The sequence below is a fragment of the Mustela nivalis genome (assembly GCF_964662115.1).
Source record: "Mustela nivalis genome assembly, chromosome: 12".
NCBI classification, from domain to species: domain Eukaryota; kingdom Metazoa; phylum Chordata; class Mammalia; order Carnivora; family Mustelidae; genus Mustela; species Mustela nivalis.
In genome coordinates this window covers 40,184,677-40,328,000 of record NC_139031.1, presented here as the reverse complement: position 1 = coordinate 40,328,000, position 143,324 = coordinate 40,184,677, and the positions used below count along the sequence as shown (strand labels likewise).

The 143,324-nt window shown below is 46.8% G+C and overlaps 1 protein-coding gene across 2 annotated transcripts; it reads left to right on the top strand.

The window, feature by feature from the left end:
* Nucleotides 1-22,116: 22,116 nt before the first annotated feature.
* On the top strand, nt 22,117-130,875 carry EEPD1 (endonuclease/exonuclease/phosphatase family domain containing 1). Of its 2 annotated transcripts, XM_082693171.1 has the most exons (8): nt 22,117-22,676; nt 23,151-24,223; nt 92,140-92,191; nt 117,840-117,950; nt 121,413-121,547; nt 123,862-124,000; nt 128,424-128,618; nt 130,166-130,875. In XM_082693171.1, exons 2-8 carry the CDS (start codon nt 23,346-23,348, stop codon nt 130,363-130,365), a joined length of 1,710 nt encoding a protein of 569 aa, XP_082549297.1. In that variant the 5' UTR covers nt 22,117-22,676; nt 23,151-23,345; the 3' UTR covers nt 130,366-130,875. The 2 variants fall into 2 exon arrangements, with proteins under 2 accessions (XP_082549297.1, XP_082549298.1); XM_082693172.1 differs by lacking the exon at nt 22,117-22,676 and having other exon boundaries at nt 22,923-24,223.
* Nucleotides 130,876-143,324: the final 12,449 nt, after the last annotated feature.

Sequence of the window (143,324 nt, the reverse complement as noted above, 5' to 3'; positions counted from 1 at the left end):
TAGGGTAAAGAGAAGGAAAACCCAGCATGGTTACAGCTGGGCACAGCCATGCAAAGAATCCAGCAGTATCTGTGTTCTCCTGTCTTGGAGTTTCATGCTCCCTCCACTTGCCTGATTAATAAAGGCGTAGGCTTAGCTTTTGTTGCTGTATGCCATCGGTCCCTGCGTGTCCCAACAGATGAGGCTGCAGCCCTCAGAGGCTTTGGGATTTGGGCTTACTGCAAGCCCCTTCGTGAATACCACTTCCTAGAGTCACTGAGTCTAAGAGCAGTACCAGTGCGGCGGTTTAATCAACGGTAATGCCCTTGCTTTTGTGAGCGGTCAGAGCTTTCTAAGGGATCTCAGAGAACTCAGAGATCTCAGAGAACGTGGATGTCTCTCCTGTGGCCAAATCCCCTCCAGAACACCCCGACAAGGTCTTGTTCTGCCTCTGTTTGAAAATCTCCAGTGCTCGTGAACTTGCTGATTTTCCCATACTGCCTTCCGCCCAGAAATCCTGAAAAAGAGATCTTGGCCTTATCATTGGAGCAATAAATATGAGACTGTGCCATGATGTTCAGAGGAAGAGGAACTGGGAGGGAAGGATCTGGTAAGAACAGTGTAGCGCTCACCCTGATGCCCCATCTAGTAGAGACTTTCAAATTCCCCGCCATGGGGACCCAGGATGTCCCAGAAAGTACTGCTTCTGAGGATGCTTGTTCTGAGATGGGGTGAGGGAGGGCCTGGCGGGGGTCAGCATGGCTGGTAAGCTCTGGTTTTCATGACATCCGTGCAGGAAGACGGCTGGGCTGGGCTGGGCACGGGACCCAACTGTATTAGGAAGGTGCGACTGCCTCCTACAGCTGTTCTGAGGCCTTCTGGTCCCGGAACTCTTTGACACCATTCAAAAGTATTCAAGACTCTAAAGAGCTTCCCTGGGCTCTAGCTATCAGTATTTAAAATAAAAACTAAATTTTTTCCTCCAGTATTTATTTGGTAATGTACTAAAAAGTATAGGATTGTCTGGATTTGAATCCCATTTCTGCCACAAGCAGGTGCTTGACCAATTTTATTTCTAACGCATAAGATCTGGAACCTTCTATGGTAGGATTCAAACCAGGGCCTCGCTTTCAGCAGCGAGCACTACAGGTTAATATTATGACATGCATAGAGGCCTCCCAGGGCTGTTTCACTTTTGCAAATGGGATTAGAAAAGTGCAGATCCTGGTAACAAGATGAACCATTGTTTTAGAAATACCAACTCCCTGGCCTGAGAACAAGTGCCCCCCATCACTGAGAGACCGTGGCCGGTTTTTTGACCTCCCAGCTTCATTTTGCCTGTTCTGTAAAATGAGGTTAATGATAATACCAGCCTCACAGGTTAGCTGGGCAAATTAACCAAGATAAGGCGCTCGGCTCTGTATCTGGCACGCAGTCCACACTGGACAGATGCTATCTATTATGACTTTTAACCAAAGGTTTTTGATAGCAGGTCTGAGTCACACCTCCAGAGCTCAGCCTTCTAGAGATACCACAAGGGTACTTGTTGCTGACACGACACTAACTGCCTCAATGAGCCAACTTGTGGGATTCTAGATGACTAATAATTGTATTGCTAGTATTTTCTTTAGGTGCCTGCGTCATCAGAGGCAAAGTGCACAACTGGCCAGTGTTCGCAGACCCTTTGAGGGTGTGGCTGCTCCTTGGACACTGACTGCACCTGTGGGCATGCTGGGTTCCCTCGGGGCTGAGTCACACGGCCCCGGCAGCTCTGTCTCACCGGCCACGTGAGCAGGATGGCGGGCTCTGGCCACACCTGAGAGGGTGAGAGGCTCTGAAGCCTGCCTCACTGTGCCCAGCACAGGGGGGGGCCCTCCTAGCTGTGGAGAGTAATGGCATCTGGAACTATGACCTGATAAAGTGAACAGTAAAATCCTGAAATCCCATTTTTGGCCATGGTTCATATTGCTCCTACTGCTTCCCCTCTCCTTCCCAATAGTTCCTGTGTATGTTATCTTCCCCCAAGGATCATTGACCGATAATCCAAAAATTAAAAGACACTTCACCCGGCTTTGGGAATTCTTGTCTCCAAGACAGCCCTGGGAACCTCTATCATAGGACTGGCCACTATCGGCTTTGCGGCGAAGTCAGCGTTACTCAGCAATGCCACAAGCATTTGTTGAACTCCACCTGTTGGTCAAACACTGTGACTAGGTACAGGGGTGAAAGGGTGGGCCACATCTAGGCACAGCCCATGGAGCTGGGTCTTGGGGACACAGAGACAGCTGCTCGAACAAATGAACAAATGACCGGAGTGCAGTGGTGGGGGAGGGGAAGTGTCTGCTGGAGGAAGGGGTGGAGCTGGCAGCTAGGCCTGCCCCCTCCATGCTGGCAAAGGACAATATCCCACCACCTTGCCCTTGCCTCCTCCCCTTCAATCCCTGCCGTGTGGCTGGCTCCTCTGGTCATTGGGTTTCATTTCAAGTGTCACCTCTGCAGAGAGGTGCTCGGGCCCGTGTGGCCTGCAGTAGGGCCCTCAGTCCGGTGCTCTGGTACCCTGGCACTCTTTCCTTCTCTTTCAGCATATCTCATTAGTTAAACATCTCATTTATTTGTCGTCTTGGACTTGCCCTCGCGTCCACCCAGCAAGGAGTGGCCGAATGACCAGCAGAGCCTCTGCGTGAATGAATGAACGACATGCTCCAAGCTGTTAAACTAAATCATTAGTTGGAATCACACAGATGATTTGGAAAGGTTAAAAGTAGTTCGTGTGACAGATGTCATTACCGTCTTTGGCCTATGAGAAGTTCTTCATGAAAATCTTAGGGGTCTTCTATGATTCTAGAATAAAGTGGACTAAAATTAACATGAAAGGATTTCGTGACAAGGCCCTATAATTAGAAGCATACATCTTAGTAAATATGTAAGCTCTAGAGACTTCAGGAAAAAGTGACTGTAGTTTTGATGGTTTATCCCTTCACCTACGTGAACGCGGGAGGGTCAACCAGCTGGGGGAGGCGATTATAGGATAGCCTGACAGCCACATGCTGGAGAACATGCCCACAGAGATACATGTGCATACAACATATTTATATGTAAATATGTACACACACACACACACACGGAAAAATGGTAAAACTATGGGGAGACTGTTTAGCCAGTCCAATTTGAACTGCACAGATACCCTGAGAGGTCATTTATCGCCCCTGTCCAAATTTTTAGATACACCTGCAATGATGTATTCTGGAACATGCTTACAACTACCAAATAGTGAGTTCAATTAGCTGGCAAAACTGTCAAGGACATTTGCACCATTATCACTGACTTGCGCCATGTTTTCGCAGTTCTGGAGACTTGTTCATGCAGGAAACATATACAGAGCCCCTGTCCAGTGCCGGACCCAGTGTGAGGACCAGGCATGCAGAGAATTTGCACTAATCACAGAGATGGGTAAATAAGGGTTGTGATGAAGGGCGGTGTTGCTCAAGCTCACTTGGGGAGCCAAGGGGGCAGTGGAAGGGGTGGTAGCCATGGGGTTCTTAGAAGGCTTTCTGCAGGTGCTCCCATCAGCGGCACTTGAAGGCTAACACGGGGCTTGCTGGACGTGGTGTAGGAGGGCCTGGGTTCGGGGCGGGGGGACGGCATGGCAAGCGGAAGGAACTGCATGTGCAAAGGCAGTAGAGCAGAGACAGCCTATGGAGTTGAAGGTGCACAGAGGTCGGCAGGAGTTAAAGGTTTGTCTGCAGAGGCGGGCTGGGCCCCACTGGCGGGGACCTTGTGTTTGAAGCAGGGAGTTTGAACAGTGTCCTGAAAGTTAAGGGGTACCACTGAGAGATTGCTGCCAATTTTCCTCTTAGAAAGAAGCTTTTGGCAGCTGGGAAGACCCCCACCAAGGAAGAGATCCTCTGGGGAGTGGAGACCCAATAGAGGAGCTATGAGAGGGTCAAAAGGGGGACGGCTCAGCACATGGAAGACAGATGGGATGTGAGCCAGAGGCTAAGAGGAAAGGAGGGGCCATGGTGGGGCAAGGGAGGATGAGAGCCGCTGTGCACGAGGCCCATTCTGGGCTCCCAGGCTCCGCAGGGACAGAGCAGATGGCTAGCTCTGCCTTGTGGCTCTGGCATCTAGTGGGAGGACCCAGACAGGAATAAACAAGCAAGTCAGCAGGTAATATAACCAGAGCTAAGTCCTCAGGGGAAAAATAAAGATAGCAGTGCTGGCAAAGGGGCAGGAAATTTGAAATTTTAGACAGGGTGTCCTGTGAAAATTTTTAGGGTATGGGGAAGCCAGCGCAGTGGCTCTCTGGAGGGGGAGCATTCCAGGAGGAGCAAACAGCAGTGCAAATGCCCTGGGGTAGAGTTACCTGCCTGTTCCAGGAATTTCAAGAGGCTCATGTGCCTGGAAGAGTTAGGGAGGCAAATAGCAGGTGAAATGAGAGACCAGGGGGTGACGTAGGGACCACAAGGATTGTGAGGGGTCTTATAGGCCATTGTAAGGCCTTCAGCTTTTCCTCTTAGTGAGATGGGAACCAGTGGAGCATTGTGAGCTGGGAAGACGTGATCTGACTTCATTTTTATAGGCCAGTTCTGGCTTACGGTCAAGGACAGACAGGAAGGGGCCAGGGCAGAAGCAGGGAGACCTGTCATAGCAGTGGAAGTGGAGGGAGTAAAAGTGGTCAGATCTGGGTTTATTTTAAAGGTCAAGGCACCAGGCATTGCTGACAGATTAGATGTATCTAGAACTTAAGGTTGACTTCAAGAGTCTTGTCCTGAGCAGGCGGAAGATTGGAGCTGCCACCTTCCAAAGTCAAAAGGTCAGAGGCGGAGTTGGTTTCTGAGTGGGGATTAGGATTACTATAGGTTTTGCTTGGGAGAAGTGACATTTGAGATGCCAGGTGGAGATGTCTAATTAGCAGTGAATTATACAGTCTGGTCTCGTCTGGCCTTCAGATGGAGCTATGGGACAGGACAGGTAGGAAGGCCAAGCAGGCAGCGCCCTGACGGTATGGTATCATGATAGGACCATCCTCCCATCTCGTAGGGCGTCTGAAATTCTGTCTTTAATGTCATGGTTCCTAATGGAGCTGCCCCTTATAATCATTGAGGCTTTTTTAAAGGTACAGATTCCTGGGTCTCCCTTCAAACAGGAATCTCTAAGGTGGACCCTAAACCTAAAAAACTTTTCAAAACCCTCCGCGAGTGACTGTGATGGGCCCCGTGGGATAGGAAGCTATCATGGCGGATGCATGGTATTCTACGTTTGTCCAAACCCATGCGATGCCAGCAGTGAACCCTAATGTAAACTATAGACTTTCCTGGACAAAACAAGAACAAAACTAAGGGGTGGAAGTTTATGGGGGAGGATGGAAAAAAGAACACAGCAATTTAACTCACTTTAAGGTGTTAATTACTTCTCAATGTCATTTGCTTGAAGTGTGCCTTGTAGCAGGCCCTCAGCAGGTGCTAGAATGGGGGAGTGAACAGAATGGGGCAATCATTGCCTCACAGAGCTTCCGTTCTAGAAAGCCTGCTTGAAAAGTCTTGTGAAGGGAGGGGAAAGGCTGAGTGCATGAGAACTGTGCCTCAGGCTGATCTGTCTCTTCCTAAAGAGAGGCTCCTGGGGCAGAGGCTGGAGGGTAGCAAACCGAAAGCTAGATGCCAGGATACAACCCGGAAGAAGAAGGGCGTCTCCTCCGCTCACCTTCTTGGACCTCAGTTGACTATGTACCACCTTTGGCCTGGGTAGCCCCATTTCTTCCTGTACCCCTGCCAGGAGTCTCAACACCTCAAAGAATTGAAAGCAGAGTCTCAGAAGTCGCTGTATACCTATGTTCATGGCAGCATTACTTGAATCGCCAAAAAGCTAGAAGCATCCCAGGGTGTCCGTCGGTGAACGAAAGGATAAGCGAAATGGGACATTTTCGTACAATGGAATATTATTCAGCCTTAAAAAGGAAGTTCTGACCCATGGAACGACATGGGTGAAACTTGAGGCTCTCATACGAAATGAAATAAGCCCTCCCAGGACAAATACTGTACATGCCTCTTACCTGAGGCCCTTAGGGCAGTCAGACTTATAGAGGCGGGAAACAGCGTGGGGGTAGCCAGGCATTGGGGGCAGAGGAGAGTGGGGAGGTATGTTTCCCGGGCATAGAGCTGCAGCTGCGCGAGGTGGAGAGGGTTCTGGGGGTGGGTGGTGCTGGTAGTGGAACAACGAATGTGCTTCCTGTCACCGGACTGCATCTAAAACGGTTAAAACGGTGAATGGTACGTGACACGACTTTGCCGTGACTGGAAAAAAAGGAGTTAGGCACTTTCACTAAGCAAGCGCAGAGCTCCTATTTCAGGTGGGGCTGGTGGGGGCGCCAAGGAAGGCGGGTCTCTCAGAAATGAAGCCTCAGGGCCTGTGATGGAGAACCCCCACGCCCCGCAACAGCGCAGGGCAGCCATAGAAGGGAGGGGGCTGCTCCCCTTCCAGCCTCTTCTCCCGGCTCTGCCGTGCTCTCTCTCCTGCTGCTCGCCTCCTCATCCCCCAGACCCCGCAGGGTGCTCTATGTACCTCATGCCCTCCCTCAGCTGTTCTTTCCTCTTCAGCCTCCCTGATTGCTGCCTCTTCTTATAGCCCCAAGGTCCAGTTTGGAGGGCGTCCGATGGGTCATCCCATTTGGGGGGAACAAGCATGTTGTCCGTGTTGGATAGGCTCGTGGGTTGGGCCCCTTGACCCAATCAGCTTTGCCAAGTTAGTGGGCTGCCCCCTGCCCTGGCATCCACTCCACTCTCCTTGGCAGAGGCTGTGGGTGGCAGGGATGACAAGCCTCGGTGCTGGGACTTACCAGAACAACAGTAACCTCATGGGAAACCTCGAGCCTAACGCATTCTGTGTTCATCCTGAAGTCAGCCGTTCTGTCCCTTCCCTCCCTCTCTGCACAATCTTCCCATTATTTGTCTGTCTGCTGCTCATTCACTCCAGAAATAGTAAATTACATGCAAGGCGAGGTCTACCTTATTCATTTTTATATTCCTGCCTCACCACATGGTAGCATGCGAATGTTTATTAATAAACTAGTTAATGGGGAAATGAAAACATAGAACGAGCACCAGATTTGGGATCTGAAGACCCTGGTTGAGTCATCCAAGGTCATTTTCTGCCTGTGTGACCTTTGAAAAAAACGTCTAACTTCTCTGGGCCTCAGCCTCAAATTCTGTGAAGCAAATGGGCTAAGAATACATCTGCTGCCTCCTCCAAAAGGAGTTGATTGGATGTCTTTCCAGCAGAATTTGTCTTTAATATGCTAATGGGCCTTATGAACTTCCCAGAGAAAGATTAAAGTACAGAACCCTTTCCAAGTTCTGCTGGTCCATGTGGTCCTTCAAATATGGAACATCCCATGGGGTTTGGGCTGGGAAAGATGAGAGGCCTAATTTGGGATGCATCTGACCTCTAAGGGCTGATTGAGCCTCAAAGAATCTCAGACTTCATATGAGTCTCTTTGCGGCAATTTGTTTACTCGCCCAGAATAAATTGCTCTGGATTTTAGATTTTGAATGCTCTTAGCTACCTTTGGTCATTTGCTGTCTGTATCATACTCCTAGTTGTCTGGGGTTCATTTCCTTCTGTGTGTTCCTTTGTGACCTGAGGGTAACCAAAGCCACTGAGTCAGATCCTGTGAAGTTTCTACCCCTTATCTGGGGACGGTAGGGTACCTCCTGTTACCGAGCATGATAAGGCACTGACATGGCCCGCCCAGGCTGCTGACACACCACGTGCGGGCGTCTCAGTGGGCAGTTGCTATCTAGGAAGGTCCCTGAGCTATCATTTCGCTGCCAGATCGTTATCTCCGCCATGTAATCAGTGGGAGGCACCATCTAACTTGTGGGTTTATTGTAGGTAAGTCAATTATCTTTCATGATTCTGATTAATGGCCAGGTATTATAACTGAATGGGGACCGAGGAGCACAGTCATATCAAAATATGGGGCGCTCAGGGCTGCCAGAGGACCTAGGAAGTATTCTCCTGGGGCTGCTCTAAACAAGTATAGTGGAGGTTAGGGCACCCACCCCCCACCATGCAGCTGATTTCTCCAAAACTCAACTACTCACATCCTACTGTTGACCAAAGCCTTACTGGTCATGTAAATGGTCAATGGACCCGTAATTGTGTCCTACAGGCATTGTATACTGTATTCTAACAGTAGGGAAGCTAGAGGAAAATATGGTATGAAGAAAATCATAAGAAAAGGAAAATAATATTTGTTGAAAATGTTATTTTCAACAAATTTGTTGAAAAAAATCTGCTTATCAGTGGACCTTTGCAGTTCAAACCTGTGTTGTGCAAAGTCAAATGTATAATAAACTGGGTGGCGTGAAACAATAGAAATGTCCTGTCTCGGCAGCCTGGAGGTTGGAAATCCAGGTGTCTCAGGGTTGGGTTCCTACGAGCCTTTAGGGAAACCTGCTTCCTTGGCTCTTCTGATTTCTCCAGCTTCCTCAGCTTGTGGCTGTAACTCAGATCTTTTCCTCCAGCCTCATGTGGCCCTCTTCCCCTTGTCTGTGCCCAGAGTGTTCCCCTCCTCACAAGGACACCAGGACTATGGGGTGAGGGGCCTACCTACCCTGATGACTTCATCTGAACTTGATTATATCAGCAGTGGCTCTGTTTCCAAAGAGGACATTCAATGGTCAGGACTTTGACATATCTTTTGAGGGATGTGATCAGAATTGTAACACCCCTGATGGCAAGGAAAAGCATACTCAGGGGTCAGCTACAGGTGATACGGTACGGTTAGCCCTCGGAGCCCTGCCTATGAATAATGGGTTCAAACCCAGCCTCTCCTGGGTTTCCAGAGGAGTTCAAGCATCTTTAGCACAGAAGACAGAGCTGAGGCCAGGAATGTCAAAGGTACTGGAGGCTGTCTTTATAATAAGAATACATTCTCCAGTCACCATTATGCAGGGCTTGGGAGCTACTGGACACCCTCTGAATCCTGCCTCCACTACTTGGTGGCTTTGTGACTCTGAGCAAAGCCCTTAACCACTCTGAACCACAGCTTCCTCATAGGGAGATGGACAAGACACCAATTCTGTACCAGTGGCTCTCACCCAGGAGAGATCTTGTCCCCCAGAAGATGTATGGTAATGTCCGCAGATTTTTTTTAATTGTCACAACTGAGGGGCTGCTCCTGGCATCTAGAGTGGAGAGCCCAGGGATTCTGCTAAGTATCCTACAAGGCAGATGACAGCCCACACAACCCAGAATTACCTGGCCGCGAATGTTAGCAGTACCAAGGTTGAGAAACTCTGCCCATCCCCTGGGGTTGATAACTGGCTTTGGAAATGAGGCATGCGGGCTGCCCAGCACATCCCTGGCATTGAGTCAGCCCAATAAATGGCAGTCCTACACATCGAGAAGCGGGGAGTTTCTGACAACTCCATAAAGACATTTGAAGTCACTAGAGTTTTCGAGTATGAAAAGGAAAAAAAGATTCTCTAGCTTCATGTAGTCCCTGAATTATGAATGTTTGAGAAACATAAGAAAAGCAAAATGTAATTGACTCACATAGATGGTAAGGCATATAGAGGGGATAAAATATTAATGGAGTGCTTGTAATATCACATCCTTTTACCCATATCACCTCATTTAATTGTTTTAGCAACATTATAAAGTAAGAATTGCCCACCTCACTGCACCACCCCTCCCTCCACTGCCATTTTATAGGTGAAGCAACTGAAGCTTATGAGAGTTTAGTATCTTGTCCGTGGGTCTATCTTTGAGTGGTAGAGCTGGTATTTGAGCCCAGCTCTCTCTGTTACCAAGCCCATGACTCTCTGTTGCCCCTATCTGACTCACACAGAATCACTGTAACTGACAAAGGTATTAGTCATGAACCCAATGGTTGGATGCCACGGAATGCAGGCAGGGAGACCCCTAGGAGAATCCAGGAAGCGGCAAAGGTGCCCTAGCGATTCCTCAGGATTTCTATCATTCTGAGATCACCTCTCCTCTTTCTTGCATTTGAGGCCAGGCCCTTCTTGATGTTCTCTCCCAGCTGAACCTGGGCCTGACCTTCAGGAACAGGGCAAAGTGCCAAAAAGCAAGCCCATTTACTTTCCCACAGCTTTCCAAGCTTCCCAAGCTTCCCACAACAATCTTACTCCCTCCAGGTAGCAGAGTCCTGGGGTACTACAAAGAGGAAAGCCTATAATTTAACCATAGATGTGACAACAGCAGGACAGAAGCCAGGAGTGGAAACATCAAAGTGCACTTTGGTAAGGTTGTTGAATTTACATAAAATGATACAAGATCACATGAAAGTAGTCATAAGGATGTGTACTATAAACCCTAAAACAACCACTAAATAACAATACGAAGACTTAGAGCAAATAAGCCATTAGAGAAAAAAAAAGAAATCATCAACAGTAATAAGTTCACCAAAGACCTACAGATGGCCAGAGAGCACATGAAAAGATGCTCCCCATCATAAGTCTTCAGGGAAATGCGATCAAACCCACAGTGAGATAAGAACTTCACACCCACCAGGATGGTTGTAGGCAAGGAGGCAATTGCTAACCCACATTGGAGAGAATGAGAAGAATCAAAAACACTGACGCTCCACTAGCAGAAATGTAAACTGGGGCAGCCACTCTGGGACAGTATGGCAGGACTCAGAATGTTAAACACAGTTAGTCCCTGGCCCAGCAATGCCATGCCTAGGTTCATGGTCAGGAGAAATGAAACCTATGTCTACACCAAAATATGAATGTTCACAGCAATAGTATTCATAATAACCAAATGGTAGGAACAGCCCAAATGTTCATCAATAGAAAATGGATAAAGAAAAAAATGTGGTAGGTCCATACGGTAGAACTCAATCGTGGAAAGGCATGAAGCACTGGTACATGCTACAAGATGAATGAATCTTGAAAACACTATGCTGAGTTAAAGAAAGCCAGTCATGGAAGGCCATACTATGTGACACCATTTACATGAAATGTTTGGAATAGGCAAACCTACAGAGACAGAATGTAGCTTAGTGACTATCTAGGGCTGGGAAAGGGTACCAGAGGGAGGATTTGGGGGTGATAGCTAAAAGACATGGGGTTTCTTTTTGGGGTGATCAAAATGTTCTATAACTTTTGCACAATTTTGTGTATACACTAGGAATCACTGAATTGCACACTTTCAATGAGAAAAGTGTATGGTATATGAATTATACCTCAAAAAAAACATTATAAAAAAGTATAATCAGTTCAAAAGTAGGCAGAAAAAGAGGGAAAAATGGAAAAGGAATAAGTAGAACAAACAGAAAACAAACAATCAGATGGTCAACTTAAACCTAGTCATATTGGGATACCTGGCTGGCTCAGTCCATAGAGCACAGGAATCCTGATCTCAGAGTTGTGGATTCCAGCCCCACTTTGGGCATAGAGCTTACTTAATAAAACTAATAATGTCAGTAACCACATTGAATTTAAGGGATCTAAATGTTTTGATTTGAAGGCAGAGATTGAGAGATTAGGTAAAAAAAGCAAGAAGCAACTATAGGCTGTCTATCCAAGAAGCCCACTTCTAATAGTGGGCTCAAAAGTTAAGTTAAAAGAATGATGGAGAAGGATGTACCATGGTAACACTCATTTACAAAAAAGCTGGGGCAGATATATTAATATCAGACAAAGTAGATTTCAGGGCCAAGAATATTGCCAAGGACGAAGGAGGTTATTTCATAATGATAAAATGGTTAATTCATCAGAAGGATATAACAATCTTAAATATTTATGGGCCTGATAACAGAGCTTCAAATTACATGAAGCAAAAACTGATAGAACTCCAAGGAGAAATAGAAAAACCTCAGTTATATCAGATATTTTAAATTAGCCACTTGTACAATAACGGAGAAGGACGTTCGGACATTGTCTAATCCAGTCCACTCACATTAACTGATAAGGAAAAGGGGACCCAGAGAAGTCAACTGAGTTATCCAGGGTCGCAGAGTTTATTTGTGCCAGAGCTTGGCCATTCACCAAGGTGCCAACCGGGGCTGCTCAGTCCTGTGAGAGTCCCTGTAGCATGGAGACTCACAAATTCAGCCTAACATGGCGGTGAGAGCTCTACGACCATGAATAGGAGGAGTCCCACTAGGTAACCAGTCATGGCTACTGATGTGGTAAGAGACTATCCATTAATTCTTTTTCACAAATATTGATGAAGGCCTAGGCACCACTGGAGGGGTTTGGGATACAGCTATGGAGTCAAACTGCCTTTCCTTAAGGAGCCTACATTTTAGTGAGGAAGAGACAGACAATAAACAAATATCTAAGCAATAAGTGCTTCTAGGATAAGGAAAGTGGGGTGAGTGGGAGGGAGCAGACCCAAGCTTTAGGAAATTGTGCCCACCTAGTATTTCCCCCCAGAAAAGCTAGTTCTGTGAGATGTTCCACATTAAAAGGCAAATAAGTGCTTCCTGTACTCTTTCCTCCCAGAGATTCCCTATGCATGCTAGTAAATTGAAGGCCCTGAGAAGTCCTGCAATGATGAAACTCATTTTAATTTCTTTAATCTAACATTTTCCAACTATAGAATGTCCATGGTACCTCTTGGGCTTGGTATAATATCTCCCTTATGTACTTGTATAATATCTCCTTTATGTACTTTCTGGGAGCCGACTTTCCAACTTTTTGTGTCTCTTAACTTATTCCTCAAAAAAGACTTCAGCTGGGTTTCTGGGTGGCTCAGCTGGTTAGGTGACTACCTTCAGCTCAGGTCATGATCCTGGCTTCCTGGGATTGAGTCCTGCATCGGGCTCCCTGCCTGGCGTGGAGTCTGCTTCTCCCTCTGACTCTCCCCCTTCTCATGCTCATTCTCTCTCTCTCTCTCCCCCCATCGCTCTCTCTCTCTCATAAATAAATAAATCTTAAACAAACAAACTGTAGTTTCTTCCAGATCAATCCACAAATGAGGCCCTTATAGCCACCAGAGAGGCAGCATGTGTTGGGAAAGGGGACCTACCCTGGCTTCCTAGGGGGCAATTCCCAGAAAGCTTCTTGGCCTTTCAAGGCCTCAAAGATAAAATGAAGATCTAGACTCTGTGTTCTCAAATTCCCTCCAGCTCTAAAAATCTACGGTTTTTTGGCTGCGTTGTTAGGACTGTGGTCAGTCCTGGTTATTCATGTTACAGACGCTGATCCTGCCGCTCTGGTGTGGAAAAGAGGTTCAATCTCGTTTACGCTCAGACTTAGGATCAGTTGGAAGCACTGTCTCTAAGCTGAGCACTGAAGTCATCTGGAGGCTTAATAAACACCCTTACTTAGATCCCATGCCCAGAGTTTCTGATGGAACTGGTCTTAGGGAAGGGCCTGGGCTTTGGGATTTTGATAACTACCCTGGGATTCCTAGGTGCTGTGAGGTTAGGAATCACTGCCTTTAAAATGCAGCCTTCCCTGGGCAGCCTTTCTTGTATACCCCCATGGTCTATTACCATATCTGAGTACCATCTGGGCATGGGAATGTATGACTATATGAACAGTTGTATCTTTTTCTATAAATACAAGATAGCCACAAAACAACCCCTCCCCCCAAGATGGAAAGCAATATAATTAAATTCTAGCTAGATCCTAGTGCCTGCCAAAATTCTGAGCCTGAGGTCAGCATTTTCTTTATGGAATGAGATGCACAAATGTAAGAACATATTCTGGTCATGGTGGCCCCAAACTGAGAGTTTCCCCCCAACACAACCACAGTGATGGTCAGAGAAATGAAAAGGGACAGATTCCCCTTTGAGTGGTTCAATATATTTAATGATGCATCTGGAACCTCCTCAATTCCTCTTTCTCACTACCACTGGATCACACTTTGGGGAATGCTCTTTAAGGCCTTTGATGTTATTTCTTAAGGGAATTATTACTGGAAGTGGGGCTGTGAGGTCAGGGACCAACTTACCAGGACCTATTTTTCCAGTATTTAGGAGAAAGTGTCCCCCCCCCCCTCCCCCGCAACCACCAAAAAGCATCAGAAAGAGAAGACAAGGTGAGAACAAGAAAAATGCCTAGTGAGGTTGAACCTAGCAGGGCATCTACGGTGGGGACCAGCTATAGCCAGGTGAGCCAGAAGGGGAGGCGAGGCAGGGGAGGGCTACCTGCTGCTCCCGTGTGTATGAGAGCCTTTCCCCCAGCTCCAGCCAGCAGTGCACACTCAGCCTGGCCCATGGCCTGGCTGAAGGAGCCTGCTCACCCCACCCCCAGATGTATAGGGTCCAAGGGCATTGCCATGATTTATCCTAAGATAGGATTAGTTGCCTCATTCCCTGTTCTGGCTTTGGAGTGTTCTGTGCTAGGGAGAAGCCTCCTAATTAGGCATTCAGAAACCCAAGAAATAGGCTCTACCAAGAAGAATGTTTTTATAAACCCTCAAATTTAATAAGCAAGAAAGAATAAACTGTTCTGTGAAAAGGGGAAGTCTGAAACTAACTGGAAGTGTTGCTTTCAAGAGGAAATGAAGCAAACGGGAGCACGAGTTCCCAAATGTGATGATGATAATCACATCACCTTTAAAGATTAATGAGTATTATTTTCTGTAACAGCAATAATTCCGGATGGGGAAAAGGGGAAGGCAACACAGTGCTTCTGATGGTAAATGTCCTCTGTCGTGGTATTAATGAAGCCACCTCCTTCTGTTGGGACTTTGCTACAATAACCTCCAGCCAAATGCTCCAAAAGGAATCAAAATGCCAGCTGGAGAGGCATTTACCACATCCAGAAAGGACAAAGGCCTTCAATTATCAGCCATGAAATGAAACAATGTATCAGCCAGTAGACTATGAGCTTTAAAGGAGAAATCTGATGCAAAGAAACACAATCGGGTGCTGCCAAAGTTTCATTCCTGCCTTTCAAGCTGCTTGCCTGGGAGAAGGCCAAGTCCAGTGAAGGCAGAAGAAACACTTCTGAATTCCCTGGAAGTTGTGAATGGAGGTGTCTGTTTTTAATTGGTATTGAGCTCTGTCATGGGGGCTGATGCTAAGCCATTGAGTAAAACCAAATCGGATGCAGGTTTGCATGTAAAATTGATTGGAAACTGTCTCCTCCAGTGTCCATGGAGCTAACGGGAAGAAATACGTGCCTCTATTATGTTGGCAGTCAGGGAGGTGGTGGCAAATCTATCAGCAAACAGACCCATGGAACCTCAACAGGGAAACTTTTTTTCACTCTCTTTTTTATTTAGTTTACTGTCATGGAAATGTTTGTATTAATCCTCCCTAAGAACTTCATTTTGGAAAAAAGAAAAAGAAAAAGCTTACACAGAAGTCTGAATAAACCTCTACGATATTAAAGAAGAATCAGTATTCATTACCTACCAAAACAAGAGTACCAGCCCCAGATGGATTCATGGGTGAATTGTACTCAATATTTAGGGAAGAAATGATATCGATTTTCTACAGTTTCTTCCAGAGGATAGAAGTGGAAAGAACGCCCCTTTAACTGATTCTATGAGAGCAGCATTGCCCTCATACCAAAACCAGACAAAAAATTACATTGTTTTATGCAAAGGAACATTTCTGTAGAGTCTTATGATGTCAGTTACACTGGGGCATTATTTTGAGACCAACCAATTGGAGTTTAATGATAAAAAGAATTGAGTATTTCAAGTGTTGACATTGAGCTTTTTCAAAACTGGAATTTTTTTTATGGCTTTCAAACCAGAGTGGAAAAGCCACTGAAGCATCCTACAGGTTTTAGTTTCTAATAAGGCAAATACCTATTGCTATAATCCACATAAACAAAAGCCCCCCCCCCTTTTTAATGGAAAAGTGTTCTTGAGACAAAAAGTTAGAAAGCCACTGTGGAGTATCCCTCGCTGTGATAGGTCCATTTCTTGCTATGACTTCATAAGGTGTCATTGTTATGGAATTCCAAGCACCTATATAAGTCCCTGGCTCAGCCTAGATTTTTCGTCCTTCTAGCTTAGGAAGCTGGCTTTTGGTCACCTGAGGGACTTTCACCAAAATTAAGTATTTTCCTTTTTGACTTTTTGTTTATTTTGCTTATTTAAATTTTTTTTCCTTTTTTATCTTTCTTATTTTTTTAATCTTTCTAGTTAGAATTTTGTAATTTATATTTTTTCTGTTGCATTTCCCCTTTTATTTTCTTTTTCCTGTTTTCTTAACCTTTTACTTTTCCCAATTCCTCCTTTTTAAATTTCATTTTTATGAGTTTTTTCTTTATTCTGTTCCATCTTTCTCGTTTTTAAATTCTCTTTTCTTTTTCTAATTTCTTAATTGTGAGAATGCATATTGAGCAGAATATATGATGTTCCCTTCTACATGTCCATGGAATGTGAAAACCTCAAGAAACTCTTTGTCCTCGGTCCCATCAAGGGAGATAGAGGTGATCATGAAGGTTCTGTGGGTGGTCACGGACCACGAGAAGGAACTAATGCTTTGCATAGAACCACTCTCTAACCACAAGGAGCCTGGGCAACGGAGTTGATGGTGTCCATGGGCTACATGTGGGAAAGGAGCAAGAACTCACAGGTGGGTCAGAAGTATGATGAAGTGATGGTAATCTCTGTGCTCAGTCCTGTACGTGATCTGAACCAGATGGCCCCCCCACCAGCCTGAAGCCCCCCACCGTTGGGCTGGGCCCACCCACAGCTGCCATTTATACTCATCCTGCAAGGTACGGCATCACACCCGAAGCAGTGGAATTTCAGTAAGCCTGCCATTTCCACCTCTACCTTCCAGTCTGAGAAGAGTCAGGGCAGCAAGACAGAAGAATCGTGGCTTGAGGAAGACCGGGAGTTAGGACAGAAGGCCAGCAGCTCAGCCAAAGCGTCTGCTAGTCCCCTACCTGGCAGAGAAAGGAAGACCATCCCAGCAGAGTCCCCAACATGGCCTTGTAGCCTCCCTAGCATCTACACACCAGAAGCAGTGATGAGTCCCAGATGGAGCCAGCTCCCCCTCCCCTGCCATTGTATCCCCCAAAGGAAATGCCACGCCTTCCACACTGGCAACTGAGATAGGTGCCTGACCACCAGAATTTGCCTGATGGTATAACCCCATCCTCTCCCTCTGGCCACAGCCAGGGCCTGCAGGGGGTCACTGGGAAGGGAAAGGTCCTTCACCTTCCTCCGCACCTGTGTTGGAGGTCCGCCAGAAAGACTTGGCTTGCGTCTGAGCCTGGAGACGACCAGACCTCAGGTAGCCAGAGCAGTGACAGAAACAAGAAGACATGCAGGGAGGGCAGGCGTGCTCCCTGAGCTTCCCATGGGGCATGAAGATCGTGAGCTCCACGGAGCCTGTCAAGGGAGTATGGGAGATGGGCTAGGTACTGGACACAAACAGTGCCGGCAGGAACTAAGCAGGGCGTAACTGATGCCATGCGCTCACAGCCTGCCGCGAGAGGACTTTGTGCATCCAAAGAGAGAGGGGCCTACGTGCTTTGCCTTTGCTCACAGGGTTCAGACGAGAGGATGGCTGGCACCTCCACAGCCTTCACAGGCAGTCTCCATTTTATAAGAGAACGGCCCTGAATGCTTCGAAATTCTCTTGTGATCCAGCTGGAAAAAAAAAAAAAAAAAAGCCTTCAAACCACTTTCTTTGAGGGAAATCAAAGCCTGGTGAGATCACACTAAGAATGGGACAGAGGTCAATGAATTGTAAAGGGGACTACCTTTAGAGCTATGACATTGGCTTTTCTTTCTGGAAAAACAAGGCCTGAGGATCACATCTATCTGATCGATATTTCTGGGAGACAACCTTTTCAATATTTATAAACCTCTAACAGTGTGTTCTTTCTCATAGTCCCGTAGAGTTGGCTGGGCTCAGCTAGGTGGCTTTCTCTGCTTCTTGTGGTCTCTCCTGGGCTCACTCCTGTGGGTTCATCCAGCTGGTGGCTGGGCTAGGGTAGAAGGTCCCAAAACGGTCTCTTTCAGCCATGTGAGGCCTTAGTGCTGATTGTGAGCTGGAGTGCCCCTTGCAACAGCAGGAAAGCCAGAACTTCCCTCTAGCATGGCAGTTGGAATCTAAGAGGAAACATTCCATGGTGACAAGATCCAATGGGAAAGTGCTTATCAAATCCTTGCTTGCCTCATGATAGTGTCCCACTGGTCCTAGCAAATCACAAGGCCAAGCCCAGAGTCAACATAGGAAGGAATCACACAGGGATGAGAGGACTGGGAAACACGACTCACGGGGAACCGTCAATGTCACAGTCTACCCCATATTGCTGTATAGCAGAGCAACAGGCTTATTTAGAGAACCCAGTGAAAATGGTCCTAATGGTGAGTTTTACAGCTGAGGGTCTGCACACAGAGCAGCAGAAGAAATGTGAAGTCTGACAGTATATCCATTGTCACTGTCCATGGGGTCCATCCATGGTCATTCTGGGCCATCAAAAGCCATGACTCCCAGGGAGGCAGGGTCTGATTTAGAAAGTTCAAGTGTACTGTCAATGGCTTGTGTTTCATCGGTTTGGGAGCCCAGAAGCTGGCTGCGGTGGAGAGTGACAAAACTACTGTTGATGTCACACGAATATTCAGGACAGAATCTAGCGCGGTCATTGCCCAAGGGTTGGTGCCAGCGTAGATGTCAGTAGCCTGGCCAAACCCCTTGCTGACTGGGAAACTGGGGCCTCTCTGCAAGGACTGAGGTTTTGGGGGTTGGGGCATCTTTCCTTATCCGTCTGTCAGGTGTCATCCTTGCCTCCCAAGGAAGTCCCCTACACTCAGTTATTTTTAATGTACAGCTGTACCCTCTTCCCCTTTCCTTTATTCTAACATGTTCTGCTCTTGCTGATTTAATATCTGCATTCTGCTGGCCTCTCAGCCCTGGGAATAGAGAAATCATGTGTTTTCCTCATCACCGTATCTCCAGGGCCATGGATGTTGAAGCTGAACATCGAAAACTGCTTTCCCTTCTTTCCTTCCAGCACCTCTCCCTTCCCCTGAATCACTGTTTACCTCTGAAACCACCCACTAAGAAGCAGGACAGCGACCCCCACCACTCTGTCCCTCTGACCAAGGCCCCAGGCAATATCTCTGTTGGAAGGAGCAGCGGCCACAGGGTATGGCCCTCAGCAGGAATGATGGGACCCTTGCCCTCTGCCAGACTCCTGTCACACAGATGTCAGCCAGACCCTCGCTTCCTGTCCTTGGAAGCTCAACCTTCCATTCCCTGTGTAGCAGGACCCCAGCCAAGTTCTAAATCTCAGTGGGGATTCGTGAAAGTCAGACATGTCACCAGGTCACCCTGAGGTTTTTGTTCCAGTGAATTCCGGATCTCTCCCTCATCTTGCATGTTTCAGCTGCCCCTGTCTCGCCATCCCATAGCTGCCCAGAGAGTCTCAGCTCCTCTACCTGATTTCTCCTGAACAGCACTCAGTCAAGGCCATTACCTTTCTTATTAGAGGTTCAGGGTATAAGTGCGGGGGTTCCATCAGAGAAGAGCACAGCAGATAAAACAGACTGTCAGTCATCATTAGTCTTAAAGCCTCTGGCATCCCCTTTCCCTTGGCCCCATCCCTCCCTCACTGGGAATGTTCGCTGGTGGTCTCTTCTGTTTCCTCCAGACTCAACTTCTTCCTGGGTCCCTTTGTTCCCCTTCACCTCCCTCCGCCTCACCCTGGCTCATCTCCTCCTCCCAAAATAATCCTGCCTCCTCCTCTTCCTCCTCCTCTTCCTCCTCTTTCTCCCTCTTCTAGTTCAAAAAGCAGTCTTTTATCTTTTGAAGGTTTTTTCCCAACTTTATTAAGACATGATTGAAGAACACTAAACTGCACACATTTAAAGTGTACAATTCTCTGTTTTGACAGACACACACTCTTGAAACCATGATCTCTCCGACATTTCCATGACCTCCCCGCCCAATTTCCTTGTGCCCTTTTTCATCCACTCCTTCATCCATCACTACCCCAAGCAATTGCTGATCTTTCTCTGCTTATAGATTAGCTTATATTTTCTAGAGTTTTGTGTAAATGGAATCAAGCCGTATGTATTTTGTTTGTTTTCTTGTTTTTTTTGCTTGGCTTCTTTCATTCAGTATGATATCCTTCAAAAATGCGTGTGTTAGAGGTTTGTCTTTATTGCTGGGTAGTAGTAGCCTGTCCTATGGATATTGTTTATCCATTCATCTACTGGTGGACTTGAGTTGTTTCTGGTCTTTGGCTTTAACAAAGCTCCTAGAACATTCATGTACAAGTCTTTGGGTTTCATGCTCTCATTTCTCTATGGTAAATACCTACGAGTGGAGTGGCTGGGTCATATGACAGAAACTGCCAGACTGCTTTCCAAAGTGGTTATACTGTGCCACACTCCTACCACCAACGTGTGAGTTTTAATTGCTCTATATCCTTACCAACATTTGGTATGGCCAGTCATTTAGAATTTCATCATGTTGTTGTGGTTTTGTTTGTTTCAATGCACAGTGGTTTTGCTACCTCTTGGCTTCATTTCTACCATATGTTTAGATTAACCAGATTAATATATGCTTAGATTAGCCAGGTTATGCCTGCTGTGCAAGTGAAGTTAATAGTGTCCCTTTTACCCTGTGAAGTGTCCTGGTTTGTATAATAAAATATGTGATTTCTTTACTTCTATTCCAACTGGTCATACCCCTAGGCTGTCTGTCCACAGCCACAAAGGCTCATCAAGGCATTATGCTCAACAAAGGCTTTCCTCCTCTACAAAGGATTTTCATGCTTTTTCTGAACATTTGTTCTCCTATCACAACAGGATTCCAGGAGGAAAGGATTGGCATAATGTAGTTTAGTACTAGAGTTGCAGAGTGGGGTGGTGGATGGAGGGAATAAGAGGAGAGAGTCAGACCAGGTCCTGATGACATCATTTGAGTGGGATGCAGCCATGCTTGACATAGGCTTTATTCCTTAACTTTTGCACACAAGAACACAGAACCCTCACCTTTTTGTTTTGTTTTGTTCTGTATAAGCTAGTGTAACTTGTATTTCAGTCACTTGCGATTAAGCCCTGACTAGTATGCACAGTAGGGGAATGTGCCCCAAAAGTTAATAGCTTTTGCCAAGCCCTGGCTGCCTCTCATTTCACATCTAAAGTGCTTTCTGCCTTCCCTAAGAGTTACTGTTTTTGCTGACCTAGCCCTGGGAATTTAAAGCAGGAGCATTGGTCACATTGGTTGGGGGAATGAAACTTCAGAGGACACTGAATGCCCAGGGTCAAAGTATTCAAAACTATCACCACATGGTTTGTTTAATCGAATACTCCAGCTCCCTGTACCCGCTGTAATTCAGCAGGATCTTTAATCTTTAACTACAATGTCATTTAGTGGTATGATCCAAAAACTTCTGAATTTTGGTAAGCAATCTCCCTTTCCATCTAGCATTTTCTGTCTTAATGATTAAATTTAATCCTTATAGGAACATAACCATATTTACTCAGAGCTATACGTTCAAACAAGCAACCCTATTAAGAGATGTCTTCCAGCACATCTCTAATCGGTGGTTCATGCCCTCTCCTAGCAGGGCAGTGAGTTACTAACGTTGTGAGGACATCTCTCTCTGAGCAGTGCAAAGGTAATTAATTCTCCAGTGGAAGAAAAAAGAGGAGGTCGAAAGTCTGGGAGGGTCAGAAGTTAAAAAGATCCCATTCAGTCCCCTCTGGAAATGTTCTCAGCTTGACTGCTGAACTGAACTGAGCGAGGCCCCACAAGGAGTACCCAGACCCTGCCCCATGCCCCAAAGATGATGTAAACTCAGGCTATTGGCCTGGTAGTGTTTGAGCCCTGGGCTCTTCTTGCCGTAAAGCAGCTTGCCTGGTCTCCCCTCGGGCAAGACTAAACACCCTCCATCCCGCACATTCAGCCCTGGGTCTCTGATAAAATCACTCCCCCCAACCCCTCAAGAGCTGCAGGACCCAGGGCAACCTCGGTGTGACCGGCAGCCTGAGCATCGGCCCCGCCCACTCAGTCCCTAAATCCCGCCTCCGTGCCCCCGCGGCCCACCCCTCCCGCCGTGGCCCCGCCCCTGCGCTCCCGTATTCCATCTCCACCCCCACGCGCTCGGGCCGCCCCCGCGCACCAGGGCCCCGCCTCTCACACTTCCCGGCTCCGCACTCCACCCACTCGAGTTCTGACCCCGCCCCCTCGGGAGCCGTGGTCCCGCCCCCGGACCCCAGGGCCCCGCCCCAGCGCGCTCGGGTTCGGCTCTCCCGGGCTCGAGTCTGGCGCTCGTGCCCCGCCCCCACGTTCCCTCTGGAGTCCCGGGAGGAGTTGCCGCGCGGGGGGAGGCGTGGCCGTGGTGCCGGCGGAGGCGCGGGCGGCGCGGCCAGGACTTTGGCTTTGACACGGACGGCGAGCTGGAGCTGTGGCTCTGGTGCTGGGCACCGTCGCGGTCCTGGCGGATCCTGCGTCCGAGTCGGGAGCAGGACTTTTCGGCTAGATCAACGCAACTGCGGCGACGCCGCAAGTCCTGGTGCAGCCTCGAGACTTGGTGCAGCCACGGCGGCCGCATTTCGCCGCCGCTACCGCCTCCGCGCAGCCCTGCAGCTCTTGCCGGCTCTGGGAGAGCGACTCTGAGAGTTTCTCTCGCAGAAAGAGCTGAGACGCGCGGCTGGAGGCGGCCCAGCTACTGACCATACACGCGCGGGCACCCGTATTGGAGGCAGGGGGCCCGCCCGGTCCTGGGCTAGGCTCAGGCTCCTGAGCCGCAGGTGGAAGGACGCCTCGGGGGAGCAGCGGAGAGGTGGGGTGCGGGGACCGGCGGCGGGTCTGGTGGAGGTGGACAAGTCTGTTCTCGGTACCTGCACTAGTAAGGACGGGATTCCCAAGTTGCAGATGGTGCTGAGCGTCAGGAGGAGGGGTGGGCGTGGGAGATGCGCTCTCCGTTCTTCCTGGGCCCAGGTGGGGGCGACCTAAGCGGGGGATGGCCTCATCGCTGCCAGAGGTGAGAAAGGCAGAGACCAGAGATGTGGGCTGATGAGGGTAGGTCTCTTTCCAAGAGAAGCAGCTCATAGTCTGTTTGGACCTCGATATGACAAAAATCGGACCTCTCCAGAGGAAAATCCATAGGAGCCAGCCTCATTGTGTGTGTTCAGGAGTTCATGGGCAGCCATCAGCCTGGGACTCCTGGTTAAAACTCCTGCTCTAGATAGGGAGTGCTAATGCAAACTGATTAACTGATTCAATCGATTTGTGTGTTTATTAATTTGTTTTCCAGGTGGCCAAGTCAAGTGAAAGGTACTTTTGGACACCCTGAGCATGGAGATTTAGTGTTTGTCTTTGGTAACTGTTTCATTCCCTGCATCCTGAACCTTCCCTCCTTCTGTGCCAGTAAGGTCTATTGGGCTTCCTCCCTAGCCAGAAAGGAGTTCTGCGGTGGTGAGGCCGTCCTGGGCCACTGACCCTGGCCGGCATGGGGAGCACGCTGGGCTGCCACCGCTCCATACCACGGGACCCCTCAGACCTGTCCCACAACCGCAAGTTCAGCGCAGCCTGCAACTTCAGCAACATTCTGGTGAATCAGGAGCGACTGAACATCAACACGGCCACAGAGGAGGAGCTGATGACCCTGCCTGGTGTGACCCGTGCGGTGGCCCGCAGCATCGTGGAGTACCGCGAGTACATCGGTGGCTTCAAAAAGGTGGAGGACCTGGCGCTGGTCAGCGGCGTGGGTGCCACCAAACTGGAGCAGGTCAAGTTCGAGATCTGCGTGAGCAGCAAGGGCAGCTCAGCGCAGCATTCTCCCAGCTCCCTGCGGCGGGACCTGCTTGCGGAGCAGCAGCCTCACCACCTGGCCACCGCTGTGCCCCTCACCCCACGGGTCAACATTAACACGGCCACCCCGGCTCAGCTCATGAGCATACGGGGCCTCACAGAGAAGATGGCAGTTAGCATTGTGGACTATCGCCGTGAGCATGGGCCTTTCCGTAGCGTTGAGGACCTGGTGAGGATGGGTGGTATCAATGCTGCCTTCCTCGACAGGATCCGACACCAAGTGTTTGCGGAGCGGTCCAGGCCCCCATCTACCCACACCAATGGAGGCCTGACCTTCACCGCCAAGCCTCACCCCAGCCCTACCTCGCTGAGCCTGCAGAGTGAGGACCTGGACCTGCCACCGGGGGGGCCCACCCAGATCATCTCCACGCGCCCTTCCGTGGAGGCCTTTGGAGGCACAAGGGATGGGCGGCCAGTGCTGAGGCTGGCCACTTGGAACCTGCAGGGCTGCTCAGTGGAGAAGGCCAACAACCCTGGAGTGCGAGAAGTGGTGTGCATGACCCTCCTGGAAAACAGGTGAGGAACCACTGGGGGCATTGGGTGTGAAGGCAGTTCTCGAATGGCCTCACCTGGGCATGCAAACAAGTGGACTCTTTGGGGAATAGGGAGAGGGCAAGATTATTTAATCAGTGTTCTTGGGGACCTAGTGGTACTGTCACTGTGGCTGAGCTCTCCTGCTCTAGAATTTTTTGAATACAGCCATTTGGGCTTGTGGCCCATATCTTGAAAACGAGATATATCCGAGATCAGTTCCTAATTTGGGGGGTAAGTGGAGATTAGGTTGATGTTATTGCTTTGGAAAATGCTGCTTGACTCAGAAGACTTTGTGGGGTTTACACCAAATCAGGCACTCAGAGGCCTGGGAACCATTGCACAGTTTTGCATATGAGAAGGGAGATAGTTGATTTTTTTTTTTTTAAATGAGAGGGAAAGTCACATTTGTCTCACCAAATATGCCTATTTGTGTGCACAAAATCATCTGAAAAGGCAGGTATTTGCAAACACATACGCTGTGTATATTCACCGAAATGCTGTGAATGAATCACTCCTCATTCTTTTTCCTTATTTAGCCTGAAGTTGGTGTTCAGGCCCACAATTGCTGCCCCAAATGTATGTAACCTCTCTTGTCCCCATAGCCAGGAAAGGTCAGGCTTACATGTGGTGAATATTGGCCAGATTTTCCCATTTGAACCACAGGGGAAGAGACTTGTAGGAAGGACTCTTACCGCAGCATGTTTACATCATTCACAACACTGCTCTCTGTAGGAACTTCCGTTACTGCCCCCCCCCCCCCCATGAAACAAAACAATATCATTGTAGCAGTTAGCTCCTGCTGTTAGTAAAATAGTATAGTGTATCATGTAATCAGCTTTGGGAAGGAAAAGAAATATTTTTAATGGTCTTGTCTGGGTCAGAAATCCTCCGAGCCTGGTCTTGAGGGACCGTACCCCTGCTACCAGATGTAGGGTGGCATGTTTGTGGCCACTGGCTACTTGCCTTTGCATTGGCTTGTCAGTGAGCCTGATGGGCAACAGTTTAGTGACAAGAATTGAGTCCTCAGCGGGCAGTCTCTGTGCGTTGTGGCAGAGCATCAGGATAAATGAGTGAGGAGAAAACCAGGTCACACCGTTTCCCTGGCACTGTCCCCATGGCACACTCTCATCACAGGACTGAGGGATTGTGCAGCAGGTTAGAGAACTGGACTGGGAGAGCTCCTGAGCGCTCCTCCTGCACAGCTGTGTCCCCTGTCTTGTGCTGTAGCTCACTCCTTTTGCAGAATCGCCTTGTACGCAGGTGAGAACTAGACTCAGCGCTGGGTGATATTTATGAGGAACGGCCTGATAATTGTTCTCTTTATCCATTAGCAATGTAGGTGCGTGTGGGGGGGAAAGAGGAGGGGAGGGAGAGGGAGGGATGGCTGTTTAATTCCTATCTTGAGTTTTCTTAAGGCTCCGTTTGGGGAGGTGAAGGGGCTGAATCAGGATCTGAAGTCGCCCCAGAGAGAATGATAGACCAGGCAGCTCTTGCCCATTTACTGTGACAGTGGTTTTTCAAGTGTGGTGTCTGGACCAGCATCAGCGTCAGTAACTGACTCAGAAACCCTGGTTTTCTGTGTTTTCACACACTCTCCGGTGGTTCCAATACAAACTGAAGTTTGAACCCCATTGTGCTGTTCATTGGGCGATCAGCTGTCCCTGTGGTTTTCTCTGTAAAGCACCTCATCAAGGTCCGTGAACTCACATAGACCTTCCAGAACTTTCCAGGTACTATGTTTTCTTAGATTGTTCTGATCATCCCTGTAGTTGTTCAACTTCACGATGCTCTTTCTGGCCAGAGTTTGAGGGACTTATTCTGCCTCTAAAACAGATGAATGCAATGGGTAGGGAATGGGAGAGAGAGCAAGGGCCGGTTGGCCTCAGAGTGGTCTTTACTCCGCAGTGTAGACCTGGGTCAGCCAAGGGCACACTGAGGAGAGTACTAGCAACTCTTGTCCTGCATGGAATTAGGACTTCTCCTGGTGTTTCTTCTTTGGATTTCCTGGAGGGATGGTGGTTTGTTGAAGTCATTTAAATACTGTCCTCAGGTGAGAGGAAGAACTTACCCAGGCCTTGTAGGGATGGAGAAGGAAACACCTGTAAGTAAGCAGGAAGGTGACCTATATCACCATCGCATTTCTCACACCTGGCCAGCTAGGTTGTCCTGTGGCTTGGTGGTTTCTTTGGCCTGTTCACAATGTGTTCAGAGTGTTCTGGGCACTCCTAGCATCTTATTAGTGTCCAGTCAACATACATTAATGGGCTTAGGGCTTGGTCCCTGTAGAGCTGGAGTGGCTCCATTTGTCTATGACTGTCCCAGGGCACCCAAAGATGGCTGCCTGTTCCAGAGTGGGTCCCATGTCCTCAGAACAGAGTGCACATTCCCCAAGAGCTGTGTGTTCGTCCTGATTCACAAAAATCTCTCGCATTCCAGTTGATCCCTTTATTAGTAAGAGGACATACATGTAGTGTGAGCAAGAATGAGTGCTGGTAATCTTCAAGGTGGTTCTTATTTTTGTACATGTGTATGTGTAATACAAGTCTTGTTCATGTTTGCTGATACTTCATATTCATTTGGTTCCCCCATTAGCCTGGGAGGGGGGCAATGCTTGTTTCCCCCATTAGCCTGGGAGGGGGATGATGATGCTCCATCTCTGGGTGAGGAAACTGAAACCAAAGAAGTTAAACGACTTGCCTCCATCCCATAGCTCATTAGTGACTCAGCTGGGACTAAGACCCATACCTTCTCACTGTAGTCCCATGTTCTTTGCAGGCACACTGTGTTTTGTAAGCACACCGCCTTCACCCTGCCTCTTGTTCAGGCATCCCATCCTCTGCCTACAGAGGCACTACACTTGCCAGTTTGTGTGCCAGTCACATTTAAGAAAATAAATTCATTGTAAAGGCACAAAAAAAAGAAAAAAGAAACCACCTTGGCTCCACACTTTCTATGTAAAATCAGTGAAATTCCTTAACCTTTCCAGGTCTCAGTTTTCCCATCTGTTAAATGTAACTAATGAAAAAAAAAAAAAAACCTTGAAAAAAATGGAAAAAAAGAAAAAAAAAAACCTTCTTTTGTAAAGGGAATCGCTAGCTGGCTCTTCATTTTCCTTTCTGTGGGTTTGCTTTCTTCTACTAAAGGGTGCCAGGGTAGGACTTCAAGGTTAGAGTCCTTTCTTGCCCTGAAAGGCTGCCCCTGGATGAGCATGTGTGAGCTACAAAACACCGAGTCTTACATGAAGACCGAGGTAGGACAGCAGAAAACTAGCTAATCATGCAGTCACCAGGAGCCTTCAAGGACATCGCCCTGTGGCACAGAGCTGACGGGTTTCATCACATTCCTTTGCCAAATCTCAGTCTCAGGCAATGTTTCTCCTCGTCCAGTGTTTATGAGGCAAGACAGAAAGAGGAATGCTTCTGCTAAACATCCTGGCAAAATTTGGGGACAGCCCACATATGGAATGAAGATTAATTTTTAATTTTCTCTTTTTTGCTGAGTAGCTCTTCTATTCTGAAAAGTCCCTTTGGTTTTTGGAAGCGTAAGCCCTGGAGGAGCAGACGTTGACAATCTCCAAAAATAAATAAATAAATAAATAAATAAATAATAGGTTTACTATCCTACTTGTGCATTTCCCCACGGCCTCTGTCAGAAGGGAACCTGTCAAAGTTTTCAGCTTTATAATGCTCTAAATCTGTTTTCTTGCTACATGTCTGTCTGTGGTATCCAAGCACAAGGTGAATTAGTATGTTGTGCAAGATGGGATTTTAGTTGATCAGACTTGATTAGTAGGATCCATGTAGACACAAGCCGTGTTGTCATTTGATTCATTCATTGAAAACTGTGTGGAGTAGCGGCTGTGTACATGCAGATGCTAAATGCGGGAATCAGGTTGTCCTGTTATTTAACTTGAGTAAAGTAAATGGGAATCAGCTTGTGTGACTTAGCCTCCAAAGAGTCTGAGAAACCCAGATTTGAGGTGGGGGGGGTCATGGAGTGTGATTGATTTCAGGTTGCATCTTTCTCATCCCAATAATGAGCTTATCCTGGGAGACTGAACGGTGAGTAGATGCAGCCAGACATAACATCTGAGGCAAAATGGCCAGCAGTCCTCTTAAAGCAGAAATAATGAAAACTGCTTTGACTGTGGAAACTGAGGCGCAGAGTGATGAGATAGCCTCTGTGTGGCCTTCAGAAATGTGGATTGCGGTCAGGATTTGAAGCCAGGCTCTGTGTGATTTTAGGGCGGGGAGTGGAAGTGTCTTTTCCCAAACACCGTGTCCTTTTACTGACCCTTGGCCCACCTGCTGTTTCCTCCCTGTCTTGGGCCTCGGGTGGCCAGGCCTCAGAGTTTCACCTAGACTTCTAGGGCTCAGTCAGGCCCCAGGAGGCTTCTGCTCCCTTCCTGTTTTTGTTCCTCTGAAGGACAGGGCTTATGGCCAGAGGTAGAGCCATTCAGAGGGCGTCAGGGCCTCTCCACCCGGCCCCTCAAATGTGAGTCTGTGACCTTGGCTCAGCTCCACAGCAGAGTTCCGGTTTTGTGAGCCAAAGAGTTCTGGGTGGTTTCCAGAGGGAGAGGTGGTCTTTAATAAGACTTCTGTGGATTAATAAGAGGAGATGGTGTGGCTGAAGGGAAGTCCTGGGGTGGGCCCGGGGCAGGCTTTATTTCACCAAAGGGAGAGATGTTAGTTTGTCTTACAAGATGGGCCCATTCAGGATCTGATTTTGGAGGTTTGATAGTACTGCTTCTCCCAGGGGCTGTTCAGTCCTCTATTATTTATTTCTTCCACAGATACTTTTTGAGCTCTCATTAGGTACGAGGTTCTGCGTCAGGCCCCCCATAACAAGATACTGTCCCTGCTCTCATGTGAGGAGCTAGACAAGTCAATACATGATGGATAAAGACAGATAATGGCGAATGCTGAAGAGGATGGAGGCGAGCTGAAGAGAAGCCTGCTGAGGTGGATGGGGTAGAGGAAGGCCTCAGCTAAAGCTGATGGATGAGAAGGACCCAGGCATAGAGAAAGCTCGGGGGAAGAGTACTCACTAGAGGACCCAGCACGTGCAAAGGCCCTGAGAGTGCTTGTTCTAGACAGAAAGCCAGAGTTCTGGGCATGGTGGGTGGCAGGGAGTGGAGGGGGGCAACAGAAGGAGGGGAGGCAGGGCCAGATGGATAGGGCTCTTATTTTAGCAGGAGGAGGCCATAGAGGATTAGAAGCAAAGGTTGGTGACTTACCTGTTACCAGGCTCTTCTAGCTGCCAGAGTAGGGGGAGGCGCTTGGAGCAGGTCCTGGAGTTGGGTAGAGGGTACAGTTTGAGAAGGTTGAGTTGCAGAGTCAAGGTTACAGAGGATAGTGATGGGGTGAAGGGGGAGTGGGTGGTGATGAGAACATCCTTTAGCAGCAAGGACTGGAAGGCCATGCCTGTGTTCCAGAGGTTGGGGGGATTAACCATGTGGATTCCTAGAAGGCAGGCTCAGAGGGGGTTAAGGAACCCCAGGCTAGCCCACGTGACTATGCATTGCATTGACGTGATGCAGCTTGCCAGCCTCACCCCTCCCCTCTCTTCTTGCCTCACACTGGTTGGGTGCATGGTGCTTCTTCTGGACAGGGAGGGTCTTGGTCCATAGTAGATGGAGGAAAAGGCCTTGTGGTCTGTCTTCTGTGCAAATCATGTATCTTATGGGGCCGCTTTCTTTACAGTATCAGTTACATATATAACAAGGGCATATTTGGGGGGATTGGGGGTAACTATTTCTATTAAGACATTTAAATGAATTTAATTCAACATCAATTAAGAACCCCCTCTTTATCCCCTCCCCCCAGTGGCTTGGGATCACAGGGAGAGACCACCCTGTGGTTAAGGAGTTCACAGTCCGGCTAGGGGACACATCCATTGGTACTTACAGCATGCCATGGGCGGGGCTGTGAGGGAGGAGGTGATGTTTAAGCACAGGGATCTGGTACCTGTCTGCTGGGCTCTGGAGATAGATCAAGTCCTCATACAGGGGAAAGATGTGGGGCTAGGACCAAGTCAGGTGGCTTGGAGGGAGCTAATGTGGAGAGGAGGGTGGGGTCTGGGCGTAAGCGTGTGGTGGTCCTCACAGCGAAAGCCAGCAGCCCCCCAGCAGTTCCTGACACTTTGGGGATCCAGGCTGGCTCGCTGGCTGGGCTTATAATCCGAAATACTCAGGGAGCATAGTAGGTTCCCGAGAACCGTGCCTCACAGTAGGGAATAGTATTGAGGTAGGTGTTATTTGCGGTGTGTTATTTTTATCTCAAAATTACCCTACTTTACACAATTTTTATCTCAGAATTCCTTAATAACAGTCTCTGTGGATAAGAAAAGGATGCATTTCACCAATATTTGATGTGCTTGTCACAGACACCCTGGTCTGAGTGTAGTGATGCACAGTTGAGTGGAAATTTCACACCAGTGACTGCTGGTCATCGAAGCAGCCAGCAAATGCCACACAGAAATGTCCCGCTGCCCCTCCAGGTGTGTGGTCCTCCTCAAATATTTAGGAACCCCAGAAGCTTCCTGACCCAGCTGCTTGTGACTGTCTGCAGGCACGGTAGGTATAGCAGCTTTTACCGCAGTATTTTGATTGACAGCTGCCCAGTAGCTGGAGAGGAACCCTGTGGGTGTGTGCTCAGAGTAGAGGTTTCATTGTAATGGAAAGTCTTGAGTTCTTCTACCAAACTGCTGGATAGAGAGACCCTGGGTTTTCTTTCCTGAGCACAGCTCCCCACCTCTGTTGCTTTGGCATTTGTTTCCAGTGGCCCTGTTTCCTGAGAATTCTATTTTGGTTCCGTCATTACCTGATTAAGCTGTTAAACTGGGCCTTCAATTGTTTTATCCGGAGACCACGGTAAACTCCCGGAACGCTTTACCGCGGCCAAGACAATGTTGTTCATGTTGCCTCATTTAAGGCCACGTGCATTTGGAGTGCGGTTTTACCATGTTCCAAGGATCCCAATCCCGTTGGCTCACCCAGATGTTGATAGGTTACGTCTGTACTTTTGTCTTTCTCAGCTTGTGCTAAAAGCACTGTGTCTTTCCAGGCAGGAGGTCTCAGAGGGATTGTTGTTTTTTAAACTACTGCTCCAATATCCTGTTGGAAAAAAAAAACCAAAACCAAAAACTTCTTCAGAATGTATTTTTGATAAGTATATTCAGTCTGACTTAAATTTTTTTGCTGTCTTCGTTTTCTTAAAGGGCAAAAAAGTATACTTTTTGGTGACCTTGAAGTACCGATGATCAGCTTTAGGTTGTGGACTCCTCTGGGCTTCCTGGCTTGGTGGGCAGCCTCTGCTGCTCAGGCCGCTGTGTTCCTCTACCCGTCAGGTCTTTAAAGAGTGTTTCTCAGTTGCTTTTATGTTGAGGACTCATTTAAAAAAACAAAACAAAGCAAAAAAAAAAAAAAAAAATCAGCAAAACACTGCATGTCCCTCCCACCACCCAGTAGTGGTGGTTGTACTTTCAGTGGCTTTGTGGACGTAGTAGTTGTACTAAGAACAGAAACAGTGGTAATTAACATGGTCATTCCTGTGGCTGAGGTCCAGAGCCCAGCAGCTTCACAAGTGGGTATTGCCAGTGGCCCTCTTGTAGAGATGCAGAGAGATGGCTCAGAGAAGTTGCATAATTTCCCCCAAGGTCACACAGCTTGTAAGTGGTGGAGCCTGGACAATAACCCAAGCAATCAGACCCCAAATTTGGATGATAAAAACCACTCACTAATGCTTTCATATGTACGCCCTCGTCTGCACACCTGCATATGAGAATACATGTTCCTCTAACCAACCTGCTTTGAGTTCCCTAGGCCATGACCTTTCCTAAGTGTGTTGATCTGAGATGTTATCTGTGTGTGTAGCTTGTCCTTGTTTCTTCAGAGTGGAGCAAGGATATTTGCAAAGAAATCTGAGTGCAGGATACTGTATTTTTATGGCTTTTCAGTCTTTTACAGTGGTCTCGCCCACATCTATTATGACAAAGATTTCTTTAAACAAGTTGCCTTTAAAGAAGCTTTGCCAGCATTTGTCTTAGTTTTCTTGGAAACCACTTCTTTTTCTGCTCACTATTTCATCTCTTGATGTCACGTTTTAGGAGACCACAGTCACATGTCCAACTGACATAAACCTGGGGACAGATACACCTGAGTCCGGGTGAGCACGTGACACACAGTTAATCTAGCCAGGAGTACTGACCATGCCGTGGCCATCCATCCCTCAGTGGGTTTTTAGAAGGGACTGAGGATAGCCTGCTGGGTCCCGCAAATAGAGGTCAGTTAGGAGAGCATCTATGGGGTATTTTGAAAAATGCTGGTATCTGGGCCCCTGAGCCCACATGATACTATTTCTGTAGTCTAAAGACAAAACTTGCTGTATATGTATATTGCAGACCTCCTGCGGTAACTGCAGGTTGGTACGGACCCACTATTATTTTCTTAGAAGACTGACTCAAACGTTGTAGCTAGTTATAATGTCGGGGACTCATTGTCCCAAAACCCTCACCCCCTCAAAAAAAATCTCGTGCAACTTTAAGAAACAAAAGAGGTGAGGAAATAATGAGGGTTTTTTTGTTTTGTTTTGTTTTGTTTTTTTGACTGAAGACCTATACTAGCCAGCATCTTCTCGGTAACATGGATGCACTGCTTATGACATTCGTGAATAACAGTAAGCTGGGAGGAATTTAAGGAAGAGCCCTGGACTAGATACAGTATCTTTTAAAGTACCTCCCCAAATGTGTACCTCTGTGCTTTCTCTTTTCACTGGTCTGAACTTAATTTAATTTTCAGGTTTGATTTTTGTTAATGTTAAATACACACGCAGACATGCGGAACTGAGCAAGACACTGTCGTGTTGCTCTGCACACGTGCTGAACTCGGTGAAAGGCCAGGCAAGACTGTCTGGGGTTGATTCGTAGTCTTCAGTTATGTTACTGTTAATACTTCCAACATTTCTAATAAAAATGCAAGGAGTTGTAAAATATCACTAGAATTTCAACTTAGAATTTGCTTCTGTCTTTAAAACTTTGAGGTAAATTTAATTGAAGAGCTTCTGAGATTATAAGGTGGTTGTTTAAAATGTTACCATTTGCAGCCATTTACCAAAAGAATATCAGGCATTCCTTATTACTCATCTTCCAAAGCAAGGTATAGAAATAAGATAGATGATGGGAACTCCCCTCCTCTTGCTAGATAGGAAACAACAGGCTGATTAATAAAACCAAAACATCTTGGTGGGGGGAAATAAATGGGATGGAGAGTGAGAATGATTGCAGGATCACCCATAACCTCTGATTTCAAATGCAATGTTTACATTCATCAAATAGCTGTGCTATTTTTATTGGTGGATTGTATGGCTAAAGGTTATATTTTAGAAGTATACGTTTCTTCTAAATCACAAAAGTCTCTTCTAATCCTGAGGCTTTTTCAAGAGAGGGTAAGTGATCACTATTTCTGCCAAATGCCCTTCAAATCTGAGAAGGAAAAGCAATTGTTCCTATGGGTAAGATGTGTATTTATTTGCTATGGCTGTCCTAAAAAGGTACCACAGACTGAGTGGCCAAAACATCAAAAATTTATTTTCTCACACTTCTGGAGGCTGTAGGTCCAAAATCAAGGTGTCGACAGGGTTTTTGTTTTTTAGTTTTATTTGTTTTTCTGAGACCTTCCTCCTTGGCTTGTAGATGACCATCTTCTCACTGTGTCTCAAATTGTCATCCCTCTCTACCTGTGTGTGTCCAAATTACCCCCTCCTCCTCCACTTCCACTGCTGCCACTACTACTACTACTACTACTACTACTTCTACTTCTTTTTCTTCTTCTTCCACCACCTCCTCTTCCTCCACCATCACCTCCTCCTCCTCCTCTTCCTCCCCTCCTTATCCTCTTCTCCTTCTTCTTCTTTTTTTAAGTGGGCTCCATACTTAGGAGCCTAACATGAGGTTCAAACTCATGACCATGAGATCAAGACCTGAGCCAAGATCAAGAGTCGGATGCTTAACCGACTAAACCACGTAGGTGCCCCAACCAAATTTCCTCTTCTTATAAGGACACAAGTCATTTTGGATTGTGGCCACTCTAATGGGCTTCTTTAACCTTCATTACTTCTTTGGAGACCCTGTCTCCAAATGCAGTCACATATTTGGGGGTTAGACTTCAGCATATGGCTTTGGGGGACACCATTCATCCCATAACCAAAAGACACAAGAAAAATTGCCCAGGGATTCCTTCTTGGTTCCTTGTGAGGACTCTGCATCTTTGGGTTTTTCCTGGAAAGATGATGATTCAGGATACTTGTTTAACAGTTTAAACCTAGAGAACATTATATGAGAGTCCTGGAGTGACAGTCTGATGGACAAGAGGGATGGCTTTCTTGCCAGCCACAGTCAGCATGGACCAGCTCTTAGGGGCTGGGATCCTCAATCATTTCTCTTTGCAGCTTGCTAATCCTTGGTTTTCTCCTGAAATTCAGCAGTGACCTGAAACCTTTTACCCACCCTGCCAACAGTATTCCACTTTGCTGAGTTCATTGCTTGACCTTGGCTGCAAGTAATGGTGATACTTGAGTGTGTCTGCTCTTTTGAATTTAGTGCCCTTTGGAAGTGTTGGCAAAGGAGAGATTCAGAGGGACCACCATGAAGTCCACTCAAGTTCAGCTGTCCTTGGCTTGTATGGTTAAGCACTGCAGCTGTGGGCTCCCTGGATGTCTTATGTTCCCCTCCCAAATAGTCATTGTGTTGTAATTGCCTGTGTGTTGCCGTCTGCGCTCCTAGACCATAGCACAGCCTACTTTCAGCGCCATAATACTCAGGGATTTGTGGAAAGAAGAAACCACCACTGACATTTATTGACTATTTACTTTACCCCAAGCACTTCGGCTAAGCCTTTTATCTTCACACCATCCCAGTGAGGCAGCTAAAGTATCCCACCTTGCACATAAGGAAACTTATCTTACAGAATTTGAGGAAATGTGCTCAAAGTCACATGGTTGGTGCATGAGGAGCAAAACTTCAAAGCCAGGAAGAATTACACAGAGACCAAAGCCTTTTATACTCAAAGGCACAGAATCCATAAACTTGGAGATATCCTAGCCTTTTTGTATTTGGAAAGTATGAAGAGACACATTTAATTGGGGGAGGTACTCCCTGGAGTGGGTCTCAGCTGATACTGAGGAAATCATCCCACTTTATCATCTGGTGAAGTCAGGAATGTGGGACTTTCGGGGTGCTGGATTTTGTAAAAATCGTGATATAATTTACATAGCAGACAATTCACCCTTCTAACGTGTACAATACAGTGGGTTTTGGTAGATTCACAAAGTTGCGCAACCCTCACCCCTGTACTAGAACATTTTCATCACCCAAAAAGGAAACTCCGTACACATTAGCAATCACTCCCCACCCCACCGCACAGGGCAACCACCAAGCTACTTTCTTTCTCTCTAGATTTGCATATTCAGGAAACTCCGTATAAACGGGATTGCATAATATGTGGCCTTTTATGTCTGGCTTCTTTTACATAGCATGTTTCAAGGTTAAGCTGTGTTGTGGTGTGTATGTTTCTTTTTTTTAATGGCTGAATACTATTCCATGATGTGGATATACTACATTTTCTTTATTCAGTTGTCAGTTGATGGACAGCTGTGTGGCTTCTCCTTTGCAGCCATTATGAATAATGCTGCTGTGAACATTCGTGTGCAAGTTTTTGTGCGGACATATGTGTTCATTTCCCTTGGGTACATATGGAGGAGCGGAGTTTCTGAGTCACATGGCGATTCTATGTTTAACATTTTAAGGAACTGTAGACTGTTTTCCAGAATGGCTGCACCATTTTATATTCCCCTCAGTGATATACTGGGTCTCCTATTTCTCCACTTTTCTCTAACACTTGCTATTCCCTTTTTTTCTTTCTCCTTTTCTTTTCTTTCCTTTTTCCTTTTTTGATTATAGCCATACTGGTGGGCGTGAAATGGTATCTCATTGGGAGTTTGAGTTACATTTCCCTAATGACTAATGTTGATGTTGAGCATCTTCTCATATGTTTCCTGCCTTTTGTAGATCTTTGGAGAAATGTCTGTGCAGATCTGGGTGGGCTGTTTTCACAACTGTTTCCAAGCGGATAAAATACAGGATATTTTTATGTGGTTTCCCTTTTTACTCCACATTCCCCCTCTTCCTTGCCCCTTAATCATGGGGTCATTATACTGGAGCCTAAACTAGAATAATCACTTTGTACTAGGAAAAAGGGCCCACCATCCTACAGGAATAACCTCCCTCCCCCAACCCTGTCTGGGGAGGAATTTTGAGAACACCATGTTGTGCTTCAGTACTCTGGCTGGAGTGGTCTGTCAACACTGCACTTTCAACACTGTCTTTGAGAAGTGCTTGGTGTCTTCTGAGTTTTATATTTAAACTATGTGTTTTGGGAGGAACTTTAGCACTTTTTATCTAAAGCCAAATGTAACATACGCTATGGCAGGGTTTGCAAAGAGAGGGGAGCTTTGGATTGTTCCTGACAATATCTGCAAATCACAGGACCCCCAGCCAGGAAAAGAACCTTGAAGGGGCCCTTTCCATAAGACCCTGCCCAAGTCATCATGGCCAAATGGAAACTTATGTGTATTCTTTTGAGCCCAAAGGTGGAGATTTGAGTTCTTCCTTACACTCTGCAAGGTACGGCACCATGTGTCACCCATCGATGCTAGGCCCCACTTCTGTTTGGTTTTATTTTAAAAATGTCTTTTCTTCTTCCTTCACATCTCCCTTTACCCCCTTCCATAGATCCCCAGTGCAAAGTGTTAAATAAATGTCCTTAGACATATCTTGGAGAAATGGAGTGCCTTTAATCTGCAAACACCTCATGTTTTTATCGTTGCCAGCTAGCTCTTTGCTGCTGACGGGACGGTTGCTTTGTCCCTGGCCATGTGCAAGGACAGGTGCCTCGTATGCTTACCCATCCCCCAGTGGTGACACACCAGACGGCCTGGGGCTCCCTGCTACCAGTGAGGCCAGCGTCTCCTTCATGTCCTTTTCAGCCATTTGGATTTCCTCTCTGAGGAACAACTTTTCTCAACTTTTGCTCCTTTTATAAACTTTAATATCACCTTAATTTTTTTTATTATTATTTTAGTTGTTCAGAACTATTTATGCACATTCTAGATGCCAGTCCCCAGAGACTGCAAAAAGCTCTTCTCCCAGCCCATCACCCTCTGCTCACTTTGTCTTTGGTGCCTGTCATGCAACAGAAATTGTTCATCTTGATGTGACCGAGTCTGCCAAATCCGTCTCACCCCCAGTTCGCACCTACATTTTCCTCTTCTCTTCTACATTTTATAGTTTGCTTTTGCATCTAAGTGTTTGACCTAACTGGAGAAAACCTTTGTGTGGGGATGAGGAAGGGACCCACTTTGGTTCTTTCCGACTTTCCTAATACCAACCCTACGCAAGTTATCCTCTCCCCCCTGATTTGGGATGCCACCCTTATCACATGTGTCCATCACATCTCATGATCCATTTGTGTGTACCTGTGTCGTTCCCACACTGTTAATACCATGGCCTCTTGTCAGGGGGACTGTCCTTTGTTCTTCTACTTCAAGATTTCCCTAACTATGTACATTTCAGAGTCTGCACATCTCAAACATCCCGTTGGAATTTTGACTGGAACTGCATTAACTTTACAGATGAAGTTTGAGGAAATATAACGTCATTGCAATGTTAACTCACCCTGTCTTTGAACATCTATATTTTTTCCTTTATTTAAGTCTTCTTTTGGAACATTTAATGGGTCTTTACTCATTTCTCCATGGAGGTCCTGTTGCATTCTTCGTTGGGTCAAATCTTAGATGCTTTGATTCCTTATTTTTAAAATCCCCAGAGCAGGAAGTTCCGTGGTTTTATTCTGTCACTCACGCTATTGTGACAGAGCCCTCTTTACTACTACACTGCTCTTCCTCTACTTACTCTGTGTCCTTCATTTATAGTTTAGGCCCTTTTTGCTGAATCCTTCCTGGTAGAAGTAAACACCGGCCAGTCAGAACCTCTGTGAGGCTCGCTTTGGACATGTGAAGGCCCCCATTCAGCTTCCTTCCACCTTATGGTCTTGCTCTGAATAATGTAACTTCATTTTGCCTTTCTCCACGGTTCACATTTTTCAAGGATAGATCAATACTCTAGACCTCAGATTGTTCTTTTTTTTTTCTTCTTAAAGTTTCCTTGTTTCTTTTACTAATCTCAATACTCAACGTAGGGCTTGAACCCACAGCTCCAAGATCAGGGTTCACACACTCTTCTGAGTCAGCCAGGTGCCCCAGATTATCCTTCTTGTATGAGTAGATATACAAATACGAGTGGATTCCATGGAAGAACCTAAAGATATGCCACTGGCTTAACCCAAGCCTCCCCCAAAATACATATATATAGACCCTAAATTATAAATGTTTAAATTTCAAATTAATTTTATTTGTGTAGAACAACTCTAGCAGCGAGTTGCATTTTATTGCGGGTCAAATTTGAGATCAGAGACCTTGGAATTATCTTTAATAGTTCAAACATCATTTATGGAGTCTCATTTTTATAAATCTTATTTGCTTCTCACGTGTCCGTGGATTCCTGTGAGTCTGACCACAGACATATGTCTGTACATGCCTCCACCCACAGAGTGTCTGGGTATGTGTGAGTTATAAATATACCCATCGTTTTAAATAGATCTTTATCTTTAGTGTTAATTGCTTCTTTCTTCTTCCACTTTCTCAGTGAGTAAGCTGAGTTGGGAGGACCTGTACGCAGCTGGCTGTGCACTCCCTTCTAACTAATTATTTGTAAGTTCTCTGTAGTTCGTTTCAACCCAGCCCAATGGTACCTGGCATCTGATTTCACCTAAAAGCAACCCAGGTGAAAATGAGAAATTTTTTTTTTCTACAGTCGGCTTTCAGATGGCCTGGGGGTTACCAAAGTCAACGTCAGGTGCCATGACCTAAGTCTTTTTTGTGGTTAGAGCCAAACTGTGTTGTTTCCTTTTGGTGTCCAAGTCAAGACCTTTAGTTTTGATGTGAGACATTTAAAACATACAGAAAAATATAAATAATGCTTGACCACTTTCCCCCTCTTGTCAATGTATCTTGCTTTCTTGAGGACTCAAAGCCCTTTTATCCCACTGTCATCCTTTTGGATTCCTCCCACCCCACCCCTTCTGTGCTTGGAATATTTCCTTCCTTATAAGACTTAGTGTGCAGCAGAGTCCATCCCCCATGGGGGCAGCTGGAAATGCAGAGGCTCACTTTCCCAGCATCCTTTGCAGGTAGGGCCTGGGCTCTGCAGGTTGGAGGGGGAGGGTCCATCCTCATCTCTGAGTGGGCAGCCCGTGGGACTGACAGCTCAGGGACACGAAGAGCTCACTCTGGCCCTGGAGACAGTTTACACAGGATCGTGTCCCTGGGACAGCAGAAAGTGTGGCTGCTGGTAACAGTGGGGTCCCTGGGGGTTGCTGTTGACTGCATAGGCTGCAGCATCAAGAGTTTGGAATTGTGGCAGTGGGGTCCTCACACCCCAGTTCTGGGGCATGTTTGCCCCTTGTTCCGTGATTGCCCAGCCCCCGCTTCTTCCTGTCCTTTTAATGAAGTACTTTTCTGCCTCAGTCCGTCGATGTCGGTTTCCGTTTCTTGCCATCTAGAATTGTGACTGATACACCCTGATCTAGAGGCCCTCATTGTGCTTTTAAAACAAAACCTGTTTGTAAATGAAATCTCATGGGGAAGCACAAGGCAAAGCCAGGGGAAGGGCTTCTTTGGGGGAGGGGCCTTCACTAGGCAAAGCAGAGTTGAAATCCACAGCCCTGACATTTTTTGACCTTGGATCAGTCACTGTCTCTCTGCCCACATTGCCTAAGCCCTGTTTTCTCTGCCACGCAGCCACTGGACGGGCAGAGGGTGGCGTTGGCTACTGGTTCTTCACTGGTTTGTGTTTCCAGAACCCCAGGACTCTGGCCTTCTCTCTGATGGCTTGCACAGGTGAATGGTTACAAACGTGGCCTGCGTCCAGATCCTGCGCAACCTGGAGCAACCTGGAGCAAAGGACGTTTTTTTCCATGTCTTCCTTGGAGTCTTTTTTAAAACACACATCCATTTTTACAATAAAAAACTTCACTGTCAACTAATTGGTGAAATTCACCCTCATGTGTGAAGAAGGAGGTACCTTACAGCGGCGTTTCTCAACCTGGGCAATTTGGACTTAAAAAGACCTTTCATTCTGAGGTTATTATAGATCCACACTCTGACACGTTGAGCCAGATAATTCTTGGTTGTGGGGGTTGGCTTGTGCATTGTGGGGTGTTTAATGACATCCCTGGCCTCTAGACTCTAGGAGAACCTTCTCCAGGTGTGGCAACCAAAAACGCCTGTAGACATTCATTGCCAAATGCCTTTCCCCTCTCAGTCCATGTGTAAAGAAGCCTCGAAGTATGCTGTAGTGAGCAGGGCTCTGCCTGGCAGATTTTCCTTGGCTTCAGTAGAAGTGCTGGGCGGTGGGGCATGGGCTGGATAGGGAAGGAGGCAAGCCAAAGGGGCTGAAAGGTAAACCACCTGGTCTTGGTGAGGTTGAAGAAGGCAGGCAGGTGACCTCTTGTAGCTGGAGAGCTAGGGGAGGGGTAGTGGCTGGGGCATGTAGGTGTCAGCCATGGGGCGGCTGTATGTGGAGTAGAAGGCAGGGTTAGGGAGGTAAGGCCCCAAAACCCCTCTGCACCCCTGACCCTTGCTGGGGCTACTGAGTGAAGAAGGTACTTGGGGGCCACAAACTGATCTTCCTCCCTGGTCATGAGGGTGAGTCGGGGATGCAGGAAGGGCAGGAACACTAAGCATAAGGCCCCATGGAGGAGGTTCCCTAAAGAGGATAAATCAAGACCTTCCCTAGGGAGGCTTATGCACCTGCTGGGCTGTGGATCTCTGCCAGAGCAGCCTGGAGAAAATCCCTTCCCTCACGCAGCCCGGTGCAGTGCAGAACTCTGCAAGAGGAGGAAGGCTTCATTATCTCCCAGCCTCACTTTACAATAGAAAAGTTGTGTCTCACGGGAGCCTAGTGGATTTGGCAAGTTCTCTTATGCAATGCTCCTTGAATAAAATTACTTCTGTCCTCTGGTGCTGGGAGGTATGGTTGTAACTGTTGTGAACATGTAGGGAAAATATTAGCTGGATTTGAGAAGTAGTGTTCGTACTTCTGTGGGGGAAATTATAATTTTCCCTCAGTAATGACCCCCCCCCCCTTAAAATAAACACGAAACCCTTGTTAAAACAAAGTATTATTTTGTGTGTGTGCAGAGAAACATCTCAAAGAGATAATTGTATTTGACTCTAGATCGTGCTAATTTGATGTGTGCTTGACTGTATCATAAATATAATCCTAAATAAACCGCTAAGGCCGAAGAGCAGACTAAATCATTTTCAGTAAGGAAAAAGACGTGGGAGGAAATAGCATATGGTATAAAGTTGTACAGCCTAAAAATACAGCTGCCTGGTTCTCCTCAAGCAGCTCTGAGGCCCTCTGAGTGTCTTCAGTGGAAAGAAAAATAATGAATCAAAAAATGATAACGTATATTTTTACTTAAAATGTGAACACTTTGATTTTTAGGGACAGAAAAGGGATCGGTGGTTGGGGCCGGGTTGACTGCAGATGAGCACAAGGAAACTTTTGGGGAGGATGGAAGGGTTCCAAAACTGGCTTGTGGTGACGATCACACTACTATAAATTTCCTAAAAATCACTGGATTGTACATTTGCAATGGGTGGAGTTGACAGGATGTAAATGTTCCTTCGCTAACACGATCCGAGAGTTCTCGCTCTGTGCTGGAGGTAATATCTTACTTGACTTCTCAGTAGTTTTTCTGTGTCTGTGTTTCCTGACCCCTTTTAACAGGTGCCTCACTTAAGGTAGGTCTTAAACTCTCTGTGCCTTGTGCCGTTTTCCTGGAAATGGGGGTGATCCTGTATTTCCCCAGAGGTTGGCGGGACCGGCAGCTTCATTAGTAAGTGTGAAGCCCTTACAGAAGCCCCTCTTCCTGATGTTCTTGTCACCACCACGGGCATCAGCATCAGTATTCAGGCCCGTTGTCATTTCCTTCTCTATCCTGGCCCAGGCCTGCCTCTGAGCCTCCCGCATCTTCCTTTCCACAGTCAGACTGCAGCTTCCAAAAGGAAAACCTAATATTTCTGAAAACAGTGCTGTAGGTGGTTCCCCATAGCTCTTTGGGTAGGGGCCAAACCCCCTGTACTAACAGGGACCCCCACCCTCACTGTGGCCCCTTCTTCATCTCCAGCCTCACCTCCAGCTCTCCAGTCATCTCTCAGCCCTTGGCGTTCCTGTCAGTTGAGAATTCTTCCACTCCCCCATCTGGGCTCTTCCTGGAAGGATTTCCCCACCATTTCTCTTTCTGTAGGTGTTGGCATCGCTGTGGCTTGTGGGGAAATCAGCCTGGAGCCTGTGCCAGGCCCTTCCCAAGCCCTTCAAGCCATTGCTCCTGTCATCCCTTACCTACCTACTGGGAGCTCCACAAGGTAGGGCATGCCCATCTCCTCTGTGTTGGGCGCAGTGTCCAGCACAGGGCCTGGCGCTTGGTCACTGACCCTTGAAGAACAGTTGTGTTTCTCAAGCGCTAGATTGCCTTGCTGCTTGGCTCCTCCAAGTGTGCATTCTGGTCCTTGTAGGAAGCCGCAGGTCTGGAACCCTTTTTCTCTTTGGGTCTTTGTTCAAGAGAAAGCTTATCTGGTCTTCCACAGGTTTGACTTAAACTGGAAAAAAGATGTGGCCTTGGCATTTCACAGGATGGTGCTTTTCCAAGGCAAAGATCCTGTCTCCGTCTGATCTCCTGGGATCTTAAAGCCCTAAATTAGAAATGCTTTCTTCGCATGGAATAAAAGAGCTTACCCATTAACCATCTGCTCACCTGCAAACCAGCTTTTTCCTGTGGAGATCTCCTTTATATTTATAAAAATATATTTTTATTTTCATACTTGTGTATAAAAAATATATTTAAATAAAGCAAGGTTTCTGTTTTAATTTGAGGTATTCAGTGGTTTAGCTTCCTCCCTGACAATCAGCCTTTCTCTCTCTTGCCACAGCTGGGCCAGTGGAGGACTGGCAATTCCCTCAAGTTTTATTTTTGTGAATTTTATCTCATCCTTTTAATATTGCTATTTTAGCTGTATTTGATAACATGTACAGTATTACTTTAGTACTTCTACATAATTGATCAGTAAGTTATATATATATATATATATATATATATATATATATATATATATATAAAATACCAAGAATACTGGTGATGCTATAAAGATGGCTGAGGCAGTGATGTGTTATTTTAAAAATTAGAAACAGGATTACAGTAACATAAAAACTTATCTAGATGCAGTGGTTTGCAGACTTTTAAAAAAAGCAGAAGCTTTTCATACAAGGAAGTTGTAGGGAGAACTCCAGAACGTATACAACATGCACCCCGCACGTACGCACGAAGGACTGAGGCCCGGAGTCTTGCCCATGTGACTTCCCATCACAGCAGTGCTCAGCCTGGTTTTGTGCTTCCCAACCACCTGAGGAGCTTGGAGGATGTTCCCACGCCCAGTTTCTGCCCCAAGATGCCCCTATGCTGCCCAGGGTGGGGCCGGGCGTGGGAGTTTTCCTCGGGGCTCCCTCCTGGTGCTGGGAGCAGCCCGTTGAGAACCGCTCCTCCCAGCCCAGTGAGCAATGGCTCCAAGCTCCCTCCGAAGGTGCTCAAATACTGGAACTGTAGAGCAGGAGGAAAGGCTCTATGCAGACTCTGACACCAAGAAGAGATTCACAGATAAAGGAATTGGGTAACTGGCAGGGCCTAAGATGCTCAGGATAATTGTGCAACCACGGGAGGAAGTGACAAGGGGTAATGCCCCACCCATGCAGCAGGTGCCAACAGTTTCCTATCTGATTTGCCATTTGTCTGGTTATTATCTGATGTCATATTTCATTGTTGCCCTTTCCCACTTGGCCCGACCAGGGCTGGCAGAGGAGGGCAGAGGTGATGCGACCGCAGCTGGTTCCTTCCTTCTCTCCTGGCCCTGTCCCCTGCCATTTCCCATTCTGGGAGTAGCGGAGGAGAAGTGTCCAGAGTGGCTGCAGATCTCCCCCAAAAGCTCTTCCCAGAAACCAGGGCCATGGAGCCTCTTTCTGGCTCTGCTTATGGAATGTTGGGGTTTGTGTGGCTGTACTCATAGCTATGGGTTGTCGCAGAAAATAGCAGGAGGCAGGAGATGACATACTCGGGACAGAGGCAGGGTGGCTGGCACAGGAGCTCTGGGAGGTTGGGCATGGACCCCCGCCCCGCAGCAGGGCTTCTCTCTGCTGTGCCTGCTGGGAGAGTGGGCATCGATCATAGGCCTGGTCTGCAAACCCATAACCCCAGCCCGTCAGCGTGCACGTGGCCTCATGCCCTTACTCATCTCGGGGCCTCTTGCCCCTTCTCACTTTGCCAGCCCCACGGTGCCCTGGACTGATTAGGCCTGCTTATACCGCCTGTCACTCCACGCCTCCCTTGCCTTCAGCAGCGTTTCCTAGAGTCAGGTTGGACAATCTGCAGAATTACCCAGAGTGCTTTCTTGGTGCGGATTCTTCAAGCCCTCCGGGACCCACAAGATCTGATGTCTGTGGGTGGGGCCTGGGAAGCGTGCGTTTGACAAGCTTCCGGGTGATGCTGGTGCTGGCTGGAGTTTGGGGACCAGTGAGCACAGTCGCCCAGGTGCTCAACAGCAGCCTGTCCACAGGCCCTCTTTATCTTGCACCCTTCCCCTCTCCGCACCCCGCTGTCGCCACATCCCGCTGCCCTCAGCCTCCTCGCCACCTCCGTTCCCTCCTACACTTGGAGGGCTTTGCAGTCCGTGTGGCACAAATGCGGGCCGGGGACCCCCCCGCCCCCTGTCATGGTCCCCTCCTCCTGTCCTGTGTTCCTCTCTCTGTTTTGGCCACTACTGAATTGAACTGCCGCCCACCCCAGGAATGACTTTTCTGTAAGCTTCTCAAGAGGAGGGGTCCTATTTCTGCATGACCGACAGCTCACATAGTCCGACGTGAGAGGCAGAAACAGACGTTCTGAGCTGAATGTGCAAGTCAAGGGTGTCCAGGGTATGAAGGCGCTTGAGTTGCCTGTATCTTGCACATTTTCCCTGTTCTTAGCCCCCAACCACCCTCCTCGTTTTATTTTTATTTAGTTACTTATTTTAAGATTTTAATTTTTTATTTGACAGACAGAGATCATAAGAAGGCGGAGAGGCAGAGAGAGAGAGAGAGAGAGAGAGAGGAGGAAGCAGGCTCCCTGCCAAGCAGAGAGCCTAATGTGGGGCTCCATCCCAGGACCCTGGGATCATGACCAGAGCAGGCAGAGGCTTAACCCAATGAGCCACCCAGGTGCCCCTCTCCCTCCTCATTTTAGAGGGAAAAAGTGTGGGTACATTTGGAAATACTTTGGTGTAGGAGATAAATAATTCTGGCCACAGAGTTAGAAAACATCCACGTTTCTCTTGGTGCCCCTGAGACCTGAACCCCGAGACAGGCCGGCAAATGGAGCTCACAGCTTCCCCTTTCATAGATGTGTTTAGTGCATTTGTTTTCATATCCCTTAAGCACAATTGTTGTTTCCCCAACTCTTTGTGGGTGTTAACAAGAAGGAGGAGGAGAAGAAGAGGCAGGGAATCAGGACAGCCTTGCCACGGTATGTTATCCCTTCCCTCACGTTGCCAACAAAAACAACTCCTAACACTCTCAACCCCAATTCCTATCTCTTCTGTTTCTCAGCATTGACTAATTGACTAAAGCCCTTGACAGGAATAAAGATGATTTACAAAAGCGTAGCATCAGGGAGGTGGGGTTAAAATCTGTGATAGGCTTCTGGGAATTTATCCTGCAAACAAACCCAAACACACATAATAGTGAGTGAAGTCTGGATTAGACGGTGCATTGTTTGTGACAACAAAACCTGCAAATAGTCTGTGTGTCCACTGTTAACAGACTGGGCACAGCCCCACCAGAGGACTCCGCAGCTGTAACAGAAGAAAGAGAAGGTCCACACAGAAAGATGGCCGTTCTATCTTGTTAAGGGAAGAAAGTAAGGTAGAGACAACATATATACCTTTGTGTAAGAAAAGGAGAGAGAAATAAGACAATATATTTGTGTTTACTTGTAAATGCATTGAGAGATGCTGGGTAGACACCAACGATCCAATGAAATGGTAATCTGTGTTGGGGGACACCTGGGGACAGAGACGGGGATGGATTGCTCAGTGTGTCTCTCCATAGTGTCTTGATTTTTTTACGTCTATGAATATATTTCCTTTTAAAAAAATTATATACAAATGAAAATACTTCTAATACGGTTCTAAATGTAATGGTACACCAATAGACTATTATTTTGTAATTTAAATGGAATGTTCACATTCCTTCTATTTGGTCTTTGCAAGGAGGTCATGAGCTTTCCTAGGGGCTTGTGGTCGGAAATGGGCAGGCAGGCTGGGAACGCCTGGTCCCCAACCCAGGGCTCAGTCTGTACCATCCTGCAGCAGAAGCAGAGAGCTTCCTTCCCTTCAGCAGATGGCACAGGCATTAAAACGGTTCCCTGGAATTGAGATCCAGCATCTTGGGTCTTCCAACCCTTTCAAAGTTTTGCTTCACTGCTGTAGGTATTCTTTAGGGTGTCTGTGTGCAGGTACGCTCTACTGCTTATGTGACAATGACCTGAGATGCCTGACCTCTTCCTTCCTCTGAGGACAGCAGGAGCCACGGCTGCCTCCAAGTTCTGGTGTTGGAGAGTCTTCTTGGTTGGATGGGTCCTCGGGAAGGAAGGCCCAGAGGGGTGCCAATTCTTGTGTGTAAGCCCCAGCCTCTAAGCCAGCACACAGTTCGGTTTGTTAGAACTGTTCTTGTCAGATTCGAGCAGCTGAGTTTGGGCTGCCCCCGAGTGTCTGAGGAAGTGTGGATGGCACACATACATCATCGTGTTCTCCGCAGGGACTGAAATCTGGCTGGCTTGGCACGGGTTTTGTACTTGGCTAATCCACAGTCTAGTTGTGTTCCGAGGAGAAGATGGCGAAGACCCAGGAAGGCTGAGCATGGTCTCTCTTTAAAAGAATCTGGTCGTATCTACCTCGTAGACCATCCTGACAGAGAGCTCCACGGAATTGTGCACTTGGCTTCTGTCACGGGAAGCTCTCGCTGTGGGGATATTGTCAGGACACCACCAGTCAGCGTGGCAGCATCACCCCTGATGGGAGAGCAGCTTTGCTCCAAGTAACTTATGTTTTTGTTCATTTTCCTCAGACTGTGTCAGTTTTTCCACAGTACTGTGACTGCTCAAAACACAGATTGGTATCCCAGTCTTGATAACTGTATAGGCCTCATCACCTGGATGGTCTGTCTCTCTGGGCCAGCCTCCCCATTCTTGCCAGATGACTCCTGGTCCTCATATTTAAAATTTATATTCTAGTTTATTATATAGTGTCACAGAAGCCATAAATTCTTTATGGAATGAGCCTGAATATAAGCAAAGAAGCACATTTTGTGTCTCAGGTTCTTTTCTATTTGCCCCGAGGAGGTCTTTGGTTTTTTTTTTTTTAAACTATTCTCTAGGATGAGGTGGTCACATTTTTTTCTGTGAAGGGTCAGATAGTAAGTATTTTGGGCTTTTGGGGCCATTACCATTTTTTTAAAAAAGATTTTATTTATTTATTTGACAGAGAGAGATCCCAAGTAGGCAGAGAGGCAAGGCGGAGAGAGACAGAGGAGGAAGCAGGCTCCCCATGGAGCAGAGAGCCCTATGTGGGGCTCGTTCCCAGGACCCTGGGATCATGACCTGAGCTGAAAGCAGAGGCTTTAACCCACTGAGCCACCCAGGCGCCCCAGGGCCATTACCATTTTTGTTGCAATTACTCTGTTTGCTGTTTGTTGCAGAAGGAAAGCAGCCACGACAACACACAGATGACTGTGGTTGTGTTCTAGTAAAATTCTATAGACACTAACATTTGAATTTTATGTAATTTTCTCATGTTAAAGACCATTCTTCTTCTGATATTTTTCAACCATAAAAAGAAATGACGAAATTATTCTTCATTTATAAGCTGTACAGAAACCAGTGGCAGACTGGATAGGGCCCGTGGGTCTGCAGTTTGCCAAGGCCGGCTCTAAGCCACTGGTGGGTTTTGAGCACTTCTAAGCAAAAGGAGCTCATGGTATCTAACCTGGAACCCGTCTTATCCAAGTGACAATCACAGAGTCAAGAATCAAGTGTACCCTGGGAATATCAGATCTGGGACCATGTGAGGGCAGAAGATGCCTCTGGAAGGACCAATCTGTGTTTCTTCCTTCTCCTGAAGAATTCCAGTCCCTTCCGTTTGAAGCTAGAATGACTCTGTAGCTCTCTCTCATAACCAGAGGGTAGCTGTTGACTCCCTTTGCTTTATATTTATTTTTAAGATTTTATTTATTTTTTTTTTTCAGAGAGAAAGAAAGAGAGGCACACAAGCAGGGGGAGGGGCAGAGGGAGAAGTAGACTCCCCGTTGAGCAGGGAGCCCGATGCAGGTCTCCATCCCAGGACCCTGGGATCCTGCCCGGAGCTGAAGGCGGCCACTTAACTGCCTGAGCCACCCAGGCATCCCTCCCTTTGCTTTTTTAAATAGCATTTTTATAAAACCACAAAAACTTTCACGAAATATCTGTAAGAGGTAAAGAATTAGAGAGGTGGTGTATACCCATTCGCTACCAACCAACTTAAGAAAGAGAACATGGTTCTCTTAAAATTCCCTTTGTGTCTTCCCGGCACAGAGATGATAACTTGGGGAAATTTGCGTTCATCATTTCATTGCTTTTCTGGAGAGTTTGACCACTTGTGTTTTTGTTCATCAACAGATGCATTGTCGAGCTGCATAGACTGGAGTAAAGTGCCTCGTGTTTCTCTGCAGCTCGCTCTTGGTCACACTCAGCCTCACGCTCCTGAGGTCTGTCCACACTTGTGCGCAGAGCCATCTCTCATTCGGCTTGGCCACTGTGCTGTTCCACTCTGGGGGGGGACCACGGTTCACCTGTCCATTCTACTGCTGATGGACATTTAGATGGTTTCCAGGTTTTCGTTATCGCAGGCAGTACCACTACAGACATTCTTATATATGTCGTGGCGTATGTGGGTGAGAATTTCTCTTGGGAAGAGATGAGAAGGAGACTGGCCAGCTTTTGGTGTCTGATTAATTTTTATTTTATTGATCACACTGGCATCAACCATCCCTTTGCCAGACGTGATTTAACAGTGATTGCTCAGCACATCAATTCCCAGATCTAACTCCTGTGAGCTTGTCCCATCCCATTGCTACTCTAGCAAGATGTTGCCCTTTCCCACTGATGAAGGACACTGGTAGTTAGGAGCATCCTGAGTTGAGGTTAGCTCTTGTAAGAAAAGGAGAATCGTGCTCTCCATCTGTTCATGGTTCCTAAGCAGCTTTGATGTTTTGCTTGGTGCCCTTTGTGTTGGTGGCAGTGTGTTTGTTTGGCATGTTGTTAGGCTTTGCAGGGATCATATGTTCTCTATCAAGTTTCTTTTAAGCTCCATAGAAGGTCTTCACCTTGGCGTAAAAGCGTACAGCACAAATCAGAATATCCTTTTACCCATTGGCAAAAGGGACAATTTAACATGGGAGCAAGTGTAACTGGCTGTTCTAACTAGAAATAGTTGAAGTAACTTTACTCACTTTTTTCTTTCTAGAGATTATATTTATTTTGCTTGGTGGGTTACTTTTTTCCCCTGGCATTTGTAGAAACCAGCAACATATGATTGTATCTTTGCCTTCCCCAGGGGTCCAGAGCCCAGATGGCCAAAACTTTGTTGGCACCCAGACCCGGCTGCAGCACCTCTCCGGGCGCTCCCCTCCCCTGAGTACTGGCACACCAATTTCTCCTGCCGTTTTCCTTCCCTCTGTCTTTTACCCTCCTCTTCCTCAAAAATCTACTGTGTTATCTTTAGTTTGCTCAGGATTCACAGTGAAGGGTGACAGTGAAGGCAGGTGGGGAAAGGGCTTTAGGAAAAGCTGGCTCTTCTTCTGACCCGGGAAGGTTTATCCCAGGTGGCATCATCCTAATTTTCCGAGGATGATTCCCAGAGAGAAAAGCAGGGTGCATTCCTCTGGCTCCAACGCCAGACCTTCAGTGAGAGTCTTAGAGGCGTCTGTCAGCCTCATTTAAAGACACAAAAAACCACATCACTATATCCTCCTTTTGGATTGTGAAAATACATTAACAACCTCCTGGAAGGACTCAATAATTGTCTGTTTTTTCCTTTAGGAGTTCATAAATCAGAATGTCTGCATGGATCTAAGGGAAATAGAATGATTCAAGGCAAGCAATTAAAAGCAATTCAAAATAAATGTACAGTTAGGGATGCCTAATTGTATACTTGTGTGGGTGGAGGTAAGGCAGGATCATTGCTGTGGCCGGGGCATATGCAAAATTTGGGCGGATCAAAATTTGGCAAGCTAGCCAATCTTTCAGCAGTGTTAGGAGCTATTATTGGAAATGTTAGATACTGAAACGTTTGGCCATATCACGTGTTTCTATGATGTAGGTTAGCTCATACACTATTATAATCATAAATATGGCAATGATGTCAGTATAATGTGGAAGTCAACTATTCCTAGCATATAAATATTTTGCAGCAGTGCACAAATCCAGCAGAACTCTGCAAGCCAAGGAGGAACCCATTCACCTTGTTCTTCTTGGTTCGTTTTGGCTGTGCACTCTGTTCCGGAAGTGACTTTGGGTGGGTCTGTCTGAGCTTTGTGCATTTCACCCTTGTCATTAGAACCTGACATCCCCAATCCCCTCATCTCTCCTCTTCAATCAAGCCACCTTTACCTTTTAGAATTTTAAGTGAAGTCTTCTTTTTTAAAATTTTAGGGGCACCTGGGTGGCTCAGTCGGTTAAGCATCAGCCTTTGGCTCAGATCATGATACCAGGGTCCCTGCATCTGGCTCTCTGCTCAGCGGGCAGTCTGCCTCTCTCTCTCCCTCTTCCTGCTGCTTTGCTCGCTGGTACTCTCTGTCTCTGTCAAATAAATAAATCTTAAAATTATTGTGTAAGACAGATATAACATAAAATTTGCAATTTTAACTATTGTTAAGTATATAATTCATTGGCATTAAGAACATTTGTTTTTATGGAAACATCATCACCAGACATCTCTAGAACTTGTTTTTATCTTGCCAGACCAAAATTATGTGCCTGTTACACACAAATTCCCCATGCCCCTTTCTTCCTCTGGTCCCTGGCAACAACCATTCTAGTTTCTGTCTCTGGGCATTTGACTATTCTTAAGTGCCTCATGCAATAGAATTATATGGTACTTGTCCTTTTGTGACTGGCTTGTTTCACTTAGCTTAATGTCTTCAAGTTTCATCTATGTTGTTGCCCATGTCCAAAATTTTTTTCCTTTTACCAGCTTAAGAATATTCTATTCTTAATATATATATAACACATTTGGTTTATCCACTCATCTGTCTGTAGACCCTTTGGTTGTTTCTACCCTTTGGCTACTGTGAATAATCTTGCAAGTCCTGTGCCTCTACTTCTTAGTGATGTAACTTAACTGTGCTGATAATTTTTTAAATTGGGATGGCTAGTTTCTTTAGTTCTCTGGGTACAAATTTGCATCAGTTTTGAATTGTGTCACTCTCTTTTTTCCTGTAAGCACCATTATTTTTACTAGAGGATTTTTAGAACATGTGCTTTTTTTTTTTTTTTTTTGATAGTCAATATAGCAGTAATGATTGTGTGTGAGCAGAGGCCAGACATGAGTAGGAAGAGGCACTTCCTATTCTACTAACATCAGTTATATTGATGTAACTTTATCAGTCATTTTGTGTGTCTGGCACCTGCTGGCATAGAGCTGGGAGCCGTCTGGATGGTGTGGTAATGGTCTTCGATCTCCACAGCATTAGGATGCTGCAGCTAGCTAGCAGTGTGGTGACTGAAACTAAGACAGGTGGGCCAGATGGCTGTCATCTGTCCTGCAAGAACCCAATGGCTAGCAATCAATAATCAGCTTCAATGAAATGCGAGATCTCCAGTAAATAGATGGTGAGGGTTAATTCTACATCCTTTTCCTCTTGTCCTGATTCTTAGTCATCTGTTGAATTGAGTCTATGGTGACACGTGGTAACTAGACTTACTGTGGGGATCGTTTCACAGTGTCCACAAATGTCAAATCACTGTGTCATACACCGGAAGGGAATACATTGTATGTCACTTTTACCTCAATGAAAAGAAATGCCAACTTTAAAAAAACTGAGCGCTGAAATATGAAGTTGGCTGATTATGAATACTTTTAAATACCTTTGGGAAATGAATAGATGAAGTCTTATGGAGCTCATTGGTTACTATACAATGGAAATGCCACATGTTGCCAAGGATTTATATAATTTCATATTTGGAAATGCTTGGTAACAATTTATCAGCAAATGTTAATTTCTGCATTTAAAAATATCTGTTTAAAGCATGACAGATTGTGTGTCCTTTAGTGGATTCAATTGGACAGATACTGTGGAAATACGAATAGTAACCGATCCTATGGAGACATTCCTGGCCTTCACCCTGACCTCTGTGAGTAGGTGGCAGACCCTTTCCTCTGTGCCAGCGCCCCAGGGGACCAGGGATGCAGTGAAGATGGCCACTGGGGAAACTCCAAGGCACCCAGCCCAACACGTGGCACAGTGCGGTCCTCAAAAATATATTTGCTGATTGGTTAACCCAATTTATAAGTTTCAAGATGAGTTCTAATCTGATGTCCAAGGATGGAATATTAGTCAGGTTGAAAATAGGGATTTTTTTTTTTTTTAGTATTTAGTCTTGAAATATTATTACTGATATAATTATTAAGTGTTCAATAACAATGGTATAACATATTCAACTTCTTTATGTTACCTTATGTTTAATTTTCCTAAATCTCTTTGAAGTTCTTTGATTCTGTTATCTTTTTTAAAAATTTTGTTTATTAGAGAGAGAACATGAACACAAGCAGGGTGGGCAGAGAGGGAGAAGCAGACTCTCGGCTGAGCAGGGAGCCCGATATGGGGCTCGATCCCAGGATTCTGAGATCATGACCTGAACTGAAGGCAGACACTTAACGACTGAGCCACCCGTGTGCCCCCTGCTTCTGTTATCTTCTTGAGGTAGATTTTTGTCGAATGTGAGGATCTGGAATTCCAGTCAGTACCTGCTATGGGTAGAAGGCTCCGGTTGGTGTAGGCTTTCAGGGTCAGAAAAAAGTGTGTACCCCATCCGCTCCCACAATGACTGAGAAGGAAGGCTTCCCAGAAATTAGTTCTTCTAGCTCCCTTGCTGAGGTTATTTAATGCTGTGGTGAAGAGTGGAGATCTGTAAATAGTTCAGCTCCTGTGCCTGATGCTTGCCTTGTCTGACATGTTAGACAAAGTTTTAACCTTCAGAGCCTCAGTTTCCCCACCTATAAGATAAAAATAAACATGAGCCTCAGTTTCCCCACCTATAAGATAAAAATAAACATGGGCATCGTTGGTTTTGATGACATGTGGATGAGAAATGCATCTAAGGCTCTGTTGGCCTGGGCCCCGGTCAGTGCCATTATTTTTAGCTTGGAGGCCTCAATTTGGCTCTTGTGTCAATCTCCCACTCTTAATTCCGTGCATAGTCAGACAAACAAATCAATGTAATCGTGACCAAGAAGTGATTCTTGTTTGATTTTTCAAAGCCTGCACGTGTCGTCTTTAGGCACAGGCCCCTCTTGAAGGTGAAACGGGGCACGGCAGCAGCACATAGGTTGGCCTTCGTGGACTTGCGGAAAGAAAAACATCTGGCACCTTCCATCAGCTTCCTTTGTTCCTTTGGGTTTATTTTCGTTCTCGGAGTCTGATACCTAATGGAAGCCCGACACACAAAAATAACACTAATCCGAGTACAGATATAAAGCAGCCCGCTCTTTGAAGATGGGGGAGTGGGGGATGAAAGCCTGGAGCTTGATTATCCCTGGGTTATTTTTAGAGAGGAGAAACCCACCGTCAAGTGATTGCATATCCTTCCTGGCCTCTGCTTTCTGGGGTTGTGTGGGAGCTGCTGAGGCCGGGGCCAGGAGCGTGACTCGTACCCACCACACCCAGAATGTTCGGGCTTCCTCATTCTGGTCTCTTGCCAGCCGTCTCCTCTGAAGTCATTACCGGTCATTGACCTCTTCCCCAGGAAAATGCTTAAGAGGTTTCTGAGCTTGAAAAGATTTCTACATTCGCTTTGACTCAGGGAACACTGTAGTTTCCTCATTTGGGCCAGGTGGTGTAAAAGCAGCACTTGGAAATGACCACAGTGGTATCGAGTTAGGAAGTGTCCATGGAATGTGTCAAGGAGACATTCTTCTGAGAAGAGTTGGTTTGTGCCAAATCCCATGACCTTGGACACCCTAGCTACTGGTCCTAAAATTAAGCCTGGGCTTAGCCTGCCCCAGGCGAGTTCATGGGACTAGGAGATGAGCTCCTGAGCATTGCGGCAGTAGTCCTCAATGGCTTTTGTCTAAAACCTAAAATTGGTGTGTCAGCCCTGATCCCTTTCTGAGGGTGAAAACTTTGTGGCATGGCTGTATAGGTAAGCACGGGAGAAGGTGTTTGCTGCACACCCAGCAGATGGGGAGAGGGAAGCCGGAGGAGCCTGGAAGCAGCTTTGTCCTCCCCATTATGGCCGAGACCAGAGGTGGCCGTGACCAGGGCTGACTAGCATTTGCTTTGCCCGGTAAGACGTCCAGCCTACCCTGAGTAAGAGAGAGGAGCGCTTGGATCAAGAATGGCTAGTGACCCATTCAGCTGCCTGGTCAAGTGTGAGCCATCTCAGGTGACATACAGGTGGGGCACTTCTTATTAAAACCAGACACGTGCTCATGTCCTGTCTGTCCCAGATGGCAGTGCTGGGTCTCCAACCAGCTGCCCTTCCTGGTGTGGCTCCGGGGCTCCGGGGACCATATCCAGGTGAGTTTGTGGCCAGAGACCATGCCTTTTCTGGAGTCTGGGATCCTGAGGCTGGTTATGATCCCTGTCATGTGCCTGTGAGTAGAATGGGCAGGTTTGGGGGGGTCACGCTTCAGGGCACTGAGGCTCTCTCCAGTTGTTGGAACCACAGGTTAAAACACCTCATTGGTACAATCTAGAAGGCTCCGGGCACCCAAGTCTTTCACCCTTTTCTAAAAGTAGAGAGTGTGAGCTTTGCATTGCAGATGCGATTTTTATTTTTAAACGCCAAGAGTGATGGTGTATGAACAGTGACGCATCCCCAGCCAGCTAATCTGTATTGTGTAAAAACACACAAACCACAAATTATTTTTAAAAGGGAAGAAGGCAAAAGAACAGATGCAGAGAAGTCCTCGCGTCACGTGCATCAAGGGAAGAACACTGCTAGAGGCTTTTCTGAGCAGCGGCAGAGGGAAAACCAGCTCGATGGGAACGAATGGGCAGGAAATTGTCTGCTTGCCTTCTCGGGGGTACTGACACCTGTCTTTGTCTCTAATTTTCAGGGCCTTGATGACAGCCATTGTTACGTAGATGTGTTCCTTCTTTCTCTTAAAATGAATTTGAATACCTTTTTTGTATGTGCTGAAAAGTACAGAAATTGTAAGTACAGAAATTGTAGTATTGTCACAAAGTGAACGGATGTGGGGGCTCTAGCAAGAGACCCTCACCAGTCAAAGGCCTGCATCTCAACACTGGGTAATACTGGGCAGCCTGGTTTACTAAACGCAGACTAACAGATCACCCAGTGACTCTTATATCACAAAATATAAATAAATAAATAAATAATCAAACAGACAAAATAAATTTTTAAAATTTGATATTAAACCCTGAGAAGAGAAATGATACTTTTTAGATCAATAACTAAATCGTGTTTCCACGAATGAAATATAAGTCCTTCAGGACTGAGTGGGAGGAATTCCTTCTTCCCTGTCCCTCGTTAAAGGGGACTGGTTGCTTGGCACGTTCTCCCTGGAGAGGAGTGATGCCCAGATGCTCCTGGGCTGGAGTAGAAGGGCTGTGGCCCAGGGTTCTCTCTGGGCCTTAGTCTCTTGTATGGGCTCAGGTCATTGAAGGGGGCCTGGGGAGGGACAGCCTGGCCTAGACCCTTTCTTTCTGCTCTCCAGATAGTCTCAGCCTGGCCCTTCTGGGCCCTGGTCTCTGTCTAGACTGCAGCAACTCCCAGTCTATTGGAGGAAGCAAGCAGAGCACAGAGTGGGACCTTCACAGCATAGACACTAACCGAATCTTGGGGTGAGTGGGGCGTTGGGGAAGGCCCCCAGATGAACTGATGATGAATGCTAAGCTCTGAAGTGCCAACCAGGAGAAGTTAAATGGAGGAAGAGACTCAGGGAACAAAGTTCCCGAGAGTGAGAGTGAGTGTGCAGAGGGCCAGAGCCAGGAGACGAGGGAATGCTTGGAAAGTAACGGAGGCAAAGTATGGTGAGTGTACAGAAAGAGCCATGTAGGGGAAATGAGGGAGAGATGAGGCTGCATAGGAAGGGAGGGACCCTTTCATACAGACCGTGAAAGGCCGTTTGGAAATGCGGAGTTCCCCCAAGGGCAGAGGGAAATCGTGGAAAGAGCAAAGGACGGCACAGGAAGACCCATGAAGTTCTGAAATTTTCATTATTACATGTTAATGGAGTTGTGTCCTGAGGTGGCCAGATACCCTCTCCTAGTGGAGATGGAAGTCTAGAAAACCTCCAGGGACCACAGCTTCTAGAAGGCCCTGCCTTGGTACACTGTCAGCTATTGTTCTGTGTTCTGTGAGGGGCAATCTTAAGGACACGTGCCTAGAACTGTGTTTTCTGAGACGTTCAGGAATCGAAGCCATCGTAGGAGATAAGTCAGTGACGAGTAGCAGACTAGCTAACAGTTACTAAGGCTTTTTCCAGAATAATTATCACCTCCCTGTCATGTGGCCTTTGGGGCCATATTGCCATGCTGTGGCAGAGCTGGCAGTCAACTCGGGCCTTGGACAGGAGGTGAGGGGCTCGGAGGGCTTTGCTTAGAGCCGCTCATCTTGACTTGAGTCCTCACGACCAGGCTGCTCCCCAACAATCTCGAGATGGGCCAGTTCTGGGTTTGTGTGGCCTTTGAACTCCACGTTTGGAGTCTTCTTCATTCCAGAAGAATGATGCTACTTCCATCATGAGGGGAAAATAAGATCTGAGTTTATACATGAGGGACCTTTTGGATTTCTTATTCCACATGAGAAAAGGAGCCAAAGTAGTGGATTTATTTGGCTCCCTACAGTGGATGTCCTCTCATCTGGCATGTCTTCCTGGCCTTGGGGACCTCTGTTGGAACAGCTGAAACATATGTGGAGCCAAATTCATGCTGTAGGTTCAGACCCATATCCAGACTTGTTGAGTACATGTTGGTAGAAGAAATCCTGAAGTGAATGAATGAATGAATGAATTCTAGTTCCAACCTGGGAGAATTTTCAAGTTGGTGATTTTTACCCCAGACAGCATCTTACCCTGTCCATTCCTTTGTGCCCACCTCCATGGCGAGTATCCCCGAGGGCTTGGGGGGAACCTCACAGAACTTCCCATGTCCTGGGCCCTCCTGCTGCCACTGTCTTTCCGGGACTTGCTTCCCCCTATTCCCTTTGCATCATGATTTAATTGTTGTGAATTGAATCTTCCAGGGTCTGTTCATCCTCATCCCAGGTCTTAGTCTCAGAGGAAAAGCCCTCACATGGCTTTCTGGGGGTGCTCTACTAGTGCAGGGACGCCAAATGGGATGGACTGTACGTGATTGTTCTTATTAGAGGGTGGTCCTCAAATGTCCCCCTACTGAAAGCTCACCCGGGCCTCATTGTAGAGAAGCAGATTCCCTGGCCCCAGTCCCAGCCAGTCTGACTCGGTAAGCATGGGATGCAAGCCAGCAGTCATCATCTCTAACGGAAGCTCAGGTACTTGTGAGGTAGGTAGCAGTGGGGGTGAATGGTGCACTTAGGGCGCTGCCTGGAGGCGCCTGGGGCTAGGCGTGGGCTGGCCCAGGAAGAATGGTGGAATTGATTGGGAGTCTGCCATGAGAGGAGTGGATGGGAGAGGCAGTCTTGGGTCCTCAATCAGCCCTTCTCATCCCAGGTTGCCAGCCTCGTTGGTCTGGAAGTGCCCATTTTTGAAATGCGGGCAGTTTATCAGAAATGTGCGTGTCCCTCTATGTGCTAAGATTTGTTACTTGGTTCCAGGTCTGATTTGGATGCGACTTTACCTGGTCTCCAAATACGAGACGCTAAAACTCATGTCCTTGGCGACTACTAAATCTTTAGTTTTCAAACAAATCCTAATGCCCCAGGTAGAGCTCTTGACTTGCAGTCTGTCTCTCGTCTCTTCTTTTGTTCCTTTCTATATTCCCTTGGTGATCAGGTGTTCCTGAGTGCATTCTCTGTAGGGACCTGTCCCAACCCTGGTCATATAGGGAGAAGCCAGAGGTAGGGCCCCTTCCCGAGTGCCACAGGCAGGTACCCTTTCAGCGTGGAACATGGGGCCGAGAGGGCTGACAGGGCTGGGGACCTGACAGACTTTGTGGTAGGAGGAGATGAGGGGAAGCATGTCTGATGTGTTCCCGGGAGAAAGGAGGGGACTCAGAGCGGCCAGGTCTCCACAGCCAGCTTCCCGGCTGCAATGCTCTTGGCAGTGAGTCCATCCAGGACCTGCTCCTCCCCAGGAAGACAAGGGTGGGTCTGAAAAATAGTTCCCTTCCTAATGATTCCTACAAGAAGCCAAGAAACCCATCAAGAACGACCTGAGGTCCTTCTGCACTGAGATCATAGTGACTTCTCCAGTTCTCGTTTAAGGCTCTGACAAAGTGTGCAGAGGTGAGCAGGGTACCCTTTGGGTCTGTGTGCAACTTGTAGAGTATGTCACTGCTGGAAAGTTGAGGCCCTTCTTCCCTGAAGATAACAGAGAGAGCTGAAAAAGATGAGACATTCTGTGTTCCTTGGTTTGTGGGAACAGGACAAGTGCTATCTTAAATCAAGGCACAGTTTGAGACTGAAGGGTACTTCGGTCATGGTTGTCCCATCCGCAGAGGCCCCAGCCAGCACCATCTCCCCAAGCATATGTTCATGGTCACAGCGGTGGAGCCTGCCTCCGCCCAGCCTTCCCCATCTTTGGGGATCTGACTTACTGCTGCCTTGTGGCCTGAGCAGTGAGCCTGGTAGAATGAGGGTATTCTGCTGAATGTGCCCGAAGTTCTCGGCAGTGAGGGGAAGACCTCAGGGAGGCCCAGGGGGAGTCTCCTAGCTGTCCCTCTGAGGTCACACACTGCAGGGGTCTCAGGATTGTCTACCCACCCAGCCAGCCCCAGCAGGACACAAGCTTTGCATAATGCCTTCCACTGAAACCCTGGCCCAGAGATGCAGGTTTGTCCTTGGGGGAGAGGAGACAGGAGTTTTTTTCTCTGTCTGAGAAATTTGAAGAAAGTTCTCTGAGAGTCGCGGTCCCTGCCAATGCTGAGTACGTGCTGCCTCAGACCCATATGTTTAGGGTGCTGCCCTCCGTAGCTGTCTCTCCGTGAGGTCTCAGGAGATGCCTCCGTTCTCCAGGGACTGTCTAGATAATAAGAATTTTCTGGGAAGGGGGACTTACCGTTATTAGCATACCATCATTATTAGTATCATTAGTAGTAGAAGCATTAAAAGTTCTTTATCCCCACCCTTAAGAATTTTAAGTTTCTAATTATTGGCATGACCCTCAGAAGAGGGGGAGACAGTGGCTTGCTAAGAAATGGCAAAACATGGTGTTTGTAGGAAATGAGACCTCATGCCTGGGCTTAATAATAATATAATAATAATGTCTGGGATTAATGAACCATAACTTCTGAAACTTCCAGAACTCCCAGGACCAGCTTTGTAGAGCCTTAGGAGAAATGAGTGCTGTTGGATATGCCTGGGTTCAGACCACTATTTACTGCCTGGGCGATGGCTTCCTTGCTGACTCTCAGCTCCTTCTTCCCTAAAATGGGAATTATAGGCCCTCTCCAGGAGTCACAGTGCCCCCAACATCTGGGGTGGGAGGAAGGCTTCCCCTGGGTGTGGGGAGCTACGAGTAAATCTGAACTTCTTCCCACTCCTTTCAAAGATTTCTTGGTATTTTCTTCCACATCATCCCATGGCTTTAAGCCTGCCCAGTTTTGCTTCAGATGAAAGCCCAGCTCTACAAGGAAGAACTTACTTTAAAGGAATCATTACCTGCACCTTCCAATTTTTTAGCACGGATTCTCTGCTGTGCTAGATCTGCCCTTCAGAACGTTCTTCTTGGGAAGATGACATCAAGGGACTTGTCTGTGTTTTTGTTCTTCCTGTCACTGAGATTACCAGATTTCCCAGGCCAGATCCACGCCCCGGGCTGTTGCCAAGCACTCATTGGAATCTTCTGCACGTCATCTGTTGTGCAAACTGGCCATCAACAACCACATACCCAGGTTTCCCGAGTCCTGGAGCCCTACCCTGTGACAAATGGCATGTGCTTCAGAATCAGCTGTCTGGACATTTGGGTAGCCTTCATGTCTCCCCACACCATCCTTATTCATTACCAAGGAAAAAGCCAAAACTTTCCCCCGGAGACACCTGCAGACATCACCACACCAAGACATCGCATGCTTGGGCACATCTCCTGCTACGAGGCCCTAACGAGAGCACAAGCTCTCCTCTGGGCTATTTTTGCCCAAGTGCATAACCTCAATTTAATCATGAGGAGACAACAAACAAATACACATTGAGAGATAGTCTCCAAATGTCTGGCCAGTACTCTTCAAATACGTCTGAGTCCCGAAAGAGAAAGAAAAGCTATGGACCTGCTCTGTGCCAGGTTGCAGGGGACCGAGGAGACATGGTGACTCGGTGTGGTGTGGGGTCCTGGATTGATCCTGGGGCAGGAAAAATCCCCAGTGGACCACTGGTGAGATGTGCATGTAGCCTGTGGAGTAGTCAATGTATTATTGTGTCACCGTGACTTCCCTGATGTTGATAATTGCCCTGTTTTGAAAGATGTTAACCTTTTAAGGAAGCTGGGTGAAGGGTTCAGCGTCTCTCCCACACCAGGGTGTGGAGAAAAGCATTCAGGTTTTGGAGCCAGAAAAGCCTGGTCTGGGTTCACGTCTTACCTTTGATAATGATCAGCTAAGTGACGCTAGCTAGGTAGCATTATCCGTCAGAGCTGCGGTCCCCTTCTCGGCCAGTCCCCTGGCGTTACTGGGAGCGTAGAGGCACCTGTTTGCACCCCACTGAGGTTAATGTTCCCTTCCCCAGTGGTAAACCAGGGATCTGTCTTTTTTCCCACCTCCCAGCCCTTCCCTGCCCCGTCCCTTATCTCTACCAACCTCCACCGTGCACCCTCTCATGCAGAATTTTCAAAAAACCTGCACGTGCATTTATGCCCAAGGTCTGGGAAGCTGGTTCTGTGGGTGAGAAACCCTCTCTGTGGTTCTTGCCAGAAGAAGTCTGAAGTAGGAGTGAGGCCTGGCTCATCCTGCCCTTTTGCCAGCTCTGGTTTCTTTTAGGATTCTCCTTCAGAGGCTTCATGCCCCTGAAGCAGACCAGCAGCCTCAGATTCATCCAAGAGCATGCTAGAAATGCAGAGTCTCAGGCCCACAGGCTGTGACTCTGCATTTTACCAGGTGCTTCGTGATTCAAGCTTGAGAAGTCCTCTGCTTGACCTGTGAGCAGTCTGCCTTCTCGCGTGTGTCTCTGCCATAAAGAGGCTGGACGAGTTTTGATGAGAGAGCTGAGAAATGTGAACACAGGTCAGAAGAGACTTCAGGAGGCATCGCTCTAGACCAGGCCCTTGTGTGGAATTCTCTCCTGCGAAGACTTCAGAGGTCTGAGATCCTGCCAACTGCCCGGAGTTTTGGCCGGGGCGTCTGCCTGGGGGTGCCCGGCCAGGGAATCGCTGGGGAAGGGCTGTTTATTTTCTGTGAAGACTTGGATTTCTCCCCCTGTTTAATAGCCTGTGTCAAGCATGCGTGGTCCTTGCCCCCAACAGGGCTGACAGCATCCAGCAGCCCAGAGGATGTCCACAGGAAAAGGATAATGGCACAGGTTGCTTTGAGACGATTGGCTTATGGCAAGACTTGATACTACGCAGCGTGACAGGTACCGCATAGCTTGTCATTGAAACTAAGCTCACATTTCTTGGATGATCTAGAGTGCCCGGGAACTGAGCCGTGCACTTTATCTGCCTTGTGTTTAGCTCCCCCCGCCCCCACATAAGGTAGGACCACCATCAGCCCCATTTTAAAGTTCTGGACACCAGGACTCAGAAGGGCCAATAGGGGCTCAAGATCATGTAGCTCGTAAGTGGAACTGGGATTTGAACCCAGAGCCCACTTTCTGAACCCTATATTGTACACACTTGGGTGCTCTTCTGTTGTCTAAAGCAAGACAGCCACACCAGTGCCTTCCAGCAGGCTCCTTCCTGGGATTCTGTACTTGCCCCGAAACCATGTGCCAGGACACAGTGCCCCAGCTCCATGATGAGGCAGGGTATATTGGGTGCAAGGCTTAGGTTCTGGGTTTGGCTGAGAAGGGAGAGTTGTAGGCCGGGAGACCAGGCAGAACATATGGGTCAGGGATGCTCGTCCTGGTGCCAATCCTGGAGGCCAGACCTGAGCCGGCATCCAGGCTTCTTCCCACAGTGGTTGTGAGGCATGACCACTTCAGTTGGGTCTGGAACAGTCACAGAGTGGGCTGAGCCTGGACAGGAAGTAGCTCCGGGAGGCACCGCAGGTCATGCCTCACACCGCCCAGGCTCGTTCCTGTTCTGTGCGCATTTTCCTTCCTTACCCTTCCCTGTCTAACAGATGAGCAGAAGAAAGCAGAAAACCACCAGGGACTAAATGAATGCCCTGCCCGTTCACTTTAGCCCCGGGACTCTGCTGCAGGAAAGACTGGTGTATTTGAAATGGCTTTTCCTTTAGAATCAACTGAAAGGCTCAGAGGTAATTAGCTGTTACAGAAAGACTATATCATCATTTTCAAAAGCTGCCTGGTGGGAGTAATCATTATTTGTAATGGGGTGGGAACATGGCAGTAAAAATAGACCCTGGACCTCATTTGTAGGAGCTAATGGAAAACTGGCCAATTGGCTTAATGAAAATTAGGCAGTGGGACAAAAGTTGTCGCTCTCTCACTTTTAAATGTAAAAAAAAAAATGTCATGAAAAGAATGCATTTTACTGTGAAATTTTAGAGGAGTCAGAAAAGCACAAGAATAAAGAAAAATTGCCCTTAATACTACCATTGGGAAGAACTGCTCCTAGTTCTGCATTTCCTGTGCTTGCAGATAAAGGTTTTTATGCACAAAATTGGGATCATACTGATGCATTGTCTTATAAAGTACTTCTTTCACGAAATAATATTTCAGTTTTCCCCCATGTCATTAAATGTCCATTAAATGTTCTTTGCATCAAATGACTGCATTAGATAAAGGCACCATAATTTATCTAAGAACACCAGTGACAACAGCGATGACAAGGAGTGCGAGGTTTTGTATGGAACGCGCTCTGTGCCAGGCACGATTCTGAGCTTTACGTTATGAATCTACTTTATCGTCACACAATCTGTGGATGAGGGTTGTTGTGCTTCCCATTTAATCTTTACTGTTTGACATTTCAACTTTCTCTTTAAAATGAAAGGTATTTTAAACAACTTTGTAATAAACACATCTTTTTTTTTTTTTTTTAAAGATTTTATTTATTTATTTGACAGAGAGAGAGCACAAGTAGGCAGAGCAACAGGCAGAGGGAGAGGGAGAAACAGGCTCTCTGCTGAGCAGGGACCTGACCTGAGCAGAAGGGAGATGCTTAACTGACTGAGCCACCCAGGCGCCCCTAAACACACATCTGGAAACACAGCCTGTTTTCCCACAGGTTGCTGCTGGGTCAGAGGGTGTGCACATTTTAAAGCTTTGATGCACTTCCCCTTTGTCCTAGAGAGTGAGTCTCCGCTCCTGTCTCTGTTCTTCTTCCCTTTTGTTTGGTCTGGAGGTGGCCTCGTGGTGGCCTGCAAGGTCAGGGAGGGTGAGCGTCTGCCCTCAGTCGAACATTGCAGCTTGTGACTGAGGGGTCTGGAGGGAGAGCGTGTCTTGAGTCCTGGTTCTTTCGGTCCTATTGCCCTGATCACTCTCTTGGCCCTTTATTGCCCCAAGTTAACTCCAGTCTCTTACGTGGTGTCTCCCAATTAGACTGAAAATTCCTTGAGGGCAGAACTGTTTCTCGTGTGTTTTCTCAAAGCTCAGCGTCCTACACAGGCTGCTTGCTCTATAAACATTTGCTGACTGAGCAGAGAGGAGGGGACTAGTGTCAGTAAAGATGGGTGGAGTTTACGAGTGGCTGAAATAGATTTAGGAGGGGGTGAAATCTGATCACTGCCCCAGGTTAAATCCCCAGCCGGCAGGCCTGCTTTGGAAAGTCCATTGGGTTACATGGTGTCCGTCATTTGCTCACCTGAGTAGAGCACCAACCTTGACTCATAGACCACCCCTACCATGCACTTCAGGGCTCTCTGGGGTTCACAGGTGCCCCAGAACAGACGAGGAATGAAGTCTGGGGGTCTGAAGCCTGACCAGCAGATGGGGCCACAGGGGCTGCAGAGGCTGGGGCTGCCTCCGCTCTCCGGGTGCGTCTCCCTGCTGCCCGAGTCTGGAGACCCTACATGGAGCTCCTGAAGTGATCCGGCGGCGGTCTAGAAAGTTGCCTGTGCTCTAGGACAGTATAGGAAATACTGGTTGATTCCTTCCCGGGTATCAGCTACATCCTGTGCTGACCCTGGGGGCGTAGAGATGAATAAGTCATGGCTCTTCTCCTCTAGGAACTGGGGAAGACCATCCCGTAATGGTTCTAAGACAGCGTGGAGCTTAGCTGTCCCTGAAGCTGGGAGCAGCTTCTGTTCACATCAGTGGCCTGTCACACACAGGTCCTCCCCGGCTCTCCTCCACGCTGATTCCCCACGGGGAGAGGGTTATGTGTGCCTGGAGCCCTGGCCCTCAAGGCAGGCCAGATGGGCAGGGGGAGGCAGGGCCTGCAACCAAACAGGCCAAGCAGACATCAGGTTGCCTCAGAATCAAAAGTTGAGAACAGAGCCCCGGACGTGGCCGCTGGGTGGGCTTTGCCCCTCACTCGCTTCGGTGTTTGGGGGATTATTTTTACCATGAGGATGCAGCCATGTGTTATTGACATAAACAGAGTTATTTAGAAGGTAAACCATAGAAAAGAAAATTAATCTTTGACTCTAGACTCTCCAGAGTTGCCTCTCCTTTCAAAACTGGATGGTGTCTAAGTCAAGGCTGCTCGATTGTTTGGTGATGAGGAAGACTGGCCTCATAGTTTACGTGGGGGAGGAGGGAGCAGCCTGCAAAGTATTTCTGGCCTCTAGTGAGCTTTGAAAAGGGTTTCAAGTTTCACTGCCCAAGCAGCCCGGATTCCTTCTTGGCTCCAGCCCTGCAAGGGGCCAGGCCAGGGAAAGCCTTTGTCTCTCTCAAGCCTGGTTTAGAAAATTAAGCTGCAGGTGAAAAGCAGAGATTGTGATTCTTTCCCCTCAGGTGAAGTGGCATTAGATTTGGAATGATATTTTTAAGTTTTGAAAAGAGTGACGAATCCCCAAAGGGTGTGGGCCGTTTGATCAGGAGGGGTTATAAGCGAGGAGCACGTGGAAATCAGAGCTCTGGCTCTTTCTAAAGTAAGAGTTTTAGTGCCTCTGCAATGTGGTATTTTCTGCAGAGGGGACAAGGGTAGCGAAGAGTATGGCATAGACAAAACCCCATAGAAACTCTCGCTGTGACTCTGGGGTAATGGGGCCACTGAGCTAAATGAGGGCAGGAGCCCGCTGAGTACAATGAGCTCAGGCTGCCAGGTTGGACTGAATTGAGGCCGCCGTATCCTCCCATAGCACAGCAGTCCCTGTGCGCTCAAGCCCCAGACGACCTGTGGGGCTGCCTTCCTGGGCCACTGGCCACCCCAGCACCACCCGCACGAGGTTTCCTGGCTCCGGGAGCCTGGCTGAAGGCTGGGTGATAGCAGTGCGAAAATCCCTGGACAGAGGCGCTAAGGAATACGGGTTTTCTCAGGAGAACCCTGAGAAGCGAATGAACTGTGTTATAGCCCAGGGCTGGGTTAGAGACACACAGTTCTCGGTGGACCGTCTACAGCAGTGCTGTCCCGTTGAAACACAGTGTGAGCCACATACACAGTTTTTAATTTTCTGACAGTGTAAAATGGTAAGACAAAGCAGGTGGCATTAATTTTCATATTTTTATTTAACTCAGTTATTTCCAAAATGCGGTCAGCATTTATGCACATAATCTATATCAAAAGTACTAATGAAATGTTTTACATTCTTTTTGTGTGCTCTTGGCTGCTGTACTGGAGAGTGGACGTCTAGGAACCGTATCACTCAGCATCTTACAGAGTGAGGGGTGCAAAGCTGCCAGAATGCCCTCTGGGCCATAGGATCATTGCGGCATTTGATGTACAGTTCTCAGAGCGTTCTTTCACCGCTAAAAAACAAACAAACAAAAAAAACATAACAAACAAAAAAAACTTAAGGGGTGCCTGGATGGCTCAGTTGGTTAAGTGTCTGCTTTTGGCTCAGGTCATGATCTCTGGGTCCTGGGATTGAGTTTTGCACTGGGCTCTCTGCTCAGTGGGGAGCCTGCTTCTCCCTCTACCTGCTGCCCCCCCCCTGCTTGTGTGTTCTCGCTCTCTGACAAATAAAAATAAAATCTTAAAAAAAAAAAAAACCTTTAAACCTTAATAACAAGTTATAAATAATAATTCTTTACATTTTCATAGGCCTTTCCATTATAGGATACTTTAGTATTTTCTCTCTTGCTCCTAAAACTCTAGGAGGGAGGGAGGCAGGGACAATTCATTTGACAAAAGTCTATCAAGGTTTTACTGGGTGATAGGCCCTGATTTCACATACAGCTCCTGCTTGGAGTTCAGATTCCAGTGGAGGAGAAAAACTACTCATTGTGTCAGTATGCTAGAACTATGGTGGGAATGTGAGCAGGGATGATAGGAGACACAGAAGGAACACCTGCATTTCTGCCCAAGATGTCGGGGAAGCTCTTCAGATGTGGGATATTGGAGTAGACAGTTGCAGAATGAGGAGACCTTTGCTAGGCAGAGGCTTTCTGAAGGGGAGAGGCATTCTGAACATGATCCCCTGGAGTTAGAAGCTCCAAGCCTAGTAGGTCCATGGTACAGGGTAGACAGAGTAGGCCACCTGCTTGATGTCCTGCTGGGTATACATAGGAGGGGTTTCTGGAGCCCAGGAGGTCAGGGTAGCCATGCCTAGGGGGCGATTTATTTGGAAAAAGTGATTTCTGAGCAGGTTCCTTAGAGAGTTGGTGATGGGAGAGGCCCTTTCCAGGGCCTTTCCTGCCTGTAGCCACCAGGACTTGTTTTGAGATCTGAAATAAGAATGGCCTGTGTGTAATTCTATATTGTCATTATGTTCAAGTTCAGTAAGGACGTGCACTTTAAGTACCATTTGCTGTGGTTCTGTTGGAGTTACTGGGGAGTCTTGGGAGAAAAATCACTATTTCTGGATGATTCCGACCCCAGGTGATCTGACTGCCCATCTGGAATCTTAGTTCACGGGTTTAAACCCAGACAGGGATGTGGGCTCTTGCCTTTTGTCCACAGAAGTCCCTTGGCCCCCATGAGGATAGGACAGAGACGGCACCCACATGCCGGCCGAGGCCCTGCTGCCCTCCAGGAACGGCAAGCCTCTGCTGGGCTCAGCAGTTTTTATTTTTATCTCATCAGCGTGTTCCTCCTTTTAAAGTGTGAATCCTAGTGACCCGAATGAGCTGTCTGCCTGGGCCCGGGCCAGAGGGACCAGGTTACTCCAGTTCAGAGGCGGCCCTGGGCTGGGATTGCAGAGATGGGGGTTTCCTGTGTGGCTGGCTGGCTGCAGTGGGGCAGGGCGGGCTCCCCCCTGGCCAGGAGCAGAAGTGACCTACCAGGCCGACAAGTTCTCAGGCTGGGCAAACATGATGCTAAATGTAACCTGGGGCCTGTGCTCCCCCCTCCCGCATCCCCTTTATAGCAGTCCTTTAAAAAGAACCAGCAGAGTTTGCAGAATTCAGATTAATGTTTAGAAACACAAAGTCAAAGGTGGGTACCTCTCAGAGCTTGGCTGTGGATAAAATTCAGGCCCGTTGGCTTTGGTGCTCATGCATGTGGGGCTTGGCTGAGATTTTATCCGTGCTGAGGCATCAGAACGACACGGTTTCATATTCAGAGGCCGGACATTGGTGCTGTGCTCTTTCCCTGGAAATGAGCAGTCAGGGGCAGCTGTCCCAGCCTCTTCGGGGAAGGTATGGTAGAATTTCAGACACAGGAAAGCAGAGACCTGCCCTGCCCCTCTCTTGGCTGATGCTTGAAACCCACCTGAATCAGAAGTAAGAAAAATAATATTTCTGGTCCCCCGAGGCTGTACTAGGACCTGTGTTAAGTGCTCTGCCTACATATTCTCATGAGTTCCATGCAACTGTTCTGTGAGTTTATCATTGTTAGCGGAAGTTTTCCTTCCACAGGGCAGTAGTTCTCCAGGTGTGGTCCCTGGACCAGGGGCATCAGCCTCACCTGGGAACTTGTTAGAAATGCAGATCCTTAGAGGATGCCCATGACCTTCAGAAATGAGGACTCTGGGGAGGGGCCCAGTTTATCTGTGTTTTTGCAAGTCCTCCAGGTAATCCGGAGGCACTCTAAAGCTTGGGAACCCCACCCAAAAGGTAAAGAGCACAGTCCTGGGGCTAGTCTGGGCTCAGGTCTCAGATGTGTGGCTTTGGGTGAGTTGGGCAACCACTCTGTGCCTCCATGTCCTCATCTGTAGGTTGGGGAGTGGGTATTAATAGTGCAGTACACTGACGTGTGGATTCCATTAAATAATTTGTATTAAAACTAGGAATGGTGCTAGGCATATGCTCAGCACCCCCTAAGTGTTTGCTCTAACTTTCTCAGATTCGGCTTTGATCCCAGGTCTGATTGAACTCAGGGCTATTTACTCATTTATTGTACTGGCTGTTTTGTAGAAACACAATTTGTTTAGCATCTCATTCTGCAAAAATGTCAGATGCTCTGTAGGTCCAGGCTAGCAGGGATGTCCCTGTCTCATTGTCAACTCTGGTACCTTAGTAGGAGTTGCTGGAGCCCTGAGAGAAGGATTTTAAGACCAAACCTGATCTTAGCATATGTGTGTTGTTATTGATTAGTGATGGCTATTCTGGGTGCCCACAGAGGGTTCTTCTTTCCTGCTGTTGGTGGTTGTCAAGCAACCTAGAGTATATTTCTTTTGCCTTTTTTTTTTTTTTTAAGATTTATTTATTTGAGGCGACTGGGTGGTTCAGTGGGTTGAGCCTCTGCCTTCGGCTCAGGTCATGATCTCAGGGTCCTGGGATCGAGCCCCGCATTGGGCTCTCTGCTTGGCAGGGAGCCTACTTCTCCTTCTCTGCCTGCCTCTCTGCTTACTTGAGATCTCTCTCTCTCTGCCAAATAAAAAATAATAATAATAATAAATATTTATTTATTTACTAGGGAGAGCAAGCAGAGGGAGGGGCAAAGAGAGCGAGATTCTGGAAGCAGACTCCCCAATGAGCGTGGCACCTGAAGCAGGGCTTGATCCCAGGACTGGCAGGTCATGACTTAAGCTGAAATCAAGAATTATTCGCTTAACTGACTGAGTCACCCAGGTGCTGGTAAATTTCTTTTCTTTTCCTTTTTTAAAGATTTATATGTATTTGAGAGAGAGATATCGAGAGAGAGCACAAGTGGGAGGTGGGGTGGTGGCGAGAAGCAGGCCCCCTGCTAAGCAGGGAGCCCTATCCGGGGATCATGACCTAAGCAGAAGGCAGTTGCTTACCCGACACTGAGGCACCCAGGCACCCCCGCCTCAGTAAATTTCTGATCCTTTTCTGTTATTGGGTTTTAATGGGAGGCTGTTAAGAGTCACCACTAAGTGCTGCAGGCCAGAAGAATTATTTTGGCATACATGTGTTCAGGGTGGGTTAGCAGGAGTCTGCATGTGGTTTGCGGGTCATGTCTGGCCTAATGTACTCCTTGGCCTGGTGCTGTCCCTTTTGGCACTTGTGAGTGACCGTGGCATCAGAAAGGGACCAGTTGAGGATCCGAATGTTCTGAATCTTGGCCAGATACATGTGTATTTTATCATGATTAATAGGAGCTTTTAGGTCCATTTTGCAGATATGGAAAGGGCTCTCACAGCAGAGTACCACAGACTGGGTGGCTTAAACAACAGAAATTTCTTTTCTCACAGTTCCAGGGGCTAAAAGTCTGAGATCAAGTTGTCACCTGGGTTGGTTTCTTCTGAGGTCTCTCTTCTTGGCTTATAGGTGACTGTCATCTCCCTGTATCTCCACATGGTGTCCTCTCTGTAGCTATCTGTATCCATCTTCCTCTCCTAAGGACACCCACCATATTGGATTAGGGCTACTCTATGGCCTCATTTTGACTTATCCCCCTCATTCAGCACTCTATCTCTAATTACAGTCACATTTTAAGGTACTGGGGGTTAAGACTTCCACATATAGATTGGGGCGGGGGGTCAATTCAACCCATAATACCTGGCCTCAGATTATCCATGTGGGTCTTTCACAAAAGGGAATCTTGCGTGGGCAGGTCCGCCTTGAGGTGACTGAGTTCACTGAGTGCAGAGACGAGGAGAGGAGAAGCTAGCTTGGCGGGGGGAGCACTCTGGGGAGCACGACTTTTTGGACATCCTGTAAACATGAGTGTTTATAAAGCAGAGAGATAAACTGAGGTAGAGAAGTAGGCAGGAGTGTGGAAGGAAAGGAGGGACCCTGGTTTGAGGAGGTGGTTAGTTGTAATAGCTAAGGCAAGAAATAACGTTGTTGTCATGACTTGCTCAACATCCATTTCCCCCACTAGAAAGGGAAGCAAATAGAGAAGCACTTTGCCTGGTTCCCTGCTGTGTCTTCAGCCTAGAACCATGCAGGGCACAAAATACCAGCTTGGTAAATATTTGTTGAGTGAATACAGGAAAGCATGATGGTAAAACATAATATAAATGCACCGTAATTAAAGTAATGCTAGTGTATGTGTGGAGACAGAGATAAAAGGAACAGAATAATATCTCAGAAGCTAACCCTAGTATTTATGAGCTTTTAATATATGATGATGGAGCATTACCAATCAGTGGGGAGAGGGGATGAATAATTATTCAATGACCGATGCAAAATAATTATATCCTTTCCTCACAACATGTATCAAAATGAATTCCAATTAGACATATCAAATTACCATGAAAAATCCAAGGAAGTGTGTGGGACCCTAGTGAAGAGTTGGCTTTCTAAACACAAAGCACTGGGGGAAAATTCAGAATAAAGAGTTGTGGATTAGACTACTTTTAAGAATTAAGTGTATAACTTAAGGCCTGTATCACGTGGCTTAGAAACAAAATTTATCATCGATGTAGAAATATTGAAACGTGACAGGAAAACATGTCTGAAACCTTTAATATGCAAAGTATTACTTATTTAAGTCTATGGGAAAAAAAACTCACTAATATCTCAATAGAAAAATTAGCTAAAGGGAAGATATAGATAATGTGTAGAAGAAATATAAGCAATGATAATATAGGGGAAGATGTTTCACTTAACTGCTATCAAAAAATTGCAAAGTAAAATGAGATGTAATTTTTCTCCTGTCAGGTAACCCAGGAAAGGTTGGATTGCAGAGGGCACTTTGCTGAAATGCTGGTGGTAGTTTAACTGGAGAAAGCTTTTTTGGTATAACATTTTAAAGAGGCTTAACTCTATACATGTCTTTTACCCTACTAATGCCAACTCTAAAATCTAACCCAAGGAAATAATCAGAAGTACATGCAAAGATTTTATTAGAAATATGAGCTATGTGAGGGAAAATCTGCATGTCCAGCAATAAAGGAAATAGCAGTTTGGTTATGGTACGTTCACACAGGAAATATCACATAGCCTTTAAAAATAATTTTTTAGGGGCGCCTGGGTGGCTTTGTCGTTGGGCGTCTGACTTCGGCTTGGATTGTTATCCGAGGGTCTTGGGATGGAGCCCCACATCGGGCTGTCTGCTCAGCGAGAAGCCTGCTTCTCCCACTCCCACTTCCCCTCCTGTGTTCCCTCTCTCACTGTCTCTCTCTCTCTCTGTCAAATAAATAAAATCTTTAAAAATAATAATAATAATAATAACTTTTTAAAAAAACTTAATTATTTATCTTAGGGAGACAGTGTGTATGTGTGTGTGTGCATGTGCAAGCAAGTGGGGGGAGGGGCAGAGGGAAAGAATCTTCAAGCAGACTTCCTGCTGAGCATGGAGCCTGACTTGGGGCTCGATCCCACAACCCATGAAATCACGGCCTGAGCCAAAATGAAGAGTGGGACAAGTAACCAACTGAGCCACTAAGGTTCCCCCCAAATAGTTTTTTAAGATTATTTCATGCAGGAGATCTTAACTAAGGGCCTTTTTTTGCATCATGCTCACTAATGTCCCATTGGCTAAAGCAAGTCATGTGACTAAGCCCTGACTCCTAAGTAGTGAGGAGTGAGGGCTACCGGCTTGTCAGATACGTTGGTATTATGATTGCATTTTCTAAACACAAGACACACAAAAACACACACACCTATGCAAATAGGACAATGTTATCAATGGTTATTTTCTAATTTCTATGTATTTTCAAAATTTTCTGTAATGAGTATATATTTTATCACAAGCAAAAGATATACATTGAATTAGGAGAGTATGCCTATGGCTTCAGAGAACTTAATATATGATATAGGTTAGATTCAGAAGATGGTTGGGTAGATAGAATTAACCTGTATCGGTGGCTTTTCAGTGATGGGATATGGCAGGGAGTGGGGGGTTCAAGAATAATGGCGCTCGGGCCTTGGTTGAATGGTGTCTAAGGTGGGGGAAGTGGGTATAGACCAGCTTTGCTGGGAGAGCTCTCATTTAATGTGTTGAGTTTGAGGTCCCTCTGAGGCCTTGTAGTTAGAGTCCAGCAGATATTGGAAATACAGAGGTGGAGTTCAGCAGGGAAGTAGGAGAGAGAAATATTTTTTTTTTTAATCACTGCTGGTCATTGTGACAGAGAAAATAGGATTGGGTCTTTGAAAATATGATTGGACCCAACATTCAAGGCACTAAAAAGACAAGGGTCAGGCCAGTTCCCTTTCCAGACCCTGGCTTAGTGTGGCTTCCTTCAGAAGGCCCTTGCTCCAGCCCCAGATTAGATTAGCCACCCCGTACCTCGCATCCCCTCATATGCCCTCCGAGGACCTTGTGTTTCTCTTTTGGAGCACTTGACACATTTCTATTGAGATGACCAGTCATGTAGTGTGTTCGCCAGCGGGAGCGGGTCGTCAGCTGCACAAGAGCAGGGTGAGCCCTGTCTGTCCACTGTTGTTCATCACTGTGGTCTGGCATGGGTTTTCAGGGAGAATGAATGAACAGAAGCATGAGGCAAGCAAACCAAAGAATAAAAGGGTGAGAAGGATTCAGAGAAGCTGTTAGGGGTCCAGGAACATATCCAGAGAAGGGTTTCAAGGAAGGATCAGGGGCCAGTGCCAGACAGTGGTGAGAGATGGAGAGAGATGGGTTCTAAGAAGAGTGGGAGCAGGTCCGGGGGAGGAGAATACAATCAGTCTTTCAAGAGCACAGGTGGGTGCGTTGGTCTTGGGTAAGGGGAGCAGAAGCTCTTCTGAGTGGCCAGGATAGCAAAGGGGATGGGAGAGGCATAGGAAAGAGCAGGCATGGAGTAATTCAAATGTCGTGGTTTGAGGCCAGCGGAGTTGAGTACTCTGACATCTGATTTTTCCAAACTGAGTGTCCACAGGAAATAGGTGCCCTGTTTGAGAAACAATAGTTGTAGTCTTATCTGGCAGCCAAGCCACCAAGAGTCTCCCCAGAGAGCCCTCCTTACCAAGGCTGGTGCCTTGAAAAGTTATGCCTTGTAAAGTTGTCTGTGTTGAAATCATCATGGAAGTGGCATTGTGAGTGAGAGCATATTCTAATTCAGCGATTCTTCAAGTATGGTTCCCAGTCCGGCAACCCTTGCCTCTCCTGGGAACCTGACAGAAATGCAAATTCTCAGGCTTCCTCTTCAGACCTGCTTAAATAGAAAGCTCTAGGGAGGGGGCCGGTCGTCTGTTTTAACACTACAGCTCGAGGACCACTGCTGAACTGCAGAATGCAAGCCAGCGCCTCTTGGAAACCAGCTCGCTCCACTGACGCTCAAGCAGCATCCTCCAAGAGCAGGGATGTCTGCTTTCTTTCTGCCTGCTTCCTGGAAGAGGAAGTTGTTAACCTAAAACCCACTTTGGAACTCGAGGCCCCCATCTTGCAGAGGCCCCTTCCGTATTTCATATGGGGCCAGCAGTTTCTGCGGGGATCCCAGGCAGCTTTCTGGGCCTGACTCTGCAACAGGAGGTTCTGAGCCAGCTGGTGGGGGGAGGAGAGATGGGAGGCGGGCTTCTGGGTCTCCCTGATTTCAGTATTTTAAATTAAAGACAGTGAAGAACTGGAGAGGCCTGAGTTAGAGGCTGGAGGATAAGGTTTCACGCCTAGCAGCTGGAATTCATAGCAGCCGTGTCTGGGACGATTGCTTTGAAGACCCCGTGAGATGCTGTCGTTTGACAAAAACAGGTCCCAGCCCCCCAGCCGCTGTCCTCACGGTGACTCGGCACCTCGCGGGGACAGACACCAAGCCCCTCTCGCATCTTGGGTTCCCTGGAGATGAAAGCTTGGCAGTGATGGCTGCTGCTGTGACTTTTAAGGGACTTAACTTCTTAGCTGCAGCTCGTAGTATGGACATCCAACCGCAAATGGTAATTGCTAGAGAGATTGAGGGAGTCTTCTCCCTTCATAATTTGGAGGGACAGATATCTGAGACAGACATCCAGAGACTGGCCAGATCCCACACATGTGGAGCTGACTCTAAAAACCAGGGGCTGGAGTTCTACAGGTAACCAAGGCTCCTGGCAAAGCGTTAAGTGGCCATTTGTCCCTGCAGTGACATGCTCACTCTCCCTCCGAAAGCCTGGGGATGTGCTGTTTTGGAAGCCTTGCTGCCCGGGGTTTGTGTTCCAGTCTGTTCTGCATTGTTGAGTGCAGTATTGTAGTTAGATCCTGAGGACCCGTGGCTGGCACCGGCCCCTGACGTTGGGGTTATTCCCAGGTGGGAAGGCCTGCGGGCCAGTGCCTGTGCTTTCGCTTGGGGGCTCCCTCTTCCCTTCTGGAAAACCACTGGGCCTCCCTGTAGACTGCAGACTTGTGTCAGTCTGACTAAATTCTTTTGCATTGTGCACAGTTGCATCGCTACTTCTTTTGCTGCCCACACTGTAGGGAAGGTGGGAGTCCTCAGTTCCGGTTCTAGTTTACCAGGATGACTTTGAGCCAACAAGATCTTTCAAAATACTCTTTTTTTTTTTTTTTTTTTTTTTTTTTTTACTCTCTCTGAAGTAAGTAGGCTTCAGTCATATTTCTTCTGGCTGGTGGGGCGCTAGACAAAATTTTTTTGGCAAAATACTGATAGTAGTTGTTTATCAAGAAGTTGAGGAATTAAAAAGCCTTGTACATACTGTTCTGGTATCTCCAGAGAAATATATCCAATTAGGAAAGGAGAGGGGGGAGACAAATGGTTTGAGAGCTTCCACTGAGGTATAGAGGCCCAATTGTTCATTGATTACCCTGCACAGGGCTGCTGAGCTTTGCCACCCCCCACACCCCCACCTACATCCCCACTCCAGGCTTTCCAGTGTGACTTCTAGGTGCTGCCGAATATTCCCTGGGGCTGCTCCACTCCCTTGCCATCACTCACTGGCTCTGATGAAAGAATAATTAAAACATTCAGTTTCTCTGGTGGACAAATACATGTAAATTTAAACAGCTTCATTACGCCTTTTCCACCTATTAGATTAGGGAGTTTTTACATAAATTACACAGGCCAGGGAAGTGGGTCATACAACGGGTAGCAGAAGTCTAAGTCTGCAGAGCAGTTTTGCAAAAATTATTTAAAATCTTAAAAATACTCATAGTCCTTGACCTCCTGGAAATTTATTGTTGGAAACAAAGTTATACAGAAAGTAGTATGTTCAGAATTATTCACCAAAGTGATCGTTAGAACACTGAAACATTGGAAACCCCTGCTGGGGTGGAAAAATGTTTGTTTTACCCTTCTAGGTTCTTTGGCTGATGTGACAATTAAATTGACATAAGATAGATTAATAGGAGAAAAATAAATTTTTAATTTCATACCTCTGAGAATCTCATAAAAATACGAGACCCAAAGGCAAGTCAGGCAGTTGAGGCTTATATGCCATCTTGAGTTAAGGAATGGGCAAGGGGCCTGGGGCTTCAAAGGGGAGGAGGGTGATTCATAAAGCAGTAGATGCAAGATGTGAGCAGATGTTCGATAATGAGCTGTTTGCTCTGCCATATAGTTGGGTCGTTCACATAGAAAGTTATCCCTGGTAATAGCTCTCTTTCTGGGCCAAGTTCCATATCTAAATTGTTTATGGTGGTTAAGGGAGAGGTAAAAGTTTTTCTTGAATCTGCTGAGTCTTGATTGCCTTTAGCTAAAACAATCCACACGCCAAAGTGGCACATGGTGGGGCAACCTATTCTGCTCCCTGTCGCAGATTAGATGTCCAACAAAGATTACTAAATATAGCTTATATCTGTATTTATATCTCTTTAGCTCCATTAAAATTATATCAAATAATACTTAATGACATGGAATCATGCCAACTAATAATGACAATAATTTATAACATAATGATAACTTAAAAATAATCGGAACAGCATGTACAATATAATTTCAATTTTCCAAAATGCATATATTCATCTTTTTCAAGTCTAAAAGGGTAGAGATGAAGTTATTAATGATAATTCCTGCATGGCAGAATTATGGACAATGTTTTTTTTCCCTGCCTCTTTTTGTATTTTCTAAATTTTCTCATATAAATATGTGTTTTGCGAATGACTTCTTTAAAAGAAAAAAAAATGAAAGATTGCTGTGAAATATGCCCTCATAATTGCTACTTTAAACAGTTCCCTACCCAGAGAATATTACTGGCTCATTTGCAATATAAGGAGGAATGAATGTTTACTCTTTAAGCTGATTAATGAGGCCATTGCTTCTGACAAAACCCAGGGGTGGATTTTGTCTGGCCTAAAAGGAAGAGAAACCTAGCTAAGAGGTGAAAGGTCAACCTTGAAGCCAGATGAAAAATTTTGGCTGGAACATTAAGTTGGAATCACAGACCCTGCATTGTGTTAGATAACTTTGTAATTTCTAGTATGTTCTTGAAAGTGGAAGTTTTTTTTTCTCTTACACATTCAGTTCATCACTCTTACTCTTTCCCAGTAACTAAGTTCTTAAGAAGGTGTCAGTGTATAGCTGAAATCAGCAGCAATAAGCCTCCTTGGGCAGCCATGGCACTGGGGTCACTGAGACATGGGCAGAGGACTGAAAGGGTCACAAGACAAGCCGGTCTTATTTGGTTTTGAAGGGCGCCTGGAGAAATCATACTGAGTACTATGTGAAAATAACACTCATTTCTTGGCTGAAAATATGTGATCAAACATAAAGTGGAGCTTTAGAAATATTCATTTCATGGTGGCTTGATGGAAACATTAAAAGGTGGAGGAGTTGAGCTGGAGGGGAAGAATGGCCATTTAGTCCAGGTTAAGGGAGGCTTTGGTTAATGAACTCTTCCAGGACAGCCTTGAGAAAGGCTTGGAGGACAAACATTCATGCTGGTGGACCTTCAGTAGAGCTCCAGGGTGGGCTCCCACACTGGAGTCTAGGAGTCTGCAGGGAGTGGTTCAGCTGAGAATGAGAGGAATTACTTTGAAGCCAGTCTTTGTGTGAAATACGAGACAAATCACTGGGCTCCAGCTTACTTTGAAATGCATTTCAAAAAAAGAAGAAAAGAAAAAAAAGATGGGTAGATGGGTGGTTAGGACAGATGTGTGATAAAGCAAATAGTGTGAAATGCTAATGATTATAGAAAGTGGGTGGTAGGTATGTGTTTACTGTAGAGTTCTCTGAATTTCCCCAAAGGTTTGAAAATTTTCATAATGAAAATATCGGGAGCAAAAAGAGCAACTAGTTGGTAAAACCTAAACTTGCGGACATTTACAGAAAAACTAGGTAACAAGGAATCCCCCATGAATCCCAAAATACAAAAAGGGCGGGGTCCAAACAAACAAACAAACAAAAAAAGCCCAAAACTCATGTGATAGCTGGCCAGCCACATAGTACTCAGTATTCATTTCAAAAAGCAAAAGCATGTGTGTGTGTGTGTGTGTTGCTTACTTCCATCTCACAGGATTTGATGCACATAAGGAAATACATATAATGCAAAAGATTAAAATGTTGGAGGGAAGCTTTGTGAATGGAAAGGGAAGACAGGAAGAGACAGTATGTCAAAGTACATCTCATGTAGTTGTGAAGGAACTGCTAGGGAAGACCATAGGAAAGTAGAAATGTAATGGGAGAAAGGTCAAGCTATACCCCTTTCCAGGTAAGGTCATGCAGGATGGGGATACCATCCCCACAGTACATACAAAAACTTATTTGATCTGGTTATTTCTTTTACCTCCCCCAACGAAAGTCAAGGAACAACCAAAGAGGATTTAGGAAAAGCCTAAAGGAGAGGAGTGTGGTAAAAAATATTTCTTCCTCAAGGAAAAGTTATCCTCAGATGATATCTGCAGCATTTTCTGATTTGTGTTGGGCAGGTAGCCCTTCTTGGGTGAAAGTATGTTGAAAAAAATTACGGAAAAAGGTATGAGTTCCAAGAAGTCCCCAGTTTACTTAGATTAGAGAAGGAACAGTACCAGTGTAAGAGCCCCCTCGGTTTAGGGACATCGGGGCCTGCATTTCATCATAACCACTTGGAGTAAGAATGACCAACAAGAACCTCATCCAAGTTCTGAGGCTCTGTCATTAACTAGTTGGATGCGACAGCAGGTGGGAATTTGAAGTGAAACCAAGAGGTGCCAGTCAGGGCCCTGAGCCCTGGGTTTGAATGATGGCTTTGCTCTTGCCATGTGGCATAGTCACACTGTTGTCCTCTCTGACGCAGAGCTAAGGAGGCCGGACTCTCTGTGATGGACAGACAAAATGGGGACGCTTGCGGGGCATCTGGCCCTTTGCGTTGCAGATGGCAGGCTGAGAAGAAGATTTTTCATTCTCCTTTAATTCTCTGTCCTCATAATGAACCTCTAGCTATAGCTCAATTCTTTTTTTTTTTTTAAGATTTTATTTATTTATTTGACAGAGAGAGATCACAAGTAGGCAGAGAGGCAGGCAGAGAGAGAGGAAGGGAAGCAGGCTCCCCGCTGAGCAGACAGCCTGATGCGGGACTTGATCCCAGCACCCTGACATCATGACCTGAGCCGAAGGCAGTGGCTTAACCCTCTGAGCCACCCAGCCGCCCTATAGCTCAATTCTTAAAGAAATAGTAAAAGTAGTTGAACATTTTTCTCTGTTCAATGGGAGAGTTTCACCCTTCAGTGTAAAATAACTTAATACTTAATTTCTTTTCAACATTTTATGCAGCTTTATCTTTGAGGGGGTTCTCGTCTTTACCGTTTTGTCCTGAGACTTGCATTCTGTATGAATGGCACAGCTCTGAATGAGTTTAAGAACCAATGCTGTGGTGGAGGCTTTACTTATTTATCTGCATATCCTTTTGTTTTCAGTTCAGAGGAGGAAGGATAGCAAAACTATGGGGTCTACTCATCCAGAAGAGTTACAGCCTTCTTTGTACCTCTTTGAGGGAGGGTGGTGTAGATTGATTTGGAATTAAAGAGCTAACTATTAAAAAATTTAATTGAATTAATAATAATAATAATAATAATAATAATAATAACAATAATAATGGGGACACTGCAAGTTCTAACATCAGTGTTAGAAGGCCTGGCATTAAGAACTTAGCGACTCCATGTGTATAGCAACATTTCTAGGTTGTTGGTCAGTCATTTAGAACTCGTTTAAGTGGCTAAAATACTAGCTTGATTTTCAGGAATGAAAACTTTATATTCTTATCAGTTCTAAGGAAGATGAGAATTGTGTACCAGGCCATCTCAATATCAGTTCAGATAAATATTAATAGCCATCATTAATTGAGTACCTACTATGTACTTGAAGGGGTTATTCTATAGTAAGTGCCATTTCACCCAATCCTTATGATGACACCTTTAAATAGAATCATTATCCTGATTCTACAGATGGGAAAATCCAGTCTCTGACCCAATGTCATCTCATGGGATAAGTGTTCCTGACTTCCTCATAGCACCCTTACTACTTTTTTACCCTGCTTAGGTTTTACAAATTCATCACCCCTGGGCACATTACCTAGTTGTATAATTTATTATATATTCAATTTGTAATTAATAGAAAATTGGTTTGTCGCAGATCCCTGCTCACGGTGGTATGCTGGAGCTGGTGTGAAGTGGCGTGTCTCTTGCCATCTCTGTGTTTAGTCACGTCAAACTGGTGGCTTGAAATGGGCCATAATGGGAGTATATCCACCAGGGAAATCGGGAAATGCTACAGCTCTCCCGTCCCTGCTTCCCTAAGGCCGGTGGTTAAACAGAGTCCAGCAGACCGCTGCTCCCCATCCCTTGGCAGAATGAAAGCTTCACGAGAGTCAAGATTTTGTTTTGTCCATTGCTCTGTCTCTGGTGCCATATGCCTGCCACACAGTGGGTGCTCAGGGAATATTTGTTCATTGAGTAAAAAGTGGCAAGGGCTTTCAAATCATCCAGGCCTGGGTGCCATTCCCTGCCATTGTGTGGACTTTTCACAAGACACTTGATTTTTCTGAAGCTAAAAAGTAGGAGTTGAAATCCTTTCCTCTTCAGCAGAGAGTAAGCTATCCCACAGCCAGGAGGAAGAAAAATTGATATTGTAGCATGCAAATCATCCATTCAGTCCCCAAATTCTCTTTCGCTTTGGAATCTGCGGTTTGTTAGAACTATGTCCACCAGGAGAAACTTCGAGGTGTAAGTAAAATAATGTCATAAAGGCTTAGTGCAGTACCTGACATCTGGAAGTCGCTCTGTTAATAGGATCCTCTTTCTCCTCTTCATTGGTTCTGTCTACATTTCCGTCTGTTCCTGTGTCTTTTCTTCCAAACTCCCCATGGGTAAAATTGCCCAGTGGACTAGAGCTTTATCTCCTGCAGTTAAAGCAGGCTGTTAACTTTCTAGTGGGCTTTCCACTGGGGCCTCAGACCTTAGATGATTAGGTTAAATGTTTCCGCGTTTTAGGGAAGTGGCATGAAGTAGGCAGTTTGCTGCTGAGGAAAAAAGTGCAGGTGTGGAAGAGTGATTCCTGGTCTCCATTTGTGAACCAACCTCACTCCCACTGTTAGCTTGTCCAGTCTTGGATCTGATCATCTTCTGCTGTTTTCAGTGAAAGTCAGGCTTCCTCACTGCAGGCCAGGCCCCTGGTTTGTGCTTGAAGAGATTTCCAGAAGGTCCCACCCTGATTCTACCCTGTGGACACCCTGCCAGGTGTTCAGCAGCCTTGAGACCTGAAGCCCTGGGAGCTCTGAAGGGCCAGATCGAATGCGGGGAAATGGTTTCTCTTTCGGATACTTTTCCCCACATGGAGGACGAAAAGCCCTGAAGTTTGAGGGAGCCAGTCTTTCCACATAATGAGCAGGCCAATTGCTAAAAACAAGAGACCGGACATTATCCTGCCCTTCAGAGACCCCATCTCTGGAAGGTTTGGCTCAGATACCCATGATGACGCAGAAAAATAACAAAACCTCACAGGCCAGCAAGAACTGAGAGGAGTGACCAATGGCAGAAACGTGGAGGTGTCAGCTGGTGACAGCGAGGAGGCGGACAGCACCAGGCTGGGGGAGCCTACCCGGGGTATTGCTCGTGACACAAAGAGCCACCGGGAGAAGACCCCACCTCACCGCCACCCCCTTCAGCCTTTCCTGAAAAACAGTGACAAAGCAATTTACACGTTTTTCATCATTTGTTCCTGACTCACTTAAAGCAAATTCCAGCTGGTTAGTCTTTCCTTTCTATCCTCCGCTACTAGCCTCAGATGTGGGCCCTTCCTCACAGGGCCGTCTCTTTGGGATTTTTCTCCATTGCCAAGTAGAGAAAAAAGAAACATCAGACTGTAACCAGATGGGAGATAGGGGGAAACTGGCATGATTTCAGTGCACTCTAGTAAATCTACTCCCCAGAAGCAAAGTGCTACAAGCGGGGTGTCCTGGCAGCTGCACGTGTTGGGAGACAGGATGCTTTCTATCTTGAACCGACTGAGAGTCTCTGAGGAGGAGGTGAACCTCTGAGCAGGAGTTGGCCAGGAGTGTGCCCTCAGCCAGTCCCCTCCCATAGCAGGTCTGGAAAGGAGATCCATCCTTTATGCAGGTGAGCAGAAAACAGCCATGGTCAGTCTGCTCATAATGTCTGTTGAAAATCAACCATTGGTCAGGACAAACCTTTCCTTACTTAAGGATGAATAAGAAAAAAAAAAGACTTTATGGAAAATTCCTGCAGAACAAAGTAAAGGCGGAAGCTTCTGGAGACCCAGCAAGTCATCTATAGCAGGTTACAAAAGAGAATCTGGGGGAAATGTGTGGCATCCTCCACATACTACGGCAAGACATGGCCGCTCTGGAACAGGGATAGAAAGACATAAGGAAAGAATGGGCTAGTGGGAAAAGGCAACAGAAATAAAATTTTAAAAAGAGATGCAGTGAATTAGGGAAGGTCTTGAGGAAACAAAATTCCACAACAGAACTAGAATCCAAATTAGTAGGAGTATAAGGAGTATTAATGTGTGGTAGGCTGAAAAATGGCCCTGAAAAGATATCCATAGCCTAATCCCCAGAACTTGTAAATATTATGACCTTATAAAGCAAAAAAGATGCCACAGATATGATTAAGCTAAAGATCTGGAAAGGTGGGGAGACTATCCTGAATTGTCCTAAGTGCAATCCCAGGTGTCCTTATGAGACAAGCAGGGGCCGGTTTGCTGGAAGAGAAGGCGCTATGATCCAAGAGACGGAGACCCATCGCCAGATACTGGCAGCCACTGGTAGCTAGAAGAGACAAAGAACTCATTCCGCCCTAGAGCCTCCAGAGGGAGTGTGGTAGACCCGGTACCCTGATTTCTGCTCAGTAATCCTGATTGGAGATTTCTGGTCTCCAGAACAGTGAGAGAATATATATGTGTTGGGCTAAGTCATCAACTTTGTGATAATTTGTGAGAGCAGCCCCAGAAAACTAACACAAATGCTATGGGAAATCAGTGATGTGAATGGAGGGGAAGAAAAAAACCAACCTTGAGAAATAGTTCCGGAAAATATAAGAAAGAAAGAGAAAAACAAGAGACAAGGTTATCAATGTGGAAGACAGAACTGACAGCCCCTACTCAGATTGGTGTTGGTGATTACTGGGACCAGTGATCCGGATTTAGCTACCTCCCTGAGTGACAGAGAGATTGGGTCTGGGTATAAGGTACTTGCTCACCATGTTCTGAACAGCTGTTGGAAAAAAGAGGCCTGGATCTGGGTCTAGCCCGGAAAACAGAGAGAATAACAAGGACAAAATGGGGAGAAACTCATGGGAATCCAAGCAGAGAAAAGAATAACAAAAATCAGGTTGGCTTTAGGCTTGTTCTCTGCAACAGAGAGTCTGTATCTATGGAAGATATTGGAGGACTAGAACACCTGGGAGTTTTGTGTTGTCTTTAATTCAGATATGTTCCCAGGCCCTGTATCACTCCTCCCTAGGTGGGATCTGGAAATCTGACACATTAAAAGTTCTTCTGATTATCAAGTAAGTTGGCAAACCAACTCTGAAGTTTTGGGGGTTATGTTGTAACCCAACAATTTCACATCACACTCGGCTGAGTTGTCTTTCGTGTATGAAGCCAATCGAAAGACATTCTCGGGCATGCAAGGGCTTGGGAAAACATAGGAACATACTCCTTACTTTAAAGCTTACTTTGGGGCGCATGGGTTAAAGCCTCTGCCTTCAGTGGGTTAAAGCCTCTGCCTTCAGCTCAGGTCATGATCCCAAGGTCCTGGGATTGAGCCCGGCACATCAGGCTCTCTCCTCTGCAGGGAGCCTGCTTCCTCCTCTCTCTCTCTCTCTGCCTGCCTCTCTGCCTACTTGTGATTTCTGTCTGTCAAATAAATAAATAAACTCTTTAAAGCTTATTTTAAAGATACATTGTAGAAGTTTAAGAGATAAGACAAAATATTGCTCAAGATGAAGTAACACAGGGGTGCCTGGGTGGCTCAGTCGGTTAAGTGTCTGACTCTTGGTTTCAGTTGGGGTCACGAGATCGAGCCCCATGTTGGGCTCTGTGCTCACTGGGGAGTCTGCTGGAGATTCTTTCTCTCCTTCTGTCCCTCCCTCCTCTCACTCTATTAAAAGAAAAAAAAAAAGAAGAAGAAGAAAGAAGAAAGAAGCAGCCCTAGAATCAATAGAACTAGCAATTTTTTATTTTAAGTTTGGTAAAGAAGCAAATAAGAGTGTCAGAAATTGTTCTTAAGAGCAACCACAGGACGCAGCAGTAGCAGTGGGACTATACTCTAGATCTGTTAACGGGTGTTAATGGAGACCAAAAAGCAAATGGGAGATAGAGAGATTTGTTGTGCTGCTTATCTGGAAATAGGTTGGTAGCACAAAAAGTTGTTGCTTTCTTTATTCTGATTTTTAGAGAAGTGTTAATAGCTTAAAAAAAAAAAAAAAACCCTCAATAATATTCATACCAGTATCCACCATTGAAAGTGGTTTACCCTGAACTAAGCAACATGATAAATACTTCCCCTGTGTCATCTATGTTCAAGGTCATAGGGGTGAATGCCAGATTCCTTCCCTGCCTCCTACCTGGAGGTTCTTAAAGTTCTTAAGATGCTGCAATGAGTAGGTGATACAGCTTGAACCCAGGCAGAGTGACTGCAGAGCCCTTCCCTAATCCCCCTACAGTAATATGAAAACTTAAAGGTACACACTGGGAGATTGAAAAAAAGTTCTAGAACTACTCAAACCCTGGGAAATAGAGAAAAGCATCATAAAATAGACCAAAAAAGACTATGAATAGATTTTTAAAAGCAGGAAACGTACAGGGTACTTCCTTTAACTTCAGTACATTAGAATTATAGAAAATACAAAACTATACAATTTAAAACCCAATTACTCAGAGATAGAAAAATATAATCCAAAGAACTATCGACTCCAATAAGAGACCAAAATAGCAGCTTCAGACTTGGTGGTAGACAAGTCTGGGGTGGTAGAAGGCTACATAATGAGATTGGAAACAAGGATGAATATTTACATAGAGAATGCATTTTTATTCATGGCCTTATAGATAATAAAGAGATCTGAATCATGAATACCTGACTCAAGAAGGTAAATAGAGAAACTGAAGAAAACAATGGAAACTTGGAGAAAGGAATTAGTGAAGGTAAATGTTGACCTGCTTAATTAGAAAATAAAATGGTCGACTTGATAAGTTCAGGACCTAATTTTTTTCAGAAGACCAATAAAAGAGACTGATCTCTTACAGATCTACTTTTTTAGATGAGAAAAAGTATCTATACACATTAAAGAACGAGGAAGGGGACATCAGCACAGAAGCAGAGGTTGTTTTTTAAGTTAAAGTGACCACTAGTACCATTCTGTGCTCAAACTTTGAAAATCTGAGTGGATTGGGCAATTTTCCAAGAAATTTCTAAGAAATGGAAATTACTATAATTGATTCAAGCAGTTGAAAACCTGACTAGAACAAAAACCATGAGATTGTCGTCAGAGAAGTTTCCTGCCCACTGTTTTGCCACTAGTTTTCTCTAACCTGCCAAGAATAGCCAGCCAAGCTAAATTCCATGCTGATTGTTCTGATGGTGGTGGTGTGGTTCAGCCCTTGGCTTTGGGAAGGAAGGATGAGATGGTGAGTGTGTGTTTGGCAGCAATGGGACAAGATGCTGAAGAGGGCGCCTTCCCTGGGGGCCTGCCTTCTCTCTGAGGTGTGCACGCTCACTAATATCCAGAGGCCGATGTCCACTGTGTTCTCCCAGCCCTGAGTCAATGGTGGAAGAAAATCTAGACTTAGGGAAAACAAGTCTGCATTTAACATCCATGGCATCGTCTAAAATTTGATGATCAAAAGAGAACTCTTCCTTCCTTTGTTCAGGAGAAGTTAATGGGGAGCCTTCCTTCAGAGGGAAAGGAGAAGCAGTCCAACGACTGGGTTGACCTAGTTTCTGAATTCGACTTTCGTGAAGTCTTAAGTGGCCCCCATGTCCTGCATGCGGACATATGGATAGAGAATCATCATTGCCTGTGGCTGCTGGCTGTGATTCCATCTTTTCTCCAGATTCTGCTCTTGGGCCCCCTGTCCCTTCCTGGGAGTCTGCCCAGAGTGTCCCCTCTCTAGAGATTCGCATCTGTTCTGCTGAGGATAGAGGTGGTATCCATGGCCCCGTACTTGCCTGGTTTCCAGTCCGGGAGACAGTTTGGGCTGGCATGCTGGGTGCAGAGCTCGGGTCTCACTTACTCCATTCTTGTCCCCCACTCCCACTCCACCCCAAGCCCTTCACACCAGAGCCACTTTATACCTTTATCGGGCATCTTCTGCCCCTTGGGCTTTCAATGGCACCACCGCCCTAACTCATCCTTAGCTACTCCTTGCCTCAAGATACAGTTCAAACTCCTTAATATGGTTTAACCAACCCTCTAAGCAGGCCTGGCCTCAGTTGTTTCTGCAGAATAATTCTTCGTCACCTATCCTACCCTCCAGACATCGCTGTGGTCCCTGTGGGCATTCAGTCTCTGGGCAGGGTGGAGGGATATGTTCACTCTACCTCCTGGTTCCTTTGCTCATACTTTTCCTCCCACTCGATCTCTCTGCCTCGCAAGCCCATGGGCATCAGCCTAGAACAGTCACCTCCCAGGGAGCCTGCCAGCTTTGCACTGCCCTTCCAAAGAGCCCCATGGCACCCTGTGTTTGCCCCTTGAGGGTGCATCTGTGGCTGATGTACGTAACTGGTTCCTCCATCAGACTGAGAAATTTGAAGGCAGAGGCTGTGTTTGCCCATCACTGCATCCCCGGTGCCCAACAGTGCCTAGTGCATAATGCATAACCTTAAATATTTTATCTGTGCGGTGAGTGGATCACTCCTCCATGTTACATGTACATCCATAACGCATTTCCAAATGCTGCTATGTCTCATGCACTATACTATGTCACCTCATAAATGCAGGGGAAGCTCGGTGCCAGAGTCCTCAGAGAGAGGGAGCTGGAGGGAATCCTTGACTCTGGTGCCGCGCATGAGTTTCTGCATAGTCACAAGGTCTGGCCTTTAAATGATTTTGTGGCACCTATAGAACCATCTGCCTTTTCTCTTATCTGGCTCTTAACTGCCTTTTCAGGGGCCATTAAGGTTCAGCCTGCAGCTCCAAGCCACCCCAGACAGCAGTGGGGCAGTGGTGGGGTGAGGGGAGCCCTCCAGCTTCTGTATCTTCAACTTTGTTGCTTTGCTTCCCTGCTTGCCGTGTCTGGTCCTTTTCCCATTGCTACCTCTCCTCGATAGACCTCACTGGACCAGGCTCTGTGCTGTGGAATAAGGCCTCAGCCCTCAGCTAGCTCATCTCCTTGGGGCTTAGTTAAGCAAACATTAATAGCAGGCATCCTCGGTCTACCCAAGTGTTGGCACTTTGACTTCAGAACTTGTCCTTAAAGTTGTCGTTTTTCTACGGAAAGCGCTGCTCTCGGCTGCTTTTGTGTTACCATTTGCCTCCGTTCTCAGCTGGGTGCTGAAAAAGAAATTGCTTGCCACTGAGACTGCTGATGGGGGCTCTGCTGTTTTCAGAGGATGGTGACCAAGCCCCAGGCCACCATAAAGATATGCCCTCTTTAGTCCAGCCACCAGCCTACAGAACCCGGGAGAGAGGGGCACACTTCCCTCGGCACGTGCCCAAGCAGGATCCTAGCCTCTGGGAGGGCAGGGATAGTGTGGGTTCATCTCGGTCACCCTGATGCCTGGCAGTTTCTGAAATGTAGGAGGCATTCCATACACATTCATGGACTTAGCCAAAGGACAGAAGGAGGACGGGCAGGAGGGAGGGGACAAGGGAGGGAGTGAGGGAAAGACGAGCAAAGCTGGCACAGAGATGAGGGGGGAAATGAGAGGTCTGAACTGGAGGACGCAGAGAACGGCTTCATACGAGTGACATTATGTCCCAGGGACTCTCGGTATCAGTTTAGAGGAATCTGATACCACACATACTGAAAGAAATACCCCAAACTTGGAGCGTTTCCAATAAGGGAAGAACTAACATTAGGATAGTTATGTAACAGGAAACATCTCATATACTCTTAAAGACTACAGCTCTAAGGAGGGGAAAAAACCCACAGCTCCCTGAAGAAATCCAACGTTATAAGCAGCTGGGGCAGTAATGTCTTAGTACCATGTGCTGTTTCCATTTTGAAAGATCTGAGTGTCTTTTCCTCTTCCCGTCTTTTCTGCCCCGCCCCTAAAGCAATCTCACCTCACGCTGATGCTTTCGAGTAGTGTGGGAATGCCCCTCTTTTTCTCTGACCCCCTGCATAGGTTAATACTCTTTGGCCTTGGTTGTAGAGCAGGTGTTAAATCAGTTTAATCTGATTTAACTGGAGTGTTGAGGATTCTGAAGCTGCATCGAAGGTACACGGGAGCAAAGTTCATGGGAAGAGGTGGAGAGGGTTGGAGAGTGGCACTAGACATGCCACGTATTTGCCACATCCCCAGTCAGGAGGAAAGTCAGAGCAGGAAGCAGCATCCTTCAGGCGTTGACTTAAATGACAGTCAACTGATGTTGTCTTTATATCATTTTTCCTTAGAGCCTGAAACTGTCGGTTTTCAGCTCACGTTCTACAATGGCTTGTGTGTACTATCTTTGCAAGCAGGGAGAGAAGGAGAGTTGACTATCTCAACAGTGTTCAAACCTTTCCTCTCATCGGTCGATGTCTGATATCCGATCCTGAATCGGACTTCAAGACCGTGGACTGGGGCAGAAATGAGAGACTGCTGAAAAATTTCCCCTGGTAGAATTATGTTCCAGTGGTTATTTCAGCAGCAGTTTAAGCTTCTGAAACTTGAGCTCCACCTGGAAACCCCTAACTGAGCATGTAAGTTGCCATCCAAATCGGTGGCCTGGAATTTAGATTCGTGGGGAATCAGAATGTGCCGAGGAGTAGCCAGGAGCGCTGACCGGCCACTGGATACGTCCCCTTCATAGCAGGCCTGTGCGTACATGCCTGCAGTGCGTGTCACCGAGGGAAAACACACACGGTCATCTCGTTGGAGGCATTCTTCTACAGAGAGAGAAACTGAGGTCCGGCCAGTGAGCCAGGCTGGGCTGCATCAGCTATAATATTGACTGGGCCCTGCTAGTCGGTTAGTAAGTGTTTCTTGAATCCTTTCCATGCCTCAGTCACAGAGCCTGCAAACAGAATGGCGAGAAGACCCTTGAGCTCTCAGCTGTCAGGAGCTTCCTTGCTGTTTGGGAAGGGACAGACCACAGCAGATCTATTAAAGCACCCCAACAAATCAATGCTTTAATGGACTAGGAAGTGGGCCGGAGAAAATGAAATGTGACCATCAGAGCCGCTGCTTGACCTCAGTGTCCAGAGAAGGCTGCTTGGAGGACATGGAGTTCATTTTTGGCCTGGAATGACACAGTGTCAGAGTCAGGGTTGTGAAGATGTTGGGCAGGACCCAAGGCGGACGAACAACAAAACATGGAGAGTCAGTGTGGCTGGAGCAGAGGGAATGCCCCGAGTCCTGTCTTTTCACTCTGAGAGTTGCCGAATTGTTAGTCGTGCTGGTAGTGTCCTGTAAATTTTAAAACCATTATCGTCCTTCCCCGAGTTGCTGTTATGTAAGCCATTGCACTTGGCTGCCTGGGCTTGCCTTAGGTGCATGGAGAGAGTACGAAGAATTCTGTAAATTAAGGTGAACCTTATCATGAGGAATAACCCCTTTGGAGGGAGGCTCGTCAGCTGGGGAGTATGGACATTTCTGCTCCAGAGAATCCAGGCAGGTTGGTCGGAGGTAGAGAACGCAGTGGCCAGTGACCACAAACAGACTGGCTCCGCGGAGAGGGAGCGTCACGCGCCACCCACGGCTGACCTGCTCCCTAAACGATCTCAGCGAGCACTTGTGCTTCCTCCCATGTGCGCTGAGTCTGGCCTTCTGGCCACAAGTCAAAGGCAGCATGTCGTGATGGGGAGGATGCCTCCTTGTAAAGCCTGCATCCACTAACGAATTTACGTCTCAGTTGCTGGCTACCGTCCCGGGCTCTGGTCCCTAAACCGGAAACTGGAGGGTTCATACGCTCCACACCTCTCCAATCCCCTCGGTGCCTTTGCCTCTGCTGCCCCTCTGTAGGTGGCCTTTCTCCCCAGTCAAGGCTAGCCCAGACCCTCCTCCAGGAAGCCTTCCTTGTTCTCTGCCAGGACCAGGCTTCTCTTTGCATCTTGGCCCATCCCCGTGGCAACCTGCCTTGTGTTCTGACTGTGGTCTGATTGTGGCCTCCGAGAGGCTGTGAGCTCCTGAGCAGAGAGCGTGTCCTTGTCATTGCACACCCTTGCCCACCTGCACACAGTAGGGCTTGATTATTGTGCGGTCAGCAGCTGAGCAGGCTGTCTTCGTAAGCAGAGGTTTTAGCTGTTGGCTTATTGGCATCAAAAGGACATGAAGGAAAGATTAATACTGAACATGGGCACCTGTTTACTTCTTTATATTCCCCTGAATGTGTTCAGATCCATTGCATAAAGCAGCTGTCATTATTTTTTAGAATTTTTTTTTTAAGATTTTATTTATTTGTTTGAGACAGAGAGAGCACAAGCAGGGGGAGAAGCAGGGGGAGTTGCAGGCAGAGGGAGAAGCAGGCTCCCTGCTCAGCAGTGACCCCTATGTGGGACTTGATCCCAGGACCCTGGGATCATGACCTAAACCAAAGGCAGACACTTAACCAACTGAGCCACCCAGGCGCCCTATTTTTGGAATATTTTTAGGTGAAATGTACGTAACATAAAATCTGCTGTTTTAACCATTTATGAGCATGAGACTATGGGAGTACCTTCACACCACCATCCATCTTCAGAACTTTTTGGTCATCCCAAACTGAAGCCGCTAAACAACAGGTCCCCCATCTTCCCTCCCCCCGCCCCAGGCAGCCGCCCTTCTGCTTCCTGTCTCTTTGGATGCAACCGTGCTAGCTATCTGATAAAAGTGGAATGAGACAGCATTTGTCCCTTTGTGTCTGGCTTGTTTTACTTAGCATGATGTCTTCGTGCTTCCTCTATGTTGTATCACGGGCCAGAATTTCCTTCTTTTTCAGGCTGAATATAATTCCATCATAGGTCTCTGCCACATCTTGTTTATCCCCAGCATTGTCCATTAATGGGCATTTTAGTTGTGTCCCCCTTTTGGCTGCTGTGAGCATGGATGTGCAAATGTCTGCTGCAGGTCCTATCTTCAACCCCTCTGGGTGTAGGCCCGGACGTGAAATTTCTGGATCCTATGATGCCATCAACTGTACAATTTAGAAACATTTTTGATCATTCTGAAGCGGTCATTTCAATTCAAAGCAAAGGTTCCTTTAGATGGGACTCAGCAGAAATGCAGGCTGACAGGTCAAAATTTGTTCTCATGATTTGGCTGATGCTTGGTGATGTGAAATGATTTGTTTTCAATTTGAAATGATTTGTTTTCAATTGGTTTTCAAGCCCAGTTTCATTTTTTTTTTTTTTTTTCCTTACAGCATCAAGCTTCTAGCTGTGCAGGAACTACTTGACAGAGAGGCTCTGGAAAAGGTAAATCTTTTGTTCTTACCACCCCACCATCACAAACATAGAGCAGAGGGCCACACACGGGAAAAACTCAGCTCCCTGTGGTCAGAGATAGCACTTACTGCAAAGTGCGTCTGTTATTTTGTTCTTACCAGTCAGTGAAGCGTGCGGCATTTTCATCCACTTTCCCACATTGCTCACATCCTGTTACAGTCTCAGCACTGCTCGGCCACTTCAGGGTCCTGTTGAACGCAGAGGCAGCCTTTCTTTTCCTTTTAACACCAGGCACTGGACCAGACTCCATGCTGGCCCCTTCACTCCCCTTCTGTGTGTGGGTGTTAGTTCCTCTCTAGGCTTGTGAATGATAAAACAGAGGCCCAGTAAACTTAAGTCACATGCCCAAGGAAAATTAACTAAGCAGCAGAGTAAAGATTTGAACCCCACGGTTCCATTTCCTAAATCAGTGCTTTTTTTGTTTAATGGGCAAGTTCATGAGTTTGATCCCCCTTTTAGGCTGGCTCTCTGTGAGGATTAGGAAACTCCCTCCCCAACTCAAACTACTATTTCACTATGCCCTGGAAGAGATACCCAGTGTTTCAGCTTCCATGATCAAGTCAAGCAGGCAGCCGAGGATCCTTTCCAGGTCAGGAGTTCAAATTCTGTGTGCAAGGTTGGGTAGGCTCTGGAAAACAGATCGGGCAAGACCAAGACCCACCTCTTGGGTCTCTCAACTCATACCAAGCTGCTCTCCTGGGAGTGGCTCTGTCTCTTCCTGAGTATGTAGCTATGGGTACTAATTAGAATCTATAACGTTAGTGTAAAAGGAAATGGTTAGAGATATAAACACTCAAGCAGTATTATTTTATTAATAGAATTTTACATGTTTGGATTAGTGGTCAGTCTGCTGGTTGGCCCTGAAGCAGTTTTGAAGCACCAAATGGTCATGTGCGGGGAGAGGACTGCTGAACGCTGGCTCTGAATTTAACATTACTTTAAGCTCATTTTGGCCCCGGGTAAAACAGAGATGATGCTGCTTGCCTGACCTCAGAGAGGCAACATGAGAACCAAATGAGCGAGTGCAGCGGAAGGGCTTTCTAAATGCCAAAGCACTCGACACATATTAATTCTTAATTATGTGTATCAATTCTTAATACACATCCAGCCATTAAAATGCAGGAGGTCCGGCTCACAAAGATATCCTTGGGCCAAATGACAATGTTGGATGTGGATCATGGATTAGATTAGAAAGTATTCTATCAACGTGAACTTTCCCTGAAGTCGATAACTGGCACGTGTCAAAGAATGGACTTGTTCCTAGGAATTACGCACTGATGTGTTTAGGAATAAAGGGGCATGCTGTTTGTGCCCTCTTCTCAAATGATTCAGAGAAAAATGTGTGTGTGTGTGTACACACACACACACACACACACGTTGGTGGGGAAGAGGTTGCGTAGATGATAAAGCAAATGGGGCTGAGTAGGACTGGGTAGAGGAGCGTATGAAGATTCTTTGTTCCAGAAACCTTTAAAAAGTTACCTCTCCACAAACAGTGTTCTCCTCAATATTCTTTATGATTCTTTTGTTTTACTACTTAATTTCAAAGAAACCCAGAGCCCTTCAGACAAAACTCATAAACCCGTGGCATCCGTGCACTAAGCTGTATCCGTATAATAAGAACTCAGGCACCGAGACCATCGATTAGGTCTTGCAGCTGTGTTAATATTCGATTTGGAGAAGCTGCCCCAGGCAAGCCAGTTTGGGGGACTGACGTTGGGGGGGTGGTCAGGGCTCACTGTGGGTGGCGGGCAAGCCGCTGTGCTGCCCTGAGGGGGGAGTGGTGAGCCTGCCACGGAGTGGGGTGGGGAGTGTGGGGCTCAGGCAGCCTGGGCCGGAGCCGTCTTCCTCCTTCGTAACTGGGGCGTCCCAGGTCACTGACCCTCTCTGTGCTTCAGTTCCCCAGTCTGTGAAGTGCAAAACTTTATCATCCCCAGTTCACAGAGGGCTTGAGAAGATGGAGTTGACAGTCAGTGTAAAGGACTTGACTCTGTGTCTGACGCTCAGTGATCCCCAGAAGTTAGTGGCTGCACCTCCCCCCTCCCCTCCCCTCCCTCCCTCCCATTTTCTCCCCAAGTCTGACGGTGGTTTTGTATTATTCCCCGATCTCCGCACGTGGTAAGTACAAAGACTTATGAGATGGTCCAAATATGCACAGAGGCTAGCTGGGGGCCAAGTTCACTTAGCGTCCTTCTTCCTGCCGCCTTCTGTTCATTCGTTCGTCCGTCCATCCATCCATCCATCCATCCATCCATCCATCCATCCATCCATTCATTCTTTCCTCTCAAGGCCTCTGTTGAGCTTTCTATGTGCCAGGCAAGCAGCAAACATTCTTCGGAAAGTCCAGAAGCGACCAGTTGATGCAAGCTGGGTCGTCAGCGGCATTTTGAGGGACACGTGGTCTGTTCCCTGGCATCGTATTACTTTTTTTGCAGCAAGACTGACCTGGTTCCTTTGCTGGCATGAGATAGGCTCCCAAGGTGCCTCATGACATGTGGATTCTCATTCACCTGGACAAGTTCGAGACCCACCTAGGAAGGGGCTTAGTAAACTGCTTAGTTTGCTGTTCAGAGTGTGGTCTGTGGGCCAGCAGCATCATAAGCTGGTTAGAAAGACAGATTCTCGGCTCCACGCAAACCCCTAGAATCAATCTTCCTTCTAACAAGACCCATTGAGTTGTGTGTGCTAAGGTCCAGGAAGGTGTCCTGAGGATAATCAATTCTGATCACCGTCCCTGCTGTCGACGCACCCACCTCCGTAGAGAACCTCTGAGATGTCAGGCATTTGGTTTGGGGGCCAGATAAGCTCTTTTTCTTCCTTTCTTTTTTTTTTTTTTCTTTTTTCTTTTCTTGCACCAGAAAAGCAGCAAACATCATCATTCTATTTGTCAGAACCCAGTTTTTATCTTTAGTTTTCCTGTTTATTCCTTTCATTTATTTTATATATTTTTAAACATAAGGATGATAGTTCAGGTTTTTTTTGTTTTTGTTTTTGTTTTTTTTTTTGACAGAGAGAGACAGCGAGAGAGGAACACAAGCAGGGGAATACAAGCAGAGGGAGGAGCAGTGGGAGAGGGAGAAGCAGGCTCCCGCTGAGCAGGGAGCCCAATGTGGGACTCGATCCCAGGACCCTGGGATCATGACCTGAGCTGAAGAGAGATGCTTAACGACGGGGCCACCCCGACATCCCTTCTTTTTATTTAGAAAATAGTCTTATTTAATTTAATAGTTAGAGCCAGAAAGGCATCAGCTAGACAAACATCCTGCAAACCTCAAACCTCTTTGACTGTCTTTGGAGCTGGGCTTCCAACAGCAATCTGCTTTTGTGGTTTGCAAGACTGAACTCCCTGAGACCCTGCCTCAGTGGAACTGGTCCCCCTCCAGACTCAGGCCCAAGAGCGGGGACCTGTTGCCCTCATGCCTTTCTCTTATAGTGTGGAAGCTCTTCGTGCGTTATCTCCCTCCTAGAGACTTGCAGGTTGAATCCGACCAGTAAACAGTCAGATTATATAAAACATACTGGAAAAGGCTGATGAGAAGCAGTGTTTTGGAGTCTCCTAGATACTAAGATTTCTAATCCTTTTTCTCCCCTCATATTAGGCATTATTATGGTCTTAGTATTCCAGCTTCAGACTACCAGCCATGTGCCTGACTCCTCCTGTCCCAGGTTTTAGGCAGAGAGCCTCTCTGCTGTAATAATGGCGAGGTGTTCCTGGCTTTCACAGGGCCCTGGGGTCAGCTCTGGGGAAGCTCTATTGTTGTAGAGCCAAGGTCCCCTCCTAATCTCACCCCTGTTTGGCTACTGAACCTGGCAAGGGACCTTCCTTGGAGGCCCCAGGCCCTTTCTTCATGCATAAAACTGATCTCTCTCGTGTCCTCTCACCCTAAAATGCTTGGGGTTTACTTTCCTAGTACATCTCTCATCACATCGTGGAGAGGAGGAAATTGTTTTTTCATACTCTGTTTTCTTGCATTTTCTCTGCTTCCCTGCCCCGGGGGTCCTTACTGGGCTTCAGGACCTCTATGGCTAACATCTGCCCTACTCACCATTAGAACACCCTTCCTGAGGAGATGTGAACAGTGAGGTCAGGCCTGTGTGTGTGAACCCTCACACACTCAGTAGGGTTCCAGTTTTCACCTCTCCTTACACTGCTCATCTTAAGTCAGGTGCAGTAGTAGATTGGGTTGGAGCTTAGGGACTCCTGGGGGGATTAGGTCTCTGAATTTCTCTTCTCTACAAAGGCTGCAAAAAGTCATTTCCTGGACGAGTGTCAATTACTTGTCTTTTATTTAAAAAATAAGCTATAAACCACACAATTAATGAACTAAGTTTCTCTACCAATTTCTTGTCTTAAAAAACTGTTGGAACCACGAGAAGATTCCTTAATATGCATACATGTCAGGACATGTGACAGTCCCCTGACAAGAAGTTTTGGATTTTGCTGGGCTTTGTCGTCAAAGGAGCGGAGATTGAGGACCAACTTTGAGAAGGGTTCATGCCATCCTGTTCTTTCCATTCTCTCTGGTTTAAGTGTGGGACGCTTTTGTTTTTCTGAACTTAAGGCACACAGACTAGTTTCCCAGGCCTTATAAACAGGCCGGTCTAATGCCTTTAAACGTGGCATTGCATGAGAGGAAATAAAAATATTAGTACAGCTTGATTTAGTAAGATCATTTTTCAATGACCCTTTCAAACAGCTTCCTGCAAAGCCGCAAACAATAGTTTGGCCGTTCACTCCAGCTGAAGGTCATCCTGTTGCTGGATGAGCCAGAGGGCAAAGCACCGGCTGACCCAACCCCAGATCCAAGTCGGCCTGAAGACCTGCCTGTGTGAGGTTCAGGCCACACAGCACACAGCCATCGGCCATCTCTGTGCTACAACACCCCAGCTTCACAGGCCATGACTCAGCCGTTAATCACAAGCTGGCTGAGCCCACGCTCTGTCCCCTGGGACTCTAGCTTTGAGCGTGAACAGATTGGGGTTGAATCCAGCTCTGATATTTACCAGCTGGGGGTTCTCGTGGGCAAGTTATTGATCAGACTTGGTTTCTTTTTAACATGAAGGGACTAGTACCTACCTCCCTGGATGTTTTACGAGAATTAAAGATGATAACATGTGAGATAAAAGAAATTATGTCTAGAGTGAGCATGAAAGTGATGGTGGCTGGTGCTGTCCCTGCTTAATGAGATTATCCCTGTTGTCACCATCACCATCATCATTGGTATCTCTTTTTTCTCCTTTCTTGAGAAGCCCAACTTGAGATTGAGCTGATGCCTTAGAGGACGTTGAAAAAGGAGTTACCACCCCTCCCTCCCCTTGTTTGGGAAGTTGTCCGGGGCAAACGGCCTGCCAGTCTTCGTGTGTGCTCTTGGACATTTTCCCTAGAATTTCAGCATTGAACCCAGGCTCTGAGTCTAGTTTTCCTACAGGGGGAGCAGAGGATCCCTCAGACCTCTTCTGGCACTTCATGTGGGAGATGAAGTGAATACATTTCACCCACGAGCCTGACCCTAGAAAAATTGAACTTGGTGCTTGCATGTGGTAGCTGGTCAGGAACTTTTGCAGCTGGACCCTGGTGGTGGGCAATGTTGGAATTCAAAGTTAATAGCTTCCTGGGAACTTTCAGAAGGAAATAGGGAGTATATAAGAATCACATCGATGGGTATGAATGAGCTATGGATGCTAAGTGCTTGTGTCTCTAACTGGTGCCCGGCTTTCCTGAACATATGCGCAGGTGCACATAAACTTTAGCTCTGACATTACCTGCTTCTGGAGTGTTTTTCGCTGTGATCTGGACTTCCAGTTAATTTAGTTTGTGCAGCAATTGAGTACTTAACATGTGCCTAAGTTGTACTGTAAACCAAGGGAGATAAAGTTACGTAAATACATTTGAATGGCGTGTATAGAAACTCAGAATGCCAGAGCTGAGGGAAACTGTTCAAACCCTGGGTTCTCACCCTGTCATCTTGTAGACAGGGCACAGAGGTCAAAGGAGCTGAAGTGTCCCCTTGACCCAGGGCCAGTTGTTTTGGAACCTGGAGTGCCCCAGTGGAAGGGGCTCCAGTCCAGAACTCCCTTCAAGAGAGCAGCTGCCTGTCTCCTGTGATCTCATTTAATCTGGACACTAGCTTTCCCGCAGGCTTTGTGGAAGCTTCTATCTCTGCATCTTCCAGGAGTGACCCAGAGGGTCAGTCCCAGGCCAGGTGATGGAGAGGTGAGACTCAGGGCTTTTAAAAGAATGACTTGTAGTGAAACAGACACAGGCATGTAGTGTTGGTCTCCCTGAGCCCCCCTTGGGTCCAGGAGGGGAAATAAAGAATATAGTCTGGGGGTTGGAGGGCCCCGGATGTGGACAGGCCCAGGGGAGCATCTGAAAGTGGTGTGAGGGCTGCGGGGGTCCAGGGGCCTGCAAAGGGGGCAACACAGAGTGTGCAGCAGACATGCCCTCCACGTGGGCTCAGCGTCAACATGAATAGCTTCAAGAATTTCAACATGAAGTCTACTTAAAAATACCTTCAAAAAATAGCACTCTGTCTTCATTTAAAAATATCAGAATGAGATTCTTCAGCTCCCTTGGTTTATTTTTTTCTCCCGTGCCCCGGTCCTTCGGGTACTCTGAGCCTAATTCAAATACCATCTTAAATGGTCAGTATTCATGTGCCTGTTACTTTTTTTCTTTTTTTAAGTGGGTTGAGCCAGATCAGTGTCTAAGCATGGTTAAACTCATTGTAACCATGTTTCTGGCCAAATCCCTTCCAACAGGCAGCTTGTTACCTTCCTGAAGGGTCCAGGAAGCAGAAGTGGAGACCCCTATTGTCAGACTCCCCCTGTTGGCTCTGTGGAGTCTGGCTCAGGTGCACGCTGGGCGGCCACAGCCACCCCCTCACCAGCTCTGCTTTACAAACTGCGCACTTGGACCCCACCCCTGTTCTGGAAAGGGCTCTTGGCTGGGGTCCCCCCCCCCATACACCTCCGCCCCAGCCCCTCAGCTGCCAGAAAATGGAACATCTTGGTGAATTATGGGCCGGGCCTCACAGTTCATTAAAAAAAAAAAAAAAAGTATTTTCTTTTTATTCTTTAAGAATCACCAAGATACCAGGTAATTGTAGGGTCTCCCACCACCTTTCTTTCTTTATGAAAAGCTTTTATTTGAAGTGAGCAAAAAGTAGAATTCCAAAAGGGCTCTTAAATCCCCTTTAGCGTCCTTAGCTATTAAAGAGACGTAAATTAAGCAAAAAAAAAAAAAACACTTTTAAATTTATTACATTAGCAAAATTTTTTAAGGAACAGTATAGAATGTTCACGTGGGGATAGAGCCGGGGGGTCCTCATTCATTGCTGGGTGGGGCTGGTGATGAGGTGCCGTCTTCCCATAAGCTCCTGGGCAACATGTTTTATCAGCCTTCAAGATGCCCCTATGCTTTGGCCAGCGATCCCATTCCTGGACTCACATCTTAAGGAAATGATCCATAAAAGGAGAAAATAATCAGCCTGTCATATCATGCTTTATAATTACAATAATGAATGGCAGTTCAGTGCTCTGGGGGAAGGGAGGGGTTAAACAGTCTGTGGTAGCAGTCCCCAAACCTGAAATGTGTGGCTACTTGTCCTACTTTCCTCTTTGGTCCTGTCCTATTTCTCTTCTTTCTTGCACTTGGGAGTTTCCTGTACCCTGAACGGTCAGCCTTCATCCCTCCTCAGCGATCCTGAACCCTTCAGAGCCTGACCCCTGCCCGTTCATCTACTACATCATGGATTACCCTAGCCAGCTTCCCACCCAGAGCATTTTTATTTAGGCTTTTTTCTTTTTTTAATTAAAAAACTGTGAACTGATTTTAAATAGAACTTTAAAATTGTATAAGCAGTTATACATGTTTGATAATTTCTGTGTAAATTTGTTTTTGTAATGGATACATAATGATTTTATGTTAAATATTTTGTAACAGTTTGAAGCCATTTAGATACAATGCTAGGAATCTGGGAGTGGGAAAAGAAAAGAAATCATATCTGAGGCTTGTCTTGTCTAGGTGAGTCTGAACCCCCTGTATTTTTCCATATTGTACCTGTGATGGGTTGTCCCTGGGGCTGTTCTTACTTTGCCTTCATACCCTAAATTCATTACGTCTTCATCTCCTAATTGATTCTGTATGTATAGAGGAAAAAAGGAGAAATCTCATATCCACGTGAATTGCAGGTTCAGGCAGAGGCCCACCCAAGGCCTATTCCAAGAGCAGAAAGATAATTTGATTCAGGACTTCAAAGTGGAGGAGTCCTTGAAAAATCACTGCTCTCTGTTTTGCTAAGAATTGTAGTATCAGCAACAAGAGAGAGAGTGACTGGCTTCTCCTAGTGGCTTAGAAATGATGGGCCGGTCTTGTGCATTTGTCTAGTCCATAATTTAAACATACTGTGTCCATGTTAATATTTTTCCTGTGCCGAGTCTTGGCTTGAGATGCCTTCTTTCCTCTTCAAGAGGGCATCTGGGGGCCCCAGTTCTAGAAATGGCAATGTAGCTTGTATCAGTATAGCCTTTCCTCAAACAACAACGATCAACTCTGCTTAAAATGCAAAAAGCATTTTAAAACTTGAAATTTCAAAAATTTCAGTAAAAATTTTTTCAAAAAAATAAAAAAAATTTAAATTTCAAAAAATTTTCAATAAAATTTCAAAAATTTGAAAGCACCAAGAGCTACCCAAATCAGGCAGACAGGGGAGAGCCATCAACCCTGGAAAGAAGGAACCAGCCCCGAGTGAGATCCACATCTGTTTGGCTTTCCCCCTGATCACCTTGACTGGCCTGTGTGCTCAGCTAGAGTTCAGGCAGGAGATCTTTGGGGGGATATCATGAGTCTTCTTTTTCTTTTTTCTTGGTCACTCTAGCTAAAGGTTTCTCTTTTCTCGTTGGATTTTTCAAAGACCTTTTGAGTTTATTTTCTCTCTTTTATTCTACTCATTTCTGCTCTGATCTTTGTATCTTTCATTCTCTTTGCTTTGGGTTTAGTTTAATCTTTTTCCCCCACCAGTGTCTTCAAGTGGAAGTTTGGGCTATTGATTTGAGATCTTTCTTCTTTACTAAGATAAGCATCTACAGCTATAAGTGTTCTTCTAAGCACTGCTTAGATGACCCCCATAAGTTTTGGCATGTTGCATCTTCATTTTCATTTATCTCAGAATGTTTTTAGTTTCTCTTGAGATTTCTTCTTCTTTCTTCCCATTGGGAATTCACAAGTGTATTGTTTAATTTCCACTTAATTCTGGATTTCCCAAAATTCTTTCTGTTATGGACTTCTAATTTTTTTCCATTCCACAGTGATCAGAGAACATGCTTTACTTAACTTACTTAACTTAACTTACTTTACCTAACTTCAGTTCTTTTAAATGTATCAAAGCTTGTTTTATGACCTAGAATATGATCGATTCTATACACTTGAGAAGAAAGTGTATTCTGTCGTTTGGCTGAGTGTTCTATAAATGTTTATAGGTCTGTTTGGTTCATATTGTTGCTTAAGTCTTTTATTTTCTGTTAATTATTCATTTAATTGCTTAACCATTATTGAAAGTGGGGTATTGAAGTCCCTAACTATTATTGTTCCTTCCTTCGGTCCTGTCCGATTTTTTTCTCATGTATTTGGGGACTCTGCTTTTTGGTGCATATAAATTTATAATAGTTATGTCTTTCTGATAGAACCCTTTTATTATTATAAAATGTCCTTCTTTATCTCTAGTAACAGCTTTAATTTTAAAGTCTATTTTTCTAATATTAGTTTAGCCATTCCAGCTTCCTTATGGTTACTGTTTGCATGATGTGTCCTTTTTATCTTTTTACTTTCAACCTACTTGTATCATTTAATCTTAAGTGCTATGTCCTGTACCCAGCATGTGGTTGGATATTGTTTTTTACCCAATTTGACAGTCTCTGCCTTTTGATGGGGTTATTTAACCCATTCACATTTAATGATATTATTGATATGGTTGAGTTTATAGCTCCCATTTTACTTTTTGTTTTCTGTATCTTACATCTTCCTTTTATCCTCTTTCACTGTTTTCTTTTGCATTAAGTGAGTATTTTCTAAGATAGCATTTTAATTTCCATAATGATTTTTTTCACTCTGCTTTTTGAGTTATTTTCTTCATAGTCGCTGTTGAGTTTACCATATAAATCTTAATGTATCAGATTTATACTAACTTCTTTCAGATCTGTACTAACTTAATTCCAATGAGAGATAAACACATTGCTCCTGTATGGCTGTATTTCCTTTTCCCCTTTTTGAGGTGTTGTTACACATGTTACATCTAACTACTATGCTCCAGACCCAGCTATACATATTATACTCATTACTTTATATACTTGTATGTCTTTTGCAGAAGGTGAGGAGAGAAGAAAGGAGAGCAAGTAGCTATTTATACCATTAGCTACATTTACCTTCTTATTTACCATTTGTTTCACTTCATTTGTTCCTGTGGATTCACATTACCATTTGGCATCATTTTCTTATTGGCATCCATTATATGTATATACAAATGGATGGATGGATGAGTGTGTAGGTGGTTGGATGAATGGATAGATGGATGGAAACATGGAAACATACATACTACATACATACATGCACAGCTGGCAGGTAGACAAATAGAATATTTATATTTATATATAAATATATAATATATAAATGTAATATAAATATAATATAATATTAATATAATATAAATATATAAATATAATATTTATATTTATATATAATATAATATAATATATATAATATAAAAATATATTTACCTCTATGAGTCATGGTCACAAATGTTTGAAAACTGCTGTCCTGCACTATTGGTTGGCTTGGGGAGAGGAAGAGGCTTGCTCTGGCATTTTTTTTTTTTTTAGTACTCAAAAGGCTTGCCCTTGGGTGTATCCTGAGCACTTTCCCCTCTGACCTTGTTTGTCTCTTGACTCTATGTTGCTTCTCAACTGAGAGAAAAGGTGCTCGACTCACCACATTCCCTTCAAAACTGTAATGTAGCCACCGCCTTGTACAAACACTCACATCATCATGGTGACTGGAGTTACATGCAACTTCCTGTCGTATTTGGTCCACCCTCAAATGCCTCTGTTATCAGGAAATGCTAACAATGAGTTAGTGCTGAGAGAACTTTCAATTCACTTTTTTAGAGAATTCTGAGACGTTTCACGAATGATTCATTCATTCATTTCTTGAGAGCATGACTTTGTACTTAGCAAGTGTGGGTTGCTTTGTCATTTTAAATAAAACAGAAGGGCAGGTAGGTAAAACTGTTTTGCTTAGTTGCTAAAAACATTTATGCTGGGTGTTCTCAGTGGGTAAAATTATACTGATTGAGCTGGTCACGAGGGCTTGCTTTGTCAGAATTAATTCAATGGAAAAATCTATCAAATTATTAACTAGCCATTTAGAATGAGTAATTCCTACAGCTGATAAAATATTTTTTTATTAACCTTCAGGAGGCACTGAAAAGGTGAGCTTGGGCCTTAACAAGATTCCAAACTTCTGGGAAAGCATCCAACCTGCTTTCAGAGATTTTGATCCATCTTGGTAGAATTTCAGAAAAGTGTACTGACATCCCTTATGAACACAGTCCAAGACTCCTTTCTAGATCCTAGACTTGGTTTCTCTTCCACATTCTGACTGTGCTGCCCAGCACTCCTTGCCTCACCCCCAAAATTCCCACCTAACTCTCATCCATGAGATGTGGTTCCATTTTCACAGGCAGAATTAATTAGGTTGGAAGAAGACAGCCAGAGAAAACAAAGCAGCTCCCCATATATGAATTATTCTAAAATTGCCTGCCCTCCTAGGTATCTGTCAGTGACTTCCTATACCAGTAGCCAGTCCAGAGATTTATTTAAGTGGCTTTGTAGACTCATTACTGAGACAAAGAGCACCTTCCTGATGTGTCCAGCCGTCAGTAGCCACAGGAATCAGAAGTGCCCAGGGCTAAAGCAGGATCCCCAGCATCTATAAGCCAAAGAGCTGAACTTGGAAGGGGAGGTGACAAGCTCTGGTTTTTGGCCTGAATTTCCAGCATTTACCCTAGCTCTGGAGATGGGGGTAGGAGCAGTGGATATGGATTAAAGCCTTTTTGGCCTTGATTACAAAATTATGAGACTGTAGTTTTGTATTACTGTGAATCTTTGCTGTCCGGCAAGACTTGTCTTCCCGTCATCTCTTCACCTGGCTGAAACTTCTAGTTGAAGAATAAGTTGCTACATATCAATTGTTCATTTTATCTCTAAATTACCCAGACATCCCTGTATATGCGTTTCAACAGTGGGGCTCTATTTGTGAATAAAAGGAGAAGAAGTACAAGTATTTTCAGGCTTCATTTCAGGATGTGGCAGGGACTTTTTTGATGTTGTTTTTGGTGTTTATTTAGCAACAGCAATTAATTTGCTTTTATTTATGAAGAAAATGCAACGTGTGTGTGTACACAGACTGGCACGTCTTCCTGCACAAAGTTCAAGCCATTTGATCCCTATTTATGCAATGGCTAGAAAAGTGAGATTTCTAGAAAACTTGAAAGCAGAGAGAAAAATTAAAGCATAGAAAAGGATTATTTGGTCTCCGTAGTTGAATTTTTTTTCCGTCCTTCATTTATAGTGTTACCAGATAACCCTTCTAAGATGCAGGAGGGATCATGCAACACCTCTCTTGGTTCTTGCATCAGCAGGAAGCTGAAGGGCATAGTGGGGTCACATAGACGGGGATTTGGGTCCTGGCTTAGCCCCTTGCCCTCTGGGCCATCTTATCCCCTCCAGGCCACACTCTTCATTGTTCCAACCACGGTATGAGTGCAAAGAGCCAGCCGTCATGTTTGGCTTGCAGTGAGCTGCTTTGGTTGCAGCTCTTGAATGTGGACGTCTTTTGGTGCCCTGCAGGACACTGTTCTGGCGTCCCTGGCTTGGTCCTTGCCTGGTAGGCCACTGGATTTGTGTACCACTTCTCTCCGCCCTGTTTGCTTTTACTCCACCCACTCCCAGGCATTTGAAAAGAGCTGGAGAGCCTATCAAGCTAACCTCAGGTAGCTGGGCTCTATTTTTTTTTTTTAATTTTATTATTTATTTGACAGAGAGAGATCACAAATAGGCAGAGAGGCAGTCAGAGAGAGAGAGGAGGAAGCAGGCTCCCTGCTGAGCAGAGAGCCCAACGTGGGACTCGATCCAAGGACCCTAATATGACCTGAGCCGAAGGCAGCGGCTCAACCCACTGAGCCACCCAGGCGCCCTGGTAGCTAGGCTCTTTTTAGTGCCTCTGGCCAAAAGTGTAATAGGAGGGGAGGTTGACTAAAAGATAGTTCGGGGACTTGGCTTTCCATTTCTCCCATTAGCACAGAAAACTGAGAAGTGATGAGCCTCAGGACATTCTCCAAAATGAGGATGCTGTTTCATGAACCGCAGCCTAGAGTTCTTGCTGCCAGAAATGGCCTGCGGTGTGACAAATCGCCCGTCTCTCCATCCCTTGCTGCCCACGCAGAAAAGAACAATCAAATATATGGGGTTTGCCCTGAAATAATTTAGGAAATATGAAGGCTTGAAAGTGTAGGATTTGGCATAATGCAAATCAAAATAAAGTAAGTCATGAATCAGTAATACTTTCACCCACAGCTTCGAAGTCTTTATTTTTATGATTATCGCTGCTGAGGATGGCAGCTTGCATAAACGCTGTTTAGAATAGCTGAAGGCTGGCGTTTTATAAGAAAAATGGCTACCAGAGCAATTTCCCTGAGGGTCCATAAGAACTAATTTTGTTTAATGTGACGGTTCCTAAATAACTCTGGCTTCTTCACAGGAACACACGGGGAAGGTCTGGGAGCTTTGCAGCCGAGACTGAGTCTAGGAGTGAACAAGTTGTCAGTCATTAGGGACTGAGAAAAATCTATCTCTGGGGCTAAAAAGTTGTAGGTGTTCTCGTAGGAGGATAGGGATGAGGAGCTAATGTAAACCGTGGCTTTGTTCTGCTTCTTTTTGGATTGTTTTCTTTGGATTTAAGTACCTAAATAATGGTCTCCGACTTTCTTGTCTTGGCTTTTTCGCTCCTCCCATCTTCCCTTTCCCTGTCCCCACCCTTTCTGTTGCCATATCTGAAACCTCAGAAGTAAAAAATACTCTTGTTAATCAATTGTACTGTAGGATGGTTTTGGGGGGTCTAGAGACACTCTTTTCCTGATCTGTACCCATCTTTCCTAATCTTTGAGCCTGTTCCCCTGAAAATATCAAAAAGGGAAGGAGATTCTAGAAAGGAAGAGCCATCGTTGGCTACACCAGCATGGATTGTCTTAGGAAATGTGATTGTTACCTTACAAGCTTGGGACAGATGCCTTTTGCTTATAAGTAAAACGTTGTAACATGTCTGGATCACATTTGCTATCGAAATTTTGGTTCAGCATTTCATCAGGAAGGGACGAATGAAATCTGTGCTGCCAGCCTCATCACTGATATGTCTCTGAGGTGACGTGAAAATATTAGAATCTGTGAAATGGCATCTTCAGAGCAAACCATGGTGTGACCATCCCAGTGTCTCTGCTCCAACGTGGGGTGCTTCACTCTGCCCCTAAGCTTTCCTACTCTCTCCTAAAATAGCCACAAAATCCTCCAAAACTCATTGCTATTTTCAGACCAGCTTCCACTTGGAATAATTAGTTTCAATCATTACTCACATGTTTAATGCCTAATTTGGGACAAAGTATTTTATTTGCCCTAAAACGGTCTTTTTTGAGCTTCGGAGAGCCTCTATTCCATGAATTACCGAGTGCTATGCTCCTCTTCTAGGTGCCCCGTAATGTGCCAAGAACCCTGGAGTCACCCCCATTGCAAGGTGGCCTCCCCAGGTCTGGCACTGAGCCCTGATCCTTGCCAGGCAAAGGACTCTGGGACGGCCCTCACCCTGGTTCGCTCCTGGTGTTTGTGGTCGAACAGAGTGATGTCTCTGCTTTACTTTCAACAGCCAATCCATTGTCCAAGGCACTGTCATTATTATCTACATAAAATTCACATCCCAAAGAATTAACCAGTTCAGAGCTCACGAGGAAGCATGTCATCTGGTGGCATTTAGCATGTCCACAGTGTCATGCAGCCATCAACTCTGTCTTGTTCCAAGACATTTTGATCTTCAAAAAAGAAACCCAGTACCCCATTACAAGTCACTCCTCCCTCTCCCTTCCCCTGGCCCCTGGCAACTGCTAGTCTGCTTTCTGTCTCTGCGGATTTGCCTATTCTGGGCATTGCATATAAATGGAATCATACAACATGAGGACCTTTGTGTCTGGCCTTTTCACTCAGTATAATATTTTTGAGGTTCATCCCTGGCAGACAGGGATTAAATGTCATGCCTTGTTGGGGGTCACTACCATTGCATTCTGTGGATGTAGCACACTTGGTGTATCATTCATTGCTTGATGGACATGTGGGTGCTTTTTATCTTCGAGCTGTTGTGAAGGGTGCTGCTGTGAACATTCCCATCCTAGTACTGATTTGAGTACCTGTTTTCATTTCTTGGGAGCCAGGTTATGCTTGTTTCATGATTATCTCCCAAACTTGTCCACTGCTCTCCCTTTAGTCAACCACCCTCATATCTTACTGCGCTACCTAACTGATCTGGCCCTTCTCCAGCCTGCATTCTACACTGCAGCTCAAAGGCCTTTTAAAAATGCAGATCTGTTATTCATGCCCTTCATTGATTTTAGGATTGCTCTTAAGGAACAGAGTCCTTGCAGGTCAGGCAGGGTTCTGCAAGCCAGGCCTCGGACATTCCTTTAAGCTCATTTCGCCATTCTGCACCTCACCACCAGTGCTGTAGCCACAGTGACCTTTCTGTCCTACAAATCCTCCATGTCTGTCCCAGCTCAGGCCCTTTGCATATGCTGTTCCACTGCCCTGGTTGCTCTCCTCTCCTCTTTGCGCAATTAACTCTGTCTCATCCTTAAACATGACCGCACTTAACATTACAGCTTTAAGGCACCAGAGTGGGGTAGACATTCCATGGCATTGTGGCCTGGCAGGACACCTGAGGGTCCTCACAGATAGATGGACAGCAGGACAAATTCTCTAAAGAGAAATTTTATTAAAAAAACAAAGCTAGGGGCGCTTGGGTGGCTCAGTGGGTTAAAGCCTCTGCCTTTGTCTTGGCGGTCATGATCTGAGGGTCTTGGGATTGAGCCCCGCATTGGGCTCTCTGCTCAATGGGGAGTCTGCTTCACCCTGCCTCTCTGCCTACTTGTGATCTCTCTCTGTGTCAAATAAATAAATAAAACCTTAAACAAACAAACAAACAAAACAGGGGCGCCTAGGTGGCTCAGTGGGTTAAAGCCTCTGCCTTCGGCTCAGGTCATGATCCCAGGGTCCTGGGATCGAGCCCCACATCGGGCTCTGTGCTCTGCAGGGAGCCTGCTTCCTCCTCTCTTTCTCTCTGCCTGCCTCTCTGCTTACTTGGAATCTCTGTCTGTCAAATAAATAAATAAAATCTTTTTTTTTTTTTAAACAAACAACAAAGCTAAAGGGAAAACATAAAGGTGAAATTTATATATCTGTAGGTGAAAGAAACTGAACTATTTTTGAAAATTCTTATCTCTTATATCAAGAAGTTAAAAAAAAGCAAGTGTCACTTCCTCTCTGATTGTACATTCCTGGGGCTTAAGCTTAATGTCTGTGGTCATTCACACTCTAGGCCCTGTGCTGCCGTCTATTTATCACCAGTATGTATATTTAAATAAGCAAAGACCTCCTGATTTATTTTCAGAGCTGAAGATGTTATCATTGTAAACACTAACTTACTGAGGATTTTTATTTAAACCAGTGGATGAAATCACTTTGAGCAAGTGAGGGTAGAACTGGTCTTACGGCTACCTCGTTAGGTGGTTTTAGGATGTTTATAGTGAAACAAAATGAGCCTCAAAAGAGCAGAAATCTCTTCCAACCAAAGAAACCTCCAGCACCGTAGGATGGCACGCCCCATCACATGTATAATAGCATGTGAGACGTCCCACGGAGGGGATTCAGAAAGGTTTCTAATAGCATGGCGCAGTATATAGCTTCCCACAGTAAGTGGGAAGAACAGAACACAGAGCCGCATGTGTCTGTAGGAACAGACAGACGTATTGACGAAATCCATAGGAAACAGCCTGCAAGGAAATCCACAAAAGGTTAGCGGTGCTCACCGTCGCATGGTAGCCTTGTGTGGTTCTCTGCTTTACAGGTTCTCCTATAATGAGCTTGTGTTCCTTTATATCCTGACATAAGCCTCGATTTAGAGAAGAGAAAAAACCCCACCACAAAACTATCACAGTCTTCACATCCAAAGACCTTTGGAGAAGGAAAAAACCTTTGGAAGCAGCCCTGGAGGGCAGCAGTGAGCGCTGATGAGGACAATGGGGAGGGCAGGGCGAGGGCGAGGGCGGGTCCCTCCCTTCCCAACCCAGCTTCCACCTCCAGGAATCCTCCCCCTACCCCGTTCTCCATCTTACCATTCCCCCTGCAGAAAAATGCCTCAACGGCCCTTGAAAAGCATCCCCCTCCCCCCCCCCGACTTCTGCATATTTTTAACCATCTTGTTCAGGAAACAAGTGATAAGTAACTTTGGGGAGCACAGAGGAGAGGCTACCAGACCCGCAGAGTTCTGTTGACAGGAGTGCATGTGGGCGTCCCTTCGCCTGACTCTGTAAAAGCAGCTAATGATTAGCTGGTTGTGGAGGCTGAGGAAACGTCTCTTTGTTTGCTCTTTATCCTCCTCGGCATGATAAGAACGTTTAAACAAGGATGAACAGTCACCCAGAATTCCGCTCGGGCCCCCACGGAAAGCGCCTGTTCTTGGAGCTGATGTGGAAGCGCCCCTCCCCCGCCGCACCGCTCCTGGGGAACAAGGGGGCTGGAAGGCCATGGCCGCCCTCCACGGGTGATGGAGGATGGGGTCCGAGCTTTAGAGCAGGGGCTGCCTTACGAAGCCCTGAGTGCTTGAGGTAAGTTACAGAACCAGCTCGTCTTGCCAGACCCCGGTGCTCACCAGCAGGAAGCCGGTGGTCTGACACGCGGAACTTTCCAGACCTGCTGTGTCCCCATGTCCCCGGGCCCCCTGGGGCAGTGACGATGAGCTCCAGCAGCACTGTGGAGACTGCGCAGGGTCTAGTCCCAGAGAAGCCAAATCCTGGGGTCTGGGGGACACACACACCCCCCACCCCTCCACCCACAGGTTTGGGTTTTCTCAACTTTTCCTCGTCTGTGCCTTTCGGCCTTTGAGCTGCCCATGCCTGGGTTCTTGCCTCGCTGGGCCCGCTTGCTGGCAGTGAGTGACCTTGCCGTGTTTCTTCTCCGTCGCCGCTTTCCTCCTGGGTCACAGGAGAGTATTATTACCTGCCTCCCAGCGTTGTCATTAGGATTAAATGTGATAATCTGTGAAAAGTACTTGCCAAATAATTGGCACTTAATAAATGTTGGTTCTCTGCCCTCCCCAATCCTTCCCTCTGGGTCTGTTTTTTATACAGGATTCAGAAGCTGACCTGCTTGTAGATTATTGGCCACCTGTGTTTCCTACTGTTGTTGGATGTAGCCAAACCTAACCTATTAGAATTACTACCTATTAAAACTATGCTCTTAGTCGGGGCAGTTTAGTGAGGGGTCTTTGAGGGGGGCTTAGGGGATGTGAAGGGAAGCTGATGCCATTTGGGGAAGAGGGGAATCCACTCTCCCTGTTCCGGTGCGGGGGGAAGCCTATGGAAAGTTCACCCAATGTCCTGTCAATGCAGGCAGCTTTTTCGCAGAGTTCATGCAGGGATTATCCCAGAGAAAGAGGGAGAAAGTTCTAGTCTTTGTGAGAATCTTGTACTCCCGCTCCCATCTTTACACTGACCTCACCCGTCCCCCCTCCACCCTTCCCTCACCTTCCTCCCAGGGTTCTAGAATCATACAGTTTTGGAGCCCGAAATGTCTTTGGGCTGGGTCATCTCCTCTCATCCCAGAACTTTATAGGTGGGGAGACCAAGACCAGGGTCCCAGAGTTCCTCCTCTTCTTCCAGCCCAGGAAGGGGGCCCTGAGGAAACTTGCAAAAGTAGGAGGAAACAAGCCCAGTTCTTTCTTTCAATAATGGAAAACTGTAGTTGCTCAGTGAGCCCCCAGGAGCAGAGAGAATGACCTGCTTCTCTCCCTCCGCGGACTCGTGGCCTTCTAGGAAAGGACATGATAGGCAGTGTTGTAGCTGTATTTAGAGAGGGGCTCTGTGCCCTGGAGTCCTCCCCGCCCCCAACATCGCTCTCTGTCCCACATTGCACCCGGATATGTACCTGTGTTTGCACTGCCCTAAGACAGGGCTTCTTTCTTCTATAATAGTCCTGGCTCTTTGGAATAAGCCAATGAGAAAACTTTTTTTCTTCTGGGCAGACTGAGACAGAAAGAGGATTTAAAGACTTTTTGCTTTTGCTTTATGTCCTGTTGCATGCTGTGTGTGAGCCCCTGCTCTGCAGAGAGGCATGCCAGGGGCCAGTCAGATCTCGAAGAACCATGAAGGCACTTAGCTCCTAGTTCAACCAAGCGGTGGAACTGAGGACAGTGCTGCCCCCATAGGCCTTTAAAACATCAACATCTTAAGGTCTAAGTATCCCAGGAAAACTTTCTAATAGACTTGTTATACTTAGAAGGCCAAACAGAGTTTGGTAATTCATAGGTAATTTGCTTTTGCATTGGTGTTTTCACTTAGAGTAGACTGACATTTTTTAATGACCTTAACCAATCCTTGGTTTCACTTTAAATGTGATCCTTCACCAATACCAGTAGATGTACTGGCTTCTATTATTGTCCCTAACATTTCCACCCTTGAAGATCCTGGCAAATAATAAGCCTTGTTTACTATTAGCCTTACAAAAATGTCTCTGTCCTTTGCTCCAGTTTCTATAGTATTCAAATGAAAGTTCAGTCTCTTGCCTCACACAGTCTAAAACAGGGACATTTGTATTTGATGATGGCAATGTATCTCTTTAAAGGAGAGCTTACCTGTGCTGTTTTATCCATCATATGCTGTGTTTTCAATGGCCCGCTGCTGAGTGCAGGGAAAATGGGAAAATCATGTCAAGGAGAAGTGACCTCCACACTCTGAAAAGCAAACAAAACAAGGAACTCAAGGCAAAGCAAGTTTATCTGGAAATTTGACCCAGAGGGTTCTGAGTGAAAACACCCTTTCCCCACCATCCCGGAAGCAGGATCAGGGTGGCCGTTTAGAGCTGGCCTTCGAAATGCCTGCCAGCACTCCTGATATTTCATCTTGGGCTAACTGGGTGGTCCCAACTACAACACATCTTTATGCCTAGCTCACAGAACTGCAGGTTTCCTTCTGACATAACCGGACAGGGACAATGCAGGGCTGGACAGGCCACCGAGTGACGCTGGAATGCCTTTCCTATTCGTGTTTCTCACTCAGGACCAGATAAGTGAGGATGGGGAGGGAATAGAAGGAAAGAAAAAAAGAAGTCCGGAGGTCTACAAACAAAAACACAGTTGGTCTCAAGGCTGAGAACCTTTCTGTCACTGTGGAGATGAGTGGGCAAGAGATGGTCCAGGGCAGACCCAAGCCGCGGCACATCTAAAACAGGGCTGAAGGACTCTTTTCTTTTAGGACTTGACGTGCCTAAATGCCAGTGCCTCGGGCGTCGTGTAGATTGGAGTTATCTGTCTGACGTTGAGGCCCCCTGTTGCCGAGCCAAAGGATAGGGTGGGTGTGGAGTTGATGATCAAGTGCACTGCCGACTGGACCTGCTGGTTATGGGGCGGGGGCTACAGAATGGTGATATCACCCCATCTGGTTTGCGGCTAGAAAACAAGTCCAGCCCATGGTCATTCTTGTGACTTATCCTGGGAGAGAGAAGCGGTCCCTGGGATGCTCGGGAGATAGCCCTTTGATTCATTCATTCTTTGGGCCGGTATCTACTGCTTGCCTTCCTGCACCTTGCCGCGGGTGGGCTCCCTTCATGTTATCTCCCAGGATCATCTGACAAGAGCCACAGTCAGAGGCTTTCTGAGTGTGCGGGGACAGCCAACATGCTATGCTTGTTTTGAAGAGTCAAAACCGTCTTTCTAGACCACAGGTATGAAAAATATGAAGGCTGAGTTCAAAATCAGCAATTGTCGAGCCTTGTCTGAGCTTCTGAAACTTTTTTTTAAAGATTTTATTTATTTATTTGACAGAGACAGCCAGAGAGGGAACACAAGCAGGGGAACTGGGAGAGGGAGAAGCAGGCTTCCTGCTGAGCTGAGCAGGGAGCCCGATGTGAGGGTCGATCCCAGGACCCTGGGATCATGACGTGAGCCGAAGGCAGATGCTTAAGGACTGAGCCATCCAGGTGGCTCGAACTTTAGAGTTGCTCAGGGGAACTCATGAGAACTGCCCAGACTAGCCCTAACCTCAGTGATTCTGAGTCGGCAAAGAATGAGGTTCGCAAACCTGTGGTTTTAAAAACAGGAACCAGTGTGATTTTGATGGAGACAGGGGATAGGCTGAACCCCAGAATTTTAGAAACACATTTGAGAGGGCTTGTTTTGGGTTATGCAGGTCAGTTACCTGGGAGAATTCTTCCCCAGCATACACATCTCCCCATTTCCACCCTTTCTGGCCTGGTGAGCCTCTTTTACTTAGGAGAGTATTATCTCTGCCTTCTGCTCTGTGGGCAAAGCAGAAAATTTGAGAACCAACTGTTCTACATAAAACAGTTTCAGGCAGAGTTCAGATAGAGGGCTCTCAGAGGATGCTTTTGTTTTCCTGAGATATTTTTAGGAGAAAGGATGTAAGGCTTCGGTAAGGTGACCGGCCTCCACTGGGCATCTGTCCTACCCCCACTATTTCACCTGTCCAGCCGGGAGGTAGGGTAGCAGGAGGCAGACCTCAGTTTGGACCGTCCCCTCACACTGACCCACTGTGTAATCTCGAATAGAAACTCACATTTCGGTTTAGCATTTCTGTGCTGCCCTTCACTTGGGAGTCATGGGTAGGCTGTCGGCCTCAGGCGGGCCAGTGGTGGGGGCTAATAGGGCTGGGGTATACAAAACAAGAAGGCTCTGAGCAGGCTTCTCACATTTGCCGAACTTGTAAATCACTCCAGGATCCCGTGAAAAGGCCTATTTCAGTGCAGGAGGTCTGAAGTGAGCCTGAGACTTGGCATTTCTAACAGACTCCCAGCTGAGGTCAATGCTGCCCATCCGTGGACCACGCTCCAAGTTGAAAGAAATTTTTTTTTTTAATCTTTTTCTCCTCTGAGTAGCAAGAATCTCTAAGGCGCTCCTCAGTTTTGCTCAAACCAGGAGTGTCGTCGACAAAGTTAACAAACTGGCCACTGTTTTTTTAGCCCTAGGAATAGAGGACAGTCCTCCGGCTCACCTGGCACTGATCATGTAGATGGGCAGAGAAGGCTTCCAGCTGTCAACAACTTTTTCCCAGTTCCTTCAACTATGAAGTGTGTCTGATAACATAAGAACTACTGAAGAAGGGGACAGAGAGGGGGGTCGTCTGACTGTGTGGGCTGAGAGAGGTTATCAAGATCAAGGCTTCAGATGTACGAGGGAGAGGTGGCCCTTAAGGTTCAGGAATTAGGGTTCCTTAAATCTCTTAGGAGTATAACTGCTAAAGAAAGGCTTTTAGGTAGAAAACGAAAGGAGAATGTCTTTCCAAGAACAGTAGCTTTAAATTGTGTCAGAGTCCCCTGCAGGGTCTGTTAAAATGCAGATCACCTGGCCCCAGCCCAGAGTTTCTAATTCAGTCGGTTGGGGCGGGGCCTGAGAACTTGCCTGTTTAATGAGTTCCCAGCTGAACCTGAGGATCCCACTTTGATTAGCAGACTCGAGGCCCCAAAGGCCATCATCTCGGAGAGTGGGAAGCACGGGGCACCGTGCTACGTCTTCACATTCTAACCTTTCTGATCAGAAGGGCGTTGCCCGGAGCGCAAAATGTTTACATGGAGCCGGTGGCTGGCGTTTGCAGTGTCAACTGGAGCTCCTCGTGTCTTCAGGTGTCGGAAGGTCCTGTGAGGGTTAGGAAACGTGGGATGTGTAGCACCTACATGTAGCTCTCTCCAGCGTGATGGGACCCCCCAAGGACTGGGGCTCTCTAATCTGGCTGGTTGGCTAATCATCTTATGGGGCTTTTGAAAAATGGAGCCCCTTCCCCCAGCTGCTTCCTGGGAGATCAGGGAGCAGCCAGATGTGCAGGACTCCCCCCATGGGGAGGGGCGAAGCACCAGTCCGGCATTAGGAGCTGCTCTCCTTTTTAATGATTCTCAGATTCGGCTCTGGTGATCACTCAGCAAGCAAATGATTTCCCAGCAGGAAATCAGACCCTTTATGGAGTGCATTTCCTTGCTGGATCCCTGAAGTCATCGTCAATACATTCCGGCTGCATTTTCCAAAGGGCTTCATTTCCCATCCAAGGATGGCTTCCAGCCAAGACCATCTGGCCAAGGGGACCCATCTGCGATGAAGGCCCCATTAAGAACAGTGCTGGCCACAGCCACTCAGCCCCGATGACCAAACCCCAAAGAGAATACCTCTCAGGCAAACTCAGAATCACATTCAAATTGAGGCAATTATTTAGATAAGCTGCAAGGAGACGTGTTTGTCATACCCGGGTTTGAGGTGTGCTGGCCTCCCTGGGGTTCCCTGGTTCACCAGCAGATGCTCAGATGCCCAGAGCATGCCCTGGGCACCATGCTCTGTGCTAGGTGAGCTTGATAAAGGGGGCTTGGGAACAGTCCCTGCTCTTATGTTACCTGTGGTCAGGAAAAGACAGACACTTAATTGCCTACCTGTCGGCACAGAACCCCGAGAACAGCGTGTCTCTAGAGTAGACCTCCTATCATACATCCTCCCTTGCCCGGGGAGGGGTGCCCCCTTTTCCCGCCTGAGGCATAAACCAGGTGAGGGCCCTCCCAGGAAGGGCCAGGAACGCAGCGCCGTGTGGTGGAACTGTTTCTGCAGGACTGATGGCTGACAGCTGTTTGCCCTCGCCTCTGCGCTGCGTGCGGGGTGGGGGGCGGATGCCTCTGAAGTCGGGGCAGGGCAGCCGCCGTGGCTCTCCCACCTTGGCGGGCATCAGAATCACCTGGAGGGCTTGTTAAAAACAGGTTGGTGGGCCTCCCTCGCCGTTCTGATCCTGTAGGTCTAGGATGGGGCCAGAGGATTTCTAACAAGTTCCCAGGTAAGGCTGAAGCTTGTGGGCTCCAGGCCACACTTGAAGAACCAGAGGGGTAGCATGTGAGCATGGCCATCACAGCTTCCCCAGGGACAGATGGAGGGAGGCAGGAGCCCATCACAGCTATGCTGCTGACCCAGGTGAGAGAAGATGGGGCTCTGAAACGGGCCACAGCCGTGGGACTAGAGAACAGAGAGAGGGAGCTCAGGACATGTGTGACAGTAGAACAGGTGGGCCAGGCCCAGTGAGGGAGGGGATCCGGGAGGGGAGGGAAGAGTCTGAGTAGCTGCAGGGATGGACATGACAGGACCTGAGATGGGAATGGGACCAGGAGAGGGGGGATGGGCTCGTCTCTTTGTGACCTGCTGGGTTTGTGGTTCGTGGAGACCTTCAGGTGGAAACGTGAAAGGGGCTGTTAAACTACCCTTCAAGTCTCAGGAGAGAAAGCCGAGCTGCAGACCCAGATGTGGGGGATGAAGGTTTAAGCTAAAGCTGAGGAGTTAAGTAAGACTAGTTAAGGGCAGCTCCTAGAGGAGAGAGTGGTGAGGGCTGGGCAGAGAGAGAAAGAGGGGGCTGGCATTGCTCTGAGTGCAAGAAGCAAACAGACAGACAGACGGGGTCACCAGGAAGGAGCAGAGCCAGATGTTGGAGCACCTCAAAAACTGACACATTGTGGGGACCCCTCAAAAGAACAATCCTCCCGAGTGTGGGCTGCATTTGAGGAGAGAGTTGGAGGAACGGATCCCCATGTTTTGAAATAGCTTCTTAACTCCTCATTGTTTCTTGACTCCCCATTGACTTGGCCTGGGCACTTTTCCTCGGCCTTGGTGACCCAGTGGCTTCACAGGTCCGCCATTTTGGTGGAACACGCATAAGCAAAAAGAAGCAGACCCTGCGAACACATGTGCGGTGCAGTAGCCATGGTAGTAGGCTTCCTTCTCCGAGGAGCGTCAAAGTGAACAGTATGGTAGTTTGGGGTGAAGCTGAGGGTCCGTTTTTCCACCTTTAAGCAGGCCTCCGGTGAAAAAAGACACTGAATTCCTCTTCCTTCCTCCCTCCCCATTTGATACCCACCTGGACCCCCTCTCACATCCCCCTCTCCCCCTTGAAGACCTTGAAGCCACTGGTTTTACAAGGTTAAAAAGGATTCTGACCGCTAGTTTTGTGCAAGTTGTGCGAGAATGCTACAGAAAGAATTGATTTCTATGAACTAAGAGCCCGCCAGGTGATAATTGTATAATTTATAGTTTGCTTTTTTAATTTGTGAGGCTTTTGAGTCCTCTGGGTCTTCACAATCCCTAAGAACACAGAGAAAGTCCGAAAATCTTTAAATAAGGCCGATGAGTCTGGGTCAGGCACTTCCTGGCCCCTCCTGTTGCCACCAGCTATTAGGAGCTTTGAGCAGGAACACACACTGACTTGTTGCTCTGTCTTTGCAGTTCTGTGCGGAGTTAAACCAGCCTATCCTGCCCAACATCCGCAAGTGGAAGGGGCCCCGGGGATGCTGGAAGGCCATTGTTGCTGAGATGCCCTCCACTCAGCTCCAGAAGGTACCCTCCCTCTGCAAAACCTGGATTTTGTCTGCATCTTACTGAAACCTCTTTTTTTCCCTAATCACAGGAATTTGCAAATTTCCTTTGCCAGCATCCTCGAAGCAATTCTGTGTTTCTGCACATTTCTTAGCTCTTTGCCATTCATTTCAAAATGCCCTGGTTCCTGTTTCATGTTTAGATCAGGAATGGACCGCTGCCCAGACGGAAATGGGAGTTTAGGGTGTTGGGAGGAGAGGAGAAATCCTGTCTGGAGCCAACGCTGCAAATGGGGTATTTCTGTCCTTTGTCCTCTTAATCCCGTCTCCACAGTTCCATCCTCTGCCAAGTTTGTGGAGAGCCCATTGTTCATTGAGTGAAAACTTCAGATTTGCTCAATTCATACACAAAGCATTTGCTTTCAGTGGTAGAAATTGCGCGCGTGGAAATGTTCTGTGGACATTTTGAGCAGATTCTCATTTTGAATGTTCTTTTGCTGGCATTTCCCCTGTGGCTGTGGGTAAATTATGGAAGGGGGACCTGTCACTCATACAGGTAGATTCACAGCCGGTTTTCACTCATTTGGAATGTCTGATATTAGTGGGGTTTTGATCTTAAAATAGACTTCCAATAGTTCATCATGAGTCAGAAACTGTCAGTACATAGTTTTTCTATAAATGCGCATGTTGTATTTTTTTTTTCTCTCTAGTATACCTCGCATGTTTATAAACACACAGGAATTGTATTTATGTGAGTGACCCTGAGACATGGGGCTTTTAAATTACACATACATACTGGATTAAAAGTATGTTATGGACATTAAGCTCTCATTTGTGGACAATAAGCTCTCTTTTTAAAGCTACTATTTAAAAATGTGATCTAAATCTGATTTCTCTGGGTTTTATGTTTAGGACTATAAATGGTTACTATAGCTGGCAGCCAGTGTCTGTTTCCCCATAGGCTGGAAACTAAGCCAAACTGGGAGGTATCTCGTCTTTACCTCTGTTGCCCATGGCTGTCGCTTCTCAGTCCATATAGAAATAATTCCACCTTGCCTTTTTTTAAGAAAAAAAATAGCATGTTATATGTATGTAGGGTCACAAGGCTCTCCTAGTCCCTCTATTTATCCACTGAGAAATTGTTAGAAATGTTCCCACGTGCCAGGCACTGTGCCACATGCCAGATACACATCAGTGAGAAGCACAGCCCCAGGGACCCAGGCCTGCCCGTTTGTAGTCCTTGCAAGTCCAGGGGGAGAATCCATGCTGAGCTGATGGGGCCCCTCTCAGGAGCTCCCAGCCGACTGGAGGCACAAGGTGGGAAACCCTGCTCCAGATCAGGCAAGGCTGTTGGAGGGTGGTGTGCTATTGGAGGGAGACCCGTGTTCAAGCCACTGCAACTTCTCAGCCTCAATTCCTTAATCTCTAAAATGGGAGCAGTTTTTCCTTCCTTCCGCCAGTCACTGGGTGGCTGTAGGATTTACTGCAATGCCCCATTAACTGAACACAGGCCAGGCCTGGCGGGGCCCACAGGAGGCAGCAGGCTGGCCGGGCTGTGCCAGCTACAAGTCCATGCACCTGTCTCGGGGAGCGGCTGGCTCATCGGGGCCTTGCTGCCATGGAAGCTGGAGGGCCTCTTGGGGACAAATCTCCCAGTCTCTCAAAAGATGCAAATATCTAGATTTTAATGTGAAATTTCCTGACTTTTAAATATGGACAGATAAGCAAAAATGTTTTTAAATGCTGTTGAACAAATTGTATCTGCAAGTCGCACACGTTCCACTTCTACCTGGACAACCATGGGCAAGTGGCCGCAGCAAACCCCGTTTCCCGAATGCCTAAAATGGCATCAGGCGCCTCTGTTCGGGTCTCCAGTCCTCGCCCTATAGCCAGAGGGGCGTCTCCATAGATGAGAAAACGGAGCTCTGTAAGACCGAACGATTTGCCCCAAGGTCTTCCGGTGGCCACATGGTGGGGTCAGGCCCGCACCCAGCTGTCGCTCTGGTTCTAACGGGATCGCCGGCTGCCCCGGAAGGGGCTGGGCCAGTTCTTCCCGAGCCAGGGGCTGCCTGGGTCCAGGGGATCGGGAGAGTCTCCCAGAAACGCCCCGTGCTCACACAGGTGAGCAAGTGTGAAGGGCGGACCGAACAGGCAGGTGCCTGGCTGGCGGGTTTTTCGGGCAGGGGCTAGGGCACACGGGGAGCCACAGGAGGGTCTGAAGTGGGGCTGAGCACCTGCGTCCTACCTTGTTTGGGGATCAGTAGATGGGAAGACGACCCTCCACAGCAGAAGGGGAAAATCCCACTTCTGTCACTATATACCCGAGGAGACACATTGAGAAAAACAGAGGGCTCCGTGCCCCCACGGCGGAGTGACACAGGTGGCCCTGAGATTCGGGTCATCCAGTTCTTAAACTAGGGCTCTCTCCAGGGGGCAGGCAGGCCTGCGGTTCTAAATCTCAACCTGCACAGTTTACAGAACACGGTTGCCTATTGATTCTTTCCCTCCTCACCTCGAGTTGGGCTAGTGGAGGTGCAAGCCCAGCAAAGCATGGCGCTGGGACCGTGCAGTGCCGGGGACTCAGCAGAGGCCACTTAAGCTGTTCAGGGTCGCTGCCTCTCCTTCAGCAGTAAGTGTTGCTGGCCTCTCCAGTGATGCCACAGATCCTACAGCCCATCTCCAATCTCCTCCAGCTGCTGGGGTGGAGTGGGGAGAGGAAGCTTTTCCCTCTTTCCAGAAGGGATAGCGGCGAGAAGCCGACAGACTGACAATGGCCCATCTGTAGCCAGAGAGGGTGGTGGTTAGCACCAGGACCCAGGACATTCCTGCCACCCCCTCGCTGACCCTCACAGGCCTCCATCCCGGGGCTGCAGGCCCCTGCTGCCCTTGACAGATTCTGAATCGTGGGGACTGCTAGCGCTGACCTCCATCTGCCCAGCAGGTATTTATAGAGGATCCAGGAGGTGCCGGGTACTGGTGATGGGAAGCTGCAGCTCATCAGTAAGCAAAGCCCGGCCTTCGGAGTCTTCTGCTTCATTCTCAACATTGCTGTTTACCAGCTGTGGGATTTTAGGGTAGTTACTTAACCTCTCTGAGCAGCTGAGTCCCTGCCTGGTGGAGAGGGGTATGAGTGTCCATCTCATGGGCTGTGATGATTAGGAAGATGACTCTCTGCTTAATCAGGGCTTCCCCTCCTTTCACTCCCCAAAAGATAAGAGCCCCCGCCCTCCTCTCCTGCCCCAGCTACACCTAAAACAAATTGGCAGCATGGGAAATCTGGGGCAGCAGGCAGGAAGGAACATGCTGTGGCTTTTGGCGTATGCGTGTGTTTCAGAAGCAGTCCCTGCACAAATGATCTCAGGACCCAGTGCAGAGTCCCCCTGCCTCCTCCCTGCTTCTCCGCCTCTCTCCCCAGGTTGGGGCTGAGCCCTTCCAGGAAGGAGACTGGTCTCCAAACTAAGTGATGCCTTCTCTTCTCCTGCAGGGGGCTGGGTTCTCTGGATTCCTGTGGGATACCACGGCCGGTGTGGAGCTGAGAGACGCCAGCTCGCAGGAAAATTCGCCTGGTAATGGGCATGGGAAGCCGCTGGGGCCCAGCCCGTACCTTGCACGGTTCAAGGTACCATTTGTGTTGCTGTGAAGGTCTACTTCTAAAATGGGGTGGGGGGGGGGGTGGTCCCATTCTAAACTGTGATCCAGAGCAGCCTCATCTACTCTGTCCCACGGTCAGGTCAGCACATACTCTTGGGGTTTCCTTGGCTGATGAACCTGTCCAGGGCAGGAATGAAGAGGATTCTGGGGGACTCTGACAACTCTGGCATCTGGACAGGAAGGAGAACAGGCGGCTGGCTCCCAAACCTAATACACATCAGAATCACCTGGGGAGATTTTCTTAAAATCAGGGATTCCTGGGGCACCTGGGGGGGCTCAGTCAGTTAAGCAGCTGCCTTTGGGCTCAGGTCATAATCCCAGGGTCCTGGGATTGAGCCCCACATCAGGCTCCCTGCTTAGTAGAGAACCTGCCTTTCCCTCTCCATCTCCCTCTGTCTGCTGCTCTGCCTACTTGTGCTCTCTGTCCATCCCTCTGTCAAATAAATAAAATCCTTAAAAAAATTCAGGGGTTCCTGGACCCCACCCCAAACACACGGAATTTCTGGGTTAGGGCCCGGGATGGCCCATTTTTCAAAGACAACTTCAGGGCTTCTTCATCCCTCTGACATTTAGAAATCACTGGATTAGAGGACAGCAGCCCTTGTCTGGGGACCCCTTCTCCTGACTATGGGGAAGGGGCTCACCTTCAAGGGGTCACTGGGTTCAGAGCGGATTCTAAAGGAGCTTCTGGGCTGTGGGGTCAGGGAGAACAGGGGGAGCAGCAGGGAGACTGATCTGAGGGCTCTCTCTGATACCCCCCCGCCCCCATCCCTGGGGGGTGTACCTGAACAGCGAACACTCAGGAGGGAGAAGAGGCCGGCAGGTCGGCACTCAGCTGACCTGAGCCCCATGGCACTTCCCTGTGAAATCACAGGGCAGGGCGGGAGTGGGCCCCCAGCACAGAGCCTAGCAAGCCACTGCTGGGTGTTTGAGCTCCCCCTCCCTCTGTGTGCTCCAGAGGGGCTCTGGGGCCTGCGCGTTCCCTCCAGCCACAGCGTGGTGTCTGGCAGCCCCTGGCTGGGGAGGCCCATGTTTGGGGCACCGCGTTGGCTCTGGTGGGGGTCTAGCCCTACTCTTGCTCCTGGCTGCAAGGCTGTTGGGGTTCTGTGTGTGCCCACATACCTGGGGCGTCTGCAGGTTGTGCTTAGGAGACTGAGGTGGAAAATCAGCCACTTACCATCTTTAGGTCCCCCTCACACCACACTGGGTTTCTCATTTACGTAAAGTGGTGATGCTTGCTCTGACCTGACGAGGCCGCAGCCGGACCAACCAGTGTCTCTCACAGGCTGGCTGCTTCTAGTGGCCAACGAGAAAATGCTACCGTGTCCTCATTTGCTGGCGCAGATCCTCCAAAGTGCGTAGACAGGCCTTCAGCCCCCCGCCAGGCTGGATTTCCCAGCCTGTGGCCTCGTGGTGGTTCCTCTGTGGTCAGAGCCACCGCTGCTGACAGCGGTCCAGGCTGGGGGAGGGGGGGCGGTGGGCAAACCAGGGTCACATGTGTAAGATGAAACTGGCAGGCTCCACTTCCCGGGGGCTCCCCCTACACCCCCTTCCTCCCCGGCAGTGTTTCGTGTTTGTTGCCACGACAAACGGGAGGGCGGGATTGCCAAAGCCTGAGCAGCTGAGCAGCGCCGCGAACTCAGGAGACCGGCTCTGAGGGCGTGTCCCTGCACCTGCCCGCTGCGGCACGCACCCCGGGGGTGCAGACTGGGCATAGCCTGTGCTGCCGAGGCTCGGCCGCCTTCCCCATTTGACACATCTGAAATCCGGTGAAAGTGAGCATCAGGGCAGAGCAGTCTCTGGAGGGAAAAGAAGGCAGAGGGGTGGATGGGCTGGCTGGGGAAGGAAGTGGGTCCCAGAAGAGGGTCCTGGCAGAGGGACCTCAGCCTGTCCTAGAGGGTAAGAACCCAGTCTTGGTTAACAACCAGCTGCTAGAACTGCTGCCGCCTCCTTCTCCGTTGTTGCTTAGAAGGAAAAAAACAAAACCCCAAACCTGATATTTCCAGATGTGCCTGGTTTTCCAGACCCTCAGCTGGAGTAGGGGATGTGATATGGTGGGGGTGGGGGGTGGACTGACAGAACAAGATAGGTTTCGGTCCTCCGGGTGCCTCAGAAAAAAAATCCAGCCCTGAACCACCTTAACCCTTGGGGTGTAAGCCAGCCTGGGCTGCGTTCACTGTTGTCAGCATGGTGCGAGAAGCTGTTGGTAAGTGGGGAGCCACGAACATGGGAAGCAGGGATGTCTAAGCCTGTGCCTGCTGCTTTGTCTCCCCTCGCCTCAGGTGGGAAGCAACGACTTGACCCTTGTGAACCTTCACCTGTCAGCCTTGATCCTGCCGGGGAGTGAGAATCCAAGCAGGAATCACAGTGACAGTCACCGCTTGGCCAGCTTTGTGCAGACCTTGCAGGAAACCCTGAAAGGTAGGAAACACTCTTTCTCTGTGACTGGGCCCACGGCTCCCACTTCTGAAGGGCAGGCACCGAGTGGCCTCTTCCAAGCATCGCTCCCACCCCTTAGGCTGACCCAGCTATTGGCCGTGGTGTATCTTGAGGGCACAGAAGACTACCATCCCTGGGCAGGGTGACCTCTGTCTCGGCGGGTCTACCACACATGTACTGTGGTATCAGCTTTGGGGCCCTTCTAACCTCCCTTTGATGGAAAGATTGTGGGGGGAGGAAGGGAGGATACCTTCCCTCGTGACCCATCCTCCTGGTTCAGCTGCCCCTGTGGGGGTGCCACCTGCAGATCCACACGTGCTCGTCTTGTGAGAGAGAGACCATGGGTGACAGGGGACCGGGGAAGTACTGATGAGCGCCTGTAGGCTTTTTCTTCCTCGTGGGGTGCAGGTGACCCTGAAGGAGCCCTGGTGCTCTCAGGAAATCTGCTTGTTCGTCTTTGCTCCTTCGTAGTGGTAGGACCTGGATGAGACCCCCACACCACTTGAAGCCTGTCTGGTCGGGGGATGGCCGGTGCCCCCCTCCCAGGGATGCCTGGTGGGCACGGTGACTGTCTATGGATGAACCAGGCACATAGTAGGGGCTCAGCAGGCAGGAACTGACTCAGAAAATACCAGAACACTGAGAAGAGCAGAGCTGCAGGAGGAAGTCGGTTCTCTGGGTCCAGGCTCTGGCCCAGCCTTACAGAAAGTTCTTGTGTGCAGGGTTTACCGGGAAGGAAGCGTTGTCACTGCTGCGAAGACTGGGCTGTTGTTAGCTTGGTGGGGTTCTTCAGAGCCCTGCCCTTCTCTAGGTTAGGGTTTCTGGCTGGAGTTCTGGAATTCTCTTCCATGCTCGCCGATATTCTCTAGTTTTCTAAGCCTATTGCATGCTAGATCAGCCCCTCACATGGGTGATTCATGAGCATCCGGCTATAAAAATAATTAGGTCGGGGCGCCTGGGTGGCTCAGTGGGTTAAGCCGCTGCCTTCGGCTCAGGTCATGATCTCAGGGTCCTGGGATCGAGTCCCACATCAGGCTCTCTGCTCAGCAGGGAGCCTGCTTTCCTCTCTCTCTGCCTGCCTCTCCATCTACTTGTGATTTCTCTCTGTCAAATAAATAAATAAAATCTTTAAAAAAAAATAATTAGGTCCTATTATAAATTTGCATCTTAAAAAGGTGTCTTGGTTATAGTAAAGTATATCTGACATGACAGTGACCTTCTTCACCATTTTTAAGTGTACGGTTCCGTGGTGTTAAATTCATTTACATGGTCTTACAACCACGCCCTCCATCCGTCTGCAGAACATTTTCTTCTTTCCAAACTGAAACTCTGTGTCCATTCAGCACCAACTCCCCGCTGCCCCCATCCTCAGTCCCTGGCGACCGCCCTTCTCCTTCCTGGCTCTGAATTCGGCTACACCAGGTACCTCTGCTAAGTTGGAATTGGGCAATGTTTGTCCTTTTCTGGCTGGCTTCGCTTACATTAGGTCTTTATGGTTCGTCCATGGTGTAGTCCGTGTCAGAGTGTCCTTCCTTTTTCAGGCCGGATACTATTTATTCTGTTGTCTGTCTACCGAATTTCGTTTATCCACTCGCTGGCTGATGGATGGATCCCTGGGCAGCTTCAATCTTTTGGCTGTTGTGAGGAATGCTGCTCTGAGCATTGATGGAAAACTTACATTTGAACCAGGATATGCTGTGGCCAACATTCTATTTAGGAGTTTGGGGGGCTAAAAAAAGAAAAAAGCTTAAGCCAAGATACCCCATCCAAGAAGCAACCCTATGGGAAATTGTTTACACACAGCTGGTTTCTAACCTATTAAAAAGGATGACCTGATGGCTTTTAAAATCTGTAGACGTTTCTATCCTTCTCCACCTCAAGCCCTTCTTTGCCTGTATGTAGGAGTAGAAAGCAGAAATTCCGGTTCATAATTTCTCTGGTAACGTCTCACTGCTTCTTTCTGACACTTAGGAGTAAGCAGGTCATTGTTCCAAATTGCCAAGGGGACTGTTGACCTACAGCCTGGCTCACCTTGGCTTGTCCAGATATGGACGGTGACTCCTGTTCCCTGCGCCCTTGTGTTTCTAACTGATAACCAGTGAACAGGTGACACAGCAGACCCAGGGGTTCTGGAAGCCCTCCAGCCTGCCCCAGGTGCAGGGACAAATCCATTATTTGCAGAGGTGGCAGAGCTAAAACAAAGACGAAGCTTTTTTATTCCCCATCCTTGCATCAGAGCAAACAGAAGCGATTTGATTAGCAAACGCTGGGCCTTTCTGCCTTTGTCTGGAATGTGTGTCTGGGTTGACATGAGCATGTATGCCAGGCCTCTGTTGGCGTGTTCTTCTTTCAGGGCCTCACTCTGTGAGCCCTGGGGCTCACTCTGTGAACTCCGCTAGACTGAAACACAGTGCGTGGTAATGCCTGGCGTCTGGGTTGGACCATCCCTCAGTGGGGACCAGCTCCTGCTGTTGCCCCTGGCATTCTGCATATCTGTCACTATCTGAGGAAATCGGCCCCAGGCATTCTCCCCTCACTCCTGAGAACCAAGGAGCCCACCCCTGGGGATCCCAGGCAGATGGTGTTTTGGGGGGTTCAGGCCTCCTCTTCTCAGAGGCAAGGACCATGTCGATGTCCTCAGTGCCACCAATTTAAAGGAAAGCAGAGAAGTCGTGGGGGACCCAGATGTGCCCCTTCAGAAAAGGAGCTGTTATTTTCATTCTTGAAGTTACACAGAGCTGGGTTTTTTGACCTTTGACACCAGCATCTCGCCTGGCTTCAGAATTGCCTTTTTTGGCCCAGATGTCTTCAGGTGTGCCTCCCAATGAAGACTTCCCATTGTATGGAATGTTCTGCCTCCGTTCTCTTAACCTTCAGTTTTTCTTATCATTTAGTAAATACAGCATCGTTCTTTCCTTTCAAAGAGTTCGTCTGCATTCTGGGGTTTTCCTCACGCCTCATTCACGAGTTCATTGCATACGTGTTTATCAACCGTCTGCTAGGCCGCAGGCCCGTTCCAGGCATGGGGGATTTTGTGAGGAGGACCACCCATGTCCCTGTGGCTCTGCTGTTCTAGCGCTTTGTGAACAGCCGGGGACTTGAGGGCTGGTCTGATGCATTGGAGCGAGCCATTCAGCGTCTCAGAGACTAGCTCCTTACCTATGGAGAGGGGCCTGCACCAGGTGAGGGCTCTTGGATAGGTCTGACCAGTTGGGTAGGCGTTCTGAAGTCTGCTTTCCTGTTGAGGTTGGCCCTGATTTCTCAAGACAGCGAGAGCTTGCCCTGCTCTGGGCACCAAGGTTGTTGAGATGTGGCGTGGAGGTACCGTCACACAGTGGGGCCGAGGGAGAGTCTTACTTCCCCTTGGCCTGCTTCGGTAGGGGGTGACCACTGCAGTGCCCAAGTGCCCTCTGCTGGTGACTTGTGTTATTTCACTTCAGATTTCTTTGCTTCTAGCCATTATTGCTGCAACATATTGGCGTTCAAGAAAAAAATTTGTTGAGTGTCTCAGATACCTTTGGCTCTCATTCATGAACTGCTTTCCTCAAAGCCTCCCTTGCTAGTTAGGACGGGAACCCTGCTCCCCACAATAATGTGTCTTCCCTGAGGGAACCTGAAGACAGGAAGGGATGGTTAGGCAAAGATAATGGGAATCCAAGAGCCTAGCTGGGGTCCAGTGTCTTCTCGGAATGTCTGCTCCATCTAGGAAGTACTTTGTGATGATTCCACTTACTCTAGTGTACATCAAACAATGGTAGAAATGTTGAAAATACTCTAAAGAGAAAACATTTCCACTCTGGCCCTGTATTCGTCGGTTAGGGCCACCATAACAAAATATAGCAGTCTGGGGGGCTTAGACAATAGAAATGTATTTCCTCACAGTCCCGGAGGCTGGAAGTCTGAGAACAAGGTGTGGGCAGGGGTGGTTTCTCCTGAGGCCTCTCTCCTTGACATGTAGATGGCCACCATCTTCTGTCTTTGCACGGTGTTCCCCACCGTGCCCAAGGAGCGTTTGTCAAGCTCTTATGAAATACCCAGTCAAGACCCTCAGGCTTTTTCTGCCATGAAATCTGGATCACATGAGCTGGAACAGGGGTGATCTCTGCATCCTCCAGCTCCCCTTTTCCAGATGTGTTACTAATCTGCTCTAAAGTCTTGTGAGCATGTTGGGAGTTTTTGTTGTTGTTGTTGTTGTTGTTTTCAGTTTTTGGTTTTTGGTGTTTTTTGGTTTGTTGGTTGCACAAGGTATTTAGAAAAAATGGAAGAATGAGAACCAGATAGATGCACTTCTGACCCCGCAGAGTCCAATCAGAGAATCGAGATCCCACTTTGTGGGCTGTGATCAGTTTTGTTTCGACCTCCCAGCACCTCTTAAATGCCTGCTTCTCCTTCTTTCCACCTGCAGGAGAAAAAGACATGATTGTTTTAGGGGACTTCGGCCAGGGTCCTGAGAGCAGTGACTGTGATATCTTGAGGAAAGAAAAATTCTACCACCTAGTCCCTGCCCACACCTTCACCAACATCAGCACCAAGAATCCCCAAGGCTCGAAGTCTCTAGACAACATCTGGATCAGTAAAAGCTTAAAGAAGGTCTTCACAGGTAAAGCAGAAGTCCCTCAGTCTTTCTCCTGCTCAGAAATATAAGAGAGACTTGTCCAAACTGATCGTCCCAGATCCTTTGGTTTGATGACTCTGGTCAGGAGTTCTCCTATGTTCTCTGTGGGTGATTTACAGGATTATATATAGTTTAGGCTCCTCTGTAACCATCATTCAAACAGCCACTCTGAGGAGTGAAGGGGGGCCATGAAAAATGGTGAAAAGGCATTCACTGATCTTCAGCAGGGGCAAACCTGGGTAGAGGCCAGCAGAGTACCAGTTCTGAGAGGAGTCCATACCTTACTCTAATTTTAAGGACACTTGGTCATTTAGCAAACATTCCTCAAGCCTCCTCATATTCAGGCGCTTTATTGTGGCCTGTGGTTTCCCAAAGTGCTGTCGGTGCCCCAACGAGCTGCCGTTGAGGACAAGCGGAGACGTCTCAGAGCATTGTGGTAGGATGTGAGACATGCTTTACCTGGACCTCATGAAGACTGGGGTGTGGTGGGTAATCTCAGCGCAGCAAAGCAGCCCCAGGAACCCCCAAACTAGTAGCCTGCTGAGCTGACTGTGGGCCAGCAAATATTAGTCAGAAACAGGGCAGTGACAGGCAGTGTCTTTTGATGAACAGCAGGAACTGTGGTTCTCCATCCTGCCTGGCCGCTTTGCTAAGTCCCAGCACATTATCCATATTCTACTTCAGTGAGACATTTAAAATCTGTGAAAGCGCCCGTTCTGGAGTTGGCCTGGGAGTACCTCGTGGGCAGCCAGCACTGAGCTCCTCAGCAAAATTTCCAGTCCAGGCTGCGTCACCAGCTTCTTGCACCTCTCTCTGGGTGCTGGTTTCCGTTGGACTGTGTTGGGGGCCGGTCTGCAGGTAAAGGAATGGGTCTCAGGAGGATTGGCGATCATCCAACTCGGTGAGACACGGTTTGTGGAAAGGCGCTGCTCGCCAAAGGCTGGCCCCAGGCTGCCTCAGGATGCCCAGGATGCCGGAAGGGCATGCTCTCATCAAAAGAGAACACAGGGCCAGAAGGAAGTTAGAAATGATTTCATCGGTCTCCTTGCTGCGAAATTCTAGAAACTCAGGTGCGGGGAGGAGTGAAAGAACTGAATAGGCAATTTGTAGGACTTCTTTGGAAGAAATGTCACTGTGTACATGAGAAGACACTCAAACATCACTCATCGTCAGGGAAATGCAAATCAAAACCGTGATGAGATATCACGTCTCTGAGAGACATTTGACCCTGCGTCAGAAATTTATTCTTGTTGCTCAGATTAGAAGAGGTGTATGGTGAGGAGGAGGTCAACCATAGGCCGATGGGTATGGCAGTGAGTGGGAGGCCAGCCTCCGGGGGACTTCGGTGCCTATACAGTAAGCCCTCGCTTGTCCAGATCACATTGGCTGAAACCTGTTGTTTGCACCGGCAAGCTGAGGGGTATTGGCAGGGCATCCTGGCTCCCAGCTGCAGCAGAGGTCTCCACCCGCCGGTCCGTGGCCCCAGCCAACCCCAGGCCTGATCCCGGGGTCTCTCTTCCCTCCCCCTCCAGGTCACTGGGCTGTAGTGAGAGAAGGCCTCACGAACCCTTGGATTCCTGATAACTGGTCCTGGGGCGGAGTGGCTTCTGAGCACTGTCCCGTGCTCGCTGAGTTCTACGCTGAAAAGGATTGGAACAAGAAGGAAGGCCCTCGGAACGGCAACGGGGTCACCTTGGAGCGAAGTGAAGCCAACGTTAAGCACGAGCGATGACGGCACCCAGAGGTCTCTCCACCTCTGAGTCTGGAGGGCCCCAGGCAGGGGAATCCACCCTTCCAGGTGAAGACGCGGAGCCAGAACTGCGTCATGGTCTTGGGCCTGACAACACTAGCCCCTGGGCCTCGACCTGCCTGCCTTCTCTGTGGATGTTCTTGGACCTCTCATGGGGCAGATCCCATCAGAAGCACAGTGGGGGACCGAGGTGTCTTATAATCTGGGGCTGTCGTCTACTCCCACAGACGCAGGCCGGCCAGCCGCCGCCCCTGGGTGGCGGCGTGCACAGAACCATGACAGGGCTGTTGGGGCTGGAGAGGGTGGTCTCAACCTGCTAGGCCGGGTCTGAGTTGTGCCAGAAGCGCTTGTCTCTGACTAATGACTGGTCCATGACGCTCTGGCTGCCGATTGTATAAAGCTTTTAACTGTGACTGAGCTGAGCACTCTTCTCAGATATTTTGAGTGGTGATTTTTAGTTTTGTTTTGAAAAAATAAACAGAGATGAACGTGCCTGGTTGCAGTGAGCGTCCAGGGGGTGGGCCCCCCGCCTACGGGTGTTCTGTGCCCAGTTCCGGCACCTCTGTGAGGCTGTGGTCCAGGCAACGGCTCATTTACACCCCCTACTTTGCGGAGATGCCTCCCACACCCCTGTCAACCCCCTGAGTTTACTATAAAATCTTCCTATGACCTTCTCCCTCCCAGCCTGTTCTCTGTCTTCTGACCCCTGAGTGCCATTTGTGTCTCTGGCCGTTCAGTGTCGGTTCCCTGCGCTGGGCAAGAATCCCAGAAGGATCCTATTTCCTCCCTCCCTCCCTCCCCACCCACTTCAATTTTCAGTCCGGTTCCTAGCCCAGAGCTGCCCTATGGTGATTCTGAGGACTGTCTGTTGATTCTAGATCCACAGGAAGCTAAGCCTGGGTGTCATGAGGGAAGCTTCATTTTTGTGGGGGTTGGGGAAAAGGGCAGGGAGATGAGCCCATGTTCACAGCCACAAGGTATCCCTTCCTTTGCTGGCATGGTTTTCCCTTAGGTCTCCTGTGAGACCAGATCATAACACCCATTTCCAAAGAAATCAAAGTGTAGAGCACTTAACCTCCTGCAGGTCGCATAACCGGTAAGTAGATGAGATTCCAACCCAGCCTGAGAGTCCGTGCCCACATTTCCAGTCTGTGCTTGCCAGCACCAGTGCCGCGAAGGCAGCAACCCTGATAGCGAATGTGTGAGTACTGAGCCTAGATGATGAGTTGTTCCAGGTCACCATGGAAGCCGAGGGTTTATTCCTCCCTCCACGCTGGAAAACCCGGTGTGGACCAGTACCCAGAAACTGTTGTCACCACACAGTGTGAACCCTGGGGTCGGGGCCAGATGCAGTGACAGACGCCTGTTTCCCCCAACGACCATCTTTTGGACCAGCCGGCTACAAGGAGCATCACTGATCATGGGCTCAGGAAGGAAGTCCTCCAGGTACTCTGGGGGTGCCTGGGCTTTGGCTGGGCCTCTCCTGAGGGACCAACTCCAGTGGGGGAGGGAGGGTGAGTAGTGCCTCTCTCTTGGGCTCAGGCTGTGCCACTGGAGACATGAATGAGCCTGGACCAAAAGCACTCAAGTTAGAAGGAAAGATCATGGCAGGGAGGAAAGGGTGCTCCCCAGCAAAGCAGGCCATTTTTTGGTGCCTCATCTAAAGAGCAGACTTCACCAGCATTCACCAGCCAGCTACCCCAAATCCTTTTGGCCAGATTGGCTTTTGCACCAAAACTACGGAAAGACAAGTCCTACGTGAAAGTAAAGGAAAAGAAAACCAATTAAATGGCCTTACTGAAGGTCACTCCGTGAGGCAGGGAGGGAGGGGGCGTGGAGTGGAAGGCCGCAGCCACATCTCAGACACAGAGTGCATCCTGGCTTTGGCTCCTAACATTCAAGCAGTTGCTTGGAGGCCTGTTTGCTGGGAGGGGGCACTGCCTGCAGTGGGACAGCCCTGTCTGCAGAGGGAGCTGCTGTTCTAGCCACAGCCTTCTTGGTTTTTGCTTTAGGGGGGATGGTTTTGACTTGGGTTTTATTTTGCTTTTCTTTTTTCTTTTCTTTTATTTCTTTTTTTTTTTTTTTCATCTTTAATTAATAGATGTTATTTTTAGGAATGGTTTTAGGTTGGTAGGGAACCAGAGCAGAAAGCACAGAGATCCCGCACTCGGGGTAGTTTTCCCTGTTGTGGCATTAGTGTGGTTTACTCGCTACCACTGAGGGACCAGGACTGATACCTTATTAACTGAAGTCCATAGTTTAAGGTTCACTCTTTGTACGTTCCATGGGTTTCAACAAACGTATAAAGACATATATCCCTTTTTCTCTGATCTAAAAATCCTCTGTGCTCTGCCTGTTCATTGCCCTGCCCTGGCAACCGCTGGTCCTTCTACTGTCTCCCTGGCTTTGCCTTTTCTAGAAGGCCATATAGTTGCAATCAGTCTGTAGCCTTTTTCAGTTGGCTTGTCTTAGCAACCTGCATGTACAGTTTCTCTGTGTCTCCTCATGGCCTGATAGCTCTTTTCTTGTTATTGCTGAACTACAGTCCATTGGATGAACTTTATCTGCTCCCCACCCTTTGGACTCTTTCTAAATCCTCACTTTCTCCAGACTTCGCTCCCACCCCATCCCCAGCTCCGTCCTCAGATGGGACATTTCTCTCCCATTCTTCCTTTCCTTCCCTCTCCATTCTTTTCTTCCTTCCCCTTCTTTCCAGGATTGTTCGAGAAGGGCCCTACTGCAAACCCACTTTGTTGGAAAAGCCCAGTTGTAAAAGCCCTGATGCACAACAGGGCTTCTGGCAGGTGAGTTTGGGCAGGAGATGTGAAGGAATTACATGCTAGGGACACACAAAGTCCCAGGGGACAAGTAGAAGCTCTGCCATCTTTCCTGGGTCCCTCTATCCTGGAGCACACAGGCAACCACAGCCCTTCCCCTTCTGCCCCAGTGGAACCTTCCTCTCATGACCATTGTCCCACAGAGGTGCTGTGATCAGAGAGCTCCCCTCCTCTCTCTGTGCAGGAGCCAGTCAGCAGGGCCCCGGGGACCATCTCTCCATTCTGCTGCACCAGCCCCATCCCTTACTGTCTCCAGACTTAGCGGCAGAGGGTGGGGGCAGACAAAAGCCCTTCTGTGCTACAAATAATTGGCTCCAGGCTAGGACTCCCTCACTACTGCTTGGAAGATGTCAAAAGAAGCAAAATGAGCATGGCCCTCAAGAGCGGGCTGCATTCTTCCAGAGCCAGAGGGATATCGTTTATTTCTTTGTGTTTCTTTAGATCTAAGGGTTGAGTTCTCCCTGGATGCTCCCATGCAGACACCGTCCCACCGGAGTGAGAACCCCGCCTGGCAGGAGTCTCCACCGTCTGTGGGATTGGGAGGTGAGCGCCCATGGCGTCAGAGTGCCACGGGGTCTGCTTGCAAAGGAAAGGAATTCATGGCTTCAGCAGCACTCAGTAATCTTAAACTGGCTCTTGCTTGTAAATCATCCCTGCCCACACTTACTGGCTCCTTACTGTCCCAAGCACTTGACACTTGTAACTGCTTTATTCCTCAGAAGGGTTCAGTGAGGTTGGTTCTACTGTCCGTGCTCCTCCTGCAGATAAAGGAGCTGAGGGACTGAGAAGGGAAGACAGGAGGGGCTCTGGTTTCCCTGGGATAAGGAGGGCACTTGGTCTGGGACCTGTCAAGCCGACACAGAGGGCTATGGAAAATAAGTGGCCTTGACAAAGGCAGGTGGGACTAACGCCAAAGGGACAGGCCAGGGAGATTTTGCCGGGTCTTCCAGCTTTCTGGAAACCACCTGGGAGGCTGAGTAGCCAAGGGTGACCTCGGAATTGGTCTTGCCCCAGCAGCACACAGACTAAGGAAAGCAGGTGGGGGAGCCCCAGGGGTGGCCAGGTCCCCCTGGGTGCAGGTGCAGGACAAGCTTTGAGGGCTGCGGGGTGGTCTGGGGCATCCTGGGACCTCTGACTCTTGCCTCCTAGGGTGTCTCCAGCTCCTCCCTTTTTCTCTGATGGGTGCCCATGGCCCGGTTGGGTTTGGTAACATGGACAGTTCAGGTCCATTAGAGCAGTGAAGTTCAAAGGTCTGAAAGAGAGCATCAGGAAAAAGGGCTTTGTCTCCAGAGCACCATGTCCTTGGGTGGCAGTTGTTCTCAGTGGCTGGGGAAGGAGGGACAAGAGGGAGAGAGACAAAACCTCTGAAAGGCCTTTCGGGTCTGCTTGTGCCTTCCCAAGTCTGGGGTCAAACCACATGAGGCAGGTTTCCCTTGGTGCTTGTGGTTGTGGGATGTTTAACAGTTAGTCTGCTGAGTGGGCTGGGCTCCAGTCAATGGGCAGTGTTGGGTGAGGGACATGCCTAGGCGCCCTGTTGACCTCCATTATGGTGAGTCATTTAAGTGTATGGGGGGGGGGTTGCGAGCAGCAAGGACTCAGGTTTTACTGTGATGAGTGAGCACAATTGGCCGGCATTGTGTGATCACATAGAAGCCACGGCCTTGGACAGAGCCCGACTTTGCAGCTGGAAGAAGGTGTCTGGCCCCTGGGCCCAGGCCCACTGTGTTTTCTGTGGCAGTTTCTTCCTTCTGGGCTCTGAGAAGCTGAGGTGGTGGTTTTAGCTTTTTTTTTTTTTTTTTTTAAAGATTTTATTTATTTATTTGACAGAGAGAGATCACAGTAGACAGAGAGGCAGGCAGAGAGAGAGAGAGGGAAGCAGGCTCCCTGCCGAGCAGAGAGCCCGATGCGGGACTCAATCCCAGGACCCCGAGATCATGACCTGAGCCGAAGGCAGCGGCTTAACCACTGAGCCACCCAGGCACCCTGAGGTGGTGGTTTTAAACAGAGATCCCAGAGACCGTTTCCTCTGGAAAGAAGTGCCAACAAGATCCTGTCCCTGTTCACTGCTTTAAGGAATCCTATGAATTTTCCTGGCTAGAAAAATCCACCTTACTCCCCCAACGCTAACTCTAAAACCCAAGGCTAGTGAGTGAGGAAATGCCAGGATGAAGCCAGCTATATCACAGATTTGCTGGGAGCTAGCAGCTACACTGAACTGCATTTCCCAGGCCTTTCCTTTCCTTTTTGTTCTAAAGTGATCTGACTGTGTTGTGGAACAAGGAGAATCACTTTCTGGGGCAGTGGGCCTCCCACTCTGGCACATGGAAGGATCACCCAGGAGCTTTCTGGCAAGCAGTTTCCTTAGCCCTAACCCAGGGAGTCAGAGAATGGAGTGCTGATCGGTCTGGCCTGTGGCCCAGCAGAATCAATGAAGGTGCCCTGAGTCTCACCCTTTGAGAAACACGAGTGTTGGCAGCAGGGTGGGGGGATCTTTAAGTGCCTAGAAATGTGCCTGAGCCTCCTCTACATAATACTAAAGATAGGACATCAAGAAGAAATGTTGATTAGGGTAGTTGATTAGGATTTCAGTGTGGCTTTTAATGACTAGGTAAGAGATTCCTTCAGTGGGGACAGTAACTGTGACAAGTCTCCGTAGGAGATCTGCAGGAGCTGAGCAAGTGAAGGCTCAGAGCTGACAGGTGGCAGAAGCATTGTTACTGTGACTGTTGGATTAAGTGTCTGAGCCCTGGGCTTGCTGATGTCGCCAGGGCCTTTTCACGACTTTAATTACTGAACACAAGACCAGGTTTCAAAGACCAATGCCGAGTAAATCCTTACTATTTGGTTAACAGCTGGAGCTCTGGGAATTTGTGGAACTTTCCTCCAGAATTTTTCTGAACATCGTTCATCACTTATTCAATTTTAAATTACCGGAGAACTTTTTAGAAGTTTGATCTTCTCACGTTTACCACACGGGGGTCTCATGGGCTTGCATGCAGACTGAGTAGTTTCAGTGCTGACGCCAACTAGGCTCAGTGAATATATGGGAGCATCAGACCCAAGAGCCTTCGCAGGCAGCTTCCAGACAGACCCAGTTCCCATCCTCAGCATAACATACAGTACGTTCATGTTCTCAAAGCCTAGGCTTTCCCTGACAAATCTAGTCACTTATCTAACCCCTAAACGCCTCGGTGCTTGGGAATCCCAGTTTATAGGTATGTTACCTGGGGGTATGGGTCATGAAGGAGAAGGCCTCTGTGTGCTTTCCAGTGTTTCATCTAAAGACAGTCCAAAAGCTTATAGGGTTTGAAGGTGCATTGTTACCAGGTACCTGGGGTGTGGGACAGAAGACCTAGAGTCGCCCTAGAGGTGTGGTACATCAAAGCACTGTGGGTCTTGAGGTCAGAAGTTGTGAATTCCCTAGCCTTGCCTGTGATCCAGAAACAGTGGGGACCTCAGTCTGTGAGCCATGGTTAGCTGTCAAGCTGAGAAATCTCTTTGGCCAGAGGATCTGATGTCTTTCCTCAGTATCTCCTCTTATTTCCCTAAAAGCAAAACACTGGTTGTACTGAGTAGTGTCTTAGGTATTTGTATTTGGAGGCTGTGGTAGGATAAAAAGGCATCTAAATTTCAAATTGTTCTCATCTCACAGATTTGCTTGTTTCAAACACAATGAAATGTTATTGAAGATCTCTCTCAAGACTGTAAATAGTATTTAACACACTTTAGCATATAATATACTTCCTGTGTTTATACGCAGAGTACATATATTGGTTTTTAGCCTAACTCAAGGAATTTTTATGGCAAACTCGTTAATGAGATTAAAATTGAACACAAGAGGACACCTGATTTTGGAATGGGACTGCAGACTTCAGTAAGTCCTTCTCCTGAGCTCTTGAAAGGGTTATACATATCTTTCCTAGAAGAATTATGATGGCTTAAAGTCAAAGTGTAGTTCTGGGTTTAGCTGTAAGGATTAACCAGCAAGATTAGTCTAATCTAGACAGCCTGTAGCCTGAAATAAAATAGGGAAAGGGAAGAGCCAGAAGAGAAGGGGAAAGAAGAGCTCGTGGTCCCTCTAGTGGGTAGTTGTGGAGTGGCACTCAAATTCCCTCGAGCTCAAATAACTCCCTCTAGAGTTAGGTCTTCCTAGATCCAGGAAGGCCCATTGACCTGTAAGATCCAAGATACTTAATTTCCTGGGAGAAACACAGTCATTAACCAGGGGAGTACAGTAAATATGATAGAGGTTATTTTTAAAGGGCAAAAGAAACAAATAATCTGATTTATCTAAATTTGAGTTATTTACACCTGAGGTAATCATGTATTTGCTGCTCTTGAGAACTTTGACATAAATGGTGTTTGGGACTTTTTCAGGTTTATCTAATTCCCATATTGGAAAAAATAATCTCCAGCATTCCACAATCTCTTGAAATTATCATCCACTGAAATGCCACTTATTTTTTTAAAAGAACAAACCCTCATAGCTTTATTTAGAGAGTTCATATCTTAGAATAATCTGATATATATTAAATGGAAAAATCAAAAATACAGAAAAATATGTGTAGTAACCTGTACTAAAAAGAAAGAGTAGTTTTGCATATTTGATTGTAAATGCATAAATATGTCTGGGACCCAGTACACACACAAATAGTGTAGTTGGTTTTCTTGTTTTTCCGAGCTTCATTGAGCTATGATTCACAGAGAACATTATGGAGTATAATGCGATGACTTTCTCTTAAAGACTTTATTTATTTATTTAAGTTATCTATCTATTTATCTATTTATTTATTATTTAACAGGGAGAGACTCAGTGAGAGAGGGAACACACACAGAGGGAGTGGGAGAGGGAGTGTGGGAGAAGCAGGCTTCCCGCCAAGCAGGGAGCCTGATGCGGGGCTCGATCCCAGGACCCTGGGATCATGACCTGAGCCTAAGGCAGATGCTTAACTGACTGAGCCACACAGGCACCCTTAATGTGACTACTTAATATGTTTATATACTATGAAATGATTACTATAGTAGTATTAGTTAACACCTCTAGTTAACCTCTAGTTAACACCCCTACAACCTCACATAATTACCATTTCTTTTCTGTGGTGAGAAGAACATTTAAGATCTTAATGTTAAGATTTAATGTTAAGATCTTAACATTTAAGGTGTCTCTTGACACCTTTCAGGTATATAATACAATATTGATAACTGTAGTCACTGTGCTGTACATTAAATCTTTCAGAATGAACTGGAAGTTTGTATCCTTTGACTAACATCTCCCCAGCAACATCCCCTGGTAACCACTATTCTACTCTTTCCATGAGTTTAGCTTTTTTAGATCCCACATATAAGTGATAATCGTACAGTAATCGTCTTTCTCTGATATATTTCACTTAGCATAATGCCTTCAAGCCCATCCATGTTGTTGCAAATGGATTTTCTTCTTTCTTGTGGCTGATTAATATTCCAGTGTGTGTATACGCGCATGTGCACATCTTCTTTCTACATTCACCTTTGGACAGACACTTAGATTATTTCCCTATCTTGACTATTGTGAATAATGCTGCAGGGAACATTGGAATGCAGATATATATTCAATACCCTATTTTTATTTCCTTTGATTATATATCCAGAAGTGGGATTACTGGCTCCTATAATAGTTATATATATATTTTTTTATTCGAGGAACCTCCCTTCTGTTTTCCATACTTGTTTTACTGATATATATTTTCACCAACAGTGCACAAGTCCCTTTTCTCCATATCTCTGCCAGTATCCCTTGTCTTTTTAATGATAACTATTCTAACAGGTGTGAGGTGATAGCTCACTGTGGTTTTGATTTGCATTTCCCTGATGATTAGTGTTGTTGAATGTCTTTTCACATACACGTTGGCAATTTGTATGTATTCTTTGGGAAAAATGTTCAGTTCTTTTGCTCATTTTATTTATTTATTTTTAAAGATTTTATTTATTTATTTTACAGACAGAGATCATAAATGGGCAGAGAGGCAGGCAGAGAGAGAGAGGAGGAAGCAGGCTCCCTGCCAAGCAGAGAGCCCGATGCGGGGTTCGATCCCAGGACCCTGAGACCATGACCTGAGCCAAAGGCAGAGACTTTAACCCACTGAGCCACCCAGGTGCCCCTCTTTTGCTCATTTTAAAATCAGATTGTATTTTTTGCTCTTGAGTTGCATGAGTTCCCTATATTTTGGATATTAACTCCTTATCAGATAGATGATTTGCAAATATTTTCTCTCATTCCAAAACTAGTATTTTCATTCTGTTGTTCCTTTTGTTGTGCAGAGCTTTTCAGTTCTACTTTTGATTTCACAACTTTAAAAAAAAAAAAATGTTGCCAAGGCCAGTGTCAAAAAGCATTTCCCCTGTGATCTCTTTTAGGATTTTTATGGTTTCAAGTCTTATGTTTAAGTGTTTAATCCATTTTGAGTTAATCTTTGTGCATGATCTAGGACATCCAATTTCATTCTTCTGCATATGGATATCAAGTCTTCCCAACACTATTAATTGAAGAGACTGTCCTTCTCCCATTGAGTATTCTGGGCCTTCCATTCTGTTCTGTTGGTCTGTCTATTTTTATGCCTGTAGGATACTGTTTTGATTACTATTGCTTTATAGTATAGTTTGAAATCAGGAAGTCTGATGCCTCTGGGGTTTTTTCTTAAGATTGCTTTGCTGATTATTCAGGGTCTTTTGTTGTTCTATATCAATTTTAATATTTTTTTCTATTTTTGTGGGAAAAAAATTTCACTGTGTCCTAGGCTTTTCACACTGGAATTTTGATAGGGCTTGCATTGCATCTACACATGGCTTTGGGTAGTATGGACATTTTGAAAATATAAATTGTTCTGATCCATAAACACGAGTTATTGTTCCATTTATTTGTGTCTTCTTCCCTTTCTTTCATGAAAGTCTTATAGTTTTAAATGATAGAACTCCTTGGTTAATCTATTAAGTATTTTATCATTTTTGATATTGTAAATGGGATTTTCTTTTTCAGATATTTCGTTGTTTAGAGACACAACTGATTTCAGTATTTAGATTTTGTATCTTGTAACTTTATTGAATATGTTAATTAGTCTATGTTGGTGGAGAAAATCTTTAGGATTTCCAATGTATGAGATCACATCTGGAAATATAGAAAATTTTACTTCTTTATTTCCAGTTGGGATGCCTTATTTATGTGCTCTTGCCTGATTTCTCTGGCTAGGACTTCTAGTAACATGTTGAATGGGAGTCATGAGACTGGGCATCCTTGTCTTGTTCCTGATCTGATAGGGTAAGTTTTTAACCTTTTACCATTTGAATATGATGTTGGCTTTGGGCTTGTCATGTGTGGTCTTTATAATGTTGAGGTTCATTCCTTCTATACCCAATACTTTTATTTTATTTTATTTTATTTTATTTTATTTTATTTCTTTTCAGCATGACAGAATTCATTGTTTTTGCACCACACCCAGTGCTCCATGCAATACGTGCCCTCCATAATACCCACCACCTGGCTCCCCCAACCTCCCACCCCCCGCCCCTTCAGAACCCTCAGATTGTTTTCCAGAGTCCATAGTCTCTCATGGTTCATCTCCCCTTCCAATTTCCCTCAACTTTCTTCTCCTCTCCATCTCCCTACATCCTCCATGTTATTTGTTATGCTCCACAAATAAGTGAAACCATATGATAATTGACTCTCTCTGCTTGACTTATTTCACTCAGCATAATCTCTTCCGGTCCTGTCTATGTTGATACAAAAGTTACCCAATACTTTTAGAGTTTTTAATCATGAAGTGATGTTGAAATTTGTCAAATGCTTTTTCTGCATTTATTGAGATGATCAGATTATTTTTATCTTGTATTCTGTTAATGTAGTTTATTACATTTTTGATTTGTGTATGTTGAACCATCCTTGTTTCCCAGGAATACATCCCACTTTATCATGATGTATGATCCTTTTAATGTCCTGTTGAATTTTGTTGAGAATTTTTGCATCTGTATTCATCAGGAAGATTGGCCTGTAGTTTTGTTCTTCAACTATCCTTCGGCTTTTGATAGCAGAGTAATTCTCACAGAATGAGTTTAGGAGTGTTCTTTTAGATTTATTGGAAAAGTTTGAGAAGGAATGGCATTAATTCTTCTACAGGTTTGGTAGAATTCACCAGGAACATGATGTGATCTTGAATTTTTCTTTTTTAGATTTTTGATTACTCATTCAGTGTCCTTACTTATTACTGATCTATGTTCAGATTTTCCATTTCTTCCTTATTCAGTCTTGGTAAGGTTGTACCTGTATCTTTCTAAGAGTTTATCCATTTCTTCTGAATTATCCAATCTGATGGTATATTAATTGTTCATAGTAATCTCCTATAATCCTTTGTGTTTCTGTGGTATCAATCACAATTCCTTTCATATCTGATTTCATTTGACTCTTTTGTTCTTAGTGTAACTAAAAGTTAGCCTATTTTGTTTATCTTTTCAAAAAAACAACTCTCGGTTTTGTTGAATTTTTTTTTCTATTGCTTTTCTGGTCTTCATTTTTCCTCTGATCTTTGTTATTTCTTTCCTTCTGTTAACTTTGGGCTTATTCTGTTTTTCTAGTCTCTTGAGGTGTAAAGTTACGTTGTTCAAGATTTTTTCAAATTAGTGTTAGCGTTTATCATTATACGCATCTCTCCTGGAACTGCTTTTGCTGGATCCCATAAGTTTTGATACATTATATTCCCATTTTCGTTTTTTTCAAAGATTTTTTTTTAAATTTTCCTTTGATTTCTTCTTTGACCCATTGGTCGTTCAGGAGCATGTTGTTTAATTTCCATATGTTTGTGGATTTTCCAGTTTTCTTTCTGTTACTAATTTCTAGTTTCATACCATTTTGGTCAGGAAAGATACTTGGTATGATTTCAGTCTTCTTAACTTTGCTAAGACCTGTTTTGTCACTGATTAAATGATCCATCCTGAGGAATGTTCTGTGTGCACTTGAGAAGAATGTGCGTTCTGTTGCTATGGGTGGAGTGTTCTGTATTTATCTGTTGGACCATTTCTGTCTAAAGTGTAGTTCAAGTACAGCATTTCCTTATTGAAAATAATACATTATGTTAATAAAATTTTTTAAAATTTAAAAAAGATACAAGAAAAGTGGAATATTGAAGCTCCCCTATTGTTACTGTATTGTTGTCTATTTTCTCTATTCATGTGTATTTACCTAATATGTTTAGGTTCTTCAGTGTTGGGTACTTGTGTTATGACTGTTAGATCCTTTTGAACTGACCCCTTTATAATTGTATGATGATCTTCTTTGTCTCATTACCCTTTTGGGCTTAAAGTCTATTTTGTCTGATACTAGTTACCCCTGTTATTTTTTGGTTTATACTTGCATTGGGTATCTTTTTCCTTACCTTCACTTTGGGCCTATGTCTGTCCTTAAAGCTGAGTGAATCTCTTGTAGGCAGCCTATAGTTAGATCTTGTGCTTTAAGTCTATCCTGGCATCTGTGCCTTTTGTTAGGTAAGAATTTATTGATGCTATCTTAATGTTTTCTAGCTATTTTGTATTTTCCTTGTTTCTTATTTCCTCTCTTGCTTCCTTCATTTGTAAATTCATGATTTTCCATAATGGGTATGCATTGATTCATTTCTCTATCCTTTGTAAATCTTCTGTAGGTTTTTACTTTGTGGTTACAATAAGGTTTACATAAAGCATAGATAAAACAGTCTGTTTATGCTGGTAACCACTTAACTTTAATTACATACAAAAGCTTGATCCTTTTATGCCTCCCATTTTTGCATTTTGGTGGCCTAATTTACCTCTTTTTATACTATGTATCCATTAACAAGTTATTGTAGTTACAAGTATATTAACAAGTTATTGTAATTATAGTTACTTTTAATACTTTTATAGTTACTTTTAATACTCTTGTCCTTTAACCTTTATACTAGCCTTATGTGATTAATATACAACCATATCACAATAGGGGTATTGTGAATGTGATTATGTCTTACTTTTACTAGTGTGCTACTAATTTTAACTCAAACTCCTTTCAATTTACAGATTAAAAAAAAATTTTTTTTAAGGTCTTCAAGTAGACTATAATTTTAATTCATT

Bases quoted from the DNA above. Each gene is read 5' to 3' on its own strand.
- EEPD1 (XM_082693171.1), top strand. From the start codon at position 23,346: ATGGGGAGCACGCTGGGCTGCCACCGCTCCATACCACGGGACCCCTCA. The intron at 121,548-123,861 runs GTACCATTTGTG...CCCTCGCCTCAG, and splicing joins CGTACCTTGCACGGTTCAAG to GTGGGAAGCAACGACTTGAC. The intron at 128,619-130,165 runs GTAAAGCAGAAG...CTCCCCCTCCAG, and splicing joins CTTAAAGAAGGTCTTCACAG to GTCACTGGGCTGTAGTGAGA.